Genomic DNA, 143111 nt, shown 5'->3' with positions numbered 1-143111 from the left:
GAGCACTAGGCTACTTTAATAGGGATAAATGCATAATAGATGCATGGGTTGGTGTTTGAACCCTAGACATCTATCTCTACATTTAAAATTTATGAGCTTCAACCACTAAGTTACTTGATAAAAAAACAAAAAATCATTTCTTCTTTTTTTTTTAATTTTTTTAATTGTGTGTATCCATATATTTTTAATTTAGGGTTGTCTAATTAAGAGCTTCTTTTTAAATACCCATCTTACATGTCACCGTGAGGTTAGTTTGATTTATAGGGACATTGCTAATATATGTAAGGGTTGGAGTTCGAATCTCAGACGCTCCATTTATTTTTAAAAAATAAATAAATTTCTATCCACTAGACTATTTGGCGAAAAAATCATCTCATATAATTTTTGTTTTTACAAATATAAATTTCATATATATATACACACACACATAGTATATATTTAAATTTGAATTTGGAAAACAAAACGCTCGCTTTTGAAATTAAACATTAAAATACTTTTTTTTTTCTCTTACAAAATGCGTGTTCCCAAGAAGCAAACTCCCAACATGACTACCGTTTTGTCCCCGTGAACTTAGCTCAGTTTGTAAGGACAATGCATAATATATGCAATGTCTGGGGTTCGAATCTTGGCCACCACAACAAAAAAATGGCTATCTATTTTGTTGAGTTGTTATTTGAACATCCATTTATATGACAACTTTTGGGACAACCAAAATTTTATATAGAAAATGATACATTAGCACAAAAATCAAAACAATGGAGAGAAAGTAAAAGAATAATGTGAGTATGACAGATAAAGTTATCACAAAAATTATATATAAAAAAAAATTGTTTAAATATCATTTTTTTTTTCTTATAACTTGTGATGCAATGTCTCATTTTAGGGATCTGACATCCAACCTACCCCTTTTCTTTTTAAAAAACTTGTGATGTTTTTTTTTGTTACAAAAATTCAGATGGAGGTTTGTGAGATCGCTAGGGTTTTGTAATTAACGAAAAGACGATCATTGTGTCTTTCCGTTTTTATCGATCAATATAATATATGTTTAATTGCATTTTTGGACCCCTATCTTTTCAAAAGTTGTGGTTATGGACCCCTAACTAATTTAAATACAAAACAGCCCCCTATGTTTTAATTCTTTGGCAGTTTTGGACCCCCAGTCAATTGTTGACTCGGTCAACGCTGACGTGGCACCCTAAGTGAGGTGCCACGTGTCAATTTTTTTTTTTTTTTTTTGCCTTGGGGGTCCAAAACTGCCAAAGAATCAAAACATAGGAGGCTGTTTTGTATTTAAATTAGTTAGGGGTCCATAACCGCAACTTTTGAAAAGATAGGGATCCAAAAGTGCAATTAAGCCTATAATATAAGCATAATGATATTGTAGTTCATTCATCCCACAATAAGTTAATCATTTCTTATATACTAAGAAAAATGCATAAGATAGATGGTTTTACACACATTTTTCAAGTATTTGTGAATTAATCATTTTTATCATTTCACACTTTTTTTTAAGGATATCATTTCACACTTATAAGTTTAACATAGTGTACTTTGTCCAAAAAATAATAATTTTAACACATGGTTTATTTTATTTATTTATGTTGTGAATTCGGGTAACTCAAAATCTCACATCAATGAAATTTAAATTTATGGGATAAGTATCAATGGCAGCCAATAACCAAAATAACTACAAGTAACAACAATCTAGATCTGATCTAGAAACCAAGTGTAAAGCAAAATCACTATCAAACTAAAGCATAAACAAGATAAAGAGAGTAGAAAACAAAGAACAACTCCAAGAAATATTTATCTAGTTCGGACCAACAATAACCTACTCTGAGGAAGAGATTGATCTCTCCAATCCACTATAAATGAGTTCTTTACAAAGAGATACAAAAGAGTTACAAGAAGTTAGCTTCAACAAGCTCTCCAAGAACAAACCTAATCCTAATTTCTACCATTTCCCTAATCTCTACTCATGAACAAGACACTCAATAATTTTCACTCTCCCAAAGTGTTTCCCAATGTTTCTCAACTCTAGAATCTAACCTCGAAAGAGAACCAACCTTCCGTCTTTGATTACATAATGATCTTCTCTTTTGGTTTTCCATTACTCACCCTAGTTGCTCACAAATGACTCTTCATTCATGTGTTTTCCAACCCCATGAATCTCTTCCCAAAAGACACAAAATCTCTCCAAGAGCCCAATCTTTTGGTTCTCCAAGATTCACATCTTGAAGTTTTGAACCTCACCTAAAGACCCCTCAACCTTTAGTATCTAAAAAATCTAAAAGTTTCCTCCTTTGGTTTCCATGAGATTCACCAAGCTTACTCAACAAATGAGCCAAATGATACTTATATACTGTTCAGATCCAGGCAAAATCTTGTCACGATTTAACTTCCAGAAACACACCCACACATTGCCTCAAAATCGTGTCACGGTGCCAAAATCGTATCACAATTTCAGACTTACAGCACACACTAATTTTGAGTCATTCCTCGACAATTTACCATTTAATATGATTCAAATCAAGACAATTTTTTTTTTTTTTTTTAAAGTTGTTTTCTTTAAAAAGAAAGATAAATTTCAAACTTATATAAAAGTTAATCAATTTATAGAAGAAAACACTTTTTATCCTTTAATTTGCATGCTCTTATGCAGCTCAAGTCAATCTTCAGAGGTAGTTGGAACTGCAATTTGAAGATAATATAGTACACAAATAATCTAGGATGTTGGTTCCAAGTAAGACTTCAACTTCTATACCCTTTTGCCTCTTCATACATTTTGTACAAAGTTTTCAGCAATGTATATAGATAAATCCAAACTGGAAGGTTTAATTAATCTTTACTTTTTTCAATTATGGTTGTTTGATTCCAGTTCTTAGCAGTTTAGCTCTCACACAGAGAAGAGGCATGATGCAGATTTTTTCAGAAAGTTTTCAAAACTTTGTGGATAATTGGAACCTTCGTTTAATGGTTGTGTTCAGCCTCAACATCCAATTCATTCTCATACTGTTTGGAACTAAGAGAAAGTTCTGGACATGCATCTGGCTCAGAATCATACTATGGTCTGCCTACTTGTTTGCAGATTGGTTAGCAACAACCTCACTTGGTGTTCTTTCAAATAAAGAAGGTGAAAACAAAGGTGATTCTGTTGAACCAAAACATGTCATTATTGCTTTGTGGGGTCCACTTCTTCTCCTTCACCTTGGTGGCCAAGATACTATTACTGCTTACTCAATGGAAGACAATGCACTTTGGAGTAGGCGTTTGGTTACTTATGTTGGACAGGTTGCGGTTGCAATTTTAATCTTTCTCCGATCATGGACAAATACTGGTCTTAACATTCTGGCAATACCAATATTCATTGCTAGTTTTATCAAAATTTGTGAGAGAATTTTGGTTTTGTGGCGTGCAAGTAGCCAACACTTCAAGGAGTCTTTGTTTCCTGATCCTGATCCAGGTCCTAATTATGCAAGATACATGGAAGGATACAATTCAGCTTCTCATGAAGGGTATGGAGTTGATGTAGAATGCCTAATTCAATCTCCATCAACTGCTGCTGCTGCTGCTGTTGATCATACTCATGCACCTTCACAAGGAAACATCATCCCATTGCCACAAACTGATCATGACACATATGGTCCTGCAGTAACCGTAAGAAATGCACGCAGATTCTTGAAGATTTCTAAGCTTCTGTTTGCAGATCTCATCTTGAATTTTCAAGATGTTTCAGAAAGCAGATCTTCTTTACTTCTTGGAAATGGAAAGGGAGGGTTTGAAATGATGGAAATTGAACTTGGTTTTATGTTTGATTTGTTCTACACAAAGGCTTCTATTGTTTATTCTTTCTTTGGTTGTTTTCTACGTTTTGTTACTCTATCTTGTAGTATTATTGTGTTTTGTGTTTTCTTTTTCATGGAGAAGAATCAATATCCAAGAGTTGATGTGTTGATCACAAATGTGTTGCTTCTTGGAGCTATCGTCCTTGAGATATTTTCAGTAATTTTGATGTTGTTTTCTGACTGGACAATGCTGTGGTTGACGACACTGCAAAGGAATAAGGTGACTAGTAAGGTCATTTCATTAATTCAATCTGTGAAATGTAACAAAAGATGGTCATGCAGTATTGGTCAATTCAACCTCATGAGCTTTTGCTTATTGAAAGCTAGAAAAAAAAGACACGGCAAACTTGGCAAGCTTTTAAGGCACAAATTTGGTTTGAATTGGGGGAAAACATTCAAAAAGAAAGCAGAAAAGTGTTGTGTTGTTCAAGTGATTACAGATGTTTGGCTATCCTATCAGAAGTACAAGCACACAATTACAAACACCGTCACAGTCGAAGGTAATAGAAATATAAAAGTTCGTTAGTAGGTAGTAATTAGTTTGTTTATTCTCTAACTAACTTTTATATTTCTATTAACAGGCGATCTAAAGGAAATAATCTTTGAACACTTTGTGAGTAAAATAAATGTGGCGATAAACAAGCGAAAAGATGAGTTTGCAAAACATATCACAAGAATTTGTGACGATAGGGGCAACAAAGCTTTGGAAGAATTAAAACAACAGATTAAGGATAAGGAGAAGGCAAAAAAAAAGATAGAGACAATACGGAGGAGTACCGTGGAGGTAGAATTTGATCAAAGCATTCTGTTATGGCATGTTGCAACAAATGTATGTGATAATTCTGTATAAGGTGAAGAAGTTTTGGAAAATGGGAGAAGTTATAGAGAAGCAAGCAAATGGTTATCAGAGTATATGTTATATCTTCTTGTAATGAGACCGTCAATGTTGCCTAACGGGATTGGTGAGATAAGCTTCCAAGACACACGCGCTGAGGTAACTGAATTTGTGAAGGATAGACATTCTATACAAGATGAGAAGCAAGTATCTGAAATGCTAGACAGAGTGTGCAAATATGTTGACAGAGTTAGTCCTTCAAAGGTGAAAGGTGATAGAAGCAAATATGTTCTATTTGATGCATTCAAGTTGGCTAAAAATGTAATGGAGATAAAGGATGATGAAGAATGGGAGACAAAAAAGATGTGGAAGTTTATAACTCAAGTTTGGGTTGAAATGCTAGCTTATGCTGCTTGCCATTGTCAGGTAATTCATCATGCTCAGCACCTAAGACATGGTGGGGAACTATTAACACATGTATGGCTTCTTATGGCACATTTTGGTATCACAGATCGACTTCAAATCTCAAAGGGGTTTGGTAGAGCAAAGTTGATAAGGAAGTGAATGTAGTTCAAGAAGTGTGTTCTTCTTTCTTGCATTTCAATAAATTTATCTTGTGGTTTAATCCTTAATTAGCCTTGTTTAACTATATGAGTTGCAGGTATTTGTGGAGGATGTGTTCTTGTTATTTAATCTATAAAATAAAATTATGAACTACTACTATGTTTTTGGTGTTCAAAATGAAAATATCTTCGCTTTTAATCTTTTTTTTTTAATCGGTAAATATTATTAAACGCTATCCCCGCAAGACGCAAGGTATGGACGAAAAAGATACAAATGGTGCCGCATATAGACGGTACACCATAACCACCTAAAAAAAAACCCCGAGGATAATCCCACCAAAACACATCACCACCTATTAGACTCTAAAAAAACAAGCACTGTAAATACAGTATCCACCACCGCCCATCGTCACTCCTCACCCACAAAGAACACCCTGAAAATTAACCTACGTCGCCTAAAGTTTATGTAAATGTAACATACAATCCCTCTATTTTTTCCACTCAGCATAACTTCCCTTTTTCTTCAATAAATACGTGTGAGATGTGTATGAGTCCGTGCCGAGAGAAGTATTCATATTTAATGTCCATGTCCATAGAGGGATGATAAAAGGTATGAGCATTGCTATAGCTCGCGAAGCATTTTATCTCGACGAGATCACGACACGTTTACAACATATAATTTTGCTCCTGCCACAATACAAAGGAGGGCATTCTTGTAATTAAAAAAAATACATTTAATGCAAATTAGTTGTCGTGAAAATTTTGCTAGTTTACCGTCGCGATAACTAGCATTACTCAAAAGGTATTCATGGGTATAGATAACATGATATTTGTGCATGTCATTTTTTTGAAAGATTTACTCAAAAAAATATTTGTCCATGTCATGTTACATGAATACGATACTAATACATGCTCCACATCCATGATAACTTTTTTTAGAATTTTTTTATTGTTTTTTAATTATCTAGAATTTCTCCAATCCATCCTCTTTTAAACACAGAAAAAGTATTTACTCATACAAATATTTTAATAATCCACTTGGTTAACAACAATTTTTGTTGAGTAATATAGTGATTAAAAATTCACCTTTTAAAATAAATAAGTATGGAATCTGTAGTTAGAACCTCAATCTTATATTTCACAATGTCTCTATGCTCACGAAGACAAAAACAAATTTTTTAACAAAAAACAAAGTAACTCACTTGACTTGGTGTGTGGTATTGGATTAAGACTTAGGAGTGTGCACCTCCTTTAGATTTTATGTTCGATTCCCTCTATGTGGACTAATTTAAACAAAATATGTTACATTCATTTCCTTCCTCTCTTACCACATTTTGTTCCGGGGTTTGAACCCCGGACCTTATATATTTTATACACTGTCCTTACCAATTGAGCTAAGCTAACGAGGATTTTCTCTTTTGCCACATAACAATAGTTTTCCCTCTATGTGGACTAATTTAAACAAAATATGTTACATTCATTTCCTTCCTCTTTTGCCACATAACAACAGTTCTAAATTCACCTATAAAAAAATTCCAAATTCAATTAACAAATTAAAACAGTTCTAATAACAATCAAATTAATAGAAGAGGCACTAATCACTATGTTTTTGTGTTTCCTTGTACTGTAATTCAAAAAAAAAATAGTCAATACTCAATACTATTTGATAATCTAAATTGTTTCATAACAAACGGATTTTCTATGAAGCCATTAAGCATTGCAATTTGAAGCTGACTATCTAGATTCAGTGCCTTGTCTCCAGTAGCTAAAATCTGTCTAGTGTCTAATCTCTAATCTTAATGAAACAACCATTAACTACCAATACCAAAACAGACACCACTGATACGATATTATTTAGTCTTGAAAAAAAAGAATGATACAATATTACTTAGCATTACATCAAGTTTTTAAACGGACAACGATTTAAAAAATGATAAAAGTTTATGTAAACTTAATGCGCAACAAATATGTGTTAACGTTCGGCAAAAGTGGGAGGAGAATAATTGCAGCAACGCATTGGCAGAGGCCTACTGATACGGGGCCGTTGAAATGCAATGTTGACACTAGTTTTCATCGATCAATGAACATAACTAAATATGGTCGCTCTATCCATGGATCTTGGTTCCGATGGTGATTTTATTACAGTTCTATTAGGTTAGATGTATCCGAAATTAGTTGTTCATTAAGGTGAGCGTTGGGATTATGGAATGCTATGAATTGGCTTCTTAGCTCGGGGGGTCACACAACGTGACATTTGAACATGATTGATGCAGTCAATTCTAGAGAAATATGTTTGATTGGTTTTGTCATTGTTTCGGTATGTCTGCCTTCAAGCTATATGATAGATCCAAGATGACCCATGTTATGAAGAAGAGAACGAAGTCTTCTACTTGTCATCTTATGTCCACTCCTGCGAAGTATGATTCATTGTTACGTTGTATAAAGAGATTAGATCAAGAAAGGAAGGTCCAACCTTTTAGGGATTTTGCCCAATCGCTTCCTCCAATAAAGTTTATTGTTCATGTGGGACCATCCCCTACAATGATCATCCTTCCTTCGACGGATCTTTCATTACCTCGTTCAGATGAAGATGAGGATGCAATAATGTCGGAAGACATACCTTTCAATGGATTCTTTTCATGATAAGCAGTAGGCACTTATTCTACTTTTTGGTTTTGTTGAATTGGACAGATAGTCGGTCTTGTGGCCCTCGTTTTCTTAATATTGATTGAATGGGTTCTCTCCAGTCATATGCATTTTATTTGGATTTTATGGAATTATGTTTTTTATGAAAAATAAGTGTTAACTCTTGACGTTATATTTTGAATAATGTTACGTGTTATATTTTGTTCTACTCTATTATATTATGTTTAGAAAAGGTGTACACAACTTTAGGCAGGGGCAGAGCCACCCCCAGCTAGCCTGGGCACTAGCCCAGGCTCAACTTCTACTTTCTTTGTAGCAAGCTCAGCCATTACTAGAACTTCTCGCTTTTCCTGCGGATTTTTCTGTAAATTCCACAGGAAACACATTTCCTGCCTGCGGATTTTGCCAAGGATTTAGGTTCCCAGGTGAGGTAATACCTTACGATTTTAGGATCCTCAGGAAAGGTATATCTGCAGGAAATGTGCAATTATCCGCATGTAGGAAATAACGTTTTGCGATAAATTTTTTGTCCAAACTCTATAAAATTTCTTGCTCTGCCACTGACTTTAGGTAACTGCAAAATCATATGCATCCCTAGTTCAAATTCTATAAACTCAAACATTATTTTAGGCATTTAGTTTATAGAATCTGAAACTTATCAATATATTGATTTAGAGACTCATTAACAACTTGTGATGTGTGTTTGATATAATTTTGATTATATAACATGAAAAGTAAAAGATTTAATTTCGTGATCTTAAACACATTGACAGTTTTTGTGGTGTACAATGCACATAGTATTCTATAATTTGGTGTGTTTGGTTCTTTTCACTCAAAACACAAAACAACGAACACTTATCTGGTAGAAATTAACACCAACTTAGCCTTAGTTTACTGCAACATAGGAAAACTCAATTTGTTTAGGGTCAATGTTGATGTTACAGTGTTTGACTTGAAGGATCAAGTGAGCTGAATTAATGATCTTCTCAACCACGATGACACAAGAAAGGTAGTCAATCAACTCATATGAATGCATTCAGCTCATCCAAACCAAACTCCAGAAGGACAACGCAAGAATAATGTTCTCTATATTTGATTGTTATAGTTTGAAGGCATCAATCAAGTTTGAAAAAATTTGTTCAGGTCATCCATGATCTTTTTTGTGTTTAATTATGTAAGAAGTATGGAGGGTGGGATAAGAAAATGCCATACTTTATTATGACCATTTGAATGGGCCAGTTACTAAACCCAACTCTTAGACCCAACACCCACTTGCCAGCAAGCAAACAACAGGAGAAAAATCTGACGCAGTTGGTAAGCGGTACTATATATCCATTTCATTTCAACTCATTCCCCAAAAAAATAACAAAAAAACAATCCTCCCATTTTCACAACCAACTCCGCTCCGTCATAAACAATGAAAGCTGCTGTTAAGGGAAAATACGACAATGACAAAAACGCGGCCGCCGCAGCCTCCGTCGCCTTCAACGCCGGTGACGTCAAACTCCGAGCATCAATAACCGACGCTACTTTCATCAACGGCCCAAGCTTAACCGGTCTAGTCCTCGCCGTAGAAAAACCCGGTTCCTTCAGTATCGACTACAACGTTCCCAAAAAGGTAAACAAAAAAAACAAAAAAAAAACGTTCAATCCATTTTCTAAACCAAACCGGTTCGGTTTATTTATTTATTTTTTGTTTAATTTTTGTGCAGGATTTTAGGTTTCAATTTATGAACACTGTTAGGGTTGCTGATAAACCGTTGAATTTAACCTACATACACAGCAAAGGGGATAACAGAACAATTTTGGACGGAACATTTGTGTGGGACCCGTCAAACAAGGTTTCAGCCAATTATGGTGTTGAATCTGGGAATTGTAGGTTGAAGTATAGCTATGTTCATAAGGGTTTGACTACAATTGAACCTAGTTATGATGTTGCCAAGAATGCGTGGGATTTTGCTGTTTCGAGGAAAGTTTATGGCGATGATTCCTTGAAGGCGACGTATCAGACCACGAGTAAGAAGCTAGGGTTTGAGTGGTCGAGGAATTCGAAACAACGGGGTTGTTTTAAGGTTAGTAGTTGATTTGTTAATTGTGTTTTTTTTGTTGTTGTGTGTATTTTGATTATAGTTTTGAATTGTGGTACTCAAGTTAAAAGAGCTTTGATGTTGCAGCCGCTGTAGTGTTTGATTTTAGTGTATTCGATTGGTTTTTAAAATTGTTGCATGTGGTTACAATTCTCAATTCTGGTTGTTGGAGGAAATTAACGAAATTATTTGGCTAATGCAATTCTAGAATTGTAATGTGATTGCATTTCTCGCTTAGAACATTGGATATCTATGGTGTTGTGTGTAGCTGCTTTGAATTGATTTCTGGCGAAGAAACTCTCAAAGTTGTCTTTTTCTGTGTTTTGATTTCCTCCCCCATAAGCTTAAATTTTTGTGACATTTATGCATTTAACCAATAATACATTGGTATAATATAAGAGAGTTGATAGATTGATGTTAACGGTCTTGAGACTCTCACTGTGTACTTTTTTTTTTTCTTCCCGACTTACTCTAAATTAGTTTCTTATTAAGTAACAAATGATAATAATATGCTTTGAAGGTTGATGGCTATGTTTGAGATAGGGGGAGATGTGTGAGTTTTCTAAAGGGATTCCTTCATTCATTAATGATTCTTCATCTTGGAAGCTTCAATTGCACGCACTAACAATGATTATGAGTTGATTGAAAATTTACCGTCTTCATACATACTTATGAATAGAGAATCCTCAGAGTGAGGATGTTTTACTTTATCTTTGGAGGGGAATTTTGTTTGCCAAAATAAAGTCAGTAGATTTTAATTATGTTTTTTTATTTTATGAAATTGGTTGGGTTTTGAGGAGGTACAAATTGCTACCTGAAGATGGGATTGCAGGAAGATTTAAAATCAGTTTCCAACTTCTTTGGTGGTATGAATTATTGAATTAAAGAATAGAAGACAGTTTTATTCCTAAATAAATGGATTGAGTTTGTTAAGGGTTGAAAATAGGAGCACATATCTATCTTCTAATTCTCTTTGAACTCACTGTGAAGTAGCCAATACTTTAGTGGAAGTCTTGAGTATTTTTTATTTATTCGTCACACAGAACTTCTAACTGTTAGCTATGTTTCTTGCAGGTTGTGGCGTCCGTTAACTTGGCCGAGGAAAAGAAAATTCCCAAACTTAGTGCTGAGACCACATGGAATTTTGAGATGTAGTTTTCATAAGGTTTGCTATCTAGTTTGGGATGGCTTTTGTGGTCACCATGAGGCAGGCATATTTTGCCATTTCATTATTTGTATACTTGAAAGTGATTTGATCATGTAATGAACTACTCTGTGGCGTTGATCGTCCACATTAAACTTTTCATTTGATTTTTGAACTATTCTGATATTCCGCCCATATTGCAGAATCCTACAATTGATTGCCTATAAATTGGGCACTTTACTCTCATAAAGTTATTCTGTATTACCTTTCTTTTCTCTAAAACATGCTAGGTTTTGTCCCAGGTCAATCAATACTTGCAAGTTGCAACGTGAACTTTTTTTAAATGTAGTGTATATGTGACATGTTTATGTGTTTTTGTTGAATCGGGACATGTTTATGATTATTATTATTGAGCAAAGAGTCATTTTGATCTTGAATATTTGAGACGCTATTACTATATTTTCTAAATGTAGTACATCATTAGTGTCTCTTTTGTTAATAATCCAATGGATTATAGATCAACAAAAAACACGCATGAAGACTAAAATGACTGCTTAAGCATATGTTCAATGACTAAAATGATTAACAAAAGAGAAATTTGTAAATGAATTTGTAATTTTGATATACTTGTGTAGTGACATTGCTTATACATTCAGATACAAATATTCCTGTTTACCCCGCATATTATTAATTATTGATTTAGTTGTCCCTGTGACGCCATGAAACATTCTCAAACCTTTTTTTCCTCGAAATATTGCAAATAGTGGTGTGCAAGGAATAAATCCAACAATAAACGTGTTATGATTAAATAAATCCAAAAAGAAATATTTGTTACTTGATGGTAATCAACAACAACAAAAATAATATTTTGATTTTGATGCTAAACAACTGAAATTCAAAATTTTATACTTTATGATTAATGATTAGTTTTATTGTCCCGACAATGGCATGAACCAACCTTAAACCATTTCCACTTCAAAAATAATAATAAACTACCAAGAGTATTATTTTTATGTCTGATGTTCATTAGATTAAATAACATAAAGACTAAATTATCTTTTTGGTCTTCTAACTATTTAATTGGTATCAGATTGGTCCTCTAACTAAAAATTGATTTATTTCGATCCTCTAAATTTCTCACCGTTACTACATTTAGTCCTTTATGTTAGTTTTATTCAAATAAACGTTAGGGTTTGTGTTATGAGGGTCCTCTAATTTTATTTATTAGTATCATTTTGGTCATATGCCTTGTTAAGGTATTATGATTAAATAGTGACTAATATTATTGGTAATTGTTATGGTTCATATGTATGTGTGAAACAGGAGGTCAGGCACCCACATAACACAAACTCTAACGTTTATTTGAACAAAACTAACAGAAATGACTAAATGGAGTAACGGTGAGAAACTTAGAGGACCGAAATAAATCAATTTTTAATTAGAAGATCAATCTGATATCAATTAAATAGTTAGAGAACCAAAAAAGTAATTAAGTCTAACATAAATAGATCAAGAGATAGGATGTGAAGGATATATACTATTATCTTATGAATTTGATAGATCTGAAACTACAATCTAGTCATACAGATGCACGACATTAATGGGCCGCGCACCCTAACCTTCGCCACCGATGTAATAGGACGGAGTATAAAATAATGAAACATATATAAATATATATATATATATATATATATATATATATATATATATATATATAATAAACATTAAAAAGTAGAGTTGTGTTATATGTACAACTAAAATTGAACAACTAATGCAACACCCTTTAATAATGTGAGAAGCACGCAAATTAAAATCATTAAAAATATATTAAAAAATTATAAAGAGTTATTGGTTGTATCAAAATGATGTTCATATATCATTACTTTAAAAAGTAATAATGGGCCATGAAGATATTTTAGGAAGTTATCTTTACCACTAAAAGTAAGTAATTATATTATAATCATTTACAATAATACAAAAAAAAAGTAAAAATCACGAGTCCGTGAATATGATTGATGGCTATTGGTATAGATTATTCAAATTAAACAATTAGAAATTCTTACCAAGAAAAGAAATAGTATTAAAAAAAAAAAAAAATTTGGTAGGAGCATGAATGTAGGACATAAAAATTGTCGATGTCCTAAAAGATTTATTTGACAAAGATATATCATTGCGATCTGACACAGTACAATATCTCAAACTCAGTTACATGTCTTTGTTCAAATCCATTTCTTTGTTTTGCCCTATTTCAACCCTAGTCAACTCAAATCCAATTCAATACACTTTCTTCAGATTCCTCAAATCTAACATAGATTTCTGCTAAATTCCCTCCTTTTCAGATCCAACAACACCCTTCAAATTTTCTTCTTCTATGTCAATGGCGGCATCACATAAAGGCAAGATTTTTATCTTCTGTTTGGTATTATTTTTATCTTTTCTTTATGTTTCTAGTGACCCTTTAAGCCCTGAATCATGTTCATTACAATCACCATCCAATGATGAATCTGTTTCTGAATCCAAGGCAAATAGTGATAATTTCAATCAACAAGTTTTGTTGAATAAGCTTGAAGAGTTAGTGAGAAATCTAAGTGATATAGTTGCAAGATTAGAATCAAAACAACCACAGCAAGAGGTTCCTAAGGTTGTTCAAGAAAAAAGTAGGTTTACTCAGATAAAGGGTGATGTTGATGATGGAAGATCAAGTGATAAGAAAGTAGTTGAAGATGTAGAATTTGAGGGGAAAGCTCAAAATGGTGAGAGAGCTAAGGGAATGTCTGTGACCAAGTATACTCCTTTTTGGTCAGAGAGATTTCAATTTGCATCTGCTGTGAAATTGGATTCTGATGCAACTTGTATAAATGTTTTGCCTTTTAAGGATCATGAAGGGTTAAGTAAATATGTGGCAGTTAGCGATGAAAAGGGAAGAGTTTATGTGTTTTTGAGAAATGGTGATGTGTTGGTTGAGTTTGATACTTTGTTGGATTCGCCTATTACGGCGATGGTTTCATATACTTCTGCTTATAAGAATGAGAGTTTTGTTGTAACTGGTCATGAAAATGGGGGAATGTTGATACATAGAGTTTGGGAGGGATCAAGCGGAGAGGATTGGAGTTCGGTTTTTATGGAAAATGTCGGTAAGTTTGCGTCACCTGAAAATCATGAGAATGGTTTGGCTATAACTTTGTTGGAAGTTCATTTTGTAGGGAGGATGAAGTACATTCTATCAGCCGATATTAGTGGGAAGATTAAGGTTTTTAAGGAAAATGGTGTGTTTTATGGTTCTGTCACACCGAGTGCTAGGCCGTTAGTTTTCTTGAAGCAAAGGCTTATGTTTTTGACAGAAACTGGGGCAGGGTCATTGGATTTAAGGGGCATGAAAATAAGAGAATCTGAATGTGAAGGGTTGAACCATTCCCTTGCTAGAGGTTATGTTTTCGATGCTACCGAGCGTTCCAAGGCTTACGGTTTTACGTCAGATGGCGATCTAATTTATGTCTTGTTGCTTGGTGATGTAATGAACTTCAAATGCAGGGTTAGATACAAGAAAAAGTTTGAAATGGATGAGCCTCTTGCCTTGCAAGCAATTAAGGGCTATTTGCTTATTGTTAACCCTAAAAAGGTTTTTGTGTTCAATGTTTCGTCTCCTCATTATGTGAGAATTGGGGTTCCTCGGCCGGTTTTCTCCTCAAGCATTGATGAGCTTAGATCCTCATTTCTGAATCATCCAACCCCAAGTTTGGACGACGAAGCAAGAGTGATGATACCGTTGATAGCTAGTGACCGTGAAAAGCTTGTTATTGTTGGACTTGGAGGTGGTTATGTTGGAATGTATCATTCCAATCTACCTATTTATAAAGGTGAATTCAATACCATGCTATGGACCAGTCCTGTATTGTTCTTCGTACTTTTCCTATTCGGTGCTTGGCATTTTTTCGCCAAGAAGAAGGAAGCACTTACATCATGGGGACCTGATGATCCCTTGGCATCAGCATCTGGTGCTCCCTTGGCATCATCTAGTTCAGGTGAAAGATCTTTTGTCGACTCTTCTTCAAGAACTTCTGCTGATGTTATGGATCTTAGAAGTGGAGCTCTCAGAGGTCCACCGCCGCCGAGAAGGTATGGCTCTCCTACAAGGTTTCCTGCTGGAGCAGCAAGTACCTATAGACTTGGTTCTGCTGATCACAATCCTAGGCCAGCTTCTGTTGATCCCGATTTTAGAGCAGGGTCAGAGATTAAATATAGGGCATCAACTATGGATCCTCCTGGTTTCCCTAAAAGAAGAGATGGCATGTTTGTAGGAAATCAAGCTGTAAATGATCGCAGTTGAGCGGCAGCGTTAATTAATTTCATGAGTTTTTCTCTAACTAGTTCAAGATATTTCCTTAGTTTTCAATCTTTTGATGTCTCACTGTGTTTTAAGTGAAAAATAAATTATAATGAGAAACTTCCAAGTTTTTTGGTTTAATCATTTCCTTTTGTTTGAGTTCCAAGGTCCCTCACTTTTGGGAGTAGCAATTTTTTTTGTTGCTTGGTGGTTGATATAAGTATAAGTAGTTTTGAGGGAGAGAAGAGAGAAGGGAACTCAGGAAAAAACTATTTAGAAAAGACAAAAAGTAACTATATCTTCTATTCATAGAGTAATTAATTTTAAGATTTATGTTTTGGATTTCATCTTCTATTTTAAGACTATGTCTTCACTGTGAATAAATTGCACCAAGTTTTAAAATATTGAATTAAGCATTATTGAATTTGATGCTCTTCACCACCTCCTTCGGAGTCCAATTCAAAATGTACTCTATCCAGTTGAAGATCTATAACTCATTGCAAAACCATCAACAATTCAAAATGCACAACACCATGATGTGTAAATTCATGTATTTAAGTTGTCTAGCCTTTGATATTGTTAGATACTATATGGTTCATTAATTTTGCTCAATTTATGTGTGACATAAACAGTTCTAGCAGTTTTATATTATTAGCATAAGTATTAGAATACAATACACTTATGAAATGTAGCAAGAATATTAATAATGCACTAATGGAAACAACACATATCAACTAATTTTATTCTTGTAAATATATTCGGCATAACAACTTAAGTAGAATGACCGACCGAAGTTGGGTCTAATGGAAGGGACTAAAATTCAACATGGCAAACTAAACTTAGAATATCGATTAAGAAATTGTTCATATTTAACATCCGACAATACCTCAAATAGAATTACTTCATATAAAACAAGCTATAAAAAAACAAAAACTTTAGTGCCGGTGGTCACACACTATCTAAATACATAATTTTTAACAAACTCCATTTTATTGCTTATATTGGTTGAAATTTAAATAGGAATACTAAACTCTATGGTCCTAGATTTGAAGTAACGTGAATGTGACAAACACACTTTTAGGGATTCATTTGTAGAATTACTATTTTATTTTCTTTCTATAATGAACCAGCTTGGACTAATACGTCACTCATTGCATCATGGTCACATGTCCGTACGAGACTTCCATAAAAATAAAGCCACTAGTATATGGCTTTTCTTTTGAAATGTGTAATACTCTATCCGGTCCTATTTAAAAGAAACATTTAACTTTTATGATTCATTGCATAAATGATGTATTTGACCTATAATATATACTAAGTACATTAATTATTCAATGAATTTAAAAAATTAACTTTTTCTTATAAATAAGACCGCATGGAGTACTTTACATTATCAGATTATATTAAAACCTGTCGCATGGGAATCATCATGATTCATGTACCAAACACTTCCCTTCAAAAAAAAAAAAAATGTACCAAACATTTCACTAAGTCACTTGTTATAAGTAGTAGCTCCTCACTTTCATGTCTCCAGGAACCTTAATAACCATGCCTCATCTTTTCTTTCCTTTTTTGTTGTTTACGGTATATAAACAAAATAACCACTAAAAATGGAGCCGAGGTTAAAACCCTGGTCGCAACGTAGCAATTTCTACATTTTTATAGGTTGTCAAAACTTATCAATTTCATGTCTCATCTTCTACTCATGTTAATCTTTATTCTACTGCTAGTGTTCATAGCAAGGATCACATACTCAATAATTTTGCTACCATGGATCATTTCACGTCACTTTCACAAACAAGGCATAAGGGGTCCTTCCTACTGTCTGATCAAAGGCAACTCCGATGAGATCCGCCGTATGTTTGCGGAAGTTCAATCTAAGCCAATGGATTTATGCCACGATATTGTTCATCGTGTGTGTCCATCTTATCATAGGTGGGCTCCTTTGTATGGGAAAATTGTCCTCAGTTGGTATGGGTCGGAGCCCCGACTGATAATATCCGATCCGGTTATAATTAAAGAGGCACTATTGAAAACGGGTGAATTGTTTGAGAAGTTGGAACCTAATCCGTCGTTGAAACGGTTTTATGGAGAAGGAATTCTCTTCTCAAAGGGAAAGAAATGGACCGTTTATAGATCAATTGCTAGTCATGCTTTTAAAATGGAGCATAGTAAGGTAAAATCTCTTCTTTTTTATAGTGCGGTGTAGTATATATATGGTCACAAGTTCATGTGATCCGTTGAACTTGATGACTCAAACTAATTCAACTTATATTTTTATTTGAATTTGTTTATATTTGGTCCAATCCGAACCATTCTATTCAAATCCAAAGTGGTTTGGATAATATGTTTATGATTTCAAACCCATATATTCAACCCATTCAAAAACTTAATTTATTTTTAGTTAATATAGTTGAAGACTTTTATGTGTCTGCCTAAAAAGTGTTTTGATTTAACTCAAATGTTAAAATTTTATATCATACTCCCTCCGTCTTTAAATATAAGTAAAATTTACTTTTTAGGTTCATTCATTTAATGATATATGTGATTCATTAAATAAATGAATCTAAAAAGTCAATTTTGCTTATATTTAAAAACGGAGGGAGAGTGCAAGTGTTAAAAAAATTATAAAATAAAATGTCATTTAATTATATTATTTAAAAAAAAATGTCTCATAGACACAATGATTTGACCCAAACCAATTTGTGCATTGTCGAATTGGACAAAAAAGATATAGATCTTTGACCCGGCTCAAACTAATCAAATTTGATTGGGTCGGATAATTGATTTGATCAAAATCGACCTAATCCGACCACTGTGGTGTGTATCTTTGACATGAAATTCAATTTATATAAACAAATAATTGTTGTGTCTAACATGTATTGCATATCAGTCTTGGATTCCCCAAATTATAGACACCACAAAATTAATGTTTTGCAAGTGGGAAGATGAGAACAATGGCATTGAAGAATTTGAGATTGATGTGAATAAAGATCTCCAAAAATTTTCAGCTGATGTTATATCTAAAGTTGCTTTTGGAAGTAGCTATGAAGAAGGGAAAGAGATTTTCAAGTTACAAGATCAACATTGTCATCTTGCTAGTCTTTCTATCAGAACTGCTTATTTTCCTGGGTTTAGGTATGGTATAAAAAAACTCAACTACATAAAACATATAATAGTTTATAGGACAAAATTTAGTTGTTGTTCTTTAGTTGTTTATTTATCAACTCTAACATGTGATGTGGATTAAGTTCTATTTATAGTATTAGATTATATATAAACCAATGTGTTAAAATATGATTGGAGAACAATATAAAGATATATCTCCCTTCTTATATAGAAAAAGAACAAATGTAAAAAAAATAAACAATATAAAAAAATAAAAATAAAGTCGGTGAGCATTTTTTATAGTGTCAATCGATCATAACTTTTAGATAATAAAAATATATTTAACTTCAATCATAACTATTAAAGTTACAGATATAGTTAGATTGTGGTTTACTTAAGTTTATATTTCCACTATTTAACGATATTATGAAATTATTGAAATACTTTGTATAATGTGTATGCAGGTATATACCTACCAAGAAGAATAGAGAAAGAAAGAGAATAGAAAAGAAAACTCGTGAACTAATTAAAGTGTTGATTGACAATAACCATAAAACACAAAACAATTCAGAAAATTTGCTTGCTTTGTTGATGTCTCCTCACAAATTTATCAACAATGAGACACAAAGGCTAGGATTGGATGAGATTATAGATAATTGTAAAAATTTCTATTTGACAGGAAAGGAAACAATTGCCAATTCAGTGAGCTGGGCTATCTTTCTTTTAGGGCTGAATCAAGAATGGCAAAGCAAGGCACGTGAGGAGGTATTTCATGTTTTAGGACATCACACATCCCCAACTGCAGAAACATTAAGTGACCTCAAATTAGTAAGTTTGTTTATGTTTTTTTTTTGAAGAAAAGTTTGTTTATGTTTTTATAGTTTGCTTATTTGGTCAAAATATTCTATAGATCATTGAGTTATTTTTGAATTTTTAATAAGTAGTCTCTAATCAATAATTACTTACACATGAATAGAAGGCAGGCGGGTAACAAACTGTGCCGCTAGGTCTTTTTGGATGACAAAAATCTATTATCGTAAACATAACATTCATGGACCTAGAAGACACAACATTCTAAAAGGGTTATGCTGACAAGTGTTTTGGGACATTGTTTAAGGAATTCAAAATAAAATATTTTGTCTCGAAAATACAAATCAAACATATAAAAAAGTAATAATTACACAATTTTTTAGACAAAGTTATTTTTTTTTATTGCTTAAACAATGTCTTAAATCATTTGTTAGTATTTTCCTTAAACTATATAAATAAGATTGAAAGTATTTACTTCACCATTCATGGTGAATCTCATTTTTCTAATCAGGTGAGCTTGGTAATTCAAGAAACACTTAGACTTTATCCTGTAGCAGCAGTAATGGTGAGGCAAGCAAGTAAAAGAGTTAACATTGGGAACATTGATATTCTTGCTGGCACACAATTATATATGTCTATAATTTCAGTTCATCATGATACTCAAATATGGGGAGAAGATGCTATTGATTTCAATCCAATGAGATTTACAAAGTCCCAAAAGCATTCATCTTCATATTTTCCATTTGGATTTGGCCCCAACTATTGTGTGGGTCAAAATTTAGCATTGATTGAAATGAAGATTGTTCTTGCCATGCTTTTGCAGAGATATTCTTTTACTGTTTCACCAACATATGTTCATGGACCGATGTTGGTGATGAGTGTGTCACCTCAATATGGCATGCAAATCGTTTTTAGAAGATTATGAAAATGATATCAACATATGGAATATGATCATTCTCTTATTTATGGTAAATTGTATAACTATTATTTTAGTGTGAAGTTCTATTTTTTTCCTTCTCCCTCTTCAATTCAAACAAGAGTTCCTAATTATTTTCAAGCAAGAGTTACTACACCAATTCCAGAAAGAAAGAAAAAAAAAAACCTACTGTTTTATTTATTATATCGATAGACCATGTTCAATAAGTCATTTTAATGATGTTCAAAACTTGGGCAACACCTCCAACATCAGGTGTGAAAGAGAAAAAAAAACTTCGTGCATCTACCCTTATCCGATCAAAATTTGTGGTTGTTAGGAACATTTCTTGAACACTTTAAATTTTTGTTGCATCTGTCAAACATTTGAAATCATTTATGCACAAAAATAATAATTTCGTTAGATAAAAATTTAGATCGAGTCGCAGACTAGGTTGCTCTCTTTAAGACGTTCTGCGACTCTGTCTTAATGGTACTATAGTTCTCCGAACTATTAAGGCAGCGTGACTCGTAGTTTTGAACTCTATCTCAACATTACACGCTCAATCTTCAGAGTGTAGTTCAATAGCTCTGTGCATTACGGTCAAGCACATTATTCTAATGTAGTAACCTTCTAGAAAATTTGTCAAACTTTCATAAGAAGCGGCCAAACCTCCACATTCACAAAGGTGAGTCTATTAAGAGTATTGATGTAGCTACATACTACACTACATATGGAGTACAAAATTCATTAAAAACTTAATTCAACATTTCCATTCATTACATGATATCATGCTCCAAAATACTATGAATGAGACTTAACAAATTCTTCACATCACTATATAAGTTGTTATTAACCTTGAAACCTATTTTTTGAGATCTCCATTCTACAGGTTGTGTTACCCTGATATGATAAAATTATGGGTTAAATATGTTTTTGATCTCTATAAATATACCAACTTTTCGTTTTAGTCCCTCTAAAATTTTTCTTCAACTTTTAGTCTCTATAAATTTTTTAATCACTACTATTGGTCCCTATTGTTAATTAAATATTTTTATTTTTTAATGAAATTGTGCAGAAATGTGTAGAATATTGTAAAAACAATTCGCACAAAAAATTAGAATTTTTTAACAAAACATAAATTAAATATGAATTTTTAACCATAAAAAATATAAAAAATCATGTTTTGTCAAAAAATTCTAATTTTTTTTGGGAGAAATTATTATAATATTATTAATTTTTCCGCAAATTGTTATTCAAAAATATGAATTTTACTTTAAAATAGGGATCAAAAGTGAAGATGAAATTTTTTGAGGAACTAAGACAAAAAATTAACATATTTATAGGACCAAAAACATATTTAACCCTAAAATTATTATTCACACTAGTTTCATTCTTTTTGAGGTTTACAAAGCCCTCTCTATCTATTCATTTCGTCAAATAATCAACCAATCTTTCTCTCTTACTAATCTTTTCGTCAAAGTACCAATCAAATTTCTTTAAACATCATATGTTCATCTTATTTACTTTATAATTGCCACTATCACAATTGATCAATATGACTGAATTCACTTTTCATATTAAGGAATATCACTAAGATTATTCCCATCACCATCACCATAACATTCTTGTACAACGGAAATTTTTTTGAAATTAAACATCATTGTAACTTTCTAGTACAATGCTAAATCTTCCGTAAATAACTATTGGGTTTATGGTCTTTTTAAGGCACATCATGACTCTCACAATAGCACATTAGTGTCCATTACTCGTAAACCTTCCCCGCACGTGGCATATATTATATCTATTGCAATTAGCGTCACAAACAGGACCATAATGTTCCCATATTCAAATCAATTTTTTTTGACAAAAATAAACGATACAATACAAATCTAAATTCGTTAAAAACAAAAGGGATGAATCTATAAACAAACTCACAACATCCATATTAATAGCATAAAACAGCAAATGCCTACAAATATGACTATATTTAACACTAAAAGTGGATACAATGTTCTTGAACATCTTGACGCTAGGGTCACAAAGATACATGTTGGATTTCAATAAAAATTCTCTAGTAATTTTAATTCTAGAAATTACTTCTTCAAAATCTTTCATGTAAAAAAGTTTGCAAAGACTATTTATGACATTTTTCACAACAAGAGAATAGGCACCAAATATAATTAAATTATTCACATACATCAAAAAACAGTGCAAACTTTATACTTTAACTTACATATTGTGCACTTTGTCACTTTCTTTAAATTCAAATCATGTGAAACAACAAGATTTTCAAATTTATATTAAAAAAAATAAAAAAAAATTATGAGATTGATGTATATAAATTTGCTCTTCTAACTTCACCCTATTTAAAAATAGTACCCCACTATTTTCTCAATTTAAATCAAACATGTTTTCAGAACATCAAAATCATTTGAATCAAGAATAATATTCCCACTTAAATCAAAAGTATATAAGCTTTGCTACTAATTTACACATCAAATGTAAAATAAATCTTTAATTGCTTAGATAAAACAATATAAAGATAAAATCTCATATTTGTGTGCACATTTTCACACACTCTCTCAACTTAGTGTTCACGTATGCAACACATTCACTATTAGACTACTAATTTAAGTAAAATAAATTAAAAAAAAATTAGACCCGAGCTGGTGTGATAACTAAATTTAATCAAGTATAAAATGTTACTCCCTCCATTCCGAATTAACTGAGCCAGAAACTCATTTCACACGTATTAAGAAAAATATATAAACGAAAGAGAGAGAAAAATAGTTTTAAATGTATTTGTTAAATATTAGTACATTATCCACTATCATAAATGTAAAGTGGAATATACTCCCTCCGTCCCATAATATAAGCAAAAAAAACTCATTTTCTTTATCCCAAAATATAAGCAAAAAAGACAAACTTTTATCCTATTTAATATTGTTTTTTAAAAAAAATATCTTTTTCAAAAAAAAACTTTTATTTATTCTCGTAAAAATAAATGCAAACTACATTCAATTTCTCTCTCTTTCATTTTTTCCATAACCAATAGCCAATAAAAATTATTTTTACATCTTCCTATAAAACTAATTAAGAAAAAAAAAATCACACTTATTATAAGCAAAAAAAAATCACACTTATTAAGAAAACTAAAACATGAGAATTTGGAGTATAGTTTTTTGTGTTTTCTTTGGAAAAAGTTTTATATGAAGATGTAAACACAATTTTCATTGGCTATTGGTTATGGAAAAAATGAAAGAGAGGGAAAATTGAATGTAGTTTGCATTTAATTTTATGAGAATAAACAAAAGTTTTTCTTGGAAAAGAGATTTTTTTAAAAAAACAAGATTAAAGAGGATAAAAGTTTGTCTTTTTTGCTTATATTTTGGGACAAAGAAAATGAGTTTTTTTTGCTTATATTATGGGATGGAGGGAGTACTAAAATACCTTCATTAAGTTATTTTAATGATGTTCAAAACTTGGGCAACACCTCCAACATCAGGTGTGAAAGAGAGAGAAAAAAAACTTCGTGCATCCACCCTTATCCGATCAAAATTTGTGGTTGTTGGAACATTTCTTGAACACTTTAAATTTTTGTTGCATCTGTCAAACATTTGAAATCATTTATGCAAAGAAATCAAGCTTGAATGCACAAAAAATAATAATTTCGTTAGATAAAAATTTAGATCGAGTCGCGGACTAGGTTGCTCTCTTTAAGACGTTATGCGACTCTGTCTTAATGGTACTATAGTTCTCCGAACTATTAAGGCAGCGTGACTCGTACTTTTGAACTCTATCTCAACATTACACGCTCAATCTTCAGGGTGTAGTTCAATAGCTTTGTGCATTACGGTCAAGCACATTATTCTAATGTAATAACGCTCTAAAAAATTTGTCAAACTTTTATAGGAAGCGGCCAAACCTCCACATTTACAGAGGTGAGTCTATTAAGAGTATTGATGTAGCTACATACTACACTACATATGGAGTACAAAATTCATTAAAAACTTAATTCAACATTTCCATTCACTACATGATATCATGCTCCAAAATACTATGAATGAGACTTAACAAATTCTTCACATCTCTGTATAAGTTGTTATTACCCTTAAAATCTATTGTTTGAGATCTCCATTCTATAGGTTGTGTTACCCTGATATGATAAAATTATGGGTTGAATATGTTTTTGGTCCCTATAAGTATATCAACTTTACGTTTTAGTCCCTCTAAAATTTTCCTTCAACTTTTAGTCCCTATAAATTTTTCAATCACTACTTTTGGTCCCTATTGTTAATTAAATATTTTTATTTTTTAATGAAATTGTGCAGAAATGTGTAGAATATTTTAAAAACAATTCGCACAAAAAATTAGAATTTTTTAACAAAACATTAATTAAATATGAATTTTTAACCATAAAAAATATAAAAATTCATGTTTTGTCTAAAAATTCTAAATTTTTTTTTGAGAGATTATTAAGAAAAAAAATCACACTTATTATAAGCAAAAATAAAAAAACACACTTATTAAGAAAACTAAAACATAAGAATTGGAGTATAGTTTTTTGTGTTTTCTTTTGAAAAAGTTTTATATGAAGATGTAAAAACAATTTTCATTGGCTATTGGTTATGGAAAAAATGAAAGAGAGAGAAAATTGAATGTAGTTTGCATTTAATTTTATGAGAATAAACAAAAGTTTTTCTTGGAAAAGAGATTTTTTTTAAAAACAAGATTAAATAGGATAAAAGTTTATCTTTTTTGCTTATATTTTGTGACAAAGAAAATGAGTTTTTTTTTGCTTATATTATGGGAAGGAGAGAGTACCAAAATATCTTCATTAATTGTAGTTAGTGGAGTAGTTAAGTTTGATGAAATTCAATAAATAAGGGTATAATAGTGGAAAAAAATAATAAATGTTGCATAGGTATTGTAAAGTGACAATTATTTTGAGAAAAAGAAAAAATTCTAAAGAAACAATAACTGTGAGACGAGGGAGTATAAGCAAAATTGACTTTTTTGGTTCCTTTATTTAATGATGTATGTGATACATATTATGAACCACATACATCATTAAATGAATGAATAAAAAAAAAAATTGCTTATATTTAGAAACGGATGGAGCATTAATTAGAGATATAAAAGAAAAAAAGTAATTAATATTGTATTGAAAAGTGAAATGATTCAATTATTTTGGAACTTTTTTTTTTTTGCAAATGACTCGATTCTTATGGGACGGAGGTAGTATGTAATTTGTTTGAGGTGAACATATCAAATTCACAACACACATTTTTATCATTTTAACTACCTTTTTGTGCGGAAACTCAATCAGATATACTTCCTTCGGTCCTATTTATAATAGAAAGTTGATTTTTTAGATACATTGAATAATGTATGTATCTAATCAAGAACCTGAATCAAATATATAAATTATTTAATGTATCTAAAAAGTAAATTGTTTCCTGTAAATGTAAACAGAATCTGAGGGAGTATAATTATTTTAACATTTTATGTGTATGGACCGCTAGTTGAAAAATCTTCCGCTTTACAATGGAGTATTGGCGTATGATAATTGGTTTTTATAAACATTATATATGAATGAGTTATAGATTGAATTTCTAATTCAGGAGTCAACATGAGATAACAATAACAATTTATATTATAAATGATTAACTTAAACTTCCAGTTTTTTTTTTTTTTAAAGAAAAAATTCATTGCATTTCATTAGCTATCAAGTCTCGGATACATGACGGTACATTATCATAAACGTGGAAGCTAGTATGAGATGGAGCTACCCTAGTTAATTCATAAGCGACCCCATTGGCTTGCCTCCTATTGAACTCGACATGAGAGTTCTGAAAATAACAATCGAACAACTGTCTACAAGCCTGAATAATACAACCTAGTTCACTGCTATCACCTAGGTTTAAATTAAAACGTTCAACAAGAGACTTGCAATCCAAAACAAAATCAACATTGTCATAACGAAGATTAGTCACCCATTGTAGTGCCGTGTGAAGTCCAACAGCCTCGCCAACATCAACATCACAAAGAGGAGAGAAACAATTTGTCTTAGCCATGACAAAATCATCCTGATCATCACGAATGCATATGCCAATACCTACCATATTCAGAGAGACAGAAAAGGAGGCATCAATATTACATTTGGAAAATAGTCAATTATCCCCCTGAAATTGTAAGTTTCGTCAATTATCCCCTTGAAATTAACAAAACGTCAATTACCCCCTGAAATTGTACAACGTTAATCAATTTACCCCCTCCGTCAAATTCTTCTGTCAGTGAACATGAAGTTTTGCAAATACCCCCTGAAGTTTTGCACTTATGTGCAAAATACCCCCCAAACTTAAAAATTTATATGTTTTTTTCTTATCTTGATTCAAAAGATATTAAAGACAAACAATTAACAGTTAACTTTAATATTTAAGCTTAAAATAAGAATATATCCTCTAAAAATAACGCATAATTAATAACTTCATATTACTTTAGCAAAATGCATGTTTAGTTCAATTTTTAAGATAGAACAATTTTATTCAAACTTATCTTAAGAAACTGTTAGAATTAATTATTCATGAGGAATGAGTGTCTCTAACTTACTTTGTTGTGAATTGACGTGTCTCTATCTAAATAAGTCATAATTTATGGAGAATTGAACAACCAAATGGCATAACATAAACAAAATAAAATAACAGACCCCTTTAAGAATGAAAGAGCCATGTAAAATATTAAAGTTAACTGTTAATTGCTTGTCTTTAATATCTTTGAGTTAAGGATAAGAAAAAAAATATATAAATTTTCAAGTTCGGGGGGCATTTTGCACATAAGTGTAAAACTTCAGAGGAGTATTTGCAAAACGTCATGTTTACCAAAAGAAAAATTTGACGGAGGGGGTGAATTGATTAACGTTGTGCAATTTCAGGGGGTAATTGACATTTTGTTAATTTTAGGGGGTAATTGACGAAACATACAATTTCAGGGGGGTAATTGACTATTTACTCATTACATTTGTATCTACCATATACCGGCTTCGTCCACTCAATGACAGGACCATGAATAACACTATTCGGCTGAGCAAGGATGTCCGTAACTTTCAACTATTTATTCTCTCTATAATTTTTAGAAAACTAACCCATCAAATAATAATCAATGTAGGTTTAAATGTGTCATTGGTCCTTGCACTTTCATCAGATTTTGGCATTGGTCCCTGCACTTTTTTTTGTTTGGCATTGGTCCTTGCACTTTGCAAAAATATTGGTATTGGTTCCTCTGTTAACTTTCTGTTAAAAAAAAAAACACAAAACCAACGGAGTGCCATGTGGCCCAATCATTTCACGCCACGTGGCACCAATATTTTTAGAAAGTGCAGGGACCAATACCAATATTTTTACAAAGTGCAGGAACCAATACTAATAGTTTTGTGTTTTTTTTTAACAGAAAATTAATAGAGGGACCAATACCAATATTTTTACAAAGTGCAGGGATCAATTCCAAACAAAAAAAAGTGTAGGGACCAATGCCAAAATCTGATGAAAGTGCAAGGACTAAAGGCATATTTAAACCATCAATGTTATTCGATCATAAACAAGTTTTTAATATTGATTTTTTTTTTTTTTTGAGATTTTAATCATTGATTATGTTTTAGTTGAACATTTTTATGGGCCAAAATTATAGAAAATTACCGCTGAAATTATAAAATAATCTGAAAAACTAACTATGTTTTAGTCGAATATTTTTTCTGTTATTTGCCGTTAATAATCTAATCTAATCAAGTTGTTGTAAGTTATAACAACATCCATAACGATATTACATTAACACTCATAGAAATTACGAGATTCCGTTAAAAAAAACAGATTAATTAAATTTTATAAACTAAATAAATAAACTTCTGACCGGTCATCAAGCTGTGGTTGTTGTTATAGGCGCAAGCTCCTTCTCTATTCCCGCCTACAACTCAAACCCTAATTTCTCTCTCACTCTAATTTTCTTCAATTACTTTTAGGGTTAGGTTTTCTATTCATCCATTTTCCCCCAATTGTAAGATTCTCCCCCCTTTTCTCAAGAATTCATTTTTCTTTAATTCAATTTTATTTTAATTGTTTTGTGGATTAATTCAGGTCTATAATAATAATTAATTGCAGGATTTGAAGGGGTTTGTGTGAATTTTGTAATTTTTGGTGAATTAAGCGTTGATGTGTGTGAAGTTATGAGATTATTGTATTTAGCTTGTATTGGTTCTGGTAATCGTCTTGTTGTGTTTGATGAATCTGAATTATTACTGTGTCTGTAAAATGCCATCCAGTTATTTTTCGAGGCTCGGATCTATTTTGGGGAAAAAAATTGGAATTCAGGATTCTGCTGAAATTCTGATTGGACAAGGGAAGTTATGGTTTGGTAGTGGTTCTAAGTTTTTTCATTCTGTGAATAAATCAAGTTCATTTTTTGTCGAGGCAACCCTTTTTGCACGTCCCGGGGTTGCCTTAGATTCCAGTCCGGAGTTTGTAGGTAAAAGAAGAACGTTGACGGTTGTTGATACATTGTCTAGAACGTTTTCGGTTCCGTCTGTATCAGGGCCATCGATTCAGGTTTGTAGTTATCACATTGATCGTGCCCTTTCTGGGGCTGACAAGTTTCAGATTAAAACAATGGCTGCCCGCTTACCTGGGATGGTTGTTTGTGAAGGCTCTTTAGATAACACGACTCTGAAGCGTGGTTGGAGTTTGTTGTCAACAAAGAGGAGCAATAGTGTGTATTTGAACAGTGGTTTGAGGAATGGTGGAAAAGTGCGCATGTGTTTGAGTAACCGTCAGCAGCCAGATAATGGTGCAATTTTTGGATATTTTGTTTGTAATGCTGCAAAGAGTTGGCTCAGTTCTTGGCATTACACACAGTCAGGGTATGGAGATTTACATAGTTTTTCAACATCGTCTAACTCTGCTGGCCCTGCTCATGACGTCCCCGTTGACACCGCTGCCCGTGAGGAGAAGCAAAAGAATTCTGCCGATTCATCTGAACTGTAAGTTGTTTCCCTCTCGTGTTTGCCATTATACTCAGATCATAGGTTTGAAACTATATATATTTTCTGCAGTTAAATCAATATAAAAATTGTAGTGCTGCTTGTTTTGCGCTGTGTCTTAGTGACCTGTTATATGTAGTTTGACTGTTTGAGTAATTTGCATAACAAAATATCTATATGTGATCAAAGGGTACTTTAAACAGAACATGGGGATTTTGACTTAAGGTATTTTGTGTAAAAGAGATATGGTTGAATCGAATCCCATCTTTGCATAGAAAGGGTCACAGAGCTCATTTAGCTTTACTAGTTTTAGAACACTGAAAAGCTGACATTTACTGAACATTTGCATTTGACTGGTGCTATTTTGGGATTATGAATATGATGATTAACCCTTCCTATGTTCAGGATTAGTTAGTATTATAGATCATAGGGGGCTGAGAGGAAGACTATCTCATCATTTGAGAGAAAGTTGGGGCTTTTGGGCATAGGGGACTATAGACTCTAATAGTTCTTATGTGTTATATCATTGTAAATGGAGTTTGCCCTATCATTGTAAAACCACTCCTCAAAATGGAACAACTTTTTCTTATTAATGTTTTTTTAAAGAACAAAAAAGCAGATTGGCGGTTCTTTCTTAATCAATAGGTTGGAGGTTCATTAGTTAAAAAAATAGTAAAAAATATGAAGTTGAAAGCTTAGTTGTTGGGATTGAAAGTCGAGTAGTCTATTTGCTAAAGATTCAAAGACCTTGTGTTATTGAAGTGTTCTATGTTTCCCTCAATATGAGAAAACTTGATGGCTTCCATAATTTAACCTTGACATTTTAAACTAGTGATTTTCATATCAATGACTTAAAAGTGTCGGATCTATGAGTTAACCCATAGTATCTGTGTACATGCATCAATAGTGAGCCAATTTTTTTACCCGAATCTCTCTCTCTCTCTCTCTCTCTATTTTTTATTTTTTATATAAACTACTATTTCCCATTGAAATCTGGATTTTATAATCAAAAAACAACATTAGACTATACACAGTGATGAAATATATTCTGGATTTACAATATTAGTTGTTATGATGTGACTGGATATGGTGATTGCAGGAAAACTCCTTCCGGGAAAACCCTGAAGCTGGTATCTGGATCATGCTACTTGCCTCATCCTGATAAAGAAGAAACTGGTGGAGAAGATGCTCATTTTATATGTTCTGAGGAACAAGCAGTGGGAGTGGCAGATGGTGTTGGTGGCTGGGCAGATGTTGGTGTTAATTCTGGATATTACTCCCGTGAGCTCATGTCCAATTCAGTAGATGCTATTCGGGAGGAGCCCAAAGGTTCAGTTGACCCAGCTAGGGTGCTGGAAAAAGCATACTCAAGTACAAAAGCTAAGGGTTCATCTACAGCATGCATCATTGCTCTTACTGATCAGGTTACCTTCATCTTTATGCTATCCTCTTTGGAGTATTGCAAGAACTTCGATTCTGTCACACTGACTTGTAGAATACAATGCTTTTAAGCTAAAACATTATAGAATGCTGATAGAGTAGAATTAACTATAGAGTTTATATGCCATTGCTATTACATCTATTTACTTGATATTTCCATTATCTATTTTAAATTATCTGATGGTCATTTGGTGATTGCTTTCAGCCCTTACAGTTGTCTCCCTATTTGTGGTAAATTTATTTGCGACTGAATGATATAACTAGAACTAGTTGGGGTGATATGTGGGTATTCAAAATAATTTTCACTGTCTAGTGATAATTTCTTAGGAAGTCAAGGACATCATTATTTGTCAAGGCAGTGAATTAGAACTTTGTAGATCTGTCACCCTTTTGATTTCTAACTAGCATGAAAAGGGACCGATGTTCTTAAATTTTCTTAAATATAAGTCTGTTGGCCTTGGACTTGTCAAAGCATAAAGTCAGTTAATGTTGACTGTTGAGTACTTTTGAACTCCAAAAGAACTTAGTCCTGGAACTTGACCTGCCTTTATTTTTGCTGTGAGTGATATTGTGATGTTTTTTGGTATATAGTGACTTATCAAGAATATGTTGAGCTTCGATATGTTATTTCATATTCCTTGGTACAGTATATCTTATTTGAAGCATTTTTTTGTCAACATATATTCATTTTTTGCGCTCTTTTCATAGGGGCTTCATGCTATTAATTTGGGAGACAGTGGGTTTATGGTTATCCGTGATGGTTGCACCATATTCCAGTCTCCAGTGCAGCAACATGATTTCAATTTCACCTATCAGTTGGAATGTAGTAGCCATAGTGATTTACCTAGTTCTGGTCAGGTATTGATTATTATCCTTTCTGGAATGTTATTCTTTCATATGTACATCCCCTTTGTGCAACTTTAAATGCATACAAAAGGATATGATGGTTTTCCTATATATCACTTTCCAATTGATAAAATCCCGTAATTTCTTGTTCACTGTGAATCTACTGTAAGATTTGGAACTAGCCTCTGAAGAGTTCATGAAATAGATATTTGTTCAATTAAGTTTATAATCCTTGTTTATAGGATTGGTTTTATTTAGTCAATTGTTTTTTGAGATTTGCAATTTAGTCCCTTAAATGTGCCATCTTTATTCAGTTTATATATTTACATATTAAATTGTTTCATCCTTTGCATGTTTCATCTTACGTATTTTAGCTCCGATTACAGGTGAAACCTGTAGGCCGAACATATAAACTAATGTGAAACAGTCTAATTGAATGCTAACCCTTATTGATATAGATTGTAAACCTAGGGACTTGATATAATAGGTGAGCAAGGACTAGAGTAAACGCTGCTATAGTGTATAAGTCAATAGAGTGGGGGTCGTGGCGTAAAAAATGTAAAACTAAGTTTAGACATTCAATGAATAGTTATGCTGCCGCCAAAATAAAATAGGTTGAGTTTGACGGAATTCAGCTTGATTAAATGGTGGTCGTTAGAGTGACAGTAAGTAGGAATGGTTACCATTCATCCGTCCTAGTGTCAATGAGCTCCTGATATTTTTCGTTTAATTAATTGTTGTTGAGTCAAGCCTATTATATACGTAGTATATGATCCATAAAGATTTTGATCTAATTGTTCACCAACCCTACGTGTTTGGCTGTATATATTTGAGGCCTTAGCTCTGTAGTGTTCTGACAAGTTTGCTTGTTTGCTACAAAGTACTTACTTGCACACATGACAGTGTTTGCTATCAAAGGTGCATTGCTACTAGATTCTGCCTAATATATTGTCTTGTTTATGCCATGGGGTAACTTTTTGCAAATATTATGTTCATATGGTTTTTAAGCATTGCAATTAGTCAGGTTTTATGATAGTGTTTTTTTTTTTGGCGGTGACTAGAGTTGGCTCCATGCATTTAGTTCTGTGATACTTGTAGGGTGCTTATATGGGTTCCTGTTGTTTATATCAGGTTTTTACAGTTGCTGTTGCTCCTGGCGATGTCATAGTTGCTGGAACAGATGGGCTGTTTGATAACCTATACAATAATGAGATTACGGCGGTGGTGGTTCATGGTGTAAGAGCTGGCTTCAGCCCTCAGGTCACAGCTCAGAAGATAGCTGCATTGGCACGTCAACGGGCACTGGATAAAGACAGGCAGACTCCTTTTTCAACTGCTGCACAAGATGCTGGATTTCGCTACTATGGTGGCAAGCTTGATGACACCACGGTTGTAGTTTCATATATTACTGGTTCTGGGGATACGTAGAATCGTTTTGCCGTACCCCCTTGTACATATACACACACATTTTGTCCAAGTGATGACTTGTTATTTTGAAGTCACATTCTGTTGAGATGTCCTTTGAACTTAAAAATCTTGCTCGGCCATTTTATCCTTTGGTTTGTTTTTTTCCGACCATTTAGTTGCTAAAATGTGAATGTATGCCTAGTTAGACTTGAATGTAATAATATTAAGGTTGACAATGATGTACCGAGTCTATTGACTTTTGTGTTGAGATTGTTCTTGACACCAGTGTTGTAATAAAATCAAATATCAATTTTTGTCTCCTATAATCGACTTTTGCTGCATTTATAGTAACAAGTATAGGAACATCTTATCTGAAGTTATGATCGGGAGAGATATTGTACCATCTTCTCAAGTGGGATGTGAGACTCACTTACATCATAAAACTTGCGAAGTGGTAGTATCGAGATTTTATTTTCATTCCAGTATCTATTCCATAATTATAAACACATAAAAAATGCAATTAAATTTTACACTTGGTGAATAATGAGGATCTTCTGCATTATAATTTGTAAATACTTTAATTGTTGCTTAATGTCACGACTTAGTTGCAAATATGTGCTTTAAAAATTTGAAATCCCAAGGGAAAGCTCCCAGACAGTATGTATCAGAGCCTCGTAGGATAAGAGAGGAGCAGAGAGTTGCATGTAAAATGGGGAAAGAAATTAAGTTTATTTGTCCTCATTTGCTCCTTTGGCTGGTACTTTTCACATAAATGAAGTTTACGAATAGATAGATGTGCCAAGTTACAACAATGAGCCAAGAGAGCATAACAATGGCTGGAAAGAAAAAAATATATGAAGTTTATTTGTCCTCATTTGCTCCTTTTATTTTTGGGTTAAATGTGCTTTTACCCTGCCATTTGAGGGAGTTTCAATTTACACTTCTCTACTTTTTTTCTTCTATTCCAACATTATAATTTAAGATTTTTCTCTTTTAAACTTTCGTGTCATCAAATTGTAAAATTAAAGGTATTTTCGACCCCTGTTTTTTAAAGAATTTTGGACCACTCCTTACCATATATTCTATTTTGTACTGTTAAACGCTACGAACATTTAAAAATAAATAATTTTTTTTTTTTTAAAAATTCGGTATTCGATACAATAATCGACTAATCTGAGTGGATCAATTCCACCGCCTACTTGCGGGGGCCCCGTTTATGGACTTTGAAGGAGCAAACTCCAAGATCCCAAACCAACCACTAGGCCAACCCAAATGGGTTTAAAAACAAATAATCTTGAAATTATAATGTTGAAGTCTATATATATTTTTTTTTAGGGAAAATCACGTTTTAATGACAGAGACAAATGTGTATTTAAACCTTTTATTTTTCAATCACTACTATAAAAGCAAAATTAGAGAGGGAAATAGTGATGGAAAAAATAAAATCCCTCACAAATTCTTTGGTTGCAAAACTTAGCAACGGAATTAGAGAGGAATTTTAAGTTTTTTCTCACTAAATTTCTCTCATTAATTTTTGTTTTGATTCATTTTGTGGTTTTGAATCATTTTATTATAGTAAAATATGTTTTGATATATACAAAAAAATAAAAAAAATAATGCACTTTCTTTGCATTTGCACCAGATATAAACATAAATTCCTTACAAAAAACATAAACATAAAGTTAGAGTATAATGCATCTACACCATAATAATTTAAGAAAATATTAAAATACTTGTGCATCTAGATTTTAGACAAAGAATATTACCAAAACAAAAAACAAAAGAGACAGACATAAATGTGGTAAAAACAATCAACGATGATGTTAGAGTAAAAAAAAAACCAATAATGTGTTGATTGTTAGTTGTTCCTCCCTCCGAGTTGAACACGACTCTCAGAAACAACAAGTCCAGTGGTTGTTGTTTTCAGTTGACTTTAAGGTTTCCGATCGAAATTTGATAAACATCAATGGCGGGTCGCAGAGATGCATTGCTGACCAGAGATAAGAATCATTCAATCACCGCTTCTCGGATCGCCGTTGCCGTTTTCATCGGTGTTCTTCTTGGTTGCATCTTCGCTTTCTTCTCTCCTCATGGTTTCTTCATTTCCACCACCTCAACTCAGACCATTCTCAGCCACAAGGTTGCTTTCTATATCTGCTTCAATTTAGTAATATAATCTATTTTTAGCTTCTTTCTACTTTAAGACTTTGTTTGAAACAACTTATTTCAGTTTATCTATTTAATGACGTAAGTTTTGTGAGACGGTTTATTTACAGGTATATTTGGATTGACTTACTTCAGCTTATCTACTAACATATGTTTTGTGAGAGAGTTTGAGACACTTTTGTAAACATCTCAGTGATGTTGTTCATAAGCTGTTTTCAGCTTATTTACTTATGTTCTTCAAGATAGCTTGTGAAAACAGCTTTAGCTTATATGAAAGCAGCTTGTGCTATAAGCTACAAATAAGTTGTTTTTCAGAATATGGTCTAATATTTAAAAAACTTGGTAACTGCTATAACATCATTAGGTTTTCTCTATTTTTATTCAAAAATTTAATCTTTTTACTCTGAAGTTAGCCATTCAATTTATGGGTAAAGTAAGTAATCTCAATTGTCCATGAAAAAATATCATCAATGATTTATGTTACATCAACATGTATCGCGAATCATACATGCATCGGAATAAAAACCACTAGTTCTGAACTAATCAGAATGCTTGTGCTAACTTGTATAGCGAATCATATAATATTAGAAGTAGTCCTTAATGTTTGTGAAAGTTTATCACGTTAGTCCCTGACATCTTAATAACGTGGATTAGATTAATGGATTTTATATACTTTAGGGACTACTTATATACTTTGGCAAATGCTAACATGTGCCCTTGCCACATCTTAATAACATGGATTAAGGAACTCAATATAAGATATTTGTCTTAAAAGTCGTGCATTCAACTTTTTTAAAATCAAAATATTGTTCATTTCAATGCAAAATTTCCACTTTTGATATCCTTAACTTGCGCCCTTACGGCACAACTTTGCACAACTTATATACTTATGTACTTTAGGCGTTAAATTGGAGAGAAAATGATACTTTAGAGACTAAATTGATGATTTGTTGTTTTTATTGAGATTACTTATTTTACATGCTAGAATGAATTGCTCATTTAGAAGAGCTAAATTCTTAAAGAGTTTGTTCAGTATTCTTTTTAATTTTGTTATGTTGTGTCGTTAGATTGTTTCGACAGAGTGCGAATCGCCAGAACAAGTTAATGTGTTGAAATTGAATATTCAATCAGCTAAAGAGAAGAATTTTGAGCTGAAGAAGCAGGTGAAAGGTCTAATGGAGAAGCTGCGTTTGGCGGAGCAAGGAAAGGGTCATGCTACGGAACAGTTTGTTGTGCTTGGTGAGAAGCACAAGGCTGGTCCTTTTGGTACTGTCAAGGCTCTCAGAACAAATCCTTCTGTTATTCCCGATGAGTCAGTGAACCCTAGATTGGCAAAACTCTTGGCGGAAATTGCTATTTATAAAGAGGTCGTTGTTGTTCTGGCTAACACTAATGTGTTGGAGATGTTACAGGTATGGTTCACCAATATCAAGAAGGTTGGCATATCTAATTATTTGGTTGTTGCATTAGATGACAGAATTGAAGAGTTTTGTAAGTCAAATGATGTTCCTGTCTATAGAAGAGACCCGGATCAAGGTGTTGATTCGATTGCCAAGTCAGGTGGAAACCATGCTGTTTCCGGACTGAAATTTCGCATTTTGAGAGAGTTTCTTCAATTGGGTTACAGCGTTCTCCTCTCAGATGTTGATATTGTGTATTTGCAGAACCCCTTTGATTATATTTATAGGGATTCAGATGTGGAGTCAATGTCGGATGGGCATAATAACCATACAGCTTACGGGTTTAACGATGTCTTTGATGAACCTAAAATGGGTTGGGCTAGATATGCTCATACCATGAGAATATGGGTTTTTAACTCTGGCTTTTTTTACATAAGACCAACACTTCCTTCAATTGAGCTTTTGGATCGCGTTGCGGACCGGCTTTCTAAAGAGAAAGCATGGGATCAAGCAGTTTTTAATGAAGAACTTTTTTACCCTTCACATCCTGGTTATGATGGACTTCATGCTGCAAAGAGAACAATGGATATGTACCTTTTTATGAACAGTAAGGTTCTGTTTAAGACTGTGAGAAAAGATGCTAAGCTCAAGAAGTTGAAGCCTGTGATTGTACATGTTAACTACCATCCTGATAAACTTGCAAGGATGAAGGCTGTAGTCGAGTTCTATGTCAATGAGAAACAAGATGCGCTCGACAGTTTCCCAGATGGTTCTGATTAGTAGGATATCAAAATCGAAATCAATATGGTTCCAACACGAAAATGATTTGTATTTTGTATTCTCCAATTGTTGTGGTAGAGCGGAAGGTTCTTTAATTTATCTCTCAGGATCAGTTTTATCTCACTGTTCTTTCTGTTTTCGGCCTGTCATATTCGATGATTAGACTAGTTTTTGTAATCTATATACTTTTAACTTTGTATATGTCTTCTTGTGTGTATGGAAGTTGAAATTCAACGTCTTTGCAAAAAAATTGGGTCTTTTCTTAGCTAATTAATCTTACTTGGATCTTAGTTTTCCTTGCCAAACAGGAACATGAATCAAATGACAGTTATACAGCATAATTGAGATTAGATTAGATTAGATTAGATATGCAATCTGAAGGGTTTGATGATAATTTTAGTTTAGGTAAGTCAATGCATCTAGTTGGTTGGAAAATTATAACCGTTTTTATAATTAAATTAATATTTTTTTCCTCCAAACAAATACCTTCAAAAGAAACAACTCATAGAACTAAAATCTTGGTTAATAAAATTATGATCCATGCTAAATTAAGTTAATAGAACATAATTTTTTTACTTACTATTTTCAGAAACAAAACAACTCAGTACTAAAAGCAACAATCATCATTCAGATGTACTTTTAGTCCAAAACAAATCATGCAGAGATACTTTCATGGTTTGAAATCTGGTTCCATAGTTTGTTGCAGTTGCTTTTGGTCATCATGAAAAAATGTTGGATCTACAAATAGCGTGTTGTAAAGAAATGTACTTATTCTCTCATAATTTCTCATTCAGACGTAGCAAAATAATACAAAGAATCATAGTAAAATTTGCATGCCAAAAGTGCTCGGTTGTATGAAAATGGTGAAACAAAGATCCTTGGTCAAATCAACCTTGCTCATAGTAAAATTTACATGTACATTGAACTTTCCTTTACCTTTAGAAACACATTTATTGTGAATAATTTATTGTGACTTGATTATTACGTAATACGTATACCCATATTCACAATTTACAATAACAAGATAAAAATCAAGACCATGTGTATCTTAATATGATCCTTATGAATTTAGAGAAAGTGAGCAGGGCCGTCCCTGAGAATTCGGAGGCTCGGCTCTGGGAATGAAAAGAGGCCAGTGATAAAATCAAAACGTGTTTTTTTTTTTTAAAGAGCGATGTTCTATTTATATTTTTTAAAAGATAAATACAAGGTGCCGTATATATGCGGTACACCCAGAGGTGAAAATGACTACCGTATACACGAGGAACCTCCACCTAACACCAAAATCAATCATGAGGAACCCCCACTCTTGAGGCCCATCCTTAAGGGAGGCCCAGCTCGTTTGAGCTGTTTGCACCCCCTCAGGGAAATGGTCTGCTCCCTCTTGGTGGCTGCAGACTCGGTGATTTTGGCTTCATGCTATCTAGTTTTATGGTCAAAGCACCCTATCAATTTGTATTATTAAAATGTGGTTAATTATCACAAGTTGCATTTAATCTGCTAAAAATAGAAGGACAAGACATGACAATTTTATTTGTGCGGTGTTTGATTTATAAAACTGTTTTAGGGACATGATAAATTAGAGACAAGGGACAAGACAAAAACTAAAATTCTTGTCACTCACTAAATCACAACACAACTTTTTCTCCCACATACAAGTTGACTAAAATATCAAAATAATATTTTGTCCATAAAAAAATCGTATAAGACTAAGTATTATTCAATACCATAAAAGTAAGTTTGTCATGTGTTGTTCTATCAAGTAGTTTAGCAGATCAAACGCACCGAAAACATCTCAGACTCAGCCAAACAAATATTAACCTCTTTTTTTTTATCAAGAATAAATGATAAAAACAAAACCAAACTACAATCTCAAGCGAACAACTCCAAGAGCATCATCCAGAAGGGAATGATGCAGTTGAGAAGGGTAAAAAAATCCAAAAGAAGCATCATGCTTAGCAAGCCAATCCGCACACTCGTTACCTTGACGGAGGGCATGCTGAAAATGAACAATTCAATCTCGATGTTGCAGTTGGACAATCTGACTAATCAGAGGAGCATGAGGATGATGAGATTCGACATTCGACATGATTAAATCAAGAGCCATCCTATAATTTGATTCAAGAATAATGTTCATGTGACCCGCATCATACGCAATATGAAGACCATAAAAAATGGCATACAATTCGGCCGCCAAGCAAGAAGTAATACCACAAAATCTAGAAGAAAAAAACCCAGCAACCAATCACCATTATTGTTTCTTATAAGACCTCCAAAACCTGATCTCCCATGATCAGAAAGATAACTACCGTCAAATAATATAACTCGTTCATGTGTGTGTTTATATTAACCGCAATTTTAATAAATTGTGTTTAATGCATGCATTTCTGAAGTTTAAATATTCATAATATTCATTAACCACGGTTTGATTTCAAATTGAAAATCGTGGTTGATACATTCAAAATTATGTTGAGTGAATGATTAATGAATGTAACACCTATTATGTGTGATCAATTAGCTATATATTTAAATTGAATTTACTATTTAAATTAGGGTCCTGCTAACCGGTGCGGGATACTGGTTAAGCATATCATAAAAGGGAATTATTATCATAAAATGAAACTGTTTTTGACTTTATTATAAATTAATTACACAATTTCAATACATTAACTACTATATAATTTCCTTTTTCATATCCTTAATTAGTGCCCCGGAGGCACCGGTTAGCCATTCCCTTTAAATTATTGTCGAACTTTAATATCAAATTAAACTATCATTTCCCTTTTATTTAATTGATACCAATTTTCATCCCTTGCTTGTGAAGAGCTTTAACATGGTTCTGAAAATGCATTTTTGGACGGTATAAATATGAATTATGGTTAAGTATATTTTCAAATCAAAACACAAAACCAACATGTAGATTTGAACTCATGTTGCCATATTAAGGATGAGTAGAATTTTCCTTAATTGTTTGGGAATTATTGTCGTTGGTTGCAGCAACACCAGACCCTACTACTTGTGTTGTTCAGCTTTTCACCTTTGAATTTAACAACGTAATGTAATGTAATGTCCCCAGTCACCCCCCACGTGCTCTTACAGTCAGTCTTCTGCCATTTCTGCACCCCCCGGACCTTGCTTGCTACCCCATGCTTTGAACGATCGAATTTGGCTATTTATTTGGGGACCCTTTCAAAGTCTTTTTTCTACTCATAATAACTCAATCCAATTTGTTCTTTTCTAGATATTTTTGATTTCATTTCCTATTTGAAAAATTTGTTTTTATCATGCATGCCTAGCCTATCAAGTTGCAATAATGTGATTCCTATGAATTGAATAATTCTAGTGGTCCATTTGCATTATTATTAGTACGAATTTGATTCTCAGTCTGTCAACAGCGAAAAATATAAATGAAGAATCAGTTAGTTGTAGCAGCTAGATATTAAATGCCAAATGTTAAAAATGATAGTGTAGAGATATAAATGAACCATGGTAAGGACTTTCAATATAACAATCTTTTTGTTTGGCACCGACTTTATGGAATCACAATGAATTTTGACATAAGCTTAGTTTTGTAGCTTCATCATTTTTACTGGGGTGTATGTGGGTCGGTTTGGGTTGGATTTTGCCAAACTCAAGACCTGAATTGTGTATGTTACTTTGGTTTGAGTGAGGTAAAATAACCATCAGTTATATTATTGAATCGGTTTAGATAAATCCATTAATTTCCGCTTTAGGTTACGCAAATTTTTGATGGATTTAAGTAAACCCATTAATTTCTGATTTTGCAGATGGCACTTACATTGATGGGATCTTTTATGTATTTTTGTGTTTTACACCTGTAAATACATGCAACACGAGAATCAAACAAAATTTGACAGGAGAAAGTACATGGGAATGGAAAGGCACAAGACGCCCGTGGAATCTAAAGCAATGAAGAAATGCTATAGAAGTAAAATAGCGTTTTATATAGAGCTCGTTTGGTGCATATGATATGATAAATAAATGATAGGATAAACAAACAAATGATAGGATAAGAAGATGGATAAAGATATGATATGATAGTGACTTGATAACGTTTATCCTATCACATGTTTGGTGCACACATGATAAACAATAGGAAAATATAATTTTATTTTTTCATGTGTTTGGTACACCTTTGCTAAGCCAAACAAAAATTAAACTTAATAACATTCAGCCATTTCAAAAACTCCAAAGGCAGCAAGAACATTCGCAAATCCCTGCCACAAAGGTACCAATAACATTCAAAAGCAAACCGATGCCACTAATTTCAATAATTGGTGAAAACGTCCTTTTATTCATCGATTCATAAAATAAAGTTAAAAATTTTGTTTTGCAATTGTACCAGAAAAGAATTCTACCAGAAAAGGGCATAATCGAATAATATCAATTTGGGTTTAGATGAATCAGTGTTCAACGATTCACAAATAAAGGTGAAAATTTTGTTTTGCAAATTTACCAGAAAATGCAAAGATCGTCCAAGAATATGAAATTGAGTTCAGATAAATCATAAAAATAAACCAAAATAGGAAGGTTGGAGGTGGAGTGGAGAGAGAGATGAACCGTTGGGAGAGGGAAAAAAACTGAAATCGATTTTGACATAGAATTATTGGAGAGGGAGGGAGTCGAAAGAGGGTCTTTGAAGAATAAAAGATGCGCGTGTGTGATGTTGTTATGCTATCAGGTTCCTAACCCACCAAAAATTAAGGATAAAAATAACAAAGGTTGGATAGAATAGGATAGGAAATAAGTTTAATTTATCATTTTCTATTGGTACACCAAACAACAGATTGAATTGGGAAAAAAAATTAAACAGAAACAATTTAATATTAGTACAAGTTTTTAAGTTGAAATTGTGAAGTCTATTTACATATATCTATAAGATTGGGTGGCATTTAGCATGGGAATGGGAACTTATTTCCCACCATGGGAAAGTATTTTTTGGCCATCTGATTAAAGAGGATTACTAATCTTATTATAGTCTGCACACATTATATCTTTCTCAACTTTGTCTTCAACCTCACTATCATCTCTATCATTTCACCACCACCAAACTAAAATCAACAATCCACCTCATCAAACAACCCGTCCAACCTCACGGATCCTTCCCCAATGGTTTTCAATTTGAATTTTGCTGTTTGACATGAAATTGGTCTCCAATCCCTTTCTTGTGCATAAAAATCCCCTTCCATTCTACCATTATAATAGGATCCAAAATAAAAACCAATTTTAAATAATAAGACATGGAAAAAGTAAAATTCATCATTAATATTGAAAAGCATAGTTTTTGTAACAACAACCATGGCATTGATAACATATACGTGCTTTCAAAAAAAAATCATTCATTCTCAAATATAAAAGAAAAACCAGCATGAGTTTCTTTCATTCATTCTCCAATATCAATCAGTTTCATAATTTTCTTAAAATAAACACAATGAGATGGGTATTCTAAAAAACAATAAAAGATGAAATTGTGTATGAACTACCCTTTTATTCCCACGGTGCTGCTACGCTTGTGTATATGAATTCCAATTCCTTCAACAATAACAAAATCTAAATAAGAATCAATTAGAATGAAAAATGGTACATAACAATGTAACATGGGAGAGGAGGTTGGGGATGAAGTGGCGTGGGTGTTGTTGGGTTTGAGGTTACTATTATACAAGTTGATTTTCATTAATTCAACACCGTGAGAATAAAAGGGTAGTTCATACTTCATACACAATTTCATCTTTTATTTTTTTCATTGTTTTTTATTTATATTTTTCCTGTTTCCATTTTGCTTGCCTATGAATCTGAATTCTAGATTTTGTTATGTGTTCTTTTCCCTTTTCTGAATTGATTATATGATGAAGTTGTTGTTGATTGAGTTTAATGGGTTTCTCTGCCATGGATTGAATGTTGTTAAACTTAAATGGGTTAAGTCAGCTGCTGCAAGTGCTGAGAGAGACACCAAAGAGAGTGAAAATAATATTGTGGTGAGTGTCTATGATAATATTATGGTCTATATTTGATCTAATGGTTAAAAAAAACTTTTCCATGATGGAAAACAATTCCCCTTTTCCATACTAAACTCCACCATAAGATTGACATAACTTGACACCTATACACCATACTCTACATTATTTAAAAAACAAAGTGTATATAACTCAACTGATAATATTAATATTTTTAATTGAACACGTTTATTCGGATTCGTATTTAAAATGTCGCAATTATGTATGTAAGTTTCTTGTGTTTACCACTATTAAAAAGAAAAAAACTAGCACCCGGAAATACTGTCCACCACCACATCCAAAAGAAAGCATTGAGAGAAATCAATGAAAAACTTGATATTCTTTAATATGTTTTTTTAACAAGCTCTTTGATTATAAAGTTTTGATATAAAAATAGGAGACTTTCTCAAATTAATTATAATCTAATACTCCATCCGTTTCAAAATACATGTTTAAGTCAACCACTTCACATATGCTAATGCATAATTTTGACAGTTAATATCTTTAATTTTCTAAAGTAAAAAATTATAAAAATTTAATATTTTGAAAATATTTGTCGAGACAAATCAAACATCTTACATGCTAATATTTGTATTTATATATTAGTTAAAAAGTATGGTCAAAGTAAGTCAAGTGAATAGTGCACATTGCAAAAATTGAACATGTATTTTGAAACGGAGGGAGTATATGAGTTTTAATATAAAAGAGTTTCAAAAAAGGAGTTTTAGGCCCCGTTTGAATAAACAATTTATATAGATGCTTATAGCATTAGGGCTTATAACATTATAGCTTACATCATAAGCTCTTATACTTGATAAGTTATTTATGTTTGGATATGTACACTAAAAAGTACTTACACTAATTGAAGTATTTGGATGTGACATTACATAAGCAATTATCGAAATTTTAAATATTTTTAATTTAACAAAAAAATTCAAAGAATCGAATCACAATATCAATATTTTTTTTTATAAAATTAACAAAAAAAATAAAAGAATCGAACCACAATATCAAGATCTTTTTTGATAAAATTAATCAAGATGTAAAAAATAATATTATAATATATTAATTATAATTATATATATAGTATAATCAATATTCGTCCTTAAAAAAAATATCAATATTCATATAAGACAAAATTAACATTAAATAAGTATATAGTTACGTAACAAAAAAATATTCATATAAAAAAAAAATATTAATATTCAGTTTCATTTTGTTACGTAACAAAAAAATAATAAAAATTGTTTCAAAAAAAAAATCTTCCTTAAAAAAAAAAGTCTTAGTTACGTGTGTTAATTTAGTAAGATAAGTATATAACAATTTTGTTACTCATGCATTGCCAAAGATAACTAACATTATAATTAAAATATATGTTTTAAAAAAGTGGATCGAGATAGAATCGAAGGAGATTACATAAATTCATAAACTCCTTGTTAAGCCGGAGGGTAAGCTGAAAATTTAGGCTTATTAAAATATGACATAAGCAGCTCATGAAAATATGATAAACTATTTTTATTTATTTACCCAAACACTTTTAAAAAGGCTTATAAAAGTAGATAAATTCACATAAACTCAAAATAAGCCAATCCAAACGGGGTCTTAATATATGAGTTATAATATATTCTAGCCTGTTCAAAAAAAAATATAAAAGAGTTTCAAATATCCTAATATCAATAGCAGAATTTAAGCCCACCCCGTGGGATATGATCAATTCGTTGACATAGCTGTATATTAACTTATTAAATAAAGTATACTTTACGATGATTATGACCTTTTTTTTTTTTTTTTTTTAAGAAATGATTATGATATTTTATTTATATATCAATTGATATAATATATGTTTGAGCTCTTTGACTTAATTTTTAGGTATAGATTCTCTTTGGCAAGACATAACCGCATGCTTTATAGCGGATAATTTAATAATTAAAACTTTTGGTTGAGTTTAACTAAATCTTATGAAATTGATATGTAATGTGATGATTCCTCATACTTATAAATATTTGTTCATATCATTTTTAGTGTGTGAACGGCAAAGCTAACATATTTTTTATGAGATGGTCACATATAAAAATAAATAAAATATTTTTTAAAAACTAAAAGTAAATTTAACAAATAAACAAAAAAGAATTGCAATAACTACTACATATATATATAATGTACTTCCTAAAATACACTTACAACTAGGATTATAAAGAGTTATAATTTACTAATTACTTATTTTTTTAACTAAAAAACAAAGTGTTAATAAAATGTTTGTATTTACAATAATAAATGGTTCATAAAGTTCTGTTAAATCTCTTTAGGCCAATGGTGATAAAAAAAATTGGGAGGAAGTGATAGATTGTGGTCGTTGTCATATTTTCATCGTCGATTAAAGTTTTTTTTTTGTGTTCATCCTCCGATTTTTAGCGGAAGAGATAAGATATTAAAAAAAATAAAATTTGATTTTGTGTTCATCCAGAGTTTGAAAAGTAAGTAAAGTAAAAAAAAATTATTCCATCTAAAATTAAATTTGGGATAGCCAAATATATATTATTAGCGGTAGCTTAATACAAAAATATACATACTCATTCAATATTTTTTTTTGTCTCTTTGGGGTAGCCTTGTATATGAAAGCAATCGCCCCTACCTCTCTTGCTAAGAATTAAACATCTAAAACGTGACTCGAATGGTATAAAAACAAATGTTTCGATGGTTCGAAGGGCGTGAGGTTTGTGATAGCTGCATGGTCCTTCGGTTAGGTGCTCTTCGAAATGTGGCTCAACTTGGATACTGGGGTCTGGGAGTTTTATTTTCAGGATGTTCTTTGTGGGTGAGTAGTGACGATGGAGTATTTGTTAGCAATAAGTTGACAAATCCAAATAGTGTAAAATTTCATTGAAAACAAACTTTACAAATATAAGAACGTTGACACTAGTTGACAAATCACGTAGCTGTGCAGGCTTTGCAAAGTTACTCGTGTCCGCACAAACATTAATATTTTATTTATGGATTAATTAAGTTTTTAGTCCTTATAAATATTTACAGTTTTGTTTTTAGTTTCTACAAAATAAAATTACATTTTTTAATTCCTGTGATATTTTCCTTAAGCATTTTAAGGACCAAAACTGTTGATGGAAATTTTTGATAGAGATTAAAAGTACTGAAGGAAAAATTTACAGGGACTAAAAATGCTAATAAATTTTTTTATAAAGACTAAAAAATATAATTTTATTTTATGGAAATTAAAGTGAATATTCATATAGACTAAAAACTTAATTAATACTTTATGAATTTATTCATTCGTTCGTGCAAATTGACACAACACCTTACACTGTTCCGTCCTTTTTATCTTTTTTACCATAATAACAGTCGCAATTCTGCATCGCAGCTTGTTTGACCATCACAGTAAATTAATATTACCATTCAATAACTGTTGTGTTGACTCAAATTAAAATTATTGTATAAAAAATAGTAAAATTAATAAATTTTACAAATATAAAAAGATATTTTTAGAAGATCAACTTAGAGGCATTAAATTCATAAATTATATCTTTAATATATGTAAAAAACTGTCCGAGGTAGTTGTAAACTTATACTCCCTCCGTTTCAAAATATAAGCAAATTTTACTTTTTAGGTTCATTCAATTAATGATGTATGTGGTTTATAATATGGACCAAATACATCATTAGTTGAATGTACCTAAAAAGTAAAATTTGCTTATATTTTAAAACGGAGGAAGTAATTGTAACGTATCTCTTCTAACATAATCAAGGTCATGAGTTTCAATTCAATTTTAGAGATGTAACAACACTAAAACTCGTAAAGTTTTGCAACAAAAAAACTTGTAACTAAGGAGCGAGGAGTATTTTGCAATTTGTATTTTCTTTGTCTGTTTGTTTTTGCGTAGTTTATGGTTTATGACGTTGACATGGGACAGGACAATGGATTAAGAGACTTAAGAGTGTTGTTTACAATACTAAACTAAACCTTAAATCTTGGCATGTTTCATTTCACCACTTCACCGTTTTGAGCAACTCTCTCTGTCTCTGTTTCTCTCTAATGGCTGCACTCTTTCAATCTGAAACTGTAAGTTCAGTTCTGTTTGTTTGAGTTGTAACTTGAAATAATAATCGATTCTTGCTTATTTATGATGTCACTGTTCTTCTGTTTCTGCATTATTAGCATTAACATTAGCATCATTATCCACTTTTGAAACTATTCATGCCTTGAAAGTGAAACTAGTTAAAGTTGCAACAAACACGTTTCTCTCATACTCTTTTACTGTTAATGCCGTGTCCTAGATCTGGAAAATTAACCTCTCTAGTATCTGTACTGTGACAAGTTGAGTCCTTTTCTTTCTGATGTTTCAAATAGATGAAGCTTACCCTTCATTTTCATGTTTATTTTTCTGTTGGAAAATATTTCAGTGTTCTAAGAAGCTATTTGTGCAGTATATTAAGAATCTATTAGGGTTTTCTCCATATGGAAATTGTTTACAAGATCTTTTAAAATCTAGGAGGGGTAGAATTGGAAAATATTCTGCACTCAAAGTTACCAACCATGCTTTGTAGAAGTTTGGTCAGATTTTTGTTGTTGATAATATCATTTACCAACCAATTTGTTGAATTTTTGGTTTTGAGGGGAGAATTGTTCTAACTCAGCTAGAATTCGAGTTTTTGGCCTACAAATTAATTTAGTCTCAAATTTATGTTCAACCAACCCACTTTTATATGAACGTGTAAACATAAATTACTATACATTCAACTTAATTTAACCAGAATCAATTCATTCAAAATCTATATATTTGTCATCGCAGAATCAAACAGGCTTTTTTAGTATCGACATGTAAGGTCTTTTCTTCCCCCCTTAAAAATAGTTCATTTGTCGAAATTTGACTGCATCTTCATTTGTATTTCCTGAATCATCATAAGAAGGAAGTTTCTGCTAATTATTTTATACCAAGTAAGTTATTTATTTTTAATGAGTGAAAATGTTGAACATAATAAATAGGTGATCCTCTAACTCAAACATTTGTTGAATGCAGGTACTATGTGAGTGTTCGCCTTAGGGAAAGATGAAATTGAAGTCTAAGAAAGGATGGAAATCTATTGTACCTCTTCATTTAAAAGGAAAATCACCGGTGACTCGTTTTTCTTTATTTCGCAAAGTAAATTCAGCTAGCCATGGACCTGGAAAAACTCCAGTTTATCTTAATGTGTATGACTTGACACCCATGAATGGTTACGTGTATTGGGCCGGTCTTGGTATCTATCACTCTGGTGTCGAAGGTACGGTTTTGGCTCGTATGTCTTCAAATTTAATCATGCTCTGTCTCTTAATCTTGGCATATGACTTAAATTATCCTGGCCTTTTCTCAAATGTATTAGAATTTAATTTATATACATTGTCAGTGTAAAGAATTTCTTTACACTGTCAGTCAATCATAATTGTCAGATCATTAAAATTGTTTGACTTTTATTATAATTGCACAGATGATTGCTTGTGATATTTTTAGCAGCATCGAACTTTATAAATGTAGCAATTGAGATTTCGACTAGTGCTTCTAATATCTGATGAACCATACCTGTATTTTACAGTTCATGGTGTCGAATATGCATTTGGAGCTCATGACTACCCAACAAGCGGTGTTTTTGAGGTTGAACCTCGGCAATGCCCAGGCTTCAAGTTCAGGAAGTCGATATTCATCGGAACTACATCTTTGAATCCTGTTCAGGTTAGGGAGTTCATGGAATGCGAGTGTGCAAACTACAACGGCGACACATATCACTTAATTGCTAAGAACTGCAATCACTTCTGCAAAGACATATGCTACAAGCTTACAGGGAAATCAATTCCAACTTGGGTAAATCGGCTTGCTAAGCTAGGTATTTTACTCATCTTGCTTCATTCAGATAACGGTTTACTTTTGCAGTGTGTTTGTTGCAACCTCTAGTGTCTAGTCTTTAGGATATTCTTTTGCGGGGAAGGAATAAAAGGTGTTAAAATTAACCATCCAAAACTCTGTATGTGATGTTTTTTAGTTTATTTTCCTTGCTATTGCTTTGAATCAGATATTGATTGGGCTGAAGCTAGATGGTTAGAGGTTACTGAATAGGAAAAGAAAGATGCTGTAATCAATGTTATCGAAATCGCGAGTTAAATCGCAAGATCTTACAATTTCACGATCTTACCAGTCCCATGTGATCTGGATCCTGCATGAGATCGCATTCTGAGCAAAACGGAGTGAGATGGCTTGAAATAGATCCTGGAGCTTGAAATAGATCCTGGATTCTGAAATTGAATAAGAAAGGTTAATTGACTGATTGAAATGGCCAATGCTAATATTGTTAATTAATAACTGTTAGCTTTATGCCGATAGTGGTGATGAACCTTTGATCTCCTAATCACTATACTCCTTAACGCCTCCACCTAGCCACCAAACCAACCTTATGCCAATGTTTTTCTTCTTCATTTGGCATTAATATTTAGCATTGACACCTTGTTATGACAGGTTCAATTTGCAACTGCATTCTTCCAGAAGCACTAAGAATTTCTTCTGTGGGGCATGATCCTAATCACGAGGCACGTGATAGTGAAAAAAGAAGGCTAAGAAGTGCTTTCAATTCATTGTCCTCAATCTCAATGCGTCAAAAGCAGTTATCCAAATCTTCATTGTTTCTACAGTCACCCTTAAGAGGTTGTTTATCATCAAAGTGGCCATCATGGGAATTGAGCAAATCTATTAATCGTTCCTTCAAAGAAAGGTAACTGTTTCTTTGTATCTTGAAAAGGGTCTGAATGAATGAGATGCATGTTTGTAATTTGTACCATCCTTGTATTATTATTTTTGAGGTAATGTACCATCTCTTGTTTGTGCTAGTCTTTTGTAAGTAGCTTTTGTGTTTGTGATACATTTTTATTTAATTATTTATTGGTATTTGTATCGTTCCAATTTTATCGGATGTCCCTGAAGGGACTATTGTTATTGTTTTTTTCCCGTTAAATTGTCATTTTCAGATATAATTTATTGAGGTGTAACATTTACGGTGTCACTGGTTCAATATTCTTTCTATCAATATTCAGGATTTTATTTTTGGATATAAAATAATCACTTTTTTTTTGAAAAAATTACAAACTTTGTTAACATAATTTCATTGAATCATTGGCAAAAGTTATAACAACGAAGAAACCAGACGTAGAGAGGGAAGAAAAAAGACCTTTATTACCAAGTGACATGGTCAGAAGCACCAAAGTCAATGGCCCAAGGACCAAGGGCAAATGATTGATAGAGGCAAGCAGATGAATTACTAATGTGTGCAACCAAAGCAGTAAAACAAGGATTTGGGTTTCTCTGACTCCACCGCGGAAAATCTTCATACCTTACCTGGGAGCTCTGAGTTGTAGTTGTGGTCACAAGTCACAACAGTATCAAAAGGATCTCCCTAAGATGCATTTACCAGATGTGATACCATTCAACTTCCAGCAACGATCAATAATATGTCTGAGTCGATTGCAGTGCTTGCATTTGGGATTAGACTTGATGATCCTCCTCGAGAGTGGTTCAGATTATTACTAAGAGATGCAAGGACAACTGTATCAGCATGGCAGGAGTTGCAGATGACTCAGTGGAATACTTTGTTGGCACTCGAAGGACAAAAGTGGAAATATCCATATTTGAAACATCAACAGACCCCAAAATTTGATCACATATGGTAGGGCACATCTATTTGGTAAAAATATACTCAAAATGAAACAGTTAAGATCATTCTCATCATATAGATAAGGGCAACTGTAAACATTCTAGTAAATAGATGTGCCCTACAAATGGTGAAATCAAGTCATCAACCACACATCATAAGAAACTGTAGGTGTAGGACATTAGGAGTACCGTCTGATGGCAGCTATGGTTTAGGAAATAATTAGCGACACAATTTTACAATGACGACTATGATTAGAAAATAATTTAGATGTTATAATAGCATTTGATACCATAATAAGAAATATTTCTTTTTTGACACGGAAAACTACAAAAGTTAAAGATCACCTGATTTTGATGTTGTTCCATTAATATGGCAAATACTCTCTCGATTCCCAGACTCAAACCAACTGCCGGAACTTCCTTATTCGAACCATTCTTCTTTACACCAAACATCCCTATCAAGTTATCATATCGTCCACCAGCAGCAATTGAACCAACCTTTATAAAAACAATAAATCCATTGCTAAATAGAAGCAGAAGATTTCAATAAAAACCATGTGAATGAAACAAACAAAGGAAGCAAAAACATGACTATCATAATACACTCTGAAGAATCAAGGATTTCAATTTACTTATTTATATACAATCCATATGCTTTCTGAATAAGAAAGAATAATTCAAGGAATACACCCTCCGGTCACTATTATAAGCATTACATTTTGGATTTATTCAATTAATGATGTACGTTGTCTATAATAAAGACTATATACATCATTAATTGAATGAATGTAAAATGCAAAGTTTTGCTTATAATAGTGACCGGAGGATGTATAGCACAATCAATATTTATATATAATCCATATGCTTTTTGAATGAGAAAATTGTGTCGAGACCAATCTCAAACAATAGTGTTGATCACTAACTTTTTCTGCAATATGGCACAAACAGAATAGGAATATCTGAGCTGACATAATGCATTGTGCTCCTCAAAGAATGAGGGGAACTAAAGAAGAAACATTTCAGGATGGAGAGAAGATAAAAGACACGAGAATTACCTGAGCACCCCCTTTAAGAACAGCTTCAAATATAACTCCAGTATAATAATCAAGACCCCTGGCAAGACTCAAGTCAAAAATCACCTAATCAAGGCGTTTTGATTCATCCAGAGCTTTAAATAAAATTTCCAGGTCATTCAATGCATCAACAGATCCAGCATTTTCTAAGAAAGCACTGCCTTCTTGTTTAAGTCTACGTAATAATGTTAAAGAGTGTCCTTTTTCATTAGTAAAAGTTCCAATTCTGTCCGCTGTCTCGGAAGTTAATCCCTTCTCTTCCACCTACAGCATGGAAGGCAGTACAAACCAAATTAGTAAACATAAGAAATCATGACATTACAAAAAATAGCTTCCTGATATTAGCAGTTCAGAGCAAATATTAGTGTTCCAAAGAACTATGATCAGACATATTTTAAAAGGCAACAACTAAAGTATGTGTCCAAATCCTAAGACAATTTACTGCATTATACTTGCATAGCTCTAGGGACATTTAAATTATAAATGCAACTATTTTTTTATTTATGGAAGAAAAAAAACAAGATTTAAATCACTCAGACAATATTTGTTCAACTCAGTCCCGAGATATTGATTAATAAATGTAAGTTACCCTCGGATGAGATCATGAGTATTTGTGTCATTCATCACCCTCCAAGTAAAATAAAGTGTTACTATATATTTCAAAATAAGCTATAACAATAATTCCAGTTTTGAAAGATAAACGCTAGACTAATGCATTCAATGAATCATTTTCATCTAATCGAGTCCAACATTTGAAACCATTGAGGTTACCAGTAACAGAATAGAAAATGGATACAACAACATCAACCAAGCCTTATCCCACTAAGTGGGGTCGGCAAGAATAGAAAATGGATGCAAAATACAAAATAATGCAATTCGGACATTGCTCATAAATGAAGAAACAACAATAGAAAATGTTGTTGTGTAGTGAGTAACTAGTGAAAAGGAGTTTGCATCCTTAATAAATCATGCAACAGTGTTGACCAAAAGAATGCAAAGGCGCAAAACTTGTATTCCATCCCTAAACCAAACTATTTACCATTGATAAAGCATAAACTATAAGTAAGTATAAAATAAAAGCATACATCTTTCAAAATGTGCAACACAAGGAACGTTTAAGCACAACAGAACTGGTATGCTCAATCATAATAAATATAATTATAAAGGAAACAGAAACGAACAACATATGTCCTCAGTCCTCACCATTTCTTTTCTTATATGTTTGAATGATTTTTTGTCTAACTTGTCAATACTTGAACATGTAGTCCTAAACTTTTCGGGATGTACTCCACATATTTGCATCATGCCATCGAGTAACTTTCTATGATTCAGCTTTATCTGTGAAACCAAAAAATAACAAATACAGCAGAAATATCATAAGAAACTGTTGCAGATTCGATGTCACACCAATAACAAACTTGATGGAACAATTATAAACACAAGTCAAAAGTAGAAAACAGCGAGAGGAAAGAAGAGAGAACAGAAAAGAATTTGTTGATCCAGTTCGGTCCAAACTGACCTAGTCTGGGGGGAGAGAGCAGTCTTCCGTTTCACTATAATGATGAGTAACTTTACAAAAGAGATATCAATAGGTTACAAGAATAAGTCTCCCGCCTAATTCTACCCAAAGTCCCAATCTCTTCTCGTAATCAAGACTCAATCCTAATAGTGTTTCCCAAGGTGAATCAACCCTCAAACCCTAGTGTTTGTTGCCAAAGAGACAAACTCTATACAAACCCTAGTTTTGTTGTTGCCTTTCTAAGCCCTTGTTTCAGTCCCCTCTATTTCAAGGTTTACACCGATACAATGTCTATATTTATAGCAAAAGTAACTCTCATAAAATTGTAACAAATCTGGCCCAAAAATATGTTTCTGAAAAAATACTGCACGCAAAATCGGGCCCCGAATTCCTCTATTCGGGCGCCGATTTTTGTCACAACAAACTGCTCCAACAAGTAGCCAAAATCGGTCCCCGAACTCCACAAATCGGACGTCGATTTTGGGTCTTCCAGCAAATATAATTTTGCACTCCAAACTCCAATTTTGAGTCACTTTTACAACAGAAACGCACATATAATATAATTTGAAGACATTATTGAGTACAAAATTTAACCACCAAGTTGGAATACGTCGATCACCAGACACATTCAGATGAATGATATTATTATTATTATAAAATTAAATTATAGAAATAACTTGGGATGAGTAAACTAGTCACATTTAACAAAGATCATTGATTCCTGTAAAACTTAATCACCAGAACACCCAAATGAATGATATTATAAGTTGGGATGAGTAAACCAGTCACATTTCACAAGATCATTGCAAAGATCACATCAGCCAGCAGGTAATCTGATAATTGACATAACAAAGACTTGATAACAAGGTTAAACTACAACACATGCACCAGGTTGATTAAAATCACTCAGATTTAGCACAACATTGCAAAAACTCATCAACCAGCAGCAGGTAGTCTGATAGCAACACATGTCTAAGACCTGATGCCGACAAAGATGATTGTACTTCAGAATAAATAATGAAACTTATATAAGCCTATGCCCAACAAATATAGTAATAGAGAAATTTTATTTGGACATCCTAAAAGTTTTGGGACACCGTATAATTCTACCAATCCATTACTTTTTTATTTTTTTTTATTCAACTCGATTTGTGTGCAGGCTAAAATTTAGATTCATTGGATACAGTGTGGTACTCAAATATCACACCTCATAGTAATAAATAATACATAGTCTAATATTATGCCATGTCAATAACCGCTCACCAAATTATGGTTTTAGAATATCAAATCATGAACTCAGTAAACAGTGTAAGTAGTTCTACAAATTCAGAACACCAATAAATTTTGTAGCAGGGAAGGGAAATTAAAAAGATTACATGGTTTCTAAGTGTATGAGATTACATGTTCCATTCACTTTCTTACTGGAGTCAATGATGCCTTTGATCTTATTTGTTCCCAAATCTTATTGATGAATATGTTACCAACTCTTAACAAGATTTTTTCTATGGTGATGCAACATGAAAGACAGTTTAAAGCTTCTATTCCTGATGAGTCCAAGATTCCCATCAATTCAGTAGATTATTGCAAGTCTCAAGGGAAAGGATGTGGTAATGGTTCTTCATTCACTCCCGGGAATAAGTGTGTTTGTACTTTTTGTGGTAGAAATGGCCACACAATTGAAAGCTGTTATAAGAAACATGGTTTTCCTCCACATTTTGGTAAGAAACCTGCTATAGTCAACCATTCTTCCAAGTGAATGAAGAAAAGGAGGATATGGATGATTCAAAGAGCTGCAAAGGCACTGATTAATATGGATTCACCAAGGAGCAATATGATCAGTTTGTAAATTTGCTCCAGACTCATCATGGATTCACAAAGCATGTCACTTCAGGTATATCTAGAGTATCTTACCCTTTGAATCATTCATATATTGGATCTTGTATTGTAGATCATTCTGATGCTAGTGATTTGATTCCTATAAGTCAATTACACTTGTACACATGAAATTACCAAATGGTAATATGGCTATATCATTAAACTGTTTGTTGCTGAATTCAATCTGAATTTGTTATCTATGCCAAACCCAAGAAATGTAAACTAGGGGGACCAAAATAATGGTTTTATTATTGGGTTTTTCTATCATGTGCAAATTTGCACATGATAAGAAGTTTAAAGTAGTAACTTTGACTTGGAACTTGTGCATTTTATATTAATTATGTAGATTTTTAATAATTAATTGTTGGTTTCAATAAAAAGTTACTATTTTTAGTTGCCTTAACATGTGCAATATTGCACATGTTAGACAATCCCTTATTAGAAATAGGGGATTAAAATTTTGATTAAGTTAAAATAGAGATATCAAAAGTGCATTTAAGCCTATTATTTTTTAGGTAATGTACCATCTCTTGTTTGTGCTAGTCTTTTGTAAGTAGCTTTTATGTTTCTAATACATTTTTATTTAATTATTTATTGGTCTTTCTCAATTTGCAACTAAGAATTGTCCTTCCTGAGCTGTAGGACTAATGGCTGATTTTAATTTTTTTTTTTAAATCTCTTTTAAATTATGGGTAATTTTAACCAGTAGCAAATGTAGTAAATATTGCATTGGAACTTGTGTCGTCAACTCCTCAAAAACATTAAAAGTGTTATTCTTCATTTTAAAATTTCATTTTTTAGGTTCCTTAACCAGTACCCCGGAGGCATCGGTTAACATGACCCTTAAATTATTGATTTTACAGTTTTTAACTCTATATCTTACAAAGTCGTCAAAATATTTCATATCACAATTGTTGTGAACTATTTAAATATTTATGCAGAAATTGTAAAATGTAATATTAGGAGTTTTAGATTGAGTAAAAATAAGGAGTTTTAGATGAAAAGATTACAGTGGAATTGGTTTTACTCAATTGAATATGCATTTTGCGTGTAAAATGCAATAATAACATTCTGTGTAAAGTATTTGATAAGTTGAACCATGTCGTTATTTAAACCGTTCATAACTGCCCATGCATAATTTTTTAATTGATGTCTTTTCATCAAGTAAGAACACAAATTCTGGAAAAAATCTAAGCTTTTTCTCTCCCATTTATATCGCTCTAAATCATCATTCATTTCTCAATGTATGATTGAAGTGTAGGAAACATATTTTTGTAAATTATTATCAAAAGATATGCTTGTGTTTATGCAATTCACATGAAGGCAATTAAAGTATCTGAAGGGAATTCGTTGTACATTCCATTTGCATCCAACATTCAAAAGTTGGTGGGGGAAAATTGATTTTAAAGGTTAGTGTGATTACAATTCACACGCTTTGAATTTCTCCAAGTGCAATTTTCATCAACATCTTTCCAACAAAAAGTTCTAACACTAATTAAAGTTTAAACAAACACGTTTTCTCATACTCTTTGACTGTTAATGCCGTTTCCTAGTTATGGAAAATTAAGTATTTTCCAATTCTACCCCTCCTAGATTTTACAAGATCTTGTAAACAATTTCCACATAGAGAAAACCCTAATAGATTCTTATTATACTGCACAAATAACTTCTTAGAACAATGAAATATTTTAGTCAAAACAAAAATGAAACATTCCAAATAAAAAAAAAGTGTAGAACAGAAATTGCTACTGTTATAAACATGAAAATGAAGGGTAAGATTCATATATTACAAACATGAAAAAAACATTGAGTTAGGACTCACTTGTCACAGCGAGAGGTTACCAACCATGCTTTGATAGGAGATTTTGTTGTTGATATTATTTACCAACCAAATTGTTGAATTTTTAGTTTGATAGGAGATGTTAAACTGACATGTTTGGATGTTCTCTGGTACCTCCAAAATTGATTCTAAATCGGGTAGAATTCGGAGTTTTTGGCTCTGCAAATTAAATTAGCCTCAAATTTACGTTCAACCAACCTGCCTTTATATGAACGTGTGAACATAAATTACTATACATTCGACTTACTTTTAACCAGAATCAATTCATTCAAAATCTATATTTGTCTAGGCAGAATCAAACACACTTGTTTAGTATCGACGTGTAAGGTCATCCCCCCCCCCATTTGTCGAAATTTGACCGCATATTCATTTGTATTTCCTGAATTATAATTGTTTTATACAAAACAAGTTTTTTATTTTTAATGACTGAGAATGTGAACATTATAAATAGGTGATGCTCTATCAAACATTTGTTGAATGCAAGTACTATGTGAGTGTCACCTTAGGGAAAGATGAAATTGAACTAAGAAAGGAAAATCACCGGTGACTTGTTTATCGCTATTATGCCGGTAGTAGCGATAAACCTTTGACCTCGTCCTGATCACACTACTCCTTAACACCTTAACCTAGCCACCAAACCAACCTTATATCTCACAAATGGCTACGATGTTGATACTCATTCATAATCATGAGGAATCTCAATGTTTTCTTCTTCATTTGGCATTAGTAATATTTAATCATGAGGAATCACAGCTTCAATTTGATGTGGGACAAGCCCCTAAATAGCGAAAAAGGAAGACTAAGAAGTGCTTTCAATTCGTTGTCCTCAATCTGAATGCGTCAAAAGCAGTTATCAAAATCTTCATTGTTTCTACAGTCACCCTTAAGAGGCTGTTTATCATCAATTGTAAGTAGTTTTTTTGTGTTTGTAATACATTTGTATTATTTAATCATTATTGGTCTTTGTATCGTTTCAATTTTACGGGATGTCCCCGAAGGGACCTATTATTATTGTTTTTTCCCGTTAAGTTGTCCTTTTTTGTGTCACTGATTCAATATTAACTATCAATTTGCAACTATGAATGTTCCTTCCTGAGCTGTAGGATTAATGGATGGTTTTCATCTTTAGTAGTGTTTTAATGTTTGATTTTACAATTTTTTGTTGCGATTATATTCTTGTATTACTTTTTTAACTTGAAACTTTTAAATTTTATTTTTCTGCTCAAAATCTTTACGAATCTTGTTAAAAGGCATTGAAGTACAGTTAAATATTCAATTTACAGTAGAATTGATTTACTTAATTTAAAACAAAAAGATTTTAGCATGTAAAAAGGCATCAAAATACAGTTAATATTCAATTTAATGGCCATTTTGAGTGTAAAATGCAATAGCATTCTGTGTCAAGTATTTCACCCAACATAATCGCATTTTTTTTGTTGAGATAATCACACGTTTTGTTAATATGATCTACTTGCCAATTCAAATTGAACAAATAAAAATTGGCAACCTATAATAACACATCACATTTTTTTTAAAGAACCTATGATAATACATCACTTATGAATGTGGCTAAAAAAACCATTGGTGTGACTTGAAGAGACAAAAATAAAAAAAATAAAGGGTTAAATATGTTTTTAGTCATTACATTTTGGCGTCCCTTTAAAGAAAAGTCCTTACATTTCATTAAATTTTTTTAAAATCCTCACATTTTATCTTTGTTATCAAAATTAGTCTCTGCTGTTAATTCTCTAATGGAATGTTGATGTGACAGTTAGTGAGTCCCAAAATGTAAGAACTATTCTTCAAAGTTACGCAAAATATAGAGACCAAAAAACATATTTAACCTTAATATAATTGGGACCCACTAACTGCCATATCAGCATTCTGTTAGAGAATTAACATCGGGGACTAATTTTGATAACGGAGATAAAATGCGATGATTTTTAAAACATTTAATGAAATATAAGGATTATTCTTCAAAGAGGCACAAAATGTAAAGACTAAACACATATTTAATCCAAAAATAAAATATGTGCCGTATGCATATACGGTGTTGGACACTAAAAAATTGTCAAAATGTCATTTCTCTTCAAGAAGCACGAAAAGTTGAAATTAAAATTCAAATGGTTTGATCTCCAGAGACTCAAGATCCGTTAGTGCTCTTGAAGCAAAGCAAATGTAAATTTTCTTGTTAGTGTTCTTTGAATTATAAAGTATTTTGTACTTTAAACTCGGACATCATCCATTCACTCAAAAAAAATTGTATAAAGATATCATTCTCAATTGATAAGGAATTATTTTTCTTACAAAAAGGAATTGTTTTTCATTTTATTTATTTTTGTATAGGAGTGAATTTTTCATTTGACATACAAATGTCAATGTCAAAGTATCACAATTTTACAGTTCGAATCGTTCAAACTGTGTCTTACATACAATGATACTAGTCTTTGCTTAATGTCGTAGGAATGCCTGTTAGGAAACAAAATTAACTAAGCAGGTTCATAAAATATAAAAAATTCAAACTAGATGATAGTAAAATTCATAAAATCAAATATTTTACATATTTACGTGCTTCTGTGTTCCTATATATTACAATTCCTACCATTTAGTATAAAACCTTCAGCACTTGTCAAGATTACTAGGTTAAAAACTTGGAGCTAAGAGCCTGTTTGAAATAGTTTTTGTTTTCAGTTTTTGAAATATACAAATCCCTTTTTCACAATAGTTATCTTTTTACATGTTTTAGTTTTAGTCCTCAAAACTAAAAAGTTCAAAACAGTTTCCAATACTGTAATTTTAAAAATTAATTTAGCAAAAAAGTTTTAATTTTCAAGTTTTTAAAAACTAAAAGAGTTTTTGGGAAGTGTTTCAAACAGGCTCTAAATCTCCCTAAGCAATAAAACAAATGATCAGAATCAGCCATTATACTGTAAACCACCTCACACTTGAGAGGATCAGCCAAAAATTAGTACCAGAAAGTCTCTATGCTGAACGGCACTATGCTCTAAAAGAAGGATCCATGATCAGATACATTTCAAATATGAATCTTGCTCAGCAAAGAATTTTCTATGTTAACTTTCTTTTTCATGACATAATAGTACCATCCAGTGAATACACAGGGCACAAAGCCAGATTAGCATTGAGAAAACAAACCTGCAGGAACATGAAAAATATGATTCAGATCCAAGTTTATGTGGACATGGATTTATAAAATGAGGCTTGCAAGAAAAGTTATGATAATTAGTTACCATTAAGAGCAGAATGATATATTCGTTTCTCAGCTAGCCCAATATCTGAAAGTAACATATTACCCTGCAAACAAAACATACAAAGAATATCATGCTTGTTCAACAAGAAAAGCCAACGGCAACACAAATAGTCAAAATACATAACATGGAGGCGAGCATATATATATGTTTTCTTTGAACTACACACAAACGCTGCTATATATATGTTTCAAACAAAAAAAGAAACAATCAATCCATCATATACAAAAGCTTATCAATTCTTTGAATGAATTAACTAGGATCACTTTATAAGCAAATATTAAGTGGTGCTACTGCAATATCTTAATTAGTGGTAATTCAGTCAAGTCTATAGAAGGAATATTGAAAAGTTAAAGGCAGTGATTGAGTGAGTTTTGTGTCTCGTGAGCACACCGTGAGGTAGAAAGGATCATTAAATGGGATATTTTCTTGCAACTGCTTAGACACGTGGCAGTAGGGGAGACACGAGTGAAGTAAATGTGTATCCTGTTAGAATGAGCTATTAAAAGCAGAAAGGGATATAGGTAAGACAGGAAGTCATGGAAAATAAATTGGGGACCATTGAGCAGGGTGAAGTAAAGAAATTGGAGACCATTGAATAGGGGAAGGCAGACCCCTCTATGACATTGGGGTGTCTCTACCATTTCCATCTTTTCCTTTCCTTTTCATTCCTATTTTTGTTTTGCTAATGTTATACAGAGGTCTTCCTCAAGGGTAAAAAGTTAATCTCCAAGCTTTCACAAACTCTTACACCAAGACTGATTTCATCAATAGAATAGGAAAACACACATATCCTGCCTAACTACTTGTGATTAAAACCTTTTAGTTTTAGGATGTATTTTCGGTTTTCACAATACATATTATTTGCATACCTCAGTAGCCATCAACTTTCTAACATTATTTGCATATAGTTTGGGATTATCTTTCTCTTGTTGTGAGGGATAGTACGTAGGTAACTCTGTCACTTCCATATAGTTTACAAACTGACAGAGAAGAAAAATCACATGACGCACCTGCCACAAAACATGTATATTAGCTTTTCAACAACAAAAAATATTAGCTTTTCAACAACAAAAAATATTGCTAAAGGATAAGGCTGAAAATAATATTATCAACAAGATCAGACAAAAGAACATTTATAAACTAAAGCACAAGCGGTTGCAAACACGAACAATTTGTATCAGCAAGACCGTTAGCATGACATATTTTACAAGGTTTGAAGCACATGAGATGGTTTCTAACAGCCCTGAGAAAACATTTTAAATTAATTTGGTAGAAAGCAGAGAATTTAGATAGACCATTCCCGCCCCCACATGAAACCCAAATGTAAGTACATCCACTTGCTCCCTTACAATTTCTAAATGTGAGATCAAATTTCAGGTATTCTTGAGTATAATTAGCCCCGAATCAAGAATAGACTCTAACATAACATGAAGCTTAAATTTTGAGTTTTTGTGATCAAATTTATAGTTTAACTCATTTTTACATGAAAATATTCATACATAATCAGTTGCCATTCAACACACCAATAACCAAAATTAACTTTACAAAAATTCAATTAAAATCAATTTTGCCCTTGCATAACCAAACACTCACTTAATGGAAATAGGAAACTCTAATACTTTACAGATGCCTTACCCCTGATATGGAATCCCAGGCAGGACTAAATCTCTGGTAATGGTAATTTAAAATTACCGGAAGTACTGGTGCACTCGCCAGAAAACCACCACTCTTGAATGGAAGGAGATATTCTCCATTTGTGGTTGTACCTTCTGTAAAATATCCAACCTTATCAAATTGCATGATCAGAAGAACATAAATATGCATGAGAATTTAAGATTGTCCAGCAACTCCCTAAGTTCAATATATAAAATTATACATTAAGCAAAGAGATAAATATTGACTAGAAGCAGAACATTATATCACAAGCTAGTGCTCCCATATGCACCTGATACTATACAAACTAAAAAAACAGAAAATGTTTAAAATATCCAAGATCTTTAAGAATTAAGGCATGGTCTAAAAAGCAAAATACTTTTAAGATATAAAAGAGAGATTATGATGAAGACACAATAATGAAATTGTTTGCTAAATAGATAGGATTGGATACATAGATCAAACAACTTCATAACTCCCTATCATAAATAGTCTAATGATGAACTACTGTATTTCATGATAATTTTACTTCTATTTTCTGCATACGATGTGAAAACAAATTACTCGCGCTAAATCATTTTTGCATACATCAACTTTCTTTGACTCATTTTTGCTGATATTTTGTTAACAGATAATTACTCGCGCTAACTTTTGATATATCAATTCTCTCCTTCAATATAACATTAATTTTATACAAATTTTATGTGCAGTATTACAGTTGTTCATGTCCTGGCTACAGTTTTCAAAATTTGTTGTATCCCTATATATGTGTTGCATGCACAAATCCCTAATGCAATTAGCTACCATATCATCTATAAAAAAATCAAATATAGAGAAACATTATCATTTTATTTTAACATTAAGAAACAAAAATAAAATCAAGCAAGTGTCAAATATAATAAGAAAAAACAAAATGAATAGGATAATTTTATCCCAGCCCCTAGAAAATATTAAAGGATGATAACCTGGAAATAACATCATAATTGGAGCAGATGCATTTCGATGAGCTTCTCGAATTCTTTCAGTGACAACAGCTGCAGGAATAAAGGTCATAGTTTAGTTTTATCAGAAATTTTACAGATCGATATAACTCAAAAAAAGATTGGTCATGGTATAAAATAATGTTCATTATTAAATTAAACAAAGTGTTACGATGCTAGCTTGACTTGCTAATACAGGCAAATATGCATAACGGATGTACAAGTAACACCACTGCACAAACAGCTAAGGAATGTGACAGACACTGGTTCAGATATTAAGCTCTCTCTCTCTCTCTCTCTCTCTCTCTCTCTCTCTCTCTCTCTCTCTCTCTCTCTCTCTCTCTCTCTCTCTCTCTCTCTCTCTCTCTCTCTCTCTCTCTCTCTCTCTCTCTCTCTCTCTCTCTCTCTCTCTCTCTCTCTCTCTCTCTCTCTCTCTCTCTCTCTCTCTCTCTCTCTCTCTCTCTCTCTCTCTCTCTCTCTCTCTCTCTCTCTCTCTCTCTCTCTCTCTCTCTCTCTCTCTCTCTCTCTCTCTCTCTCTCTCTCTCTCTCTCTCTCTCTCTCTCTCTCTCTCTCTCTCTCTCTCTCTCTCTCTCTCTCTCTCTCTCTCTCTCTCTCTCTCTCTCTCTCTCTCTCTCTCTCTCTCTCTCTCTCTCTCTCTCTCTCTCTCTCTCTCTCTCTCTCTCTCTCTCTCTCTCCTCTCTCTCTCTCTCTCTCCTCTCTCTCTCTCTCTCTCTCTCTCTCTTCACAGCTTATCTTAGCTACATTCTGTTAGAACTCTAAGTATCTACCTAACTCTAACTTCCTCAGAAAACAAAAAACATCATAGTAACAGAAGTCGGCCCATGGTACTAAGATAAGTTCTCTCTAACAGATGATTCAATCCAAGATAATTCAGATGAAAGTTCTTCAATCCCAAGTTACCAACCCATCTATCTCTGGAGCAAATTTGAAAGACAATGTCTTCTTCAACAATAAAGGAACAAGATTGTGGAAATAAAAAGACAATGTCTTCTTCAACAATTTGAAATCCAAGATGCAAAAGCTCCCGTGCAATTACTTGACTAAATAGAGAAGAACAGCACAGAAGGGGAATAGGGACAACTAATTTACTTCATGTCAGTTGCACACATTTTTGAAATGATTAGAAAGTGCAAACACACCAATAATCTATGCACCTGAAACACCCTTGAAGTCTGATGTCTTTGACTCCCGCTGAACGTAGATACAACCAAGACACTTACTGTTACAAAAACAAACCATAATATGTAAGCAATATATTCTGAATAATCATGCGTATAAAGAAAATATAACTCGTAATTAAACAAATAAGACAGAGAAACAGACCTGATGAGACCAACTAGAGGAATTTTACCCACTGATCTCTTCATTGACGAGATCCAAGATTGAAATGAAGCACAGCAGATGAAGGACAATCGTTAGTAAAGAAAAAAATTCTGTTAATGAAACATGCTTTTAAGATAAACTGAAGGAGGGTGTGAAAAACTTGTCAAAACAACACAAACCTTAGCAACAAAACTTGGGAATGAGTTAGACATGTGATACAAAATATCAATGTATGATACATGATTAGATATTATTACACCGGGTCTTCCCGTCTGTGCAGGCTGGCTTTTATTTTTCTTCTAACATTGAAAAAGAAAGAAGAAATAGAATAAGCAAAAGTAAAACCAAATACCAACACAGAAAACTTTTCTTGCAGAAATTAAATAAATGAGACAGCAATAAACCAAGTTATCTATCTATCTAATTAGGAGCTCATAAACCTTCCCTTTACCCCTTTAAGAAAGAGGACCAAAACAGGGAAGAGTTTCTCAAAAAGTACTTTAACAGCACAGTATTTACAGCAAATCAAATAAAGGGAAAATAGATATATTTATTAAACACAAACACACAAAAGATCTTCATCTGTTTTTGGTTCTGCAGTGACAAAAATCGATTTTGAATGAATTGATTATGTAAAGATTATTCTGGCTAAAAGAATGTTGAATATACTGCCATTTATGCTTAGATACATTCATATAAATAGTTTCAACAGAAATTCTAAGCTAAAAATCAATTGTAGAGACAAAAACTTCAAATTCTAGCTTCAAGCTATAATCAATTCTGAAGTCAAAATCTAGCTTCAAACTATAACCAATTCAGGAGGCAAAAACTGCAAATTCTAGCTTCATGCTATAATCAATTATAATGGCAAAATCAAAATTTTATGCGAGAAAATCCAAACATGTCAAAATCAATTCTACCCCATTCAGGAGGCAAAAACTTCAAATTCTATCTTCAAGCTATAATCAATTATAGAAACAAAATTAAAATTTTATGCGAGAACATCCAAATATGTCAAAATCAATTTTACCCCTCAATAATCAAATTTGTTTCCTCCAAAAGTGGAACCAAACATATATAACTTTTGTTAAATTTGCGGTAACACAATGTGATTATGCCAAACTCACCAGCAATCCTAACATGCAGCTAAACATCCACCGTGGTGGTTCCGAACACATGCTTAATCAAATTCAACCATATCATATTTCTAATTGTTAAATGCATATAAAAATCAATTCTAAACCTCTAAAATCAATTTTACCTACTCGAAAAGTCACCAAACATATAGCTTTTTTAGAGGTAACACAATGTGATTCTTCCAAACTCATCGGCAATCCAACACACAGACTAAATCATCTACCAAGGTGGTTTGAAATGCGTTCTTAATCAAATTCAAGCATACTATATTTCTAATTATTAAAAGAAAAATGGCATTTTTTAATTTCAAAACAATTTGAGTAAAACATCAAACATAATATTCAACAGAAAAACATTAAACATAATTATCATGTTTGGAACAAAATGTACCTCATTGGATGATGAGGTAGGGTTTTGATGAGCACAAAAAGAAGATTGTCTAATCCAATAAAACCCTAAAACAAAAAGCACAATTCTAGAAAGCATTTTCCCACACTGAACAATAACAACCCTTCTCCAACCAACAACATGAGCATAATCCTCTTGTTCATCTTCCCTATTAGGAACAGAAAAAACCGTACAAACCCTACAAATCAAATAATACAAAACCAACAACGTCATAGCCAAAACAACCCTAACAGGAACAAGCGTAACCAATGCAACTCCCAATAAAACCTTCTCCTTCGTAGGTAACTCGCCACGTCCCATTGTGCCATAAACATCACGGCGAACGTAAGGGGAGAATTTGTTCTCGAGGTCGATGGTGTTGGAAGCGAAGACGGTGGTGATGGGTTTGAGAAGAGGAAGGTCGTCGGGAACTGGTGGCGGTGGTGGTTTTGATGATGAATTTAGGTCTTGGAGTTCTGACTCCATTGTTTTTAGGTTATTCATTTGAATGCTTTTTCATTGTTTTCGTTTTTGCAGAAAATCGTGGAACATGAACGATTCACGTTCGTGTTCAGAATATTTGAAAAAATCTTTGTAATAAATAATTCTTGAGTTTTTTCCTTTGGTTGAAACTGAAAGTGATTTTTTTAAAAATAAAATAGAAAAAGATATTCTTTTTAGTTGACAAAAAAAAAACAGAGAATTGACAGGGAAGTCGTTATCGTTGGCCACCACTTCCATATCAGCAATGAGGTGTAGTTGACCAATTGTCTAAGAAGAAGATAATTTATTTCATTTTTTTTTTTTTAATAACTTTTTAGGTGGTAAGAAGATAACTTTTTAGATTTTTTATAATACAAAATCTTTTCAAAGGTTTGTCAAAAAAGAAAAAATCTATTCAAAGGTGTGAATGATGGATTACTCTCAGTTGTGCAAGTCTCGTCCTTAATTGTGATATTGGATCAGACACGTATTTTAGTCTTATATTCAATCGTTAATTAGATGATTTTTATTTTTTTTCAATTAAAACAATGCACACGTGGCGTCTTTGAAGTGCCACGTCAGCGTTGACCGAAGCAAAATTGGTCTAGGGGGCCAAAATTGCCAAAGATTCAATACATAGGAGGTTGTTTTGTATTTTAATTAGTTAGGGGCCAAAACTGTCAAAATCCAATACATAGGGGGTTGTTTTGTATTTTAATTAATTAGGGGTCCAAAAGTGCAATTAAGCCATTTTTTTAAAGAAAGATCATTAACTAGATGACTTATTAGTCTCATTAAAACAAGTTCATATAAAATAAGACTAGCTTTGCCCAAAGTCACCAAATAATTATATAAAGTTTAACAAAAATTATGTATGTTATATTTAGTCAAAAAAAATAATTGTATATTATTTATTCAAATTCTCAACAAAAATATTTTAAATCCGCAAATTGTTCCGTGAAAATTTCTTCAATCTAGTTAGAAATCACAAAATCAAAATATAAAAAAAAAAAGGATGAAAATACCAAAAAAAAAAAAAATCACAAAATCACCTCATAAAGATCTCTTGAAATCTTTGTCAAAAAAAAAAATAATCTCTTGAAATCAAATCGCATTTCACAATGCCACACAGATCAACGCAATATAGAAGCTTTAACCTCATAAAAAAACGCAAAGATTTTTTATTGTTTTGGAGGGAAACACAAAGATTCTTGAAAATGATTGAAATCGATATATTCGGTTAGAGGTGAGTGATGTTCCCTTCTTCGACACCCACAACAGTAACACAAATGTTGTTGGTCTTCCTCGCGGATGTCGTGTTTCTATGTGTCATGGTGACAATTGTAGGCGCACAAAGCAAGTTATTGGAACGAAGCAAGGAAATATAGTGTGAATAGTTCAATATTAGATGCAATAAAATTACTCAATTAATTAATGATAGATAAATTATGTGCATTGTGAAAGACTAGAGTCATTTGTTCATGTTTGATAGATCCCAAAAAATAACTGTAAAAGTTCTGTTTGTTTCAACCTCTAACCAAAGAACTTTTTAACTTACACAAGTGAATGGGGTGGGAGAGATTGCAGCTGGCTCCTACCATGCTGTGGTTACAGTATAACGAAATTTATAAAGTCCCATTCTACCATTAGAACTCGTGACCACAAGCCACTAGGATACAATATAGCACCTGTAACGTTCTAGTTGCTTATTTAATTAATTTGAATTATGTGGAGTATATATATTTTTATATATGATGTTTGGTGATTTATGCGGAGTATATATATATATATATATATATATATATATATGTGTGATTTTTGGGTGTCTTATGTGGTGTATTATTTTATTATATAGTTTATTTAATAATAATTAGTATAAGTATGAAATAATAATTATTTTGGAACTTGGGGAGTTATTTAATAGTTATTAAAGTTAATGGGGAGTTAAATGAAAATATAGGGAGTTAAGTAATGGGAAGTTAGGAAAAGAAAGATTAGAAGCAGTTGTACGTAAGAACTGACAAGTTGGGAGAAAAAGGGGAGAAGACCAAGTTAGAGACAAAGTGAATTTGCTGCACATTTCTTCTTCAATTTCTAAGGTAAGGGTGATGTTTACTTCAATAGTGTAGATTTTAAAGTCTGATTTGAGTTTAACAGGTTTTTGGAGTGAAATTGAGGAATTGGATTTTTAATTGAATTTATGGTTTTTGGGGTAGATATTGCTATTCTGATGTTAGAATTTGGTTTTGGTTGCATAGAAACATTCATTTCTCATCTGTAAACTGATTTGGGGAGTGATTGGAAGGAAAATGGGATTTTTGGGAAAAACCAGTTTTCTGCCCGTACAGAAGTTCATCGCTCGCCTCGCGAGTAGCTGTGCTCGCCATGGCGAGTGAGCAACTTCATAGCTCGCCTCGCGAGCAGTCCAACTCGCCATGGCGAGTAGCCCAGATTAAAACTTGATTTTTGAAAAGTTGTTATAAGAAGTTTTGGGGATGGTTTAAGGTACTTATATGATATTAATGATGAACGGTGGAAGTTTTAGTTTAAAAAGATGAATAGGGAACTTAGAATTTGGATTTGAGTGAGAAAATGTCATTTTCCCCGAGAGCACTTGATTTTCACTCGCCTCGAGTTCGCCTTGAACTCGCCATGGCGAGCTAGTGTTTTTGTGAACTCGCCATGGCGAGCAGATGTGCTCGCGAGGCGAGTTGCACAGTTCCTGAGTGTTGACTTGCTTGCATGATTAGTAGTGGTTTGATGTTGATGTGTTGAGCATAGTTTCATGTAATTATGCATTATGTTGGTTGTTTGAATTGCTGGATTGATGAATACTGATGATGATTTTAAATGTATGTTAATTATTGAATCATACATATTGTTAAAGTGGAGTCACATGGAGTTGCATTGCATGGTCAGTTGTATGTAGATATACACAAGTAGGTCCATTGCATATGCATAAAACAACGGTGAGGGCTTCGGTCCTGGAGTACTAGTTGCTCAACAGCGGTGAGGGCTTCGGTCCTGATGAATGCTTTAACCATTCAAAAGCGGTGAGGGCTTCGGTCCTGTTTGGTACCACATGCATATTGCATTTCATTAGGAAGTCTAAGATGGTGTCTTAGCAGTGGTCATGTCAATTGCATGAGTCTTGGTTGTTGAGTTCAGTTATTATCTGATGGATGATGTTGGTGTTGAATATGCATTTATATATATAATCATTGTGATCATGGTGTATTGTTGATGTTGTTGCTGCTCGTGACTTATACATGTATATGTTTACAAGATGATGTGTTGTTGATTAGGGTGTTAGATTCAATTGATGATTTTAATATCTATATTTATTGTTGTGAATCTCACCTCTTCTGCTTGAAAATGTTGCCCTTCCTATAGGTAACTTGCAGGTGATCCTGAGTAGTAGGTGGTGGCTCAAAGTCGTGTTTAGGGCTCTGATACGTGGGATGAGATTTATCATTTTTATTATTGTTGCTTTTCCTTTCCATGCATCAAATTTTGGAACTTATGGTGTGGAGCCTTTTGTTGTCTTTGAACTATGATGTTGAATTATGTTAAGGCCTTTAATGCCTTAGACTATTGTTGGATGTTCATGAGGTTATGGATTTTGAAAACTATTCCGCTGCTATGTTTTCATATATAATAAGTTGATTTGATAAAATAGTTTTATTTTCTATTTAAGAATTTTGAAATAACGTGTAGCATGCCCGTTGTGGAATTACTCTGATGTATATTTGCTATTTAATTGCTTTTGGGTAACGGGGTGTTACAGCACCCCTATCTTTTATGAGCAAAAATTCACTCTTTAAAACGGATAGAAAAATCACGAACAAAAACAAACTGCCAAACCAGTTATGCTATTGCTACTTCAAAGTTCAAACAAGCATTAAAACCTTAATCTCCAAATATAATAAATTAAGCAACCTCAATCGAGCCAATCCAATTATGATGCAATCTAACCAGGACACGTTAATATCATTTTACAAGCACAAACAATTAGATACACATGTTGTTCAACGTTGTCTAATTAGCCACAACATAACTCAATCAATATCTCTAAGAAACTAAGCTATGAGAAACCATCAAACCTCCATCGCCCGATACAGTTTTGTTGGCCGAAATCAGTCTTCATTATTGGTACATAACTTTGTTCACAGAAATCAATGTGACCCGATGAAACTCATTTTCTTCATAATTGATAATATACTCATAATATACTCGAACGCACGTTCGAAAGCAGTATGACACTGATCATATATCATATTACTTGAGAGGCGATCGAGTTTCATTATACTATCGACGAGGACGAAACTGACATTTTATTCGGTACATTAATTTCAAAATGAATATGATGATGCACTTGTCGTGGAGATAATTTTCAGCCAACAAAATGTGCCGACAATGGAAGTTCCGGTGGTTTCTCAAAGTTTAAGATAGGATTCACAACAATTTATGTTACACACAATATTACTGAACTAAGATAGGATTCACAACAATTTCTGTTCCACACTCACTTAAGTTTTATTTAATCCTCGGGACTTTTTTCACAGCATTTCAGTGGTAAAAATTGGGTGTCATCTTTGTTCGGAAGTTACCAATATTTATACCCAAAAATTAGGTTAAAGTAGGAGGAAGAGGCCAAAAGATGCTTGGCTGGAGATGGTGCAAAGTTGGTGGTTTGCGCAGTGTCACAGAAATGCATAATGTGTGATAAGAGCTCAAAATGGGAGAGGGAAATAACAAATTATAGATAGCTTTGAAGTCACCTAAATTGAAATGAGCAGTTGAAATAGTTTTACCCTTGTTTTTTAACAAAAGAAGGAATTTTAATGTTCTAATTAAAAGAAGAAAGGAGTTTTTTTCTAATAATTTTTTTTTATATTTATCACAATAAAAATATAAAAACAATATATTTAAAACTTTTGAAATTTATATAAAATTTACAACATTCTTAAGATATTATAGACAACCTTTTTAATTTATTTGTCTGATAAGTTCTTAACGTACTTAGGTAGAGGCTAGTATCAGTAAGTAAGTATGCAACAGAAAAGCAGTTGACCAATTAGTTTTAAAGATGGTAAATCCCTTGTATAAATTATTTATCTTGTGCAAATGTTAGACCCATGATATTTCTGATAATCAGATGCAATTAATCTGTGGAAAGAAATATATATGAAGCAATGTTTGTTGTCATGGTATATGTTCATCCAAATGAAGTAGAGAGTAGTATCCAACGCCATGCATTGTTTTACTTACATGAAATAATCCAGATAAACAAAGCCAAAAAAGTACATGATATACTTGCATGCAGTGTTTTACTTACATCAAAGAATGCAGTGTTTTACTCTTTCTGTTGTCTTAAACAATATTACAGCCTCTATAATGACACCAAAATCTTTGTGAAATAACTAAAATACAAAAGCTAACATAATTAAAATTGCATCTGAATTTTATTTGACATTTTACTTATTTCATTGTTTCCTTAGTCCACAAATTGAACAACAAACTTTCTCAAGTCTTGTACTCCTATTCTCATAAGGAAGATTGAGATGAAAGCTTGAAATTCAGTCAGTCAGCAGCAATCTTCCCATCATGTAAAAGAGATGCTAATGAAATAAACTATCCTCCACCAGTTCACACTAGACTGAAGCATCAAATAGAAGTTACATAACTACTCAAGATAAATGCTTTTCCAAGTCTGAAACAGTTTTGAAAGATTTGTGACATATCATAACATTACTGCACTGAGGAAACTCTCTTGAACACACTCTTCCTATCAAGTTTCACATTCAAATCATTTTTTCCTATTCTCTTCCAACTTCAGGGTTGTGTTGGGTTATATACATATATATCAAATGGAACTGCACAGCAACTACACTTATGAGTGAATTTATAGTCTGTGCCCGCCGGCCATCTAATAATTTCATTAGAAATTTTACACCTCTCAACATAAATCCACAAGTTGATAATAAATAAGACACAATATTGATACTCTTGTTAAGGTTTAAATAGAACATGTATGCACTGGAAACACTGTGATATAAGGTTTTCGATTTACACTACTCTGTGGCCGCAATCGAGGCGGCACCACAACAATTCACGTTATCAAATGTCATGTCGATATCAAGAAAATCATGATTCACAACTACTAAAATTCTTCTTGGTCTAAAGTCTAAACCACTTAAAATGAAGAAAATCGCAAGCTGCAAAATTATCTCAATCAATCACAATATTATAAACCAAAATTCTACAAAAACAAGCAATTGCAACAAGATATAATAATTTTATTTATGGTTTATAGTGGGTATCTCTCAACCCATATTTGAACATTGGTTTGCCACGCTGTATAAGTCTAGCCTTTTCTACTAAACCTATAACCCAGATGTTATTCAACGTCCTTGCAGCTACCAATTGAGCTGTACTTAAAGGACATTTACCGATTATTGTAATCGAAAGATAAATAAACTACATTTCATAAAATTGTAATGTGTAATCCTAAGTAACTAACAAGAACAAATAAACGCACCGGCAAGGGTAAAACAAATTCAATCAGCAAGAAACCCAATTCTTATGAGTACTGATCAATGCAGACAAAAGGCCAGCAGATGACAAGACAATAGGCTTGGAAAACAATCCCTTCCCATCCAAAATATCATCCAAAGCCATCAACCCATCAGCCAAATCTTGAACAATTGAAAGCTTCTTCATCAAAATCTTCTCTCTCAATTTCCTCAACTTAATTTCCTCTTCTCCACAACCATCCCCTCTCAAAACATTAATCTCAATACTCGATTTCAAACACGCTTCATCCTCAACAATAATCTTCAAATCCCTAGTTTTCAACGCAATGCTTCCAAAATAACCAATAAATTCAGCATAAGCACTTATTTTCGTGAAAGTTTTAGAGCGTTTTGGATCGATTAAACCAGTTTTGGATAACCAAACGAATTGTTCGATAAAAAAGTAAAATCCTTCACCACCGTAAGCGATAAAGGAGAAGATTAAATCGCGTGTGGAATCAACGCGCGTGTTACGTAGCGCGTTGAGGTCTTGAACGAATTTGCCGAGACGGAAAGCTTTTCGGCTAACTCCGACGCTAGATTCGAAGCTTTTGAGGCGGTGAGTGAGGTTCGGATCCGAAGCTGAGAGGTTAGAGGCGAGGATTAGTTTTGCGGTGTAACGGGAGATTTTGAGAAGTTTGTCAACGCCGTCGCGTTTGGCGAGGTAGGTTTCGAAGTGGGTTAAGAAATCTCGTTCTTTTGGTTTTGGGGTTATGGAGAGGTTGGTTGGTGGTGGTGGGTTCGGTGGTGGAGGTGCATGTTGTGAAGACGCCATTGATGTTTCGAAAATGGAGAAATGAAGAAGGATTTGTCTTATGCTTGCTTAGTAGAGAAACGTGACAAAACATGAAGAAAAAAAACATGTTGATATTGTTTTTTTTTTTATTTGTGATCGATTAATATTTTTCTTTAATTATTTTTACACATGTTGAAGAGCGTCGTCTGTAACGGTCTATCTGTAATCCTCAACTGCTCCTCTAAGATGTATATACCTCTTTTTTACAACAACATAAGATACGCATACTTTTTAATTTTAACATTTCAAACTTCACCTCTCGTTAACAACTTCCAAGTGCTTAAAAGTATCATCCATCATTTAATATTAATGAAACACGCTAGAGTCCTCTCAAACTTCTTTGTCTATGTAGATAAGAAATTATTACAAAGATTATTTAAAAGTTAAAACTACAACCTTCAATCATTATTTTAAGCAAAAATCAACTTTTTAGATTTATTGAATAAATGATATATGCATCTTATATTATAGACCACATACATTATTTATTCAATGAATCTAAAATGTAATCTATAATATAGGCCGCATATTATAAATTTTAAATTTTAATTTAAAAGTTTAGAATACTTCAATGTGTATTGTTATAAATTTTAAATTTATACAAATGATATTTTTATTTTCAATTGCTTGTGCGAAAATCCAATGAATCTTCTTTGGTTAATGGTAATCGTGGCTTCCATGTCTTAGAAATATAGACTCACCAAGGCATAAGAGAGTAAATGCTACTCAGAGATCATTACAGTTAGGTACATCCATAGACTCACCAAGGCAAATGTATGCTTTAAGATATTCAAAAATCACTTGTTGCTGAATTTGAATTCAACTCTTCTTATGAGTCGTTGAATGGTTATTTGAAAAGAAAGAAATCAACTGTATCTCCTTCCATATATAGTCCATTGAAAATTGTTTATGATAGTTTACACATTCATCAACACTGATAATTGAAAGTCATGCTCCAAAGCATTTTCTTTAGTTGATTAAATAAGATAAAGACTACTCCTTTGAAATTAAGTTAAAAACATCCTACATTGTATGCCAACTATTTAAATGAAAAAAAAAAAAAGGGAGGGAGTGCAACGCATCCACGCGGTTAGGACATTGATGGTTGTTCGATCAAGATAAAAAAAAAAAAAAATGCTCATTTTAGTTTTATAATTCTAAATACCGAGTTTGAATCTAGACCATTTGTTCTTAATTGAACAACTTATAATGTTTCGACTGTGATTGTATAGGGAATTATTGACCGCATAGGAGCCTGATCAGCAAAACACCCTTTCAAATGCATGTGTGCTGAAAAACCAATAATTTGTTTCAGACAAAAACATTTTAGAAGAATCACAAAAAGAAGCAAACGGCAAACTTATCCACACTCAATCATGAATTGTCTCATTTCCAAAATTTTAAAAAAGAGAAAACAAATAAATAAATCATCCATGCATACACACAAAAAATATACCCAAAACAAGTTGGACAAACAACAAAAACCAGCAAACACAATCTTGTCTCATTCTCACATAAACACAAATGATGCAAAATTTCACAATGCAGCCTATATCCTTCCTTTCCCAGTTCCAAGAGTGAGTTCCAAATCATCCAATCCCTCATCATGAATTTTTTCACCAACCCAAGGCTTTACTTGCACCCCAAGCATTTTTGAACTTGTCTTCTCGCTGAATGAGTTATCAGCCACAGCATTGAAAGATGAAGAAGTTGGCACTGCAAATGGAGATTGTGCAAAAGGATGGAACTTCATTGGGGTATGAAGGTTTTGGTGTGTTGGGCTAGCAGGGGTAGAAGATGCAACAAAAGGGTAACTAAAAAAGGCCATAGATTCTTTGGAAATGGAGTCCCATGCTGGAATTGGTGTAAGGTTTGTTGATGTTGGTGAGTAGAGAGGAGGTGTAACAGGAGCACTGTTTGATATCCACAAAGGAGGAAAAGGCTGAGGAGTGAATTGGTATGAAGGAATTGAAGTTGGAAAAGATGGACAAATGAGACATGGATTTTGGGAATGAGAGAAAGAGGTGCCTGCATCATTGTTTAGTGGAGGATTGTAACCCTATTAACAAAAAACAACAATCACAGTCAAATTTACATTGCATAATGTTACACTAATCTTACTCAAATAATGTACACTAATGTTGCAAATAAGGTGGGAAAATCCAAACACAGCATGTTTGATGTTTTATAATAGTGTGCATTTGAAATGTGGAGCGAGACAACATTACTTTTAATTTATATTGGCAACATAGTTGTTTTGAACTAAAGGTTAAAGAAGTTGAAGCGGTCAAAAAAACTATAATTCGAACAATGATAAATAAGAAAATACTAACATACCAATTGATTTTCTTCATGGAAGTTAATTGCACAAGCATGCATCAAGGTCAATTTTATGATACTAAAATCATTTGTCAAAAAAATGATACTAAAATCATAAAGTGTCAGATTTTCATTTTTCATAATCTGAGAAATAACATCTTTTGGTTACACATGATTTTCATTTTTCTTCTCTAGATCTAATTACATATGAAAAGTATCGGATTCACATAATTAAAGTGTAACCAAAAGATCAGATAATTAAGTTAGAACAACAATAATGTAGTATAAATGGATAGTTATAGGCATATTGAGCAAGTAACAAAAAAAAACAAAGAGGAGCAAAACAAAAATTCTAAGTTACCTTGCGATAGGTGGTTCCATCTTCTTCGACCGACCAACCAGCTTCTGCACAAAGAGCTTTGAGGACCTCGTTGTTGTCACGATGCTTCGATAAATTGTAGCTCCCTTGAGTTCGAAGTCCATCGAATATCTTTGTTGTTATGGCTCTCCTTCTTCTTTCTCTCATCATATTTTTCTCTTTCTCCTTCCACGATGGCTTCCTCCGAATTTTTTTTGTTGAAGTTTCTCTGTCGGAAGCCATTGTGTAAGAGTGAGAATGGGAACATGCGAGTTATATGTATCTCGTCATTTACACTATAAAGGCTAGAGTGACAAGTTCACTAGTCACGAGGAATGCGCTTTTTCCACGCGCTCCTTCCAAATCAAGGTTGGGAATGGTAATAAAGAGCGGTTAGGCTAATGATTACAAGACCGATGTTCACGTTTATTATCATGCACAAAATAGGAAAATTGAGAGCTGGTACAATTTGGACGGTTGTGATTGATCGGTGATGAAGTGGACCCGACTAGAGTGATGGATATGATGCATTGAGGCCTTGTATGTCACGTGAACTACTTATTGGATAACCTAATCATGAGAACTACTTTTACCATTTTAGGCGGTAAAAGTCCATTTTTTTCTCGCATTTGGATGAGTAAATTCGAACAAAACATTGTTTATCTTCATTTAGATGTATAAATTAAACGGAGTGCTCTTTAAGATTCATGGAGGAGGGGAGTGGGAGGTTAATTAGCTACTGAAAATTTCCTTAAAAGAAATTATCTACCGAAAATTAACCCAAAACTAAATTTTGATAATCGTTCAAATAAAAAAGAGCGGTGACCTAGCATTTCTCTTATCCTATAATGGTACATTTTTTTATTTTTTTTGAGGGAATGATATAATGGTACATGATAAACAAAAGTATGGTTATTGTATTTTTTGTTTTTTTTTTCTAATTTGAAGCTCATTAAAAATGGTTTTCATTTTATTTTACTTTTTGCGATAAAATAATATAAATAGTGAGTAAATTTATAGGAATAAGTAACTGTAGAGTAAACATTTACCTAATTCATATCATGGACGTGACTAAATTCATATTTTAGTTGTTCATAAAATATTAGTTAAATAAATTATTGTTTCTGGTAAAAAAACAAACTAAATTACTGTTTTCATTTAAATGGAAATTATCTCAAGAATGAAGCTTTTTTTTCTTTTTTTCTTGTAATCTATATTTATCTGTACTATATATAAAAAAGAAATACATAGTTTTTTGTTGCTTTTTTCACTTCCAATTATATCCCTAAACAAATTTGATTATAAGAATACTATTTTATTGGGGTCATTTAACAAGATAAGAATTTATCATATATTTGTTATATTGTCAGTATCATTGAAAAGATAAGTATAATTTGTTACAATACAAAAGTACAAAATATCATATTATCTATACCTCTAATTTTATTCAAAATCAAAATAATTTTAATCAAAATTTCATAAAACTATTATTTGTAATTTGTAGGCATTAGGGCGATAAAAAAGAGCAAATAAGCGGAATAGGGTGTCCGTGTGAATGCTAGCTAGTATAAAAGAAGAAAAATCCAAAGCCTTTCTTTTCTGAGATAGTTTTATTTCGCTTTCCTTTCTTTTTGGCAGTGTTTTAAAATTTGAAGCCTTTTTTTTCTTTCTTTCTGTGCACAAACGTTTTCTTTTACCATATTAGACATTGGAACAAAATCATACCAATGCAGTTTTCCCCCTAATTGAAAATAACTACAAAATATATCAGAACTTAAAACTACATTCTCCCAGTGGAAGCAGGGCTTCACTTGCTATATCTTTGTTTCTTCACTTACACACAGAAAGAAAGAGAGAAAAAGTGTGGAAACACACTCTCTACTCTCTGAAGTCAGTGATCTCACTGTTAAACGAGATTCTTACTTCCTAATTTGTCAAACTAACAATTTGGGTCTTCCAATATCTACCTAAGGACTCAGATGGACTGAATGCACTAACCATTCAAAATCCAACTATGGTGAATCCGGGAAGGAAAAAAAAGTTAAAACGTAATTTAAAATAGACTGAAAATTCAGAGATGACCATAAATTATCATCAGGTAGTGATATCCTTTTTAAAGAATCAGGTAGCCATCTTTTTGACAAAATATCTAGAATCTTGAAAGTGGAGTGGTTCATTCCCCCAAGCAACACATCCAGCCATAATTTCTCTAGCAAATAGCTCAACGCATCGCGGAGGCTTGACCCCAGGAATATACTCCTGTAATAAATCTGACCACACCAGTATGAAGAAACTTCGGCGTTAAAATTGTGTGCCAACTTTCAGTACTACTTCTTTATTACTCGTGCTTTGTGCAAGAGAAAACAAAACATATTAATCCAGACAACAATACCTGCAATTGGAGGTTTCCTCGAGTAATCCCCAGGAATGCTCATAATCACATGATCATCCTTCAGAGGCTTAAATTTTGATTGGTTATCAGAATTTTTTACCTAGAAAATACCATGCAACACAAGCGAGAGAGATATAAGAAAAAGAAGAGAGAGAAAAACTGATAGTTGGAACTTAGAAGGCCAATTAGTAAAACATTACAAGGCCTGACCTTCCCAGGACTGTATCCCAAAATTAGGCTTTCATATGGTCTATGATGGAAGAGATCTAAATCACCAATCAAGGATCCATTTGCTTTCACCTGCAATAGACAACAAGTACAAGAGATTGGAATTTCAAATGACATCGAACACCTGCAAGTAAATAGGAGTAACAGTAAGCCACCTTCAACCAATGAAAACTTGCAGCATAGCTGACCCCCCACGTTGCAAAAAGCTCTTTCTCAACAAAACTACGTAGCTTCTCTCTATTGGTTACCCATAATGCTACAAGGGCACCTTCGGTGTGAGTAAGTTGCTTAATAGGAAGGGATAAAAAGTACCTATTGGGCAAGGTTGAATACCTACAGAGATGACACACCAATACACCATATCTTAGATTTATTTCAAATATGCCCCATTTCCCAACCAGTTTAAACTGAGTAATAGCTATTAAGTTCATCAGTGAGCTATTTCCATTTACAATATTATTGAATACTGAAATATGTCTTCAAAACTAATTAAACAACATTCAGTTCATTTTCATGCTATGAGCTTCCCTCCACCCCCAAAAAAGAGTGAAAATACAAATTAAAGAAAAGGCTTCAACCTCCCAATAAGTTTGCGAGAGAAAGATTTATCTGAACAATAAAGATATAAGAGATGCAGGTCTATAAAGTTTATACAAGTAAAAATTATGTCACATAAAAGTCTCTTTAATCAGACAATATATGGAATGCCAAAAAAAATTATACTACATCAGGAAACCATAGTACAAATCTTATTCGTCACCTTGATTTCTGATGAGCACTAGCATTTTCCCAAGGCGGATCCACCATTATAAGGTTGAAACCACAATCAGTGTGAGCTGCATAAATTCATTCAAAATCTCAATAAAATATGAAAGAAAACATCCCCATACTTGACCAGCTAAACACAAATAAGTTCTTTATATTTTAAGAAATGCCACATATCATACAGGTGGACCAGCAAAACCTTCATCTAACATTATTTGATTTAGCCAACACTCAAGACAACCCCAATTCACATGTCATGCAACTTTTAAGGAGAATTATTCAGTGATAAGAAATGAACATAATTAGAAATGTTACTAACAAGTAAAAAGGATGCCAATTCTTTTATGAAGGTGATTGTTGCATAAAAATAAACACTTAAATTTTTATATCAATGACAACCACAGATATGATGAAGAACCACGGGGTATAACAAGAAATAAAATTTGAGTCATGTATGAACCATTACCAGGAATGAGATTGCGAATCTGTCCCAGATCTGACTTCCATAAATGAAAATAAAATATGTTAAGATACACTCCATGATAGCTTAATAAACAACAGAAACAGTCTATGTAACGTAAACACATCCCAAAATATATCATGGTTGTTTTAACATACCATGTAAAAGCAGCTCTCTCGAGGCATTATATAATGATTGTTCAAAATCTCAGCCATTGCGTCATCCTCGGTGTCATTAACAACAAAATTATTGAATACGGGTAGTATCGACCTTTGCTCACAGTATTGCACATTTGGGGAGTCTGAAAAGTCAAAGACTTACATTAGCACAGTAAGATTTCCTAAACCAGCAACTACACACAGTCTAAGTAATGACTAGTCCAGCAATGTATTAACAATTAAGAAACTAAATCTATTTGGTAGCAACACAAACAAATATCTAAACAGTGATACTAAAATCCATTGATTGCAAGCCTTAGCCTGTGTTCATATTGATGATAAAGTACAGAACAGAGAACAGGTATGAATAGTGACATTCTTTGCCGTTGTTTTGATTGTTAAAACATGATAAAATGGTAACAACCCCACTAAAATATATTCCATCACATAGCTTCCAATGCATAATCAATTGTTCATTCTTCTTCCAATTTGAAAATGATCTCAAAAGTTCAACAATTTTACACTGATAATGTAAAACTAAATTATTCCACCAATTCATCTCATCATGATATTACTATTTAAAAAGGTGAAACATGATTGAGACTTATTGCTTAAGTGCATAGTTACTAAATTCTAATTCTAATCTTAATATAATTTCCATACACTTCATAAATTATTAACGCCAAACATTCTTTAAGAATTGTGTTCTATTTCGTTCTATTCCATTCATCTATGATTAAATATCCAATCAAATCCTAAAAAACAATATGCTAAATTAAATGAACATCAATAATAAGATCATTCTGGGAGAACGAAAATCGCACCTTCCATGTCCTTATCAATGTCACGGATACATAAATTTAACGTAACAACAAGATCTGGTGCTTGCTGCCCCAATTCAACGAAACATTGTTCACCACACTCACACTCCTCTTTCAAGCAACAAGAATCACTTTCACTTCTCAAATCTTTCAAAGCACCCAAAAGTCCATTTGATTTCAACAAACACTCATGTGCTTTCATCAACAAAGGCCTCAGTTCCTACACTAAGCACAATAACATTTAATTCAAAAGAAAATCCCCAATTTGCTCCCCAAAACTCTAGGTGTCGAGCATTTACACCTATAAAATTTACAAATAAGCAAAAAAATCCTGATTTTGAATGATGTCGGGTCATTTCATCCTTCTGCTAACTTATATCTAATTTTGAACGATGTCAGGTAGAAAGACCAGGTTGCTCAACATTATTCAAAATTGTTTTTTTTCCTATTCGCAAAATTGAAGGATGTAAATATCCGACCCTATTAGACGTAATACTCCCTCCGGTCCTATTTGACAAAAATTGATGTATATGGTCTAAAATTTGGTCCAGATACATCATTTTTTGTTGACTCTCTAATAAATAGGATGGAGTGAGCAGTTAGTTACAATAACTACTATGATCTAAGGGGTGATAGTCATTTTCGTCCCTGAATGTGTAACGAATAGTCACAATAGTCCTTCAATGAATCAAAATTCCAAAATAGTCTTCCATTGTGCACTATGTTAGTCAAAATAGTCTTTGACTTTAAAATAGTGCTTCAATGTTGACACTAACTCTTTTCTTATAAGGACTGATATGACAATAAACAAATACTCATAAGGACTGATACGACAGTAAGTAAGTATATTGATGGACTACATGGACAATATTAATGGATTTTGAATATTTTGATTAACAAGTGCACCAGGACTATTTTGGAATTTCGATATTGCCACTACTCACTACACATTCTGCCACCAAAATGACTATTAACCTGTAATCTAATCTAACTAACTAGAATAACTAATTATCAACTAAATATTATTTACTCGTGAATTTGTGGTTTACTTGTTAATTTCAAAAGACAATAGCGTAAATAGGTTACAGTTTAATTGAAAATCATCAAAATAAAAAACCTGATGGCGTTGAAGTGCAATTTGTTCTCTATCATTCAACGGTCGAGATTCTTCCGAACACCGTTTTCGTTTTTTCCGTTTGCGTTTAGTGGGAGAAGAAGGAACGGTGGTTTTGGGGGTTAGGGATTTGAAGAAACGGGGATAGTAGGTGGATGGAGAAACGGTGAAGCGGTTGTAGAAACGGTTTAGAACGCGTACCGGATCAATGAAAACGGTGTTGGAATCTTTGAAGTTGTATACACCAGATTTGTGGAATAACGATAGCTTCTGTGAGTCTTCCATTCGTTCTCTCACTCCTCGTGCAAGATGCTTGTGTAAGGCTTGTAGCATGAGAGTTTATGTTGGATAAGTTAGTTGTGTTTGGATGAGTGATTGGGTTAAGTTAATAAATGTAATTAGTTTTGTATGAAATTATCTTCAATAAATGTAATTAGGGTCTAACGAAAAATTGATGTGATGTTTTGTGATAGAGTAGTGATATATGGCACGAGAGCCAATGGCGCGATATTTATGTTTTTAGTTTAATCGAAGTACAACTTTCAATTGTTATGTTTTAACTCATGTTTCCAATGGTTTTAACTACTTTCTCACCGCTTCTACATTGTTATAACTTCATCTACATATTTTAGCATTAACTATGTAAACAACTCCTTCAAGTCATTGTTATCTCTCATCGTCATCTTCATTGTTGCCTCTCACTATAGCTATCTTTATTATAGTAGCCATCAACATTTTTGTTGTTTTAGTTGTCTTCATTGTCACCTTTGTCGTTGCCGCCGCACAACTTAGTTGCCATTAGTTGCTACCACGACATAGTTGTTGTGATTGCCTTCATCATCGTTGCCCTTAACAATATTGTTGTTGTTATTGTCGTCATCGTAGTTTTCTTTATCGTTTCAGTTGGGGTCATCATCATTGTTGTTGTTGTCGTGACTCTCAATGGAGTTGCAAGTAAGTGAAAAGGGAGTTTGGTGATAGCGTGTGTAAGAGAATGGCTGACAATGAGATCTAAACACAAAGACTGTCTATACAAAGAACATAAAAGTTACAAATATATAGCACAACATATAACTTGACATATTTCCAAATTGCGAGGAAGAACTCCTCCACTAATAGCAACCGATAAAATTCATCCAACATTGGTTAAACTATGAAATTGAACGACTTACGTTTCAGCCTAAGCCACCACCAAGATAAGACTCGATCATATACAATCTTCTTGCGATCATCAACTTTCTTTTGTCAAAAAACACCAAATTATTTCATTTTTCACAAATTAATGAAACACAAACAAGCAATCAAACAACTCAAACACTTCTATATATTTCACTTTTGAATCTGCTATATATTAATTTATGTCAATTTTTTATTTATTTTTCAAATGTAAATATCAACATAAAAAGAATATATAAAAAGATCTCTTCTACAAGTTTCTCACACGATTAATGTAAAATTTTCTAAATAATATATCACATTATATATTATCTATTAGCAGTTTATTAAAAAAATCCCTACAATACTTTAACAAACATATCTTTTTTAAATATCTTAGGATTTATTTATTTGTTATCAACATGAGTTGTTTTTGTACAAAAAGGTTAAACCCCTTCTTTGTCCAATTATATAAAAATCATGATCATTGCATTATGCATACATATAAAAAGATAAAGCATAATCATTGCATGTGCTTTGTCATTGTTGGTGTTCAGATACTCATTTTATCGTAAAAATATTTGATTGATGGTTGCGCCTAAATAATCTAACGGTGACCACAGCTGTTAAGTATCAACGGCTAATGTTGTTCCTCTATCGCGGGAAAACCATGTGAAGGTATAGTAAATTTGGCGGGAATTGTAGAGAGACTATTTTTGTGGGGTTAGGATATTCTTCTTTTTCATGGGGTGGGGTTAGGATAATTAATTAAATTAAACAATAAAATAAATGAATTTGATTTTATGCTTTGTTTCTTCTCCAACTGCAAGAGAGGGAAATTTCCAGTGTTGACTGTTGTATCGAACAACGACGACAACAAGGTACATCCTTCTGTACACATGGACCCACCCTACCATGAATTTCGGTTGTCACTTTGTGTTTGTATTTTTTAATACATATATCTGCAAAAAGAAATTAGGTTGGAATCATGCAAAATTAATCTTTCTAACTTTTTTTTAAAGAGAATTCATCTTTCTAATGGGATGAAATTAAAATGGATATCAAAATTCTCTTTCAACAAGATAATCAACACCGTTAAATTTTTAAAGTTAGATTCGAATTCAAAATCTTTGATTAAATTTAAAGGGATAATTTATCATCGTATTCAAATATTTTGGGTTTGCGTTTGTTTATTAGTTCATGTTTATAGGATAGTTTTTTATTTTGTCAACCAAGAAAAGAAGAGAGTTTGAATTTAATTTTAAAACAAAAATAGATGAGTGCCAATACTTATTTTAAATGTAATAAAAAAAATACTTATTTTAAATGATTTATTTATCCGTATTTTAAATGAATTTGATGGATATTTGATCAATATCATCCATGAATACTCTTTAAGACATTTCAATGGACATCCACTTAATTATATATTTTTCGGTGCAACAATAGCTGAAAATATAATAGCGTGTGTGCACCCAAAGTTAATAATAATAGCGTGTGATACATATTTTATTCATCTGTCTGTAGGTGTGCAGTATAAATTAGTTGGATTAACAAATAATTTGGCAGTACTTATTTAGTATTATAAAGTTGACATTATGTCCTGCAGAATGTAAATACAACTCAAGTGATAGCGTAAAGACAATAATATGCATAAGCTAGAGTTGAAACATCAGATTAATAGATTATTGACCAAGTTAATGGACCTTATTTATATCAATGTGTCTTTGAATGTTTTGAGTACTAACATTAGGCAAGCATCTGGATACAATTGAAATGTTTGCGTATTGAGCTTAGGTGATCTTAATTAATGAGTAAATTTGAATAATTTTTTTTTAATAGTACTTCAATAAACTTTCTATCACTGTTTTATCATCCATAATCCCAAGTCTCAATATTTTCCCAATAATTCAATAACTTTCCCACTTGAAGTTTAGCTTGTGATTTTTACTTTTTTAGTTTTTTAATTTACATTTTAAGTAATAATTTACGTTTCTCTTTGGATGGACTTTCGATATCTCATATTTGATATATATAATGCAAGTGGTGGTGCGTGGGTTTGGAGGCGGAGGTTGTTTGCGTGGGAGGAGGAGTTGGTGGGGGAAATTAAATTACTGCTTCTTAATGTTAATTTGCAGGTTAATAAGGATGACTGGTGGCTTTGGAGTTTGGAAAATTCAAAATCATTTTTGGTTCGTAGCGTCTACAATTATATAACAGCTCAAATTCCTACATATATTGTGGTGCCCGTTTCATCCCTTTGGCACAAGGATGTTCCCTTAAAAGTGGTGTTGTTTGCTTGGCGAGTGTTCCGTGATAGGTTGCCCATAAAGGACAATCTATTTCGTCGCGGCGTTATCGATCAAAACTCGTTGGAGTGCGTGGCTGCTTGTGACTCATCAGAGTCATCCGTTCATTTATTGTTACACTGTAATGTTTTTGAATCTGTCTGGCATCAAATTTATAAATGGTTGGGCATTTATGTGGTTGCTCCTCAACACTGGCCGGAGAATTTTGTTCAATTTAGTTTTATTGGTGGCACATCAAAGGTGTGTCAATCCATCTTACAGGTTATATGATTTGCGACTATATGGGAAATATGGAAAGAAAGAAACAACAGGTTGTTCACAGACAAAATTTATACGGTAACTCAGGTGGTCGACAAGATTAAGTCCCTCACTTTTATGTGGTTGAAGGTGAAGTTTAATACTCCTCCTTTCAATTTTCATGGATGGTGGCTTAGTCCGTTCACCATGCTTGGAATAGGCTAATAGCTTTTTGTTTCTTCTGTTTTCTGGTGATTAGTAAATTTTGTAAATAATGTTTGGATTTACTGTTTTTTCCTATGTACACCTTATACTAGGAAGGACTCCTTTTGGTTGGTAATATAATTCATTTTAACTTCTTCAAAAAAAAAATCCTAAAGAAAAGCAACCACGGTTAATTCAATTTGTTAGAAGTTTATCCATACTTCGTTAATTTGTGAGTTCAACATTTTCTACTTATTTGATAAAAAAAAACTTTGTTATTATGTGATGATTTATCTGATAAGTATATTTTCATAAACACCTTTAAATCTTAAGACTTGCCTTGACAACAATGAATCGCCGCAACTCAATTCATCCCAACATTGTATTATAAAGATTGTCCAATCGCTTTTTTTAGCATTTTGTAAATTATTCCCATGGAAAATCATGGGCTAACGGACCAACCTATAAGCCTGATCCATTTTGATAGCTCTAACAAATAAAAAAGGTGATCATAAATTAACAATTGTAATGGTACGAGCATCAAGGACTCGATCCAATTATCATTTATGTTCCAACAATGAATTTCACTGGAAAAAATAATGATCAAACTTGATAAAGGGAACAAAATCACGTTAGTTTGTGTTGACCACTTTGCCTCAAAGCATGGTGCAGCACATGATTGTAGATCCTCCAACATCTCAAGAAACATCACGCCTCATACCGATATGCAAACCATGATTTACACCTCTTGCATTGTCGTCAAGAATCATCTCGTTCAATGTCAGGAAAACATTGAGTACCAACATGCTCCATTACCTTAGGCGTTAAACGAACCACCAGATAATTGCCGAGTCACTCGCACTACAAGGGAGCTCATTTGAATCAAATAAGAGCCCCCCCGTCGGTCATATTCATAACAAATAAAAAATTTTGCAGAATCAGATATAAAAACAACAAGAAGCACTTTGCCATAATACATCATTATAAACACGGGTCTCACCTCTAAGCATGATCACCTCATTAACACAATATTAACATCAAAAGTGTCTTTTGTAAACACATAAAAATTACACCTCATACTCGTGAGGTACATCTTGTTTAATAGCATAATTTCTTTAAGAAATAAATAAATTACTAATAGACTAAATTATACTATGAGTCCTTTAAGTTTGATGTTTATTATAGATTATTCTTGAGCTATGTAATTGGGTCAGTACATGTTTAAGTAATATTCATTATCTTGCGGTTTGGTTTGGTTCGGTTGCTGAGATGCAAACCGCAAATCGAATCGAACCGCAAAGTTCAATGCAAAAGTCATCCAAATTCATCTAAATTAAATGTGGCTTTTTGCGATTTCGATTTGAATTGATTTGCAGTTTTTGTATTGGGTTGATTCGGTTTTGAACGCCCTAAGAGGGTGGGAGTGTTAAAAAAAGTGAAAAGAGAAGGGTAATATTGGCATATAGGTATTAGGAGGCAAGAAACAAACAAACAAAGAAACATAGGAAAGTCAATAGGTCAACTTAAGTAATTGAGTAACTCCTCCAAACCAAAAACCTGCTTAGTGGGGCCATTACATCATGTCTTCTCTCTCACTCTACTCTCCTCTACGTACATGATTGAAGATATCAACCTCTTCTTCATACGTGTCACTGCCCCATTCGTCCTTTCTCTCGTCGGGTTTCATACCAACACTCTCTCTCCTCTGTACTGTCTCTCACTAACCCATTTTTCTTCTCTCTCTCCTCTATCCACCCACCATTTCTCTTCATTCTCTTTCTCTCTCTTCATTTTTTTCTCTCTCCCTCAATGCATGATCATCACCACCATGATCACAGTTTCGATCTATAACTAGTTTATTTTTTCTTCAAAGTTTTTTGAGAGTGAAAATGTTGGAGGCAATGGAAAGTTCAGTGAATGGTGGATTTTCACAACATTTTCAAAGCTTTGTTGGAGATAGTAGTGAAGAAGAACTTTCTGTGCTTCCTCGTCATACCAAAGTTGTTGTTACTGGAAATAACCGTACTAAATCTGTTCTTGTTGGTCTTCGTGGTGTTGTTAAGAAAGCTGTTGGTCTTGGTGGTTGGCATTGGCTGGTAATTTTCTCAATCAATTTCACTTTTTTTATCATCAAAATTGTTTTTTTTTATAATAATTTTGTTTTGAAAATGTGTTTTTTTTTTTTTTTTTTTTTTTGTATTAATGTTTGAGATGTTTATGATAAATTACTCAAAGCAATGTGTGATTTTTAAGTTTTTTTTTTTTTTTTTTTTAAACACTTTGAAGATGCTTTTTTTATCACTTCAATTACTCAATTCATTTAGGACACTACTGAATTATACATTTTTAAGTATTGGGTTATTGTTGTGAAAATAAAAATTGGGTTTTTGGTTTTTATAATTTGAATGGAGCTTAATTTATTTATGGATCTGGTGTTTTTGAATTTCAATGTTAATGATTTGTTGTGTATTTTGCTTGGTTTTGAATTTTGATGGTCAATGGAAATTTGTACATGATCTTTGCAACTCACCTTTTGGTTTTGGTAATATTTTTGTTTGTTAAATGAGGTATTTATTATGAACTTGAATATTGCCAATTTTATTCAATCTTTCCTATTTTAAAGAGTAAAAAAAATCATTACTTGATGATTTTTTTCAATATGTTGATGTTCAATCTCAGATTGTTGCTTTTAGCTACATGCATGCTTTGATTGTAACTCTTTTTTTAGTCACAAGTTTTTTCATATTTTATTTGGATCTGAATCAATTTTATTTTTTAGATACAATAGATTTTTTATGTGATTTCTAAGAGTTTCACATACAATTGTTGCATGGATGGTTATATTACTTTGTTTCATGAAAAATGTGCAGGTTCTTACCAATGGTATTGAAGTGAAGCTGCAGAGGAATGCTCTTAGTGTGATTGAACCACCAACCGGTCTCGAGGAAGATGATGACCTTGAATTTGAAAATACCATTTGGCATGGATCAGATATGGGTGAGTTTCAATTTGGGATGTTGCTGTGTAATTGTATCTCTTCCTTTTGATTTCCCCGATTGCTGATTTTGTTTGTGCTATGTTTGATTTCTCAGCATCAGATGACACACAAAAGTCCTACAGATCAAGGCCTAGAATGCATAGATCATTAGGATCATCTCACAGGAGCATGAGCAGATCCTTCTCTGTTGATTCACAGTCCAAGGGATCAATTTCTATGCCTCAGGGGTGGACGGTATATATACTTGACCATTTTTTCTCTTCTCTAATGGATTTTTTGTTACTCTTTTATATATTAGAAAATTAAATTGTTGATGATTCAACTTTTGAAAATATTGTGTAGAAGGTTGACTTGAGTAAATTGGAAATGTCTGCATTGTGGAGATATTGGCGACACTTCAATCTGGTAAGCAAGTTATTTTACGTATCTTTTTTGGTTGCTGTTGCGTGGAAAGTAAGCTTAAACATCGAAATTGGTTATGCAGGTGGATGCTGTTCCAAACCCATCGAAAGAGCAGCTCGTAGATGTTGTTCAGAGGCATTTCATGTCCCAGGTACATTGATGTTTGCATTAGGATCTTTGTTTTTGTTTTGTTAGTAATTGTTCAGTTCCTGTAACACTGTTATTTGGTTGAACATTGTATGGGGTTCCAATCAGATTTGGATTCTTTGTGGTCACAAATTACACACATTCGCGAAGTCAACACATCGGTGACCCTTTTGGTTGAGATTTCAAGTTGTGTATTTTAGAGTTAGACTGCGTGTGATTGTAAATGCAGGCTGTCCAAATCCGTTCCAATCTCACCCCTAGTTAAAGAATTTATTGAATTCCTCAAAATTAAATATTTTCAAAATGATTTCTTGCAAAAGTTGCAGTGTGTCTGTCTGTTAAACATGACTCTACAAACTTTCTTGAATTAAGAATGAATACTCAGAGCTTCAAGTTTGATGTAAGACAAGTATTTTGTTAACATGATTGTCTGAAATTATGTTTGGTTTTGTTTATGAAGCAAATGGACGAGTTGCAAGTTATTAGAGGATTTGTCAAAGCTGCAAAGAGGCTTAGGAGGACTATGTGCAAATGATCAAGCAGAGAAGTGCGAAATGCAGATATTTTCTAATGCTAACAAAGATAATGATGTCTAATATGAATATCCACTTCCCTTGGTACCATGTAATATATTTAGCATTACTACTAAGTAGTATCTTTCGGATCTCAATTAGTAGTAGGTTGATTAAGAGGTTATATAGAATGACTCTTTTGTAGCATCACCTAGTTATTATGTAGATAGGCTACCTTGTGACTTGATCTTCATGGAAGTTTTTAAGGCTTCCTTTAGCTTTTGATTATAATGTACTTGCTGCTCACCTGGGAAGTGGGTTTCCTCCGACTTTGTGAATGTATATATCTCTTTCTTCTAGCTTTGTTTATTCTCATGAATGAATTGTGTAGTGTTTGGGTTACGAAGCACCGGCGAAAACTACGGTCTTCTTGTCCGTGTCTGACACGCGTGCTGCATAGTAATAATAAACCTTTTTATTGATGTCCCATCTGGTGGATAAACTAGTTTTTAAAAACAAGTTTGCCGGTAAATTTCAAGTTTTTGTCAAATAATAGTAGTAAATCAACAGGTAACAACCTTAAAAATTTGTTTATTTTTTTTTAGTCATAGAATGTATTTGGTGGGGGCAGCTGCGACCGTGAATTAAGAATTCTTCCACCGTGAATTTTAAAAGTTGGAGTAAACACACATAGTATATAGTTGGAGTAGACATTGATATTAAAAACGATGAATTATAAGTAGTGGGTGTATTTTCAATCCAATTTAATGCTTTAGTCATATTAGCAACGGTGGAAAATAAGTAAAGCAAGCATGTCATATCCAAGTCCTATAATTTAAAGTACAAGATTTTTTCAAAGTAGCAATTATAGTTTTTTATCCAGAAACCGGATTACAAGCTGTGGCCAGCTGCATAAACCTCTTTTCAAGCAAGTTCTAGTTCAAACTTTCAAATTACTGATGGCAATATATAGTCTATTTATATATCCATATAGGGTTGCAATGAGGGAGTAACATGCTCGTTTAATAAATAGTAGTTTCCTTTTACTTCTTTACTTTTATAAATAATGGTATATAGTTTTGAATTATTGTCCTAGCCTGTGGCAAAAAAGAACCATAGCCACGTCCAAATTTAAGAATCGACAGCTTAAAATTTGGAGACATAAGAAGATTGCACATGCAGAAAAAATAAATAGGAAAATGGAAAGCTATGGACTAATGACTAATGATGTCAATTCATCTTTACGTTAATGGTATGAATGAATACGATATAATTTCACTGAACAAAGAAACAAAAATATTTAACAAAGTCTTTATAAAAAAACAAAGAAAATATCCAACACAGTGGGCCAGTTTCGTGATGTTCATGTGAGTGAAAATCCGGTGGATATTAAGATCAAAACGGGTCCCATTACAATACATTTGCTTAGCTATGCATTTATTTGAACTTTGAATAAATTAAAAAACTAGTGAATAAAATTTGCAGAAAATACCAGGGAATTTTTTAAGCATCACTTTCGATAGTATTCGCGTTTGAGAGTATGAATGACGTGACCCTTATTTATCTGCTGCATGATACCGTCACATGTTTTAAAGATTGTGCGGCATTTGTATATTTTTTTTTTTTTGAAAAAATAACATTTTTGCTGGATTTTACCTCACCTACCTTGAAATATGAAAAAAAATTCTCTCAAATTTAACACTTATGTAAGTGCAAGTTGCACCTAAAATTGATGATGAAAAGATAAATTGATCCCTAAACTTTAGGAATTGGGATTTGATAATGATAGTGTTAAAATGAACGGCCAAGAATTTGATTAGAGCATCAAGTAACTTACAATATATAATCCCTAGCTACATGAAAACAAAAGGGAGATTTTTTTTTTTCATCACACCTTGCATGTTAGTAAGCTAAAGTGACGTGTTAGAGAATCCAAGAATGAGTAACATATATAGTTTTTAAACTGCACAGTCATGCAAAAGAAGATCAATAAAAAGGGATGAGTAACATATATAATTTGATCTAGCATTCTCTTTCAACACCTCAGTAGTGATCTGATTCCATTGTTAACAAACATTCCTAAATAATGGCATGTGAGAGATTTTAGGAACGTTTATTTAAATATTTGATAACTCTTTGAATTAGTCTTCTATGTTTAGTGTAGATCGTGGAATATATAAATAGAGGAAGAGCAGCTCGTAGCATTATGTGATATAAAACTACACATAAAAACACAACACTCTCCTCTTCGAATTTCTTTCAATTTTTCGTGGGTTGTATTATCATGTGTTTATCAACTTATGCAAAACCGTTCATGATGTATCAAAAATTGAAGTATTTGTGTTAGAATTTTCGAAGATTGTAGGTGCGGAACAATTCAACACTCGACTTAGATGGTGTAGCTTATGTCCTCACTACCTCAAAGCCACCTTCTTAATCAACATCGAAACAAGTCAGAGACATGACTCATGCAAATTAAGGTATGCCATCACACTATTATGAGTACCTTATATCTAATGAGTTGTTCCATGTGTACTTCTCGTACAAGGAAGCGAAAGGAATATGGGATTCAATGGTTCTGAAAATACACCACTGATGCAGGAAAGCTGTACATATTGTGGAATGAAGGAGAGGCAATTGGTCTACTTCTACTCATTGAAGGAATTTGTGATTTTCAGCGAAACTTGGTGAATTTCACTCTTTATTCTAAAACAGTGGAGCTATATATATACAATATTGTACAAACAATTTCTTAAAAACTCAATCCAGGTTGAGTTTACTAGAAGGAAAATCAATGGACCGTCCAACCTTTAGTTAATATGAGACATCTTTAGTTTGTGCTCAAGTTTCTGAAACATGGGATTCAATGTTTTTGAAAAACACCGTATGGGTGATCAGATCAGAGGGCGGTAGTTTTTTGTGCTTGTACTTCAATTGTTGTTTGTAATCCTTCCATGATTCAGGCAACTTCTTGATCATGAGGCCAGCTACAAACTCGTTTGGGACATGGATATTTTCAGCCTTTAATTCCTCAAGGCTCAAGCAACTTGTAATATCCATTGATTTGATGCTTAATCTCTTTGTCCTCTATCATTGTAATGTCCAGCAGAAGTAGTTGCCTACGAAGAAGTTATTCTTTCCAGCATCTTCAACAATGTATTTCAAAACATTGAATCCCATATTTCTTTCGCTTCCTTGTACAAGCAGTGCAAATCGAACAGCTAGTTAGATAAGGTACACATATAGTGTGACGGCATACCTTAACTTCCATAAGTCCATATCTGGACTTGTTTTAGTGTTGATGAAGATGGTGGCTTTGAGGTAGCAAAGGCAAAAGCTTAAGTCAAGTGTTGAATTAATCCGCTCCTGCCATCTTCGAAAATTCTGACCAGCAAAGACTTCAATCTTTGATACGTCAGGAAATGGCTTTGAGTACGTGACAGATGCGGACAATGGCTGAACAAGAATCTCGCTAATGGTTTTCGGAAGTTCATCAGTGCAGGGATTTAATCACCATTTTCATTGTCGTTGGAAGCAGACATGATAAATTCGTAACATTGTTGTAAGCTTTGGTGATGATAATAATTTGTACATTGTTCGCGTACAAATCATTATCAACTGAGTGCTTCAGGTACAATACCAGATTGTATTATTGAACGAAAATGAAATGTAAAATATGATGATTGAATCCTCTCTATCTCTTCACGCCCATTTGTAACAGAATTGGTCACACACTTTGTGCATCCCGTTAGCCTCTACCACGTTATAATCATATTTCCCACACTCCTATATTTTACTAACATCACCCCCCAAATAATAGGCTTGAGCAATTAACTAACCAATGTCCTATTTGGGGCCATATTCATATATGGGATCCTACCAGATAGCTTGATGTGCAACTTCTGTAGCAAGAGCAATATTTGCATTGTTGATTGAAGCAAGCAAAAGTGAACACAATTATAATATACATTAAAAACTGCTTGACAGAACCAGAACAATTGGATAACAATGATTTGTCAATTTTCAGCACACCAAACTCTAGATTCATATGAATTTTATATAGGTAAAGGCATGTTCTTATCAAAATAAGTGCTAGCAGAATTCAGTCATTGGTTTATTATATATTGTCAGTTCAATAGGCTATTATTATCTTGTTTTGATTATGGGTTGTTATCGTCATACCGAAGTTGCATGAAAACACTAGTGTTATAATTTAGGGAGTAATTTGTCTTTGTGCAATTTGGACACAAGTGTTTGTTGGAACATTTAGAAGAAAATTGGTAGTTGAAAGTTACAAGACTAAACATCTAGTGTTCTGTGAATTTAAAATGTGATAGTCTCGCATTGGAAAAAACACACCATTGATACTAGAGTTGTCAAAATTGGCAGGGCCGGATGGATCGGTCCGTTTAGCCCGATTAATTATAGGTTTGGACCTTAAATATTGAGCCTGAATTTTAATAGATGTTTTTAGTCCGGCTCTAAAAAGCCAGCTACTCGTTAGGGCTAGTTCGAACAGGCCGAAGGTAGCCCGCTAGCCCGCGTAACAAAAAAAATCCTATAAATTATATATATTTTTTAAATAATTCTTTACTTAGTTGATTATCAAAGTAATAAATAAAAGTGAAAATTCAATGAATTAACACAAATATACATGAAATATAAAATTATATTTACTCGTTTCGTTATTTATAATTTTAAAGATCGAATATATAAATATCTATAACCATAACGTATCTAATTTATTTAAGACTACTTTCCTCGCTATTTTAGTTTACGACGTTTGTACGAAAATGTTTACAATTTATTTTTGTTCTAGGCATTATTTAAACATATTAAAATATTATTTATAAAAAAATTATAGGAGTATTTTATAGTACTTTTTTTTATAGGCTTAAATGCTCTTTTGGTCCCTTAACTATTTAATTGGTATCGCTTTGGTCCCTTAATTAAAAAAAAGATTGTTTGAGGATTTTAAGTTTTTTTTTAGTCTCGTTTTGGTCCCTTCTGTTAGGGTTTTAAAAAAAAGTTAACTCCTGGACACATGTCACTTTGTCATTGGCTCTGAGTTTTTTTTTTTTTTTTTTACAAAAAAAAAAATATTATTTTTTCTAAAATATATATTTTTTTTAAAAAAAAATCCCAAAGCCAATGACAACGTGACACGTGTCACCTTGTCATTGGTTTTGGGAATTTTTTACAAAAAAATAAAATATATATATTAAAAAAAATTAATATTTTTTTTTTTGTAAAAAAAAAAAAACTCAGAGCCAATGACAAGGTGACCCGTGTCCACACTTAACGTTTTTTATTAAAACTAACGGAAACTTAACAGAAGGGACCAAAACGAAACTAAAAAAAAATTTAAAATCCTCAAACAATCTTTTTTTTAGTTAAGGGACCAAAGCGATACCAATTAAATAGTTAACGGACCAAAAGAGCATTTAAGCCTTTTTTATAAAAAAAATATATATATATATATAATTTTTAATACGGGTCGGCCCGTTAAGCCGGTGTAGGGTCGGGATCGGGTAGTATATTTCAAGCCCGTTTTTCAACCGGGCTTTTTGACCCGGTCCGATAAAGCCCGAAGTCCGTTAGGGCCGGGCCGCCCGTTTTGACAGCTCTAATTGATACTCACAAAGATAGCTTCATTTCTGTGATTAGAGTGGACACTCACAAAAAAATATATCACACGCACACTGATATTGGTTGTGAGGACTCACTCTTTTCACAGAGACAGACTTTTAAGTTATAAATTATTTTTTTCTTCTCTTCTCCATTCAACTTAAATTATCGAGCTATTCTTTTCTTTTCTCTTTCTTTTGTCCTTTTCAGTTTCGAGTGATATACGTGCTATATTTGAAAAAGTATATCACATACGTGCCATTAGCTGAGCTTGGGCTCTATTACACGCTCAATTTATTCGATACACCAAAAAAGGCTTGAGTTATTGAGCCTTTCTTCTCTCTTTCTTCTGTCCCTTTCGATTTCAAGAGGTATACAAACTATATTTGAGTGATCATAATAGCCATGTTTGAGGGTGTAATTCTTAACCCGATAATATTTCAGCCGTATTTTTCAAGAAAGCAACATGATAGTGACTCCAACTTGATAATATATTTGGTTGTTATTTTTAAGGTATGTTCGAATTCCAAAAATAATAATTTTAAGACGTTACAAGTAGAGATGTTTCACTTATACAATTAGGAAAAAAAAATCACTTTTTTTCCACAAGAGATGTTTCACTTATACAAGGAGAGATTTGATGAGGATGGGTATTGGGGCGGGGGGACAAGTGAAGAGAAGAAAGAAGAGAAAGAGTGGTACGGAAGAAGATATAATTTTCTTTTGAATATTTTTAATTCTTTAAATTAAGTTTTTAATAAAAAAAAAAAATCTAAATGAATTTTTTTTGGAAAAGAAATAAAAAAAGCAAGTCACCGTGCCGATTTTTTTTTTCAATGCCCTACTTCTTATATAAATGCCCTACTTTTTCTGGGACCCCTATCACCACACAACCTCAAGTTGCGGGGTACCTTTAAAGTTGACGAATTTTTTGTCCTTATTATACCCCACAACTCCAAGTTGCGGGGTACTTTCTTTATTTTTTTTTAAATTTTTTAAATACCAAGTAAGATGGACTTGCGAGGTAGTTTTAATTATTATTTTTTTTTAAAATTTAAACACCCCACAACTTGGAGTTGCAAGGTAGTTTTGTCATTTTTTTAATTTTATAATTAATTAAAATATATTATTTCATCTACTATAAATACTTCCTTTCATCTTTCAATTTATCACACCATTTCATTTTTTAATAATTAGTTGCATTATTTTGGTCAGGATATTAATAATGTTAATTTAGGTATTAATAATAAAGTAAATATAATAATAATCATAATATTTATAAAATAAAAAACATATCAAATACAATAAATATGAAATAAAGACTATATTGCTATTGCTGTCTAATATTAATGCAATTTTTGCGGGAATGACCAGGCATCCTACACACGTCGCATCTTCTCTCAGTTTCCACATCGTCCATCTCGATCCTAATGCGAGTAATTGGTGGACGACCTTTCTTCACCCTACGCATGGACTTGTTAGGAACCACCTTTAGTCCTACATAATCAGGCCAATATGTCTGGTGGTGAACAACGTCGAAGTGGATGTCGTATACGGCGTATACACACTCATTTGTGAACTTGTTACCGAAAAAAGTCTTGTAGTCGTGACAAAAGCTAGAACAGGCGGCAATGACATGTGAGCATGGTAGATGTAACGCTCTGAACCGTCCACAGTCACACCATTTATTTTGCAGATCCACCTTGTATTCGCCCTTTGGTAAATTAGTTACTAATATTTTTGCCTAAAATCGAAAAGGGGGAAAACTATAGGGGGATAAAATCGCTCGTTTAAAACTATGGGGTGCAAAGTGCAATTAAGCCTAAAATCTATAGAGGATATATCTTCGTGAGCTTAGCTCAGTTGGTAGGTATATTGCATTTTATATGCAGGGGCCGGGGTTCAAACCCCGGACACTCTACTTCTCCACAATTAAATTATGTGAGCTCTAGCCAGTAGGCTACTTGAAAAAAAAAAAAAAAAAATCTATAGAGGATATATAATGCGGATATATTTTCGTATGTGGATTCAAATTCATAGAAATCTATGCTAATTCCAATTCAATTGGCCAAATTGCTTTATTCTTAAAGCTACTTGTTGAAGCTAATACTTGGTATCTAGTTAAGTCAATGCATACCTTAGCCTGGGCTAAATTATTCTCCGAGAATCCTGGAAGTCGACAAATACTCTCATTGTGTATAGTGCTTATTACTCTCCTCTTCCAATTTGCCAAAATATGTAGGAATGGTATCTGTGATATAGCCATTCTCAAGAAACATAGATGATCGAGTTCCATGTAAAATATTTTGATATAAAATAGGTCAAATGCATCTAAAGGTCCTTTAAGTTTTTCATTTTTTTTAAAATGGTCCTTTAAGTTTTTCATTTTTTTCAAAATGGTCCTTTAAGTTTCAAAAGTCTCAAACAAGTCCTTTTTATTTTTGAATCGTTTCAAACAAGTCATATTGTAGACATTATAGTTGGTAATTGCTTCCTTGAACTCATCTTTGGTACCAAATCTGGCTTCTAACACCCACTTAAAATTAGCCATCTTTTTACACATGGTAAATGGTGGATAATGCTCTTTGTTGCTATCATTTGAATCATCACCATCATCCTTTAAAATGACTTGTTTGAAACGATTCAAAAACTAAAATGATTTGTTTGAGACTTTTGAAACTTAGGGTGTGTTTGGTTTTGCAAAACATCAAGTACTGGACAGAACAGTACAAAATAGAACAGTACAACACAAGGCAGAACAGCACAAGACAAATTTTTTATGGCATTGAGTAATTTTTTGTTTTATACGATTTTTGAGGGACAAAATGCTATTTTGGTATTTTAGACAACTTGTACGTGGGACAAAAAATTGTGTTGTGGTTTGGTGAGGGACAAAAATATGAGTTTTTGTCCTGTCCCTTGCCTCTAGTTTGTCCTGTACCTGAAACAGTTTTACAAATCAAACACTGGACAACTAGAGTTGTTCTGTCCTGTCCTTCATTTTTTAGCAAATCAAACGCACAAAGACTTGTTTGGGACTTTTGAAACTTAAAGGACCACTTTGAGAAAAACGAAAAACTTAAAGACCCTTAGATACATTTGACCTATAAATTAAGCTTAATTGATCCCGTAGTCCCTTATCTTAATTTTTTTTTTCAAAATGGTCCCATAACTCTAAAACGTCTCAATTTGATCCCTTATCTTTATTTTCGTCAATCAAGTTAGTCTTGCCACATGTCACTTAGAATTGGTGATCAAGGGTTGAATTTAAAAAGCACACAAAATTTACGATAGACTCACAACATATGATCATTTATAATCTTTCGTGTTTGTCTTGAATTTCCTAAAATTAAAAATTACCAACAATCTTCATCTTCTTCCCTCTTCATATCTCTACTTCATACCCAAAATAAAAATTCAGCAGCACATAAACATAACAAAATTAAAGTAAAATTGTATGATTTAATAAAACATTTCTCCCTCACTCTCTCTCTAACCAGATCTCTTCTCTCAAAATTATCAATTGAAACGAAAACACCAGTTTTTTTGGAACGAAAACACCAGAATGTTAATTTAATTTCTGAATGGTTACCATTAATTTCAATTTCCCTTCTCCCTAACCTTGGTCTGTTTGGAACGAAAACACCAATGTTTAGTCCTAAAAAGTTATCAGTTTTTTATGATCAATGCCTCTACTAAAGGCTTTTATGTGTGGAATTAGTAGTTTGGGCTCTATCAACAATTTGTTGCTTATAATCAAAGTGGAAGATTTGTTTCTTGTGCTGTCATTTGATTATGAGATTGTTACGGGAATTATGGGTTTGTTATTGGTATTGTTGTCATTTGATTTCTTTCAGATCCCAAATCTTTTGGTTTTCATATCAAAGGTTTGATTTTTTTAAGACTACTTATTTTAGGGATTTCTCGAGACTTAAAAGAATTCAAATACTGGATTTGTTATAATTATTGATTATATTTGGGTTGATGAATTTCTGGTGATTTGATGAATTTCTAGCAAGAGATTATGTGTTATGGGGATGAAGTTGGGAGATGAAGAGGGAAGAAGATGAAGATTGTTGGTGATTTTTAATTTTAGAAAATTCAAGACAAATAGGGAAAGATTATAAATGATCATATGTTGTGAGTCCATTGTAAATTTTGTGTGTTTTTCAAATCAAACCCTTGATCACCAATCCTAAGTGACACGTGGCAAGACTTAACAGTTTTAGCAAAAAAAACTAACGGAAAGGACTAACTTGATTGACCGAAATAAAGATAAGGGACCAAATTGAGACGTTTTAGAGTTATAGGACCATTTTAAAAAAAAGAATTAAGTTAAGGGACTAAGGGATCAATTAAACCTATAAATTATAATAAATTAGTTATAATATTTCAAACCACTAAAACCTTGTAGTATGTGTTTGCTGTGTAGACACATAATAAGAATATATATCACAGTCAAGCCAACCCTCACAAGTGATCACAACTGATTTACTCGTTGTTTAGATTCAATTTTGAAAGATAATTATGATTATTTTAGCTTAATTACAATTTTTGTTTTCCTATTTTAACTTGTTCATATAATTGGTCCGCCTATTTTAAAATCATTCAGTTTTAGTCCATCTTTCAAATTTTTTTAACAAAAAAATTATAGTTATATATTTTAAGGACAATGCTAGTAAGTACGAAAAATATACAAACGAATGTGAAGAATAGCGCTAGAGTTTCCGCTAACAACATTGATTATATTAATTTATTATTAAAAAATCTCTGTAATTTTTAATGTGTACGTATCGTGAGTTGAGTCTCCTGAACCAAATATATCGCACTGCTCATATTTTAAATGATATGACATATCATCTAATGATGTGATATGCAATCAATAACCATGAAATTACATGAAAACTTAGTAAAAACTTCAACTAAAGTATGATAAATCATCCTTTTTAAGATTAAAAAAATCTGAAAAAGGAACCAAAACATTACAATTTTAAAATGGAGGACCAAATTCGTAAGTGAAAAATAGAGGACGAAAACTTATTAAGTAGATTATTTTTTGAGAAGAGTTCATGATAAAGAAGCTACAGTTTTTTTTTTTTTTTGAAGGAAAAGAAGCTACAACTTAATTAGCCGCTAATTATTGTCTTTGATTATATTTTATATTTAATTTAGTTCATTTGGATTAAAATTTCACCGTTGGTGAACGAACAAACTCAGTGGCTGATTATTTAATGATTTGGGATAATACAGAACATCCACAGATCCACTAATTTTACTTGTTCTTTTGTATGTGTGAAGAGAAGTATACTTGCACCAAGTGTTGTGGTCTCTCCTTTTCATAATATTTCAAGTGTAGATTACAAAATTGGAATCAAATCGTATCTTTTTCCGTCCCTTTTCATATATATATATATATATATATATATATATATATATATATATATATATATATATATCACTTTAGTATATATTTCATTCTAAATCCTTATGCATCTTGTATAAATTTAAAAATGGTTTATGTGAGTTGTACTCCAAAATAATTAGATGTACTTAATGGTTTCCAGCACCCTGCATAAATCATAATATGTTTTGTATAAAATTATGGCAAAACCATTTTACTGTGAAAATGATTTCTGTGAGTTGTACTCCAAAATCATTTCTGCATTTATGCAGGGTGCATGATAACCGCACCCATTCTAAAGTACTCTGCCTTTAAATAAATAATTGAGAGAAAAATATTATTTTTTTTTGAATAAATTGTGAGAAAAATATTGTTAGCAATATATAACACATATTTGACGTCTCGCTAAAAATGACCTCTAATTTCAAGTGAAGAGCCTTTTGAGTTACGATCAATCAAACATATATTTTTCTTTTTACAATCAAGTATGCTTAAAAGCAGGCAAGTCTTTCTCTTACATAATTAAATTAATAATTGATATCCTAATTTATGAAATTATTACTATTTTTTAGTTTTTAACCTTTTACTTTTTAGTCAAAATTTGTTTCACCATAAATAGAATCCAGGTTGTCTTAAATAATCCGTCTTTGGTGAAGTTCATTAACCAATTAAATCTAATTTGATCGAGAGGTAAAAAATTTATAAATTAATCATTTTTTTTGTCTTAATCATATAATTCTCTTGGGAACAAAGTCATAATAATTTAGAGTTCGGATAAGAGATAACTAAAGTATGATTTTAAAATTATTTTGATCAAGATTCGAACTTGGATGATCATGGAACCATTTTTTAGAGCTTATTAACAACTTAAACGTAATTGTTGAAGCCACAATTAAACCGTGACGTTGACAAAAACCAAATTCAATGTTTTCTTTAAAAAATTAAATTAATCCATTCATATTGACAGTATAGAGAATTGAACTTAAAACGTTGATGAGAATCACACTCCAGGTAAGCTAATACCATGAGACCAATTCAAATGGGTTAACCATATTCAGTGTTGATATTCGTTTTACATTGTGCTCTCATATTTTGAATATCTCCAACTCTCCAGCATCCATTTGATTTTATTTTTTTTCTTTCTATTTATCTTCCTATCATATCTATCATATTTATCACATCACCATCTCTATTTTTTTTTTCTTTAAAAAAGATGTAGATGAGAAATATAGAGATGTCAAAATAACTTTTTCCTTTACTTTTTGCATTGGGGCGTCACTAATTACCTTGAATTATTATTGTCTCATAATTGTTACGGAAACGGGGACAAAATTTTAAATGGAGTGGAGTTAATTTGTGCTGATGCAAGATCCATTAATATGCACTAATGTTACCCCAAATGCTGGATAACTAGGTGTCAACAACTTGTTTTATTTTTTCGACTGAGTATCGACATGTTAGATCATGCCGAAAATGCAAAAATATGAAGCATGAAGTTCTGATTATCTCTTGTTCTATTCATACTTAATTTTGCATTTTCCTATTTTTAACGGGGAATGTCCTATAAGTCATAGCTCAACTAATAAAAATGCCGAAAATTTTAGGCCAGACGTCATGATCTGGGTTCGAACTCCAGTATCTCCACTTTATTTATGAGTTTATGACAGTTTTTTTTTTTAAAAAAAATGATGGCTTTGTCATCTCGTCTATCTAAAAAAAATGAAAGCTTGCCTACCTGATAACGGTTGCATGAACAAAAAAGTTTCATGTCCGTTTGGAAGAATTGATTCTAATAGAATTGATTCTGACAGAATTGATTTTGAAAGAATTGATTTATGTTTGGATACAATAATGCAGAATTGATTAAACAAACTAAATGTTGTTTGGATAGTTTTTATCAAAATTGCTTTTGAACGTATAATTACTAAAATGGACATAGCTAAATTCAAGTAAATATGCCTAGTCGAATGTATATGTAGATCAATACTAAATGTAGATATATTATTTAATTTAAATAAATAAATTTTCTATATATTAATTTAAAACATAATAAATACGATCATTAAACTATTTTTTTTATAAAATATTTGTTCATATATTTTATATTTTTTGATAAAATATATTTATGTTAAATAATACTAGAGTTAGTTGCCAAAAATGATAAAATATAGTGTAAAAGAAAAAATACAATAAATCTGAATGGGGACCTGTAAAGAAAATTTTAAAATTTGGTAAGTCATGACCATAAACATTTTTCGGAGGCTAATTTGGTTCGTTAAGTTTTCTAATTAAATTTGGTTCATCAAATTAAATTATAATTCAAAAAGGAGAATTGATAAAGGGCAATAAAGGAAAATAATAGGTTGTAATAATTGAAATAGAAAATTTAATGTAGAATTGATTCTAGAAAAGCTAGAAGCTAGGATTTGTAGCTTTAAGGATAATTGTTTTTGGAGGATAGAATCAATTCTTAAAAGCCAAACTAAACACCATTAAAAATTCAATTTTTCACTTTTAAAGATTGTAGAATTACTTCGGTACTGAAAAGCCAAACCAAACAGACACGTAACATTGTGTGTTGTGTATGAAGGGGGTGGATGGTATCTATGAATTTCATGTTATCATAGTTGAAATTAGAAGTATTTTAAATTCAACTTACAATTTTGAAGTTAAGTTTATTCGACCATAAACGAATATAGTTGTTCATAATATTATGTTCCTTTTTGTATCCAACATTAATTAAAAAAATGAGTAGCTAAACTATAGTAATTTTATTACCCAAATTTAACTTCAAAAGTGTTGTTACTTGCTAATAGTTAGAGCATAGACCCTACCTCCCACTTTGTCTGTAGTTATAATTTCGAAGTGATTATGCAGTTTGCAAGGCCCTAAAACAAAGAACGAGTGCGCTCAATCACAACAATCTTGTTTTACCAAATTTTGTAGCATGTTTAAACATAACGGGCAATGTGGTACATTAAGCACATGAAATCCTTAAAGCACGTGATGAGGGTTGAGTTAGTAGATTTCCACTTAGCATATTAACTGCGTAGAGTAGCTCTATATCTTGTGGTTAGGATGTCAACACCTAATATGATTCTTACTCATACACCACTCCAAATATTTTGGGATTTCCGCGGGCAATACTCAGCGTATCTTAAAATAATTGAGTCATTTCATACCTATAAATGAAAGAGAGAGAGAGAGAGAGAGAAATAATGTTAAGCGTATTTGTTAAGTCATCTTTGCAAAACCAACTTATAAGGTGATGAATGTCTCTTTTATATAAACTTTTATCAAGAGTTTTATTCATCTGATACGTGTTACTTGGTTTTTCTCAATATTTACAAAATTTAACTGTATATTTTAATAAAAATGATTTACTTTCAATTTTAAATAAAACATGGAATTTTATTTTAAGGTGCAGTTAATGAATACAAAAAGATCACATGAAGGGGATAACTCAATGTGTCCTCTTAATGCAATGGTGTGTGTTATATGTGAACACGATTGTTTACACGTCCATTAGATGTTGGTGACTGGTGTGCATGTGAACTCAAGTCTTTTTAGGTTACCTTCTTTGTGAACTCAAGTCTTTTTAGGTTACCTTCTTTGTAGAAACTACACGTGTCAACCAATTAAGTATGAAGCTGTCCTCATGCAGTGTAAAGTTAGAAGAAACAAATGCATTTCATTGCCAAACAAAATAGTTGTATTATACTTGGACACACAATTTCTTATATCTTATTTCAACACCTTATATTCTTGAGTATGGACACAACTTCTAAGGTGAGAGGACAAACATTATAATAAAAGTAAATAGTATTTTAAAAATTGTATAAATACATAATGTCTAAAAAAATCATTTCTCCAAGAACTAGACAAATGAATTTTGTAAGAAAATTTTATGTTTAATGTTTTTTTTGGAAATTGTAAGAGAGATGTTAGGAAAGAAAAGAAAGCTTCAGCTGATCAGCCCTCCCTAATGCAGGTCTGCAATCCAGTAAGAAAAATAAAAAAAATAAAAAAAGAGAAGCACTGCACTGTGCAATAATACAATCTATCTTCTGACTTCTTTCAAAGCTGCATTATTTGATTGCTAGCCGTTAGGGATGGAGCTCAACTTGGGATAGGTTTTGACTTAAATAGGTTTCATGTATTTTACAATTTTTAAGTTTTCAACCTCATTTATATTTATTAGAGCATCATAATAGTGAGGTCTTCACTATTTAAGACCTGATATCTAATAGGTACTTCCATTGTGGAAAAAAAAATTAAGGATCTTAAAAGATCTCATGTCTAACTTAAGACCCCCATTCTTAAATAGGCCACATCACTTTTTATTAAAATAATAATTTTCATGGCTATTAAATAATATTTGTGGGACCTTATTAGACATTGGAGTGGTTGAGTACCTATTAAATACTATTATTAAAAATTATTAAAAAGTGACGTGTCCATGTGAGACCCATTTAAGATCTCAAAATTGAGGGTCTCCATTGTGAATGCTTTTATCTATCATAAAACTATTTTTAAGGTATTACCCTTTTAAAAGTTTATCTTAGCACAATTTTTTTAAAAAGAGCACGAAAATCTATTTAAAAGTCTATTTTTTTTTTAAGGTTTAAAAGTCTATTTCATATTTTCTTCAATATAAACATAATAAAATATTGGCTTAATTGCACTTTTCTCCCCTATAGTTTGCCAATTGTGCAATTTTGCACCCCATAGTTTTAAACGAGCGATTTTGCCTCATATAGTTTTCCCCCTTTCTGATTTTATGGTCCTCATGACATTTAGTGCTGATATGTCTGTTTTTTATCAATTAATGTATGCCACGTGTGTAATTTCATTTTTAAAAAAATAAAAGAATTGTATTTTTCAGATTTTGAGAGAAGGAGGTATGTGATATTTCTTCTTAAAATCTGAAAAATCACGTGCCCCCTTCTCTCAAAATCTGAAAAATACCATTTTTTTATTTTTAAAAAAATGGAATTACACACGTGGCACACATTAATTGATAAAAACCAGCACTAAATGTCATGGGGACCATAAAATCAGAAAAGGGGAAAACTATAGGGGGCAAAATCGCTCGTTTAAAACTATGAGGTGCAAAATCGCACAATTGGTAAACTATAGGAGGAAAAAGTGCAATTAAGCCTAAAATATATGCAATAAAACACTTCAAGAGGGTGTCAATCTACTACTGCTAAATAGACTTTTAATGATTTATTTCTTCTACCCTCTTTTCCATCCGACCTATTTAAATGATTTGAGCTTTTTTAAAAGCTTAAATTTGGCCTTATTATTAAACGAATCGAGCCAAGTTAGATTTTACATATGTTAGATCATAGACCCATCTCCGATGATCTAACATATATTTTCACTGACGTTAACGGTTAATGTAGCTAAGTTAGTTTTTTTTCCCTTTCATAAACCATCATTGTTTAGCTAGAGCAGTTATCGCCTTAACTAGTTTTCATATCTTTATTGACAATTTCTATATGTATCCAAGATTTACACATTAATGAAATGAATTGGGTTCTTTCCGTAAAAATAAATAAATAACAAATAATACTATAATTGATGTAGTTAAACTGAATACATGTGTAACTTTATTTTTATCTTTTAGAGCTTATAATACAATTAAACTCTAAATAATATTAGATTTGATTATTTTGATGTGTTCCATACGTATAATTGTAGAAATTAATCATTCGATTCAAGTTGATACCTCCACCCCCGCACATAGGTCCGACTATTTTTAAATTGAATTATGCATTCACCTTACATAATATAAAAGCAAGTAATGTCATTAGCTTCTATCCAAGATATACATCAACCATAAACATAAACCAATGGATCAATGTTTGATATAACATGTATATAAAAGGAATATGTTATTATTATTTTATTTTTTTGTCAAGTAGCCTAATGGCTAGAGCTCACACAATTTAATTGTGAAGAAGTGGAGTGTCTGGGGTTCGAACCCCGACTCCTGCATATAATATGCAATATCCCTACCAACTGAGCTAAGCTCACGGGGATGGAATATGTTATTTTTATTAATGCATAAATACAATTTTTGACATAAGTATTATTTTCTTATATTTAATATACAACTTTCATTTGTTCCATAATAAAATCATTTGTAAATGTTGATTGCCAATTTATATATACAAAAATATTCTAGTTGCGAGTTGCGACTACCTATTTGATTGTACGCTGGCACAACATATTTTATTTTTATTTATTTTTGAGTGAATCCTATTTTTTAAAATAATTTTTTCGTAATTCAATTTAATAATCTTTGATATTGTTAAATTGAAATAAAATTTCTTTGTGAGTTTAGTTTAATTGGTAGAGATATTACATAATATATATAATATATAATGGCTGAGATTCGTACCCTCAATATTCTAATTATTCGTCTTTAAATTAATTTTTAATTATTAGACTAATTGACAAAAAAATATGAATTTCATCTTAAAAGTCTCCATGAGTTTAGTTGAGGATTCATATTATAGACATAAGTTAGGGATCAAAGCTCAAATATCACACTTAGCAACTAGACTTTAAAATAAAAATCCTGAAGTTGATGAATCTAATTGGTCTTTTACTGCGTCACAAATTGATATCTAACATTTAAAAAGATGCCTAGAAAAAACAAAACAAATATTTTTAAAATAAAATAGTATCTTCCTCAAACGTTGGACCTATATATAAACAACGAAACCTGCCTCTTACTCTTCTCAAGAGCCTGCAAAATCTCTTCACTCTTACTATACACTATGCAATAACATCTAATTTTTTTTTTTTCTTCTATTTTTATTCATAAAAAAAAATCTCAAAAAAATTTCATCAATGGCGCTTCGGAAACTCTTTACAAAGCGTCTTTTCGACGGCGTCAAATCTCTGACGCCGTCCTCAACAACATTAGAACAAACCATAGTTCCTCCAAACGCTTCTAAAGCAAATTTCCATCGTGAGTATCTCTCATCACCGGAAACCAAAAACAGAAACTATTTCCGCCGTTTTCTTCCCCGGCGAGCTGTGCATCACTCCGGCACGGTGAGCCTCCCGGAGTTTCTCTCACTCCCTGTCGGAGAAAAACTCAGGGAAAAACTCAAAGGCATTAACACCGGTGATCGTTTCCTTGATCTCAATTTTGCACCGGCGCCGGAAAAGGCAACATCGCCGGCGAAGTTCACGGTGGAGGATGCGAGGAAGATTCTGAAAGCATCGCAAATGGAGAAGTTGAAGAGGAAACTGAGAGAGGTTTCGGAGAATTCAGTTAGTTACGGTGAGTTTTTGAGGATCTGCGTTGAATCGTGTGAGAATCATGAACAAGGTGTTGAGTTTGCAAAGATATTGGATGAATCTGGAAACGTCATCGTTTTGGGGAATGTTGTTTTTCTCCGGCCAGAACAGGTATGTGCATTTTTTATTTTTCTTCTTCCCTGATTATTCGTTTTTTACATAAATATTCTCTTTTCTTGCTATTTTTTATTTCCATCTTTGAATATAATTATATTAATTTTTTTTACATCATGATAATTGTGCATATTTAGATTTTATTAGTTTTTATCGTAATTTTAGATCTAAATATAGATACTTTGGATTTGGATGAAATATGTTTTTTGATTTTGTGACATAATTCGAACACATGCATGCAAAAGGAGATTTTTTTTTACAAGGCAAAAGGAGAAATACTTCACAACTTTTTGTTTTTTTATAGACTAGTAAATTATTTTGATCACGTTTATAAAAAAAAAAAACAAAAGACCATTTTATTTTATTAATAAAGCTTGGCCCTATCATTAGCTTGTTTGCAAAATTGGTTTCCATTTTAAATTCTAACAATCTTTTAAATTACCAAAAAATATCGTCTCTCAAGCAGAGAAAGTCTTAGAGGAGAACTAAGAAGAGAAAGTATATATTACATTAAGTTTCCAAAAACAATGAAAACTAGTCGGAACTAGTAGTTCAGGTAAGAACACCAAAACTCAAATGAAAAGATATTAAGTAGCAACTCCCAAGTACATAAGAGGATTAGGCCATCATATCTAAAATTTCTAAATTAAAAAGTGGTGTTGTAACGCCCTATACGAAGTTGTAGAATTTTTTTCATTAATTAAATTATAAAAACAAATATTTTTTAAAATTAAAACTGATTTTTTTAGAGAATTTTTAATAATTTAATCATATATGTTGATCATATCACATCGTATGACTCATCGTTTAAAACTTGCAACATCATCATTTTTAGTCTAAAAATTTCTGTAAGAGTAAAAAAAAAAGGGAATTTAATCAATAGGATTAAAATTTTGTATTAATAAAAATAGAATTAAAGTAAAGGATCAATTAAGTTAATTAATAGCTAATGTTGTCTACAATAGTTGAGTCAAATAAAAAATAGCACAGCCCGTAATAGTTTTTTTTCTTTCAAGTAGAACATAGTCCACAATAGTTTTGATTGCTCAAGAAAACAGGAATAAAGATCCTCTCCATTTAAGATTAAAATGAATTTTAGAGGATAAAAGCTACAAATTCTAGCTCTAAAAACAAAATTAATTTTTTAGTCCCCATAAACTTAGCTCAGTTGCATTAAAATCAATTTTTTAACAAAACGTGATAAAATCAATTCTACACTCTTAAAGAATCAATTTTGCCCCCTCTAACATTAAAACTAAACGTACACTAAAACTTTAATTTATCTTATAAAGTAGATATAACTCATATTATGTTGGACGAATTACTGAGATTTTTCATGTCTCGGTTAACTTTACGGTTCAAAACAAATTTACACTTGTCCAAACGTCTTGTTAATGTATTATTTTTGTGAATGTCTTGTTAATTTTTATAATTTACCTTTTTATGTGAAAAATACTTGGTAGTTGCAATGCAATTTCTATATTTTTTCTCTTTATAAAAAATAAATAGCAAATGCTAACAAATGTGGTATTGTTTAAGCAACTAAAAAGAGTATAATATTTGCGTAGAAGGTGGTGTAATTATTACTTTAAGACTATTTTAACTTAGTATTTTCGAAACAAATTTTCTATTTGTGTATTCCTTATACAATGTTATTAAAACACTTGTTAGCATGATTCTAAAGAAATATACGGTGTATAGTTTTAGAGTAGACAAATTTGTAAAGATTTAAAATGGTTTACTTTTATGATAAATTCCAAATTTGTAAAGATTTGTGACGAAGAATGAAACGAAATTCACAATATAACATGACATGAGGTTCATAATAACATGCCTTGTCTCCAGGGAGGGGGTGATGAATAATGAGATGGCACATATTTTAAGGAGTTTGACGTGAGTGAGTCCTAGCTAATACTCTTCTGGGGAGGGATTATCTGAGTGAGGGATTCTCCTCCCTCCCTTGTTATCTGCTCCTATATATGGTTTTTAGTGTTGTCTTTGATACACCCTAAAGTGTGTTTTGTGTGACACATGCCCCACCTATCCCCACCTCATCCCTCTGCATTGCCTCCAGGTAACCAAAGTTACCTGTTTACTTGGCTTTTGGCTGCATCTCTTTTACTAGTTTTTTGGACCAGCTCTACTTTTCATCAAAGGGCTACACAAACACAATGGTTTATATATCATTATTAAATTTTATTTTGGTGGGGCCATACAACCGGTTCATTAAAATGTTACATTCATCTTTTATACTCTTCTCATATTGCTAGCAAGTGTAATTAACTTGGGTAACTAATATTTACATCTAATGCGGAAAATTACTGTGATTTTAAATATGCATTTAATTTTTCTACAACTTTATAAAGTTGTTTTTTAAATAATTTTTTGGACCACAGGTTGCAAAATCAATTGAGAGCATAATGTATCAATCAATAGCTAGTCCTAATGACCCAAGGAGGAAGGAGCTAGAGAATATGGAGAAGCAAAAAGCAATGATTGATGGCAAGGCAAAAGCTCAAGTTCAGACTGAGCTTTACTGTGGATTGGGATTTTTAACAATCCAAACACTTGGGTTCATGAGACTCACATTTTGGGAGCTAAGTTGGGATGTTATGGAACCAGTATGTTTCTTTGTTACTTCCCTGCACTTTGCTTTTGCATACCTATTCTTCATAAGGACTTCAACTGAGCCAACATTTCAAGGCTATTTCCATCGTCGTTTCATGTCTAAACAAGAGCGTCTTATGAAGACATACAACTTTGATGCAAATAGGTATAATGAGCTTTGCAAAGCTTGTTATCCAAGTAATCATGTTGGTGTTGGTGCAAATGCAAAAGCTGAAACATTTTCTCCACCTATCCGCCATGTTGAAGAGACACTTCTAAGGGCATAACATCGTTGAAGAATCATATCTTCATCAATGTTTAATTAGTATTTTTAGATAATCGATGAGCCAAATGCAACCCTTTTTTCCAGAACATATTGGTTCATGTACTTATGTAGAGAACCCGTGTTTGGATTTTTAAGCGGTGTTTGACTAACTAATAATTAATAATTAATCTTTTTTGATAATTTTTCTTGTTAACTAATGATTACACACTGGAGGGTGTGGAAATCAACAAATTAATTTTTTTGCATGGAGTTGGTTACAATCAAAAGCTTGCACAATGATTTTCAAATCCAATGGTGTGTTTGGGGTATCCTTAACTGTTTTGGGGTGACAAATGGGTGTTTAAATGTTTATGCACGATTGAAGTAAAGGTAATGAAAACAGGAACAGAGTCATTCAATAAAGACAAGTTTACCAAGTTTGGGACAGACCCCACCCAAGTCCTATGAGTCTCTGCATTTAGGCTTCATTAAAGAGAGAAACACAAACGAACTTGTTATTCAAGTTAATAGCTACAGGCTGTGGTCTTTGTGATAAATACAAGGTTTGATTTAGAGCTTGACAAGGCTTTATTACCACTTGTACCAAACATTTAGTGCAAATTGTGCTTGTATTGCATAATTATATAAGATTCCTTTTGGGATCAAGAGAATTGGTCTTAAAATTTTGAGGCCTAAAACCATTGGTGGTGTTGTGTTGTACCAAGCTGCATTGGTCGAACAACAAGTGGTTATGTGTGATGCCTATTAATGCTAATGCATAAATGAAGAGAATCTGCAATTTTCAGCAGCAGATGGTAATTTTAGGGGTCTAGGTAAGTATCATTTAAGAGCTGGTGTTTGATAAAATTTAATCCTGCAAAATGCTGCAGGTTGTAGACTGTACTGTTTGTTTTTTGTGTTTGGTCTCTCATGTGAAGGCTAAATTTTTTGAGGTTAACTTTTAGGCTTGGTGAATCTTGTGCTTGTGTCTTTGAACTGTATTCATGTCTTGGCCTCTTGGGTAGCTGTGCTATTTTTACTGGTAATTGTATTTTTCTTTTTCATATTCTAGCACACCTTATGCTTGGTAATTACCATCTTATGCTTGGTCATTTGAAAAAACATAAGATGGTAATTGACGGTGCAAAGACAAAATGTTGTAACTTTGAAAATTAAGGCATTTTCTCACATCATCCACACAACTTGCTGATTTTCACAAAAAAAAAAGTAGCTTCAACAAAATCTATGTTCTTCATGATTGTGTTGGATACATTTGTATTGATCAAAGGTGATTCAAACTTTTCTTTTAAACTATTTAAAGTCAAAATCTATGTCCGTTAAAGAGTATTTTTTAGGTAAAACTGAATTGTAGGGGTACAACAAAAATTGTTGGGAAATAGATAGCAATTTTAATTTTAATTTTAGGCCTACGACCCTTTGCATCAATATTTTAGGCCTTGAGTTCAAAAATTGGCCATTTTTTAGACGGTTTCTTTTCACACCCTCTAAGATTGTTTCAAATTATATTATATAATCCAAAATGTTATAGAGTGTTACAAAAAGTTAGTAGGATGAGTTATTTTATTTTATTTTATTTTGAGGCTTATACCCTTTGTCCGACAAGTAAGATTTATTAATAGTGTCTAACAATAACATTGTTATTTAGCACATGCAAACTTTATCCACCTTCTATGAAGAGTTGCAGAGAACACACACAAACATGTGCTCGGCAACTCGGTAGTAGTACAATTACAATACACCAATACAACACCTAGTCTACTAATTAAAAAAGTTAGAATGAAAAGCACCATATGAAAACTAGCTCTTCCACCCACTACCAAACCTGCTAAATTTGTTCTACCAGCAATGCCGGAACCTTATCGTTGCTTTCTTACCACTTCAGCAGTTTTACTGGAGGCCTACGGCCTTTACATATCAACATTTTGTGTTTTGATCGAGTTGAGTTGGCCCTAACCATAAACATGAGATCAATTCTGTTTGGCAATTTGCTATCCACAACTTCCTTCCCTTTTCTTCTCACAAAATATCATTTTTGAAGTTACCGATTCTTAATTAAGTGCATTATTGGCATGACCGTGAGTTGGAAAAAATCACTGTTAACAATACAGATATAAAATGGAGAAAGAGAGAATAGGAACAACGACGGCTACGATTTCATTAGACTAACAATAGCTTAACATTACAAAAGGTTATAAGAGAATATATAATAAAATCTAATGGACTCTAACTTACTAATATAAATGCCCAATAACTTAAGCCTAATACTTTATTATCTAACATCTACCCTCAAACTCACAATGAGTCAACAAGAAGCATTCTGAGTTTGTCAAACAAAATACGAAAAACATACTAAATAATATAAAGTTCTAACACTACCCCTCAAGCTGAAGCTTACTAAGCTTTAAGCTTGTTACAAATTAACCAAGAAAAATAAACCAAATCAGCTGTCAGCAAAACCAATGGAGAGCAGCAACAAACCAAACTTAGTTATCTTTGTAGAGAGCAGCAAGAACCATCACCATCAACCAATCAAAGAGAGAGAACCATCCAAACAATAGAACCAGTAGAGAGAAGCAGCCATACATAAGAACCAATAGAGGAGAACCAAAGAATCATCAAAAGTGGGAGAAGTGCAATCAGAAGAATCAAAAAAGGGGGAGAAGTGCAATGCAATCAGAAGAATCAAAAGGGGGAGAAGTGCAATGCAATCAATCGGAATAACCAATAGGGGAGAAGTGCAATCAATCGGAAGAATCAAAAGAGTGGAGAAGTGCAATCAATCGGAAGAACCAATAAGGGGAGAAATGCAATCAATCAGAAGAATCAAAAGATGGGAGAAGTACAATGCAATCAATCGGAAGAACCAATAGGGGAGAAGTGCAATCAATGAGAAGAATAAAAAAGGGGAGAAGAAACCAAATTGTGAGCACATCTCACCAAACAACCAAAGTGTGAGAAATCGACTCACCAAACAAGCAAATTATGAGTTCTTGACCCACCAAACAAACAAATGAACAAACCAATTGTGAGCACTATTCTGACTCACCCAACAACCAAACAAATTGAACCAAACTAAATCGAACAAAACTAAATCAAGACAACTTGAAGAACCAAAACGAACGTAACCAAACGAACCAAGACAAGTTGAACCAAAGCAACCAAGACAAAGACAAACAAACAAACGAACAAACCTACTGTGAGCACTATTCTGACTCACTTTGCATATGAAACCACTTTATTCTACCTAACTCACTTTATTCTACCTAATTAAAATTCACTGAAGGTAAAGAAAGAACCAACGAAACCAACAAAACAAACCTCGTATACATATTATTCTTCAAGCACACAAATTAGACGACATATTCCCAAACTTTTGGGAACTCAACAGCGGAAGCGACGACTAAATCAAGGAGGGTCAAACCACGCTCTTGATACCATGTTAACAATACAGATATAAAATGGAGAAAGAGAGAATAGGAACAACGACGGCTACGATTTCATTAGACTAACAATAGCTTAACATTACAAAAGGTTATAAGAGAATATATAATAAAATCTAATGGACTCTAACTTACTAATATAAATGCCCAATAACTTAAGCCTAATACTTTATTATCTAACAATCACGACTACACCGTGATTTTGTCCAAGTCACAAAGTGTACATTTTAATAAAATTACAGTAATTTACTACGGTCCAACTCACCCTGGTACCATATAAGCATTAACACGAAATGTGCGTTACTCCCTTCAAATTTGTTCTACGTTCTTGTCAAATGATAGTATTATTTTTTTGTACTCAAATGTAGTTAGTGAACAAGCATAGTTTAGCAAATAAAATACGACTAAACTATCAAAATAGAATTGCCTTGGTTCCGAATCAAGTATTACTGCCAGACCAAAGTACCAACAATATGTCTGAATGCATTATGTAGAAACATACGAGGTCAGTTTGCATCCCCACACCATGTGTACCACCCATTTTGAATTTGGTCCCTTTCCATGTGTCAAGTTGTTGAACTTGTCCTTTCCGGTGGGGTCGGTCATGCTACTCATAGCATTCTCTTTATCCAAAAAAAAATAATTTCCTTCAAATGTGGGCACATTCATAACTAACCTCCACATCTTGCAGAAGCAATTGGGATGCCTACCTAGATACTAGATATATCGATTTCAAATAAATATCAAACATGAACCTTTCTGTTTAGTGTAGTCAGCTATCAACAACTTCTTGAACTTTTGCTATCTAAAATAATTTATGTGGTCTTACCGTTTTTTATTTCTTTGACTTAGAAGCTGTAATTAACTAACTTTTGAATTGTATTATTCAATACATGCATTAGTGATCCATGCTAAGTAGCAAAGATATCGTACAAGATTTCAAAGTGTGAGGACTTTTGACTATACTTCAAATTCTCTCCGGGGTTTAGGTCAATTGAATCCGTTATGTGACCAATCTTTTATTCGTTAGGGAAACATTTGTTGTTTTACAATTATTGTTGAGTGATTCTAGAAATCGAATATCGAGTTCTTTTTTTAGGAAGAATTGTGTTGCCAACTCTCAAAACATCATGTTGGTAAACTTTTTCTTGTTTATTAGATAGACTATACCTTTCACAAAATATATATATATATATATAGACTATACCTATGACAGATTGATATTTCTTACTATTATAAAAACTCTTGAAGGAAATTGAGGGTTAGATCTACACTCCCATCATAATAGTAATAATCGCTACCAGTATATCGGTCGTTTTAAAAAAAATATTATTAAAGTTTTAACGAAGTGCCAAATAATAAACTATTTGAAGTTATTTTCGGATAAAAAAAATTCAGTTCACACAATTACAAGCCATGACAATTCCGTTGTGGCCACCTAACTTTGCATGCAACCTCCTCAAAGTAAAACCCAGTTGGGTTGGCTTGCATTTGAAGATACACAAACCTAGTAAATAGGTGGTACAATGAAAGTAAGTACTATCCTTATTGTTTTATTACGCTGTACCAAAATAAAAGTAATGGTTAAAATCCAAATTGGCATTAAAAAGGAATGAATAAATTGATGGTGAGGATTGCTGTTAAGTAATAAAACTCTCTTTTTTGCACTTGACTTTTGTGGTTACCCTACCTGGGTGTTTCGGTGTGGTTTAGTTCGGTTTTGAGACTAAACATCATCCGAACCGCAAGTTAAATAAGTATGTGGTTTGTTTTGTTTAGGTTGACTTTTAAAATAAAATTTGAACCAAACCAATGCGGTTTGGATTGGATAAGTTGGTACTGTTTTTTTAAACAATAATTTTTGTTTTGTTTCCAACATTAAAATCAAATTAAAAAGTTAAAACACAACATATTTTCAGCAATGTTTTAAATGCGGAGAAAAAGTAATCCTATTTTGTAAGAAATACAAAAGACTAAAATTTTTATCATTCTCTAAGGGCGCTTGCTTTGGGGAAACACAAATTATTCCCAGGAATAAACAACCCCTGAGAATGAAAATATGAAAATTTGATTCGTGGGGTATTTGTTAAAAAAAGTGTTTAGCAAATAACTTGACATTCCTGAAAAAATTGGAAGTTACAATTTTTTTAAAAAATCTATGCATAATATCATGGAAATAATGAAAGGTATGAGAAGTTACTTCATTCACATGAATTTTTATACCTAGGAATATTTTTTTCACAACCTCATAACAAACATGAGTATAATCATTCCCTAGTCATGTATTCGTGGGAATGTCATTCTTAACCTTGAAACAAACACCCCATAAGAGTTCAAGTAGTACATAAATACAATTTTGAAAGAAAAAACAAAGAAGAAACTTAACAAGAGAAAAAATGTCATTTTATTAAAGTTTTCATTGAGTTTCTATGAGTATTGGTCCAAGTGATATATATTTAATTAGTGTTTTTCTTATATTGCGGTTTGGTTTGGTTTGGTTGATAAAATTAAAACCACAAACCTAACCAAACCATGCGATTGAGTAAAAAATTGATCTGAATACATCCGAACAAAATACAGTTTTTTACAATTTCAATTTGAATTGGTTCGATTTACGATTTTTCTATTGGATTGATTTGATTTTGAACATCCCTACCTTACCACAGATTATGTAATTGACAAACTAGAAGAAATATCTCATTGCAATACTTAATTTCGTGGCCTAACTCTATATTTATTACTCCATACAAATATAAGTACTACAATGAGAATATTATAATTATTATTGTCGAAAGTAGAGCAAGCAATACTTTGAAATGTTCAACCAAATGTGGCAATTTTAAATGAAATTTTCAACGCTAAAAAAATGAGTTGTGTTATTTGAACATTCATATATGTGATAATCAAAATTTTACAAAGGAAATGAGGTATTGACATAAAAACCAAAACAATAGAGAGAAAGTAAAAAAATAATGAGTATGAGAGAAAAAGTTGTCACAAAAGTTGTAAAAAATTGTTGTTAATATATCAATTTCTCTAAAAAAAAAAAATATAAAATGTCTTTTCTTAAATGCTAACATTTGTATATCAAAGGTCAAAATTGTGTGCAAGCATGTGTGAAATTGTTAACTGCCAAATGTCTCGATTTGATGACAAACCTATGCAACATTACGCCGACAAGACTCTAAAAACTGCCCATTATCCTAACTAACTCAGTTTAGTGATTAAAATATTTGTGCTGGTTGGTGATAAACAAGTACTAGCTAGGTGGATGAGCTGTATCCAAATTTCAAATCTACGTCGTTGAGCTAATATAAATCCGTGTACAAAACTATTAATACAAAACATATTAATCTAATCATACAAGTATATCCAATAATCCAGTTTAATGATAATTAACACAAGTAGGTTGGGTTAGGAGGTCAACATGGCTTAAAAAAATCATGCAAATCTTGTATTGTAGGCCATCTAAGTATACAAATTAAAGCATAACCAACTTTGTAGGCCATTTAGGTACAAAACCTATGATTTTGGTCTTTTGCTTCCAAGTGAATTTTAATCCGTAGCCTAATTTGGAGGATTCAAATAAGCATTGTTTACATATGTATATATCCTAATTAAGTAAGCATCCATTTTACAATTTGATTTCCTTCCCACGTTTCATTTCTTTTTTATACACATTTTTTTTGTCCCAAGTAGAAATGGAGATAGCACTTGTGAAAAAGTGATGTTTGCATTGTTTTTTGACTTTACACTCTGATATTTTATTGGAAACAAGGAGTGAAAATTAAATTTCAACAAGTAGCTAGTAGTTAGGAGGTTTTGGTAACTTGATCATTCTTTATTATTGCTTTTGTCTTTTATCTCATCTTCCTACCAAAACACGAAAGAACAAGAACCCTAATTCACGTTACTCCAATTTATGGAGAGTATATATATGGTATGGAAGAAAAAGTCACTTTATTAAGAGTTGAGAGAAAAAACAAAAGAATAAAAAGGAAAGAATAAAGGAATAAGGAGGAATGTCACTTTTGAGTTTTCACTTTTAGTTTTTTGTCATAAAGAAAAGGACTCTTAATCTTTTATAAATTGATACTAAATTTAATTATATTTTAGGGACGTTCACATTCAAATAGGTCCACGAAAATCACAAGTCTATTAACTTGATTTAGGAGTTCTTGAGTGATTTATGTCGAGAAATTTAACTCCTCATCTTTAGCGATGTCGCTCCTTAGATTTAGAAAGCTTGAACCAAATTGCTTCATTGCAATGTTTATATTCGGTGTTTATCTTTTAATAGATTTTTTTTATTATGGTGGTCAGGGTTTGAACCCCAACTGAGTTAAGTCATAGTGAAAAATTATCAATAGTTAATTTGATACAATTATTATTATTCTCTTTTTTATGTATTATTATTATTCTCTTTTTTATTTTGATGTAAATTGTATATCTTTACACGTTGCAAACACTAATATCTCGAATGAGATACATGTAGAATGACTCATAAAACTCTTCTTCTATATATTTTACATGAGTCGGGATCAGTTGACACCAAATCACATCCGTTTATTTTTGCTGATCCAATGGCCGACATTTCTTCCCTTTTTATCTCTCACGTGACCATCTTGTTTTCACGTTCTTTGTTTTCTCTGGCGTGACTTCACCAATCACCACCCTCAACTTCTCACATATGCTTTCTCTCCAAACGTGATTTCACCTCATCTTTTTGTTTCTAATATTAATTCACAAATTGGCAATTGCATCAATTTGTAAAGAATAAAATTGATAGTTTATTAAAAAGTGCAAATCAAATCAATTGATTGGGGATCTTGATCTCAATTCAGAATACGATTATAAACAATCTTTATAAAAAGAAACTTGTTGATATAATCCACTTTTTCTGGAATATAAATTGGTTGTTCTTGTTGTTGAGCAAAACTAGTCCGGAAGATGCAAACGCGACCAACAACAACAAAGGCAAAGAAAGAGATACGTGATATTCATAAATTAATTATGGTAGCATATTTTAGATCGTTGGATGACTCATTTTACATTGTTGCATTGGGATAGAATCAAATGACATCAAATTTGACACCAAATCATAACCATTAATCCAACTTTAATCCGATGTCTCTCAACAATTCATTAAATACTCACATGTTTGATCAAATGATTCAAATTTTAATTTAGAAATAAAATATTCTTTCTTCTCTGGTTAATTATTTTCCAAATATTATATGATAGTTTTTTTTGAAGGAAAAAAATTATATGATAATATTATTATGGTTTCTTTACGGTTTACACTGTTCACTGTCATCTTTTTTTACAGGCTTATCATCCTTATTTCTTTATTCCTATTAACCTTTTTATTTTTATTTTTCTTAGAAGAACCTAAAGAAAATTAATTTATAGAGAGTACCTGGGATAATGAATGAACGATTGCTTCCAAAATTAAAAAGAACATATTCTTCTAAACGAAAGAAAAGCACAAATGCTTAAACACCCGACACAATAATATTAACAGCATTTCATAAAACAAAAAAAAAAAAGTTCGCACCATGAACACAAGAATAATATCATACAACAAATGAAAGCGTAGCGAATATAATATGATACAAAGATAAGCCAACAAAAACTAGTAAATAAAATCTCTACAAAATAGTAGGGAGAAATCAAATGACAATCATCTATCTATTGGTGCAAAATATAACAAAAACGGGAACTATCCAACCAAGAAAAGAAATAATAAATTATTTCTAAAATTAAAATTTGGATCATTTGATCAAGCATGTGAGCATTTAATAAATTGATGAGCAACGTCGGATTAAAGTTGGATTAATGGTTAGGATTTGATGTCATTTGATCTTATCCATGTTGCATTATGAGGTCTCTTACAAGTGCTCTTCAATTTTATTTTATTTTTAGGGGAAGTGCTCTTCAATATTATTTTTTAACTTGTCAAAAAAAAAAAATTAACGACAAATTACCTAATATAGTATTTTTATAAAAAAACACTAATATAAAGATATATAAAAAAAATAAAAAAGAATGTCCTTTGGAAATATCAATCCCAATTTTTTATTTTTTATATATCTTTTTTGACAATATTTATTTATTTGTATTATCAATTAGTATATACTATATATATATAATGTTAAGGAATCTCTCAATTATTCCATATCTCCCAAATTATAGTACATTTAAAAAGTCTCAATGATTCCGAATTTATTAAATTACCTACCTAATACACTATTTTTATATAAAAAATATTATAAGGAAAATAAAATAGAATATCCATTGGAAATCTCAATCCCAATATTTTATTTATTTTATCTTTTTTGACAATATTTTTTATTATTATTAAAATATCAATTAGTACATACTATATCAATGTACATTTTTATTTTGAAGGAATTTAAATTATTCCCTCTTTCGAATTATAATATATTTAAAAAGTCTCAATGATTCAGATTTATTATAGTCCGCATTTATACAAGTGATAGTGAAAAGCGTGAATTTTATATTTACTCCTCCCCAAAAAATATATTTACCCAGGCGGATCCTATAGGTGGCGACATGGAAGATCTTGTTTGGCTTAAGTAGGTATCTTTGAAGGTCTCTATTCTAGCCTGGAGGTTGCTGCAGGACAGGCTGCCAACAAAACTTAATTTGTTACATCGAGGTATCATACAACCCGCGGCCAAATACTATGGGGCGAGGTGTGGAAACGACGAATCAACTCTTCGTATGTTCTTTCACTGTGATATTTTTGGTGCTTTATGGCAGCACGTAAGGAATTGGCTTGGTGTTTCATGAGTTGATCCGTATACTGTTAATGATCATTTCTTTCAGTTTACTAACGCTTTAGGAACATCGAGGACCCGAAGATCTTTCATGCAGCTCTTTTGGCTATTGTGTGTGCAGATTTCATGCAATGAACGAAACAACAAGGTCTTCAATAACGTTCAAACTTCAATGATAGACTTGCTGGAAAAGGTTAAATTTAATTCTTTGTGGTGGCTAAAAGTTAATAACGCCACTTTTATTTTTTGTACTCAAAGATGTTGGTCGGACCCGTTACCGTGTCTGGGTATCGACTGACCTATGTATTTTGTTTTATACTCTGACAACTTGTAATTTTAGGGTGACATCTTGAATACACCTTCTACTAAAGAGGACTCCCTATCGTTGTATATATAATCCCCTTTTGTTTCTTAATTTATTTTTCGCATAATTATTAAAATCTGATATTGCTAATTTCTTTTGTCAAAAAAATATTATGTTAATGTTACAAAATTAGAACTCCAAAAATCTGATATTGCTACTTTCTTTTTAATCATACTCATACTTTATATTTCCAAAAATGAGATGTTGGAAATTAATGTATCATAATCATACTTTCTATGTGAAAAATGGTTAAATGCACCACTTTCAATCAAATGCCTCTATATTTGTTTGTTTTGTTTCAAGACTTCTATATCTGTTAAAAGGGGGCCTTATTAATTTGTCCAAATACTTCTATTTAATTTCAATATTGTTAGTGACTTTTTTATTACCATTTGATTTTAGTACATTAAATTCTCATATTTAATAATTTGAACAAGAGATTAATTTTTATCCAACGATGGTGTAATGTTTTTACACATGTTGAAAATCACATCATAGTCTCACTCTCAAGATCAGTTCCTAAAATATTTGCATGATAGTATGATTTAGTTAAATGTATGTATAAAACAAAACTTTTTTTATACTCATAAAGACATACTCATGCTCACACAATTTTTTTTATGATAGAAACTCATACGCATACCTTAAATTTCAAAAAAGGAACATATTTAGTTATTTTCCAATAATATCTAGTTTTTTTTTTTTTTTTCTTAATCTAGTTTAAAAAATATCATACAGAAAAAGAAACCATATATTTTAAACTATTATTTTTTGAAGTTTATTTCAAAAACAAATATTTTTTTATGACCATATATTTTAAACCTTTCCTTTAAGACCATATATTTAAACTTTATTATACAGAAAAAGAAACCATATATATTTTATAAAAAAAAAAATAGAATAGTAAAATCGAATTCCAACCACTCTGTACCGAACCCAATAATATAAATTTCTGACCTTCTTCTCTTCTCTGTATGTCACTATCTTATTTTTCCCTCATTCAGTTTAAGTTTAATTACACAGAGAAAAGAGATTAGTACTATTAATCAACCTTTCAACTATTTCCAACAACGTCGACGCGCCAATTTTAACCTCTTTCTTTATTCTTAATCATTCTTTAATTCATTATTAACCAACCTTCTTTATTCTTCTTCTCCTTGAAACATTCTTCATTCTTTCAAATTCCAAACTTAACTGTTATTACCGTTAGTTCGTTTGTTACAATCAAAAGCTTCACCAAATGCATCGGTTCCCGTCGCCGGCGGTTTGATGGAACCACTGCCGTTTATTTATCTCTCAGTCTTCGCCATTCCAATGGACTTTGTTCTTCGTTTCAACCTTCCAATCGTCATCGTCGTTTTCCAGGTATAAGCAAACTCTGCTACTTCAACACTTTTTTTTTTTTTTTTTTATATAACCTTTTTGTTGATTTTTTTAGTTTAATTAACGATGTTTTAGCTTTTAGAGATTATTGATTTTTTTTTTTTTGTGCGTAATTTGCTGAATTATTGCTTGTTTAGAAATTTTTAGCTGAAGATTGTAAAATTATTAATTAACATTCTGTTTTTGAATGCAATCTTATATTTTTAAATTTCTGAAGGGGAAATTTTATTAATAATAATAGAGTGACACTAATGACCAAATTACAAGAGACTCGAACTCCGTCTCAAAGTTATTAAACTCTAACCACTAAGCTGACACCTCTTTGACCAATGCAATCTTATATTTCTTTTACCTCTGCATGCATTTTTTTTTTCTTTTTATATTTCCTTTTTTTTTTTTTTTTGTGTGAAGATTGGATTAGAATTCAATAACTTTAATGTAATTTTGCGTGTTTTATGAGAGAAAAATAATAAATAAGATTAGAGAGGGTAATATAATAATCGTGATTTTCCCGCCTAACAGTCATTTAATTTGGACACCAATTGTTTTAGAATGTTTAATGATTTGGCTGAAGGCTCATTCATGAGCTAAAAAATAGGAAGATATTAAGTATACTTAAGTATATGATAATGATTAAAGATTTCATAGCTTCTTATAAAATGTTGCTATTTTGATACTCATTAATCAAAGGCAAAATTTCAGAAGCTTAGTTTAATTTTTTTAGTTATATATATGATAGTGCATTACTTATTGCTTGTGATAGTATAGGTAGACAGTATGGTTTCTAATGTTGGATCTCTATTGTTAAAAACCTTGCTTCAGATTGTATTGATATTGGCATGGTTGGAAGCAAACGATGCGAAGGCGCAAGAACGAAGATTTCAATCGGGAGGATTGGATGGGAGGGTTGAGAAAGTTGCCTCACACTCTTGCATCCATGATCAGATACTTGAACAGAGAAAGCGACCTGGTCGACAGGTGTATTCGGTCACCCCACAAGTTTATGAGCCTGGTAGATCGAAGCCGCTTCAGCATAAAGGTAGGGCGTTACTTGGTGTTTCAACATCATCAAAGCCCTCAAAGGATGAAAAGAAACCTATTAGGATATATCTAAGTTATGATGCTGTTGGTCTCTCCCCTGACAGGGATTGTCAAAATGTTGGTGACATGGTTAAGGCAAGTGTTTAGTATAAATAGAAAAATAATAATCTAGAGTTTATATGTTTAACCTTAACATTGGTTTTCTCTTTCATATGTATGTACTATAATTAATCATCAATGTTATCTTATGTGAACAGCTTGGGGACCCTCCGATTACTTCTCTTCCTGGTTTGCCTTCTTGTAATCCTCTTGCTAATCCTCCAACCCTTGGTGATTGTTGGTATAACTGCACTTCTGAAGATATACCAGGAGAGGATAAAAAGCATCGCCTTCGTAAGGTAAATTTGTTTATTTAATTTTGATTTGTTTTATTATGTCAATAATATAAACTAGACTAGTGTTGCTATAATTGTTTCATTAGGTCAATAATATAAACTGGACTAGTGTTGCTATAACGATCTGTCTATACGTTGAGTCCATCGGAAGGCTTGGACTCACTATGTAATGCGGGTCTATAGTAGGTGGCTTATCTTGTTGGTTTCATGACTCATACATAAAATTCGAATCTGCGGAGACAATTACAACTATTGCATCAAGGCTCCACTTGATTTGGTCAATAATTTATCCTAACCAAGTTTGACGTTTTAATGCTATACTGATAATAGTTACAGTACTTCTATTTGCCTAAAGGTGGTATAGAGATATTTACTAATGTAGAAACTTAATGCAGGCATTAGGTCAGACAGCTGACTGGTTTAGGAGAGCATTGGCTGTTGAGCCTGTCAATGGGAACTTGCGATTGAGTGGATATTCTGCATGTGGACAAGATGGTGGTGTGCAGCTTCCTCGTGAATATGTTGAAGGTATGATTCATTTATTGCATTCCTTTTGTGGACAATTTTGTTCTTAACAAAACTAATGCTCCGAGTTGTAACTGATTTGTTCATCATTTCTTCAGAGGGAGTCTCTGATGCCGACTTAGTTCTTTTGGTTACTACAAGACCTGCTGCAATTTGGACCACACTTGCTTGGGCAGTGGCATGTGAACGAGATCAATGGGGTCGTGCTATAGCTGGTAGGTTATCCTATAAAATATAGATGTGCTGTTTTAAATGTTTCTCTTTATCTAGCATTTGGAATACCTTAGTAGTTTACTTATTTATTTTCTGTGTAGGACATGTTAATGTCGCTCCTCGTCACTTGACAGCTGAAGAAGAGGCGTCGCTTTCAGCTACTCTGAAACACGAGGTTAGTTTTGTTTATGTCTATAGGGGAATCAAGAAGATTGGAAACGTAGGTGGTTATTTTGTGGCGTTGTTCATGTTATGTAATCCTTTTCAGGTTATCCATGTTCTTGGTTTTGATCCTCATGCCTTTACTCATTTCAGAGATGAAAGGAAAAGACTTCGTAATAAGGTAAAGTTTATCCTTCCTGTTGGGAGATCCCTTTTTTTTCACAATGGAAAAATATATTCTACTTAAATAACATCATAAACCGTTTTTTTTTTTTAAGAATACTTTGTTCCATGCTTAGGATTTTAGCTTTTACTAAAGCATGACTAATTCCTCCTATTAAGATGTAAGAGCTTTTTGTTTGTTGTTTCATTATTTTAGTTAGCGTTATAGGTCACTTAAACATTAGGTTTAAAATACATTAAAGTTGAGAACAATTCTTGTATGTATTTGTGGAGATACATTTGATGATTCTGGTGAACGGTGTTTGGCAAAAATGTCTTTGACTTGTGTTTTGAGGAATATCGATAATGCAGGACATTTAGGAATTAGGAGAATATTGCAAAATTCCAGGCATTTAACTGTGACACATTTGTGTTATATCTTGTCCTATTTGTATAACTATTCTGCTTGTTTTTAACCACTCTTATTCGTATCTGGCATCTATGTGCTTGCATTTAGGAAGCTCATCATTTCTTGTTTTTGCAGGTTACTGAACAAGTTATGGATGAAAAGATTGGGCGAGCAGTAACACGTGTGGTGCTACCACGTGTTGTCATGCATTCACGGCATCATTATGCGGTATTTCCTCGAGAAATTTTTTGTATGATTTCATTATCAGTTTTTAATTTGCATATTTGCAGTGTCCTTAATCAAAAGCTTCAATTCAAAGAATGGTTGATGAGTGATTTATTGCAGGCGTTCTCAGGAAATTTTACTGGTTTAGAGCTGGAAGATGGCGGCGAGAGTGGCACATCAGGTTTTAATTTCATAACTTTTCTTTATTAATATAAATAAATGCCTACCCCTCCCCCTCTCTGCTTTTAATGTCCCTTTCTGTTGAATTCTATTTGCAATTTTAGCACACAAAGCTCATGGAGTTCTTTTAGCACACCCGCCATCCGCACTTTTTTGTTTGTTTGTAATGATAATATCATATTGCTTAGGTCCAACCCATACTTGTACTAAGACTAATGAATCCTGCCTGTCGCAATATGATGTTTATAAAGTATGCGCTATGTTAGTTTGATTGTTTAAAAGTTATATATTATAAGCAAAATGGGATAATGAAATAAATAATCACGTACTTTTACTACCAACCAACATAAATGATCAACTAAGTTTGTTAATTGGCTTAATAGGCTCTCATTGGGAAAAAAGGCTTCTGATGAATGAGATCATGACTGGTTCAGTGGATACAAGATCCGTAGTTTCAAAAATGACACTAGCTCTCTTAGAGGATAGCGGATGGTACAAAGCCAATTATAGCATGGCAGACCGTCTTGATTGGGGACGCAACCAGGGTACTGAGTTTGTTACCTCCCCTTGCAATCTCTGGAAGGGAGCCTATCATTGCAACACGAAAGAGTTTTCAGGCTGTACGTACAACAGAGAGGCACAGGGTTACTGTCCCATTCAAACCTATAGCAGAGACCTTCCTCGGTGGGCTCAATATTTTCCACAAGCTAATAAAGGTATGTACTTTGATGTCTTCTTTTCCCAGATTTAAGGCAATGCTAATGTTGCTTCGACTAGATTTTTTGTAATAATTATGATTGACTGTCAAGTAATTGCAGTTTCTAAGCTGTTGCATTATGGTTTGTTTGTAACTGCTTATATTATTGGCTTACCACAGACAATTGATTTTTCTTGTTGATGGTTTTTGTAAATGGTTCTTGATGCTTTATGACGGATTGGTTGTATAGAAATCTCACCTTTCGCTGGTTGTTTCAGGAGGACCATCTTTATTCGCTGATTATTGCACTTATTTAGTTGCATACACTGATGGTATATGTACAGACACTAACAGTGCACCTGATACAATGCTAGGTGAAGTCCGAGGAAGCAACTCTAGGTCAGTCTGTCACTTCCTACTTATAATCTATTCTGTGTTATGTTTTTATATAAAACTCCAACGTCAGAATTGTGAACTATCCTCATTCACTGCAGGTGTATGGCCTCATCATTAGTGCGCACAGGATTTGTACAAGGTTTTACGACCCAAGGAAATGGTTGTTATCAGCACAGGTGTATCAACAACACTTTAGAGGTATAGCTTAGATTCAGAGTGCCAATATAAGAGAAAATTTTATGTTTCCAAAATGCTTTATATCATTTTATTCTTGCAACACTAGGTTGCCTTTTTTTGAATTTGATGATTTGAATTTCTAGAGCGACCTTTGCTTATTTCTTTAATTGTAAGTTACGTACGTGTGCATAAAATAAATCTGTATCTTTGTTTGATAATACTTCTGGTCCTCTTATTGTGAAAGTCACCTTTTTGACGGGCAATGCTTTTTTTGGATGGCATGGAGCATGACACAATTCTATCTCAAAGATTGTGATTGAATGACAGTCTCATGGAACAATAATTTCTATTGACACTAAGGAATTGAAATTGAACTAAATTGAAACTAAGCAGGAAATAAGTTTATGAGCATTTGTTCAAGTTTTTTAAATCACTTTTGAATATTTATAGTGTGTATGTTTATGTTTTTGAAAAAAAATATGCAATCTGTGAAAAGATAAATTTCTAATTATTTTGAAAAACTATTTTATGTTGCCTCTTAAAAAGTTGTTAAACTGTAATCAAACAAAAACAACTTTTATACAAAAAATTTCTAAATTATACTTTATTACACAACCTTAGGATTTTTGAAAAGCATAACAAGTGTCCTTTGTCAACCCCTCCATGCATGAGCTAACTGTTTAAGAAATATATAGGATACAAAATTAAATTTTATACTTCTTTAGCTTATATTTGAATAGTTTATTACACGTCTTGTTTTTCCCTCCATCATGGTAGTTGCTGAATGAAGCTATGTGCTACATACAGGTTGCCGTGGATGGTATGTGGAGCATGTGTCCTCAAGCTGGTGGATCCATTCAGTTCCCGGGATTTCATGGTTAATATAATGTTATTTTGTTTCTCTTCCCAGTGAAGTTAAATTCCCAATTAATGGAAATCTTACTTTTCTGTATGTTTTCAATAGGTGAATTAATCTGCCCTGCATATCATGAGCTCTGTAACACAGGCATGGTAGTTGACTCGGAGAGATGTCCCAGAGCATGTAACTTCAATGGAGATTGTGTTGATGGAAGGTGCCACTGCTTTCTGGGATTTCATGGTCACGATTGCAGTAGACGTGAGTCTTCATATTCCAAACTTATATTTTAATTTCAGAGTTCATTTTGCTTCAGTTTTTCATCAGATTATTGTTTTCAGTTTTGCCTTAATCAGTGCGTGTCCTCTTAATTTATTCCAGGTTCCTGCCCCAGCAATTGCACTGGCAATGGCTTATGTCTCAACAATGGAATATGTGAATGTAAAACTGGTTACACTGGCATTGACTGCTCCACTGGTAAAGTTTTATTCTAGACTATGTATTCCTTGAAATACTATTTCTAAGTCTATGTAATCTATATAGATGGGTCCGTTTATTGGTCCTGATCCTTCCCCCATTATTCTGTGTTTTTACCTTCTTTGTGGGTTTCTGGTGGGAGGGAGTCATTAGTTTCTTACCTTTGCATTATACTTTTAAAATATCCTGTAGTTAAAAATAACACCTGTCCTGATCATAATTTATTGGTTTGTTCTGATATCACACGCAGCTGTTTGTGATGAGCAATGCGGCCTTCATGGTGGGGTTTGTGATAATGGAATTTGCAAATTCCGCTGTTCTGACTATGGGAAATACACTTGCCAGAACAGCTCCACTCTCCTCTCGACTCTTTCGGTTTGCAAAAATGTGCTAGGGAATGATATTTCTGGGCAGCATTGTGCACCCAGAGAACATAGCATGCTGCTTAAGCTAGAAGAAGTGGTTGTCATGCCCAACTACCACCGATTGTTCCCTGGTGGTGCTAGGAAATTCTTCAATATATTTGGCAACACCTTATGTGAAGAGGCAGCTAAACGGCTTTCTTGCTGGGTAAATCTTTCTTTCCATGTCAAATTTATTTTTTAGATTTTTCTTTTTCCTTGATTATATTTATTTTTATTCATACTAGACTTGAAATTTGTATTCGTTGCATTGACCTAATCTGATAAAACAATAGTACAGATCAAATTTAGTTGGTTTTAAGATAATATATTTAGTTGGTTTCTCAACATTCTATTACTGGTTCTGTCACTACTACTTGAGGAATGCTCGAAACATAAAACTACAATTATCTTTTTGAAGGAGAAATTCACAACACACCAAGAACACTTTCCCCTAATTTGTTGAAATTGAGCACACCTGTCGTCAGTTTTTTTTGTTTTTTTAGCATAAGCGGTGATGTAACTATTTGTCTGAAGTGGTTGGTACTTAATTTCCAGATCTCAATCCAGAAGTGTGACGGAGACAACAGATTACGAGTATGTCATTCTGCATGTCAGTCTTATAATCTAGCGTGTGGAGCTTCACTGGACTGCAGTGACCAAACCATTTTCAGCAGCAAGGGCGAGGGTCGGTGTACCGGTTTTGGTGAGAAGCAATCATCATGGTTTAATCGATTTAGAAGCAGTTTTTCTTTGAGAAATAATTACTCAAATGAAATATTAGTTAGAAGCAGGCAGCTTTAACTTCAATTATATTTTCTCTTTTTGGGGTAGGAGGGGTTGGGTTGTAATTTTCAGAATGTTATTATAGGGAAAAATAGTGGCATACATCAATCATAGATTTAGAGATTGCTTGCTCATCCAAAATTGGTAGCAAAAAAGTGGGATGAGGAGGCTACATTTTTCCCTTTCAAAGAGAGCCTTTTGTATAGAAAAGTAGGAGTATTTGGAAGTGGTTGGTAGATGAGGTGAAGGAAGAAGAAATGAAAGAATGGAGGAAGATGATATGTTAGAGCTTTGGCCGAAGGCCATCATAGAGGAAAGAAATATTTCTATGCTTCATTCCTTTTTTTTGGGTTCTATCTATACTGTATATTGACGTCTTTTTTTATTTTCCTTTCTTTGTTGGGATTTTGTTTATGTTTTGATCTGGTGATTTCCTTACTATTATGATGGAACTGTTGGTTCAAAGTTCCAACTTACCAACGTACCAATCACTTTGGACCAATTTAACAGAAAATTTCTTCTCTACATAAATCAACGAATGAATAAACAGGTAACAAAAAAAATTAAGAAAAATATCATAAAATAAAATTGAATTGAGAAGGATGATGAATAAATTGGTTTTAGTATATGGAACTGCATTTGTGTGAGTACTACCATGGTATCTGCTGGGAGGAAAGATCATTCATTCAATAAGGGCATTCAGTAAGTTTTAAATTTCTTCTTCACGTGCTTTGTTATGATGCTTGATCAGTATGTGTGACTCTATTATTGCACTTGTAGACATTTATTTAGAACATTCACAAACAAGATAAAAAGAAAAGACGATTGTGCTGAACAAAAGAGCTACAACCTAGTACTGAACCATGTTGTATTATTTTTGTTGGTCTCCCTGAGGAAGGTTGAAAGAGTTTGATGTAACCAATGATTCACTAACAACTAATGTGTCTATAAGAAGCTTCCTTTATTTTTCAATTACAACTAGTCAATAAAAAAGTAAAACAAGAGAGGAAAACTAAAGTAAGCAAACAACATAAGATATAGATTATACGCTCCCTAGATCCAAAATAACCAATGAAGTGATGATCTTGTAGTAAATTTGTGGCATCTTTCATCAAATAAAATGTGACACATTAACTAACGAATATGATCATGATGATCCATTGGGGCAAAACGTGATATGGTAATCGGAACCAGAACATGTGCAAGTGCTAGAAGCATCATCATAAGCATAACTGTAAGCAGTTGGGCAAGCTTTCTTAAATATCTCCGAATAATGTGTAGGCGAACATGTTTGTGGCGTGGCATGTTGGCCGGTGCAACAAAATTCCTCCATATTGAACGCCAAACACGCGCTCTTACAAGCCACCACCGAACCTCCACTGTTCACCCTAAGCTCTGCCGGACATCCACCATTCAAGTCCGCAACACACCCCGCATATTGACAATCACCGGTGCCTCCTGTAGCCCATACACCCATGCCTGCATTGTAACCGTCTACCAAGCTCACGTCGTAGAAGTCCTTGCCGCCATTACCGGCTGATCCAATAGTGAATTCGGCCAATGTCACCGGTGGGGTACCTCCTCCGATACAGTTTAGTCCACCGGGACAATCTCCAGTGACACATTTTCCATTGCCTGCACCGTCAAATTCGCAACCAGTCCGAGCCCAGAAGCGTCCTGACCAACCCGCCGGTGCGGTCAAACTAACTGATGCACCGGGGGCTAGCAAAAAACCACCTTGACCGAGAATTGCAGCCCCATTGCCGGAAAGAGTTCCCGGCCAAATGGTGTAACTGCATTGGTTTTGTATGGTAAACACCGTAGCAGATGCTAAATTGCCTGCAAAAAATATATTCATGCATAAGCTATTAATTATAAAAATAAAAAGTTTAAAATGATTTTAAAAAGACTAGGAAATGTTGTTTACCTAATAAGAGGAACATGTTGAAGAGAAGAAAGGTTTTTGGATTTGGATTGAAGGCCATGATTCTTGAGATAAGTAGAAAGGAAAGAACGACGGTTGGGAAGTTGTGGATGAAAGAAAGAGTGGAATATGATAGTTGAGGGATGAAAATATGGGGCTACATAGAACTGAATTTATAGTAGCAAAGAATGGTTAAAAAAATGTGACCAATCTTTATGTGAGAAATTTAAGAATGTGGGTCATCTTTCTATGGGACGTGTCTATTCATAAATCACAACGAATCGTTGTCTCCATCACGATTGCATGCCTCCTTTGGATTTTATGTTTTTTGCTTGCCTTGTTTGGACATGTAACGTATTCATATTGATGATTTATTTTTTGAAGGTATATTGATGATTTACTTTTTTTTTTTCTTCCCTGCAAATATATAAACTTTTTCGTTTTAGTCTCTCTAAAATTTTCCTTCAACTTTTAGTCCTCATAGAATTTTCAATCACTACTTTTGGTAACTATTTTTTGTATTTTTTTAATGAAATTGTGCAAAAATATGTAGAATATTGTAAAAACAATTCCCAAAAAAAATTAGAATTTTTTAACAAAACATAAATTTAATATGAATTTATAATAAAAATTCATATTTAATTCATGTTTTTTTTAAAAAAAATCTTTTTTTTTTTGTGAGATTCTTATAATATAATGAATTTTTCTGAAATTTTTTATTCAAAAATAAAAAGTTGACATATTTATAGAGACCAAAATATATTTAACCCTTTACTTTAATTATACATTAAACTTATAAACGTCTTGTAAAAAAAATTAAATTATAAACGTGTGGTTTTTCTTCTTCAACATATTAAAAAAATGTTTAATATTTAATTTAAATAAAGAATATAGTGGAAAGACGGACAATATTGTGTTCGTAGTGTATTTTTCTATCGTGGTTAATTATGCACCTTAGAGTGATTAGGTAGATTTAACTTGTTTGAATTAAAGGATTTGAGCAATTAAAAGTTTAAGGTTCACGTTCTCATAAGAAGAAAACTAACACAACAATTAACATTTGTTATTAAAAAAATACCACAAATATGTTAATAACTTTTTTGAAGGACGAGGGTAATACTTTTTTCTTAAAAAAATAAATTATATTAATTTAATCAAGATGATAGAGTATATCGTTATTATATAAATTTCAAATCGTGTTAAAAAAATAATCAGTTTACGAACATACTCGCAAAGTATATACCAAAGAATATGACTCTATTCAAATGTTTGAAATACTCATACATTTTGATCTGTAATGATGACGACGTCAAAATCATTGATTAGATCTTGGTCAAACCTAATCTTTCAACCTCAATAAAAAAATGCCGCACTAAGACGGTAAATAAAAACACACCGTATAAAGACGAGAAATCAAAATAAATAACGACCTGTTAAGATGAAGAATTCAAAAAAACATATCAAAGAAAGCTGAAAATATATGGAAATCACTCTTTTAACTAAGAGAAAGAAAAACAATTGAGAGAGGTGATTTCAGTCCAAAATTCATACTAAATGATAATGATGAAGATTATAATAAAATTAAGACTTGGATAAAATTATATAAAAACGACCTGTTAAGACGAAGAATTCAAAAAAAAATATCAAAGAAAGCTGAAAATATATGGAAATCAAATCACTCTTTTATTTAAGAGAAAGAAAAACAATTTAGAGAGATAATTTCAGTCCAAAATTGATATAACATGAATGAAAATGTATTTTATTTTCTAGTAGTTTCTATTCTCTTGTCATTTTAGCTTAGAACCGTAGTTTCCAATAGTTTTCATGGTTTTCCATTGTGGTAGGATTTAGATCCTATCACAGATCGTGCTAAATTCGTTTTACTGGGATTGAAATAAAATGGTGGTAAAAGCATAAATCGGTTTAAGTGGGATAAAATACTTAAGGTTTCAATGTTCAAAATATTGGGGGATTCAATGTTGCTAACATTGGAAAAACAAGGTTGCGAGCTTGTCGCATATCGTAACTCCCTATTCATTTGTGTTCTCAAAGCTAAATATTTAGATGTATTAGTAATGCAGCTGTGCATATCCATGATCTAGGTATCATTCGTTCCATTCCATTTATCAACTGGACGAAATCAGAGATCAACAAGCTGAAGTGTAACGTAGATTAAACAATTATCACTGCAACATCAAGTATTGGTATACGAATATGCTTCCAGAACAACTCTAGAAATTTGGTATTGGTTTATATTACACATTTCACCTATCAAAGCATGGTGCATGAGGCTGGAGGATTAGCCCTTCTTACCCTCTACACAAAGCTCTGGCTCGTAACTATGATCAAGTTATTTTTGGATTTAATAGTAACATAATAGCTGATGCTATCTTAGGTTCAAAATTAATTTGTATTGAGTTGGGAGTTCTTTTGAATCGTTGACCCTATTTGATAAAAATAACGGATAATTGATAGTTTATTTTAGAGATATATAAGATACCCATCCTAACCACAAATTAGTCGATATAAAGAATGAAATTAATAAACACTTTTTTTTTCCAACACATAGAGGTTTCGAGCAACAAATACCAGTTTGTAATATAGTGCTTTTGATTTCCAAATAATGTCTGAACAAAACTATGAAAAGAATCAAAATCAAAATCAAAATTTTATACGTTCCAACAAAAACGAAAACCAAGAGGCAAAGGTGAACAATTTAAATTTTTAATTTTAAAGATTTATTTATAGATTTGTTTAACCAATTCTGATGATTATGATATAGTTAGAAAGGCTACTTTAAGATTATAAACACTATCATACTACTTTTCTTTGTCGATGTGGGACTAACTGCACTGCATATTCTGATACTTCCAAACTTTGTTGGTCACGACCTTTCTTTTGTTCTCTTGCATCTTTGTCTCTTGTACATAGTGCATCATAGCCATTGGTGCCTTTAATGATCTACTTTTACCAAATGATAAACATGGTGGGACTGAACAACTGTTCCCTGGTGGATTATATGAAGACTTTCGTGCATCAATACAAGATTGTCTTCTAATTAATTTCCAACTTAATGTAGATTCGTTAAGAAGATTCGTTATCCCTATACCTCTACATACTAACAAGCTCGAGTAAATTTTGGAAAATATTATAAGGAAACTAGCGGTTAATCAATTAATTATCAAAAATCAACTCTCTCTTAGCAGCATGTCAGTCTTTGTAATCAAATCTCTATCATCCTTGGTGTATCTGAAGTGATTGGTCAAGGTAAACATTTGGGATGACCATCGTAGCCCGTAGGAATAAAAAGGTAATATTTGGCTGTCTAAAGGAACACATCTGGAAGAAATATCTGGCTCATCAATATGATCAAGTTATTTTTTAATTTAATAGTAAGATAATAGTTGATGCTATCTTAGGTTCAAAATTAATTTGTAATGTGTTGGGAGTTCTTGAGTCATTGTAGAGAGATAGATACCCACCGTAACTACAAGTTAGTCGTTATAAAAATGAAATTAACAAGACCTGAGAATGAGTTTCAATGCATTGATATCAGAAGTCTAAGTAAGGTTTCGAGCAACAAAATACCAGTTTGTAAAATTGTGCATTTGATTTCCTGGCACTGTCTGAACAAAACTATGAAAAGAATCAAATTAAGCAAATAATGTACACTTCAATATCAAGTTCAAGACCAAAATTGTACATTTGACCTTTAAAATTGAGAACACTATGCATTCTTTTGTTTCTTCCTGTTATAGAATGCATGTACATAATTTGTTAAAGGCATCAATTGAATTTTGTAGCGCGTTGCCATAGAAAGATATGCACAAGAGAGACCTACATATAACTTGAACCCGATGTGAGAAAACAAGGTAAAATAAGTAAACAAGGCGGTAAAACAAACTATCACGGTAAAAGTGAATAGGCACTTGAATGTCGAGATTTCCTCTTCATTTTGTTGGTTAGGGAAATGGCCTTGAACCTTGAAATCAGAAAGCAATTGATCCTTGATTTGGAATGCATCCATTAGCCAAGAAGCAGCTTTAGTTTCAGAAACTGGAATCTCCTCTATAGGAATACGCCGAATATGCAAGTGGACTTCTGAAGGATCAAGACCAAAAACATTGTCTAGAAAGGAAGGACATTGATTCTTGTATGCAATTGTCACGTCATATACTGCACGTGATTGAGAGATAAAGTTTAACATACATTAAACGTTGAACAAATTTAGAAAAGAAAAGAAAAGAGACAGGGGGAAAGTTGGAACATTATGTAAACTGCCATGTCAAAATATTGTTGAACACCTAGTGAAAGCAAACTTGGTTTTGTGAACTAGCATTCTGCTTCCCTAGGGAATGATATGGAATTTACACAAATTCGGATAGACTGCAGAAAGTAATTCCATGCATCCAGTTAGCACATTGGTGGTCGTTAGATCGATATCAAACAGTCCAGATTTGAATGCAGATTTTGATTTTTTTTAAAATAAAATGCCGAGCTTGAAATTTGAACCCTCCAATTTTGATCTAACAACAACCGGTGAGCTGAATGCGTGAAATTGCTTACTGCCGAATTCGATCACACATAATGTATGCTATAAGTACACCCAAAGAAATCCACTGCCACGCATAAAGCAAAAAGCACAGAGCATCCTAAGGGGTAAATTCATAGCAAGGAGAAAATGTAAAGTACTTGTATGTTTGTTTACAATTGAGAAGCTGCAAACATACATTTGGATCCGAACATACATTTGGAACTGAAATTCAAACTGACTTATCATAATTTTCAAAAGCCGAGTCTGTTGCATTTTGGTAACATAGATTGCATAACTTTATAAATATCTACCATTAAGTCATTATGAATTGACCGAGTATCAAATATTAAAAAAAGGAAAAGGAATTATTAAAGAAACCTGCATCCAATGAGCCTCGTAGAGTTTCCAAGCAAGTGTGAAACCCCTTTGTTTTTGGAAGTAGTACATTTGTCAGCACAGGAAGTCCAACTTCAGCAGCAAATTTTTGACTACTTTTACACTTCTGTTCACTGCATAAAAAGCAAATAATATGTCAAATGTGCCGGTGAAGTGAAAAATATATCGTCTATTTGTCGGTATAACACGATGCCCGTACTTTAGTAAGCTGGTCAAAACATTGCTCATAATGCATAAAAACAAAATGTCAAATAAAATAATTTGTGGAATTGAAATGAATTTAATACATTATCAATGATAATAAAAACACTTAGAAATGAAAAGATGAGATCCGAGCTGAGAGGGATTTGAGGTAGTACTTATAATCGGTTCCTTCGGGAAAAAGAGATAGCCATAAAGGATCTTTCGGATCCTGAAATGTTGAAAGATTTTGTTGCAATATTTGCTCATCTATCTCCCATTTCCTCTCCACTGCAATGAATTCCAGAATCTGAAATCCCCAACCAAAAATCGGTAGTTTCATTAAGCTGCTCTTAAGGATATATTTTATAAATCCTAGTCTTCCCTTTCTAAGAGCAAGATCCCACAAGTACATCCAATCCACCTCAGTTCTGTGATTGGCGATAAGTAATACACGTTCCCTCATTGGAATACTATCCCCAGAAAAGACAACTTTAGTCTTGTTTATCTTTTCGAATAAAAAGGGCCACATAGATAACCAAAGTCCAAAGAAGAATGATACTGCCTTCCTACTATAACGAATACTAATAAGCCGCAATCCTACAACTGCAAGCGGCGAAAGATATACTATACACATAAAAGCTGTTGAAAGAAACACCACCAAACATATCACACCCCTTAAAAACCTAAGAGGGGTCATAGAGCGGTGCTTTAATCTACTATCAGATTTGAGAGGTGTGCAAACTTCCATCTTCTTCAATGAACTGGTCGAAAACCTCCCTTCTGCAATAACGTACTTAAATGTTATTTGGTAATTACCAAAATTCTGGACAAGTATAACAGCAATAGCATAAATCCTCATTTATTTGCAATAAGCTAAATGAGAAATGAGGAATCTAATCTAATGTTTCCGAAAAGCTTCTCCCAGATACATAAATGCATTGTTATGCAAGTCAGGCAATCACACAAAGACTGAAATAGAAAATACAGGAGAAAATACAATCTAAAAACTAAGTGATTCGATTTAATGAGTTTTAATGTTTTGGCACTGAGGGGCAAGCGAGACATTAAGTCGGTTCTTATTTCATAGTTTCAAATACCCTTTGAGTTCCGAGAACATGCTCTTTCAGCACTAGTTTTTCAGATTAACAGCAATTTTAAATTATATGTTTAAGAACGGATTTATTATTTTGACGAATTTCAATTGTAGCATACAATGAAGTTACTTATGGTGCAAAGGGATGATTTTCAGATAATTAAGACTAGTGTTCATTTCAGCATCGACACTCTAAAGTAGCAGAGGAACAAGACAGTAAGTAATAAGTATTGATTCCTTTGAACTTCTGAACGATCGATCGATCACCCAGTAGTCTAAAAACTTGAAAACGGTATAATCCAACTTATTATTAGTCTAATATTTCTATGCACATAAATTTCTCAGCGAAATTGACATGTCAAATTATCAATGATCAACAAAGTAAAATTTCAAACATGAACTCTGCAGTCACATAAGGAAAAGCTGCATTTACCGCACACGTCAAGAGATCTCGAACGTGGGATGATGATTAGATGACTTGCATTCTTACTTCATTAAATCGGATTTAAAAGAAGCGGATGCAAACCATCTGATCTCCATCAAACGGCCGAGATCAACGACTGCATGGCTACATTTGATTCAAATCCTAAAGTTTCCAATTAAACAAAAACACCAAAACTAATTAGATTAAATTAATTTAAATGCAGTACAATTAAAAATGTCACAAGCAGAAAATGGAAAAAATGATTAAAAATATATATTCAAGCACTTATGAAATAACAGTAGAATTAATCTGAAATAAAGATCCGGTTACGCTGACATGAATTCTCATCTGAAATCTTGTTCATGAAGCTTGAAAAAGTAGTAAATCACAAAAATAAATCAGAATTTGAATCGTGGTGTATAATTGAATTCGTAACAATAATAATACAGTAAAAGTAAGGTCTAAAATCCAGAAATATAACATGTATAAATGAAATTGAATTAACGCATATAGTTGAGAAATATAAAACAAAAAAGCGAGTTAGATCGAATTAAAATATATGAATATGAGTATAGTAGTTGACTAATAATAAGAAGTAAGAACTAACCTTGAGAGGGAGATTTTCTTTTGAGGGTTACGAATGAATGAATATTGAGAAATGAAAGTTAGAACAAAAATGAGTGAATGAAACAGGAGTTTGGTTTCGTTGAAATTATTGTAATGGGAAATTTGATTGGGGTTGAAATCACCAGCGGTGTACCTCACCGAGATGTACAGTAGTACTGCTCTTAGACTGCCAAATTTTGTACTTGGTATATTTTCATTTTGTGTGTGTTGGATAAGACATAAGAGATCATGCCATGCCAAGTTGCCAATGAGTGGGGCCCACTTCGGATCTACATCCCTTTGTCTTTTCTACTCTTGTCCCACATGTTTTTTTATTTTTTTTAGTAATTATTATATGTATACTAATTGAAAATTTTCTTTGTATTGATTTTATTCTCTTGTTTTTATTATATTTCTCAATAAAAATGTTATAAAACGTATAACAAGAACATACATACAAAAAGACATCATAATATAATTTCTAAAGTCATGTTTTCGACAAGATACTAAAACAAGTTTAAAACACAATAAGTAGTTCATTGCTCCCAAATTGATTATATATCAATCTTGGTACTCTTAGCTAACCTCGTGTCACCCATTATAAGCATTTGATCGATTAAGGGGTGTTGCTATGGTGTGGACTTTTTGGCTAGCCCCAGCCCATATCTTTTAGGCTTTATGAGTCTTTCACACCATCTATTAACAATGTCTCGTCATAAATCTCACACTCACCTCGATCGTATATTGATTTGTACATCGAAGTACGTAGACATTAAACGTCATATGTGTCTGATTTGCCAAACACCATAATTCACAAAACTCTTTTTTCTTCATCGATCCACTATATATGTGAAATATCATACCTTTCTTGATAAACTACGAGTTTCACTCTCAAATGACTCGTGTTGTGCTAAAGCATATCGGTAGGACAATTTGTATATATTGTGATTACAAAGAATGTCTTTGTATATATTGAAGTTCATGTAAAAAGCTTTAATGTTGTTTGATTAACATTTTATATATATTAAAAATTACTTACATATAAATAGAAGGCAAGTGGACAACAAGGTGCGCTACTATATTTTTTTGGATGGCAAAATTAATTATCGTAAATATAACATTCATGAATCTAGGAGATATGACATTGTAATGCATGACTCTTTGAACTCTATGTTATTCTTGTACATAGAGACATTAACAAGTATACCCTTTTATTAATCTGAATTTATTGTTTCATATAAAAAATGGGATTTTTTAAAAAAAGAATTATACTGCAAAAAAAATTAACTAAATAAAATAGGAAATACTTAATGTGGTTTGAAAAAGAAAAAATTGTTGAAAGAATTAATGTGGTTTGAAAATTAAAATGATTAATTATGTTTATCAGATAAAAATATTCAATAAAACATAAAAAAATTCGTTAATCTTTTTTTTGAAGGGATATTCCCTAATTTATTATTATTAGGTGGAGTGTAGCACAAAATAGTTGACAAGTCCTATGACCCACCAACCACGCACATTGCTTTTACTTCTAGAAAGAGCAAGTACAATGGTGGAATGTTCCTGTTGGTGTGTTAGGAATAATTCGAGGAAGCTTCTCCAGCAGCCTCCAAACAAGGAATATCGATTTGTTATGGGACACTAATGTCTGATCTCATTGTAGTTATGATGTTTCCCATATCATTAAGTACAATTTGTTGACACAAGTTCCTATCAAGCATTGCCATTGGATCTTGTTAAAAATAGATTGCTATTGGATGTTTGGAAAACAAGAAGGCGGAAAACTCAAAACAAATGCTCCATCCGTTTTAAAATATAAGTAAAATTGAATGAACCTAAAAAATAAATTTTGCTTATATTTTGAAACGGAGGGAGTACATCTTAATCAAACGAGGAGTAGACACTACAACAATATCGATTAACAATAAATGTCTAACTATTTTTTTTTTAGATAAATGAAATGACAAAGCCATTATAAACTCACACACATAAGTGGAGGTACCGGGGTTCGAACTCGGTCATGATATCCGGTCTAATAATTTTAGCATTTTATCAATTGAGCTAAGACTTCTGGATAATAAATGTCTAACTTAAGTTTCACGTAAAAGTGACAAAACTTTAATCTCTCAATTTATATGTAACAAACAATAATTTGTTGTAAAAATCTTCCGCCACCTACACTACCCCGTACCCACCGCCTTATGGTTTAAGTTTTTTACTTTGGTTTAAGGAGATAATGACACCAATTTTTGTATACCACTAATTCTTGTTATGTAGATTAGATTCTATATGATTAAAAATTATGATCTTTATCAATTTTATACTTATACAAGTTAAACTTAACAAAAATATATAACAAACTAACTAATTAATTAATGACTCATTATAATGAATCTATTCAAATTCCCTTATGAAGTGAAGACTCTTAGTTTAAAATATCTAATGCATATGACGACATGTGATTCACATCAGATACATCGCAATCGCATAACCACTTTGAACGTAGGTAACATGTGCATTTTATCATTCGGTTAAACCTCTAGACTCTTTTCAAATTCGCACCCTCATGAGGGTTGAAATATTTACATGTACACCATCCCCTCTATTGAGTAGCCTTCACCCTCCACCACATTCGAGCAACTCTGGCCACCGTCTTTACATCTTATCCTCAACATTGTTATTGTATGAGAAAACTAGGTTTAAACCACAAATGATGGTTGACAGGTCTTTTACCTTGACTAGGGGCTCCTGCTCTAGTACACCAAAAAATCCCACTAGATTCGAGGTGTAAGGATGGTTTATAAGCATCAGCCACACTCCTCAATCCAACAAACACGTTTTACAAATGACAAAACTTTGAGGTCCCACATAAAGCCTAAAACAGGCATTGCCTCAAAACACATTGTGTTGGGGACTTGTGATGGAGCATTGAACTGAACGTAGGAGAAA

General features: G+C 32.5%; 17 protein-coding genes and 1 long non-coding RNA gene across 23 annotated transcripts; 12 read left to right on the top strand and 6 right to left on the bottom strand.

The window, feature by feature from the left end:
• The first annotated feature begins 2611 nt into the window (after positions 1–2611).
• On the top strand, positions 2612–4720 carry LOC112416096 (uncharacterized). The gene is made up of 3 exons (XM_024773933.2): positions 2612–2743; positions 2879–4345; positions 4427–4720. Exons 1-3 carry the CDS (start codon positions 2731–2733, stop codon positions 4693–4695), a joined length of 1749 nt encoding a protein of 582 aa, XP_024629701.1. The 5' UTR covers positions 2612–2730; the 3' UTR covers positions 4696–4720.
• LOC25482116 (uncharacterized) lies at positions 4697–5400 on the top strand. The gene has a single exon (XM_024773934.2). The coding sequence runs from the start codon at positions 4759–4761 to the stop codon at positions 5242–5244; it is 486 nt and encodes a 161-aa protein (XP_024629702.2). The 5' UTR covers positions 4697–4758; the 3' UTR covers positions 5245–5400.
• Positions 5401–9227: 3827 nt separating this feature from the next.
• On the top strand, positions 9228–11327 carry LOC25482115 (outer envelope pore protein 24, chloroplastic). Its single transcript, XM_013610616.3, has 3 exons — positions 9228–9507; positions 9602–9961; positions 11051–11327. Exons 1-3 carry the CDS (start codon positions 9307–9309, stop codon positions 11129–11131), a joined length of 642 nt encoding a protein of 213 aa, XP_013466070.1. The 5' UTR covers positions 9228–9306; the 3' UTR covers positions 11132–11327.
• Positions 11328–13217: 1890 nt separating this feature from the next.
• Positions 13218–15600, top strand: LOC25482114 (uncharacterized membrane protein At1g75140). The gene has a single exon (XM_013610615.3). The coding sequence runs from the start codon at positions 13492–13494 to the stop codon at positions 15445–15447; it is 1956 nt and encodes a 651-aa protein (XP_013466069.2). The 5' UTR covers positions 13218–13491; the 3' UTR covers positions 15448–15600.
• Positions 15601–16883: 1283 nt separating this feature from the next.
• LOC25482113 (cytochrome P450 734A1) lies at positions 16884–20375 on the top strand. The gene is made up of 4 exons (XM_013610614.3): positions 16884–17620; positions 18338–18582; positions 19017–19380; positions 19874–20375. The coding sequence occupies exons 1-4, from the start codon at positions 17132–17134 to the stop codon at positions 20285–20287; spliced, it is 1512 nt and encodes a 503-aa protein (XP_013466068.1). The 5' UTR covers positions 16884–17131; the 3' UTR covers positions 20288–20375.
• A 7746-nt stretch (positions 20376–28121) lies between these two features.
• On the top strand, positions 28122–33325 carry LOC25482112 (probable protein phosphatase 2C 55). Its single transcript, XM_013610613.2, has 5 exons — positions 28122–28327; positions 28432–29306; positions 30406–30730; positions 31455–31604; positions 32724–33325. The coding sequence occupies exons 2-5, from the start codon at positions 28552–28554 to the stop codon at positions 33018–33020; spliced, it is 1527 nt and encodes a 508-aa protein (XP_013466067.1). The 5' UTR covers positions 28122–28327; positions 28432–28551; the 3' UTR covers positions 33021–33325.
• A 1454-nt stretch (positions 33326–34779) lies between these two features.
• Positions 34780–37595, top strand: LOC25482111 (arabinosyltransferase RRA3). The gene is made up of 2 exons (XM_013610612.3): positions 34780–35139; positions 36233–37595. The coding sequence occupies exons 1-2, from the start codon at positions 34966–34968 to the stop codon at positions 37343–37345; spliced, it is 1287 nt and encodes a 428-aa protein (XP_013466066.1). The 5' UTR covers positions 34780–34965; the 3' UTR covers positions 37346–37595.
• A 9651-nt stretch (positions 37596–47246) lies between these two features.
• On the top strand, positions 47247–56071 carry LOC25482110 (deSI-like protein At4g17486). 3 transcript variants are annotated; one of them, XM_013610611.3, is made up of 5 exons: positions 47247–47431; positions 48162–48307; positions 48390–48633; positions 48943–49230; positions 49857–50349. In XM_013610611.3, exons 3-5 carry the CDS (start codon positions 48420–48422, stop codon positions 50111–50113), a joined length of 759 nt encoding a protein of 252 aa, XP_013466065.1. In that variant the 5' UTR covers positions 47247–47431; positions 48162–48307; positions 48390–48419; the 3' UTR covers positions 50114–50349. The 3 variants fall into 3 exon arrangements, 2 of the variants coding, with proteins under 2 accessions (XP_013466065.1, XP_024631157.1); XR_003008772.2 differs by lacking the exon at positions 48162–48307 and adding an exon at positions 56027–56071 and having other exon boundaries at positions 47249–47431; positions 49857–50197; XM_024775389.2 differs by lacking the exon at positions 48162–48307 and having other exon boundaries at positions 47249–47431.
• Positions 56072–59853: 3782 nt separating this feature from the next.
• On the bottom strand, positions 59854–66756 carry LOC25482108 (lysophospholipid acyltransferase LPEAT1). 2 transcript variants are annotated; one of them, XM_013610609.3, is made up of 9 exons: positions 66125–66756; positions 64777–64896; positions 64598–64635; positions 64429–64493; positions 63239–63307; positions 62256–62389; positions 61490–61630; positions 60600–60663; positions 59854–60504 (listed from the first exon to the last, which is right to left on the bottom strand). In XM_013610609.3, the coding sequence occupies exons 1-9, from the start codon at positions 66623–66625 to the stop codon at positions 60485–60487; spliced, it is 1152 nt and encodes a 383-aa protein (XP_013466063.1). In that variant the 5' UTR covers positions 66626–66756; the 3' UTR covers positions 59854–60484. The 2 variants fall into 2 exon arrangements, with proteins under 2 accessions (XP_013466063.1, XP_024636024.1); XM_024780256.2 differs by having other exon boundaries at positions 64777–64893.
• Positions 66757–72882: 6126 nt separating this feature from the next.
• LOC25482107 (peroxisomal membrane protein 11A) lies at positions 72883–74037 on the bottom strand. The gene has a single exon (XM_013610607.3). It carries the CDS (start codon positions 73952–73954, stop codon positions 73169–73171), a length of 786 nt encoding a protein of 261 aa, XP_013466061.1. The 5' UTR covers positions 73955–74037; the 3' UTR covers positions 72883–73168.
• Positions 74038–75334: 1297 nt separating this feature from the next.
• LOC25482106 (protein BRASSINAZOLE-RESISTANT 1) lies at positions 75335–77597 on the bottom strand. The gene is made up of 2 exons (XM_013610606.3): positions 76656–77597; positions 75335–76034 (listed from the first exon to the last, which is right to left on the bottom strand). Exons 1-2 carry the CDS (start codon positions 76893–76895, stop codon positions 75525–75527), a joined length of 750 nt encoding a protein of 249 aa, XP_013466060.1. The 5' UTR covers positions 76896–77597; the 3' UTR covers positions 75335–75524.
• An 820-nt stretch (positions 77598–78417) lies between these two features.
• Positions 78418–82982, bottom strand: LOC25482105 (methyltransferase-like protein 2). Of its 2 annotated transcripts, XM_013610605.3 has the most exons (9): positions 82594–82982; positions 81480–81696; positions 80656–80798; positions 80504–80537; positions 80033–80108; positions 79428–79605; positions 79255–79344; positions 79045–79144; positions 78418–78922 (listed from the first exon to the last, which is right to left on the bottom strand). In XM_013610605.3, the coding sequence occupies exons 1-9, from the start codon at positions 82921–82923 to the stop codon at positions 78774–78776; spliced, it is 1317 nt and encodes a 438-aa protein (XP_013466059.2). In that variant the 5' UTR covers positions 82924–82982; the 3' UTR covers positions 78418–78773. The 2 variants fall into 2 exon arrangements, with proteins under 2 accessions (XP_013466059.2, XP_024631351.1); XM_024775583.2 differs by lacking the exon at positions 79428–79605 and having other exon boundaries at positions 79255–79396.
• A 2358-nt stretch (positions 82983–85340) lies between these two features.
• On the top strand, positions 85341–86597 carry LOC112417533 (uncharacterized). Its single transcript, XR_003008112.2, has 2 exons — positions 85341–85542; positions 85884–86597. It is a non-coding gene; the product is annotated as an uncharacterized lncRNA (long non-coding RNA).
• A 1601-nt stretch (positions 86598–88198) lies between these two features.
• On the top strand, positions 88199–90929 carry LOC25482104 (uncharacterized). 2 transcript variants are annotated; one of them, XM_013610604.3, is made up of 6 exons: positions 88199–88591; positions 89366–89492; positions 89588–89727; positions 89839–89898; positions 89978–90046; positions 90503–90929. In XM_013610604.3, exons 1-6 carry the CDS (start codon positions 88385–88387, stop codon positions 90575–90577), a joined length of 678 nt encoding a protein of 225 aa, XP_013466058.1. In that variant the 5' UTR covers positions 88199–88384; the 3' UTR covers positions 90578–90929. The 2 variants fall into 2 exon arrangements, with proteins under 2 accessions (XP_013466058.1, XP_013466057.1); XM_013610603.3 differs by having other exon boundaries at positions 88209–88591; positions 89836–89898.
• A 17401-nt stretch (positions 90930–108330) lies between these two features.
• LOC25482102 (calcium uniporter protein 4, mitochondrial) lies at positions 108331–112090 on the top strand. Its single transcript, XM_013610601.3, has 2 exons — positions 108331–109014; positions 111414–112090. The coding sequence occupies exons 1-2, from the start codon at positions 108448–108450 to the stop codon at positions 111909–111911; spliced, it is 1065 nt and encodes a 354-aa protein (XP_013466055.1). The 5' UTR covers positions 108331–108447; the 3' UTR covers positions 111912–112090.
• An 11388-nt stretch (positions 112091–123478) lies between these two features.
• LOC25482101 (leishmanolysin homolog) lies at positions 123479–131490 on the top strand. Its single transcript, XM_024775380.2, has 17 exons — positions 123479–123882; positions 124723–125076; positions 125199–125339; positions 125732–125864; positions 125960–126076; positions 126176–126249; positions 126343–126417; positions 126943–127035; positions 127153–127213; positions 127596–127928; positions 128188–128308; positions 128404–128503; positions 129290–129359; positions 129447–129599; positions 129720–129815; positions 130066–130385; positions 130775–131490. Exons 1-17 carry the CDS (start codon positions 123787–123789, stop codon positions 131018–131020), a joined length of 2583 nt encoding a protein of 860 aa, XP_024631148.1. The 5' UTR covers positions 123479–123786; the 3' UTR covers positions 131021–131490.
• Positions 131491–131757: 267 nt separating this feature from the next.
• Positions 131758–133135, bottom strand: LOC25482100 (pathogenesis-related thaumatin-like protein 3.5). Its single transcript, XM_013610598.3, has 2 exons — positions 132930–133135; positions 131758–132841 (listed from the first exon to the last, which is right to left on the bottom strand). Exons 1-2 carry the CDS (start codon positions 132985–132987, stop codon positions 132150–132152), a joined length of 750 nt encoding a protein of 249 aa, XP_013466052.1. The 5' UTR covers positions 132988–133135; the 3' UTR covers positions 131758–132149.
• A 3382-nt stretch (positions 133136–136517) lies between these two features.
• Positions 136518–140419, bottom strand: LOC25482099 (probable 1-acyl-sn-glycerol-3-phosphate acyltransferase 4). The gene is made up of 4 exons (XM_013610597.2): positions 140164–140419; positions 138216–138819; positions 137839–137969; positions 136518–137102 (listed from the first exon to the last, which is right to left on the bottom strand). Exons 2-4 carry the CDS (start codon positions 138785–138787, stop codon positions 136654–136656), a joined length of 1152 nt encoding a protein of 383 aa, XP_013466051.1. The 5' UTR covers positions 138788–138819; positions 140164–140419; the 3' UTR covers positions 136518–136653.
• Between the last annotated feature and the right edge of the window lie 2692 nt (positions 140420–143111).

This window comes from Medicago truncatula, chromosome 1 (assembly GCF_003473485.1).
Source record: "Medicago truncatula cultivar Jemalong A17 chromosome 1, MtrunA17r5.0-ANR, whole genome shotgun sequence".
NCBI classification, from domain to species: domain Eukaryota; kingdom Viridiplantae; phylum Streptophyta; class Magnoliopsida; order Fabales; family Fabaceae; genus Medicago; species Medicago truncatula.
Note: the sequence above shows the minus strand (reverse complement) of the source record. Positions and strands in the feature narration are given on the sequence as shown.

Bases quoted from the DNA above. Each gene is read 5' to 3' on its own strand.
- LOC25482111 (XM_013610612.3), top strand. From the start codon at position 34,966: ATGGCGGGTCGCAGAGATGCATTGCTGACCAGAGATAAGAATCATTCA. The intron at 35,140-36,232 runs GTTGCTTTCTAT...TTGTGTCGTTAG, and splicing joins AGACCATTCTCAGCCACAAG to ATTGTTTCGACAGAGTGCGA.
- LOC112416096 (XM_024773933.2), top strand. The intron at 4,346-4,426 runs GTAATAGAAATA...TTCTATTAACAG, and splicing joins AAACACCGTCACAGTCGAAG to GCGATCTAAAGGAAATAATC.
- LOC25482114 (XM_013610615.3), top strand. From the start codon at position 13,492: ATGTCAATGGCGGCATCACATAAAGGCAAGATTTTTATCTTCTGTTTG.
- LOC25482112 (XM_013610613.2), top strand. From the start codon at position 28,552: ATGAATCTGAATTATTACTGTGTCTGTAAAATGCCATCCAGTTATTTT. The intron at 29,307-30,405 runs GTAAGTTGTTTC...TGGTGATTGCAG, and splicing joins TCTGCCGATTCATCTGAACT to GAAAACTCCTTCCGGGAAAA. The intron at 30,731-31,454 runs GTTACCTTCATC...CTCTTTTCATAG, and splicing joins TCATTGCTCTTACTGATCAG to GGGCTTCATGCTATTAATTT.
- LOC25482115 (XM_013610616.3), top strand. From the start codon at position 9,307: ATGAAAGCTGCTGTTAAGGGAAAATACGACAATGACAAAAACGCGGCC. The intron at 9,508-9,601 runs GTAAACAAAAAA...ATTTTTGTGCAG, and splicing joins ACTACAACGTTCCCAAAAAG to GATTTTAGGTTTCAATTTAT. The intron at 9,962-11,050 runs GTTAGTAGTTGA...TGTTTCTTGCAG, and splicing joins AACAACGGGGTTGTTTTAAG to GTTGTGGCGTCCGTTAACTT.
- LOC25482104 (XM_013610603.3), top strand. From the start codon at position 88,385: ATGTTGGAGGCAATGGAAAGTTCAGTGAATGGTGGATTTTCACAACAT. The intron at 89,493-89,587 runs GTGAGTTTCAAT...TTGATTTCTCAG, and splicing joins TTGGCATGGATCAGATATGG to CATCAGATGACACACAAAAG. The intron at 89,728-89,835 runs GTATATATACTT...AATATTGTGTAG, and splicing joins CTATGCCTCAGGGGTGGACG to AAGGTTGACTTGAGTAAATT.
- LOC25482100 (XM_013610598.3), bottom strand. From the start codon at position 132,987: ATGGCCTTCAATCCAAATCCAAAAACCTTTCTTCTCTTCAACATGTTC. The intron at 132,842-132,929 runs GTAAACAACATT...TATTTTTTGCAG, and splicing joins CAACATGTTCCTCTTATTAG to GCAATTTAGCATCTGCTACG.
- LOC25482116 (XM_024773934.2), top strand. From the start codon at position 4,759: ATGTTATATCTTCTTGTAATGAGACCGTCAATGTTGCCTAACGGGATT.
- LOC25482106 (XM_013610606.3), bottom strand. From the start codon at position 76,895: ATGGCTTCCGACAGAGAAACTTCAACAAAAAAAATTCGGAGGAAGCCA. The intron at 76,035-76,655 runs GTAACTTAGAAT...TTTTGTTAATAG, and splicing joins ATGGAACCACCTATCGCAAG to GGTTACAATCCTCCACTAAA.
- LOC25482110 (XM_013610611.3), top strand. From the start codon at position 48,420: ATGAAATTGAAGTCTAAGAAAGGATGGAAATCTATTGTACCTCTTCAT. The intron at 48,634-48,942 runs GTACGGTTTTGG...TGTATTTTACAG, and splicing joins CTATCACTCTGGTGTCGAAG to TTCATGGTGTCGAATATGCA. The intron at 49,231-49,856 runs GTATTTTACTCA...TTGTTATGACAG, and splicing joins AAATCGGCTTGCTAAGCTAG to GTTCAATTTGCAACTGCATT.
- LOC25482105 (XM_013610605.3), bottom strand. From the start codon at position 82,923: ATGCTACAAGCCTTACACAAGCATCTTGCACGAGGAGTGAGAGAACGA. The intron at 80,799-81,479 runs GTGCGATTTTCG...TTGACTTTTCAG, and splicing joins CATTGATAAGGACATGGAAG to ACTCCCCAAATGTGCAATAC. The intron at 80,538-80,655 runs GTATGTTAAAAC...CATTTATGGAAG, and splicing joins GAGAGAGCTGCTTTTACATG to TCAGATCTGGGACAGATTCG.
- LOC25482102 (XM_013610601.3), top strand. From the start codon at position 108,448: ATGGCGCTTCGGAAACTCTTTACAAAGCGTCTTTTCGACGGCGTCAAA. The intron at 109,015-111,413 runs GTATGTGCATTT...TTTGGACCACAG, and splicing joins TTTTTCTCCGGCCAGAACAG to GTTGCAAAATCAATTGAGAG.
- LOC25482101 (XM_024775380.2), top strand. From the start codon at position 123,787: ATGGAACCACTGCCGTTTATTTATCTCTCAGTCTTCGCCATTCCAATG. The intron at 126,250-126,342 runs GTTAGTTTTGTT...AATCCTTTTCAG, and splicing joins CAGCTACTCTGAAACACGAG to GTTATCCATGTTCTTGGTTT. The intron at 127,214-127,595 runs GTTTTAATTTCA...TTGGCTTAATAG, and splicing joins CGGCGAGAGTGGCACATCAG to GCTCTCATTGGGAAAAAAGG.
- LOC25482108 (XM_013610609.3), bottom strand. From the start codon at position 66,625: ATGAATAACCTAAAAACAATGGAGTCAGAACTCCAAGACCTAAATTCA. The intron at 64,636-64,776 runs GTTTGTGTTGTT...TCGTCAATGAAG, and splicing joins TCCCAAGTTTTGTTGCTAAG to AGATCAGTGGGTAAAATTCC. The intron at 62,390-63,238 runs GTTATCATCCTT...GATATTTTACAG, and splicing joins AATTATGATGTTATTTCCAG to AAGGTACAACCACAAATGGA.
- LOC25482113 (XM_013610614.3), top strand. From the start codon at position 17,132: ATGTCTCATCTTCTACTCATGTTAATCTTTATTCTACTGCTAGTGTTC. The intron at 18,583-19,016 runs GTATGGTATAAA...ATGTGTATGCAG, and splicing joins GCTTATTTTCCTGGGTTTAG to GTATATACCTACCAAGAAGA. The intron at 19,381-19,873 runs GTAAGTTTGTTT...TTTTCTAATCAG, and splicing joins CATTAAGTGACCTCAAATTA to GTGAGCTTGGTAATTCAAGA.
- LOC25482099 (XM_013610597.2), bottom strand. From the start codon at position 138,787: ATGGAAGTTTGCACACCTCTCAAATCTGATAGTAGATTAAAGCACCGC. The intron at 137,970-138,215 runs GTACTACCTCAA...CTTTTTATGCAG, and splicing joins CCCGAAGGAACCGATTATAA to TGAACAGAAGTGTAAAAGTA. The intron at 137,103-137,838 runs GTTTCTTTAATA...AATCACGTGCAG, and splicing joins ACGAGGCTCATTGGATGCAG to TATATGACGTGACAATTGCA.
- LOC25482107 (XM_013610607.3), bottom strand. From the start codon at position 73,954: ATGGCGTCTTCACAACATGCACCTCCACCACCGAACCCACCACCACCA.